Source organism: Micromys minutus (assembly GCF_963924665.1).
Source record: "Micromys minutus genome assembly, chromosome: 1".
NCBI classification, from domain to species: Eukaryota; Metazoa; Chordata; class Mammalia; order Rodentia; family Muridae; genus Micromys; species Micromys minutus.
Window position 1 is genome coordinate 162,086,693 of NC_137969.1, and position 144,179 is coordinate 162,230,871.

The window sequence follows — 144,179 nt, forward strand, 5'->3', positions numbered from 1 at the left end:
GCCAGCCTGGGCTACATGAGACCATCTTTCTAAATGAATAACTATACAACATGCTTGTTTAGAGAAATCAAAGAGACACTCTAAGAGCAAAGGTGCTCTGCACTAACACATGAGTACAAATGTTTCCTGTTAATAATAAACAAGTTAGAAACCACCAAAATATTCATTAGTTGATAATTAAACAGGATGTGAAACAACCAATGCAATGGGGTATTATTTTCCCAATCAAAGAAATGAGGTGCATCTGGCATAGATAAACCTTCCAAAGTTAAGTGAACCAAGCCAGTAATATGAAGTCATAAATAGTCCTATTTTAATAAAATACACAAGCCAATCATTTATTTAGATTAAAAAGTGTTATGAATGGTGGTAATTGTGATGCCAGAACTCGGGGAGGTTGAGGCAGAAGGATCCCAAGTTTCAGATGTGTTGAACTACACCATCAAAAAATACTGAATGGAAGCCCTTTAGTAGTTGTTTAGAAGTGAAGGGAGAGAGAGGAGAAGGGTATTATAAAGATAGATACTTTCATATTGAAATGATGAAGATATTCTAAAAGTGTCTGTAGTAATGGGTACACATACTTATGGACATAAACAGTAAGGGGCTGGAGAGATGACTCCGTGAGTAAGAGTGCTGGCTGCTCTTCCAGAGGACCTGGGTTTGATTCCTCAGATCCACATGCTGGTTCACAATTGTCTGTAACTCCAGTCACAGTGACACAATCAGACGACTTCTTCTGGACTTTGTGGACACAGCATGCCTGTGGTGTACAGACTTGCCTGAAGGTTTACCCACACACATAAAATAAATAACAATGTAAACCATACTGAACAGTAAACATTAAATAAACAAATTATACCTAGGTGCTGGTGGTGCACGCCTTTAATCCCAGCACTTGGGAGGCAGAGGCAGGCAGATCTCTGAGTCTGAGACCAACCTGGTCTACAGAGTGAGTTCTAGGACAGAGGAGCTACACAGATAAACCCTGTATCAAAAAACAACAATCAAACAAAGAAAAATGGACAAATTATGAAGTATATAAATTGTATTTCCATGATTCTGCTTCAGAATAAAAACTAACAAGGTTGTCTACAAATTTAAATAACAATATGCAGAAAATTGATAATAAAGGCATGGGGAAATATATATTTCTCCATAAAAAATCTCAAAATCTCATTTTCTGGGGTTGGAGAGATGGCTCAACAGTTAAGAGTGCTTACTGCTTTTGCAGAGGACCTTGGTTTGGTTCTCAGCACCCACATAGCCATTTATAATTCTAGTTCCAGTGGACCTGACATCTTCTGGCTTCTGTGCACTTTTGAATATCTATGGTGCACATAAACACAGGCAGGCAAACACGCATACAACTAAGTGAATAGAGCTTTTTAAAAATTTACATTTTCTGCAGATGCCTATGCTAAGGAAAAATTTAACACTATGATTTCAATACAATAAGTTTCGAAAGATGATTCACGAATCAGGAAAGCAGAAGCTACGCTGATTATTTCATCGTTGTGTTCGATGAGGTGCTGGGGATGGAACCCAGCGCCTCATGTGCGCTGGGTAAAAACTCTTGTCATTGAGCTGGAGCTACAGACCTTTTAGGGTTTTCTTTGTTTGTTTTTCTTTAAAAATTATTTGAGACTAGGTCTTTTACTAGGTAGCTCAGGCTAGCCTTAAACTTATGACCTTCCCATTTCAGTTTCTAAGGAATCTGGGATAACATGTATCACAATGTCCAGGTACACGCTAATTATTTTAACAGAGAAACTTTCATGTGAGGAATTAGTTACACAGGCACTCAAGAAATGACAAAACAAAATGGGCCAATGAAGTAATGCAGAGTTAAATAAATGCAGTAAATACTTAGTCTCCTGGGGCAGCAAAGGAATAAAGGTGAAACAAAAGGAGATGGATATTATCTGACTTGAGAAGCTAGGAGGACAAATCCTATGTAGTGGGATTCTCAAGGAAGGGGTGGCCTGGATACTGTTATCGCATCGGGAGTTCCCAGAAATAACCCTGGGTCTGAGGTACTGCCCAGCCTCTGCTTAGAGACTAAGGAAGTTCTATGAGCTAACTCTAGGAGTGTGCAAAGAAGCTGAAAACAGGAAGCAACTGCTGCATTGGGTGGACAGAAGTTATATGCAAACAAGAAGCAGCAAGAGGCTTCTCTTTCCGTCTGGCCTCCAGTGTCTCCTCAGCTATCTTTTGTCCTCAGAGCCTAACAAGTAGCTAGCTCGTTCAATGGTAAAGCCTGCACAACCACAGCTTTAACAGCATAAGCTTAGAGCTGAAAAAGGAGGGACCAACCATCAGTAGAACTGACTTGATTGCAGCCTCAAAATGAGAGGAGAAGATGGAAGTACAGCCTGGAAACCAAAGCATCCTGCAGGCGTAATTGTGTACCGCTGCAAAACCTGGCAATGGATACTTAGTAATTCACAAATTGAATGAATGCTGTGGGCAAAGGCTTGATTTAATCAGCACACTCAGAAGAATGGCACAGTTAGCAACAAAATGACCTATGCAGAGGATAAAGCTGTTTCCACCAACCAGCTTCTGCCCTGTGTGATGGTGTTTATCTCTGACCCCAGAATTTCAAAGGTGGAGGGAGGCAGGAAGATAAATTTAAGGCAAGCCTTGTTTACAAGTAGAGTTTGAGGCCAGCCTTACCTACTAGAGATCCTGTCCACAAACACTGTCTGTGAAGATAAAACATGAACTAAAATGCCAGTTTTGAATTTCTGACATCCTTTTTCTAAGGCAGGGTTCCTATGCAGCCCTGGCTTTCTGGAGCTTACTCTGAAGACCAGACTGGCCTCAAACTCAGAGATCTGCTTGGCTCTGCTTCCTGAGTGCTGGAACTAAAGGTGCGTGCCTCCACTATCTGGCTAGTTTTTGGACATCTTTATGAAGGACTTGTATTATTACTATTATTTTACATTTTAATTTTATGTCATTGGGTGCCTTGACTGTGTGCATGTCTGTGTCATGTCTGGTCTTGCCTGCATGCCTGGTGCTTGTGTAGGATCGAAATGGGTGTCACATCCCCCGGAACTGGAGTTACATAGTTACATTATTTATTTATATTGGCTTTTTTTTTCTTTTTCTTTTCTTTTTTTTTTTTTTTTTTTTTTTTTTGAGATAGGGTTTAGTCCTGGCTGTCTGGATCTCAGTCTGTAGATTAGGCTAGCCTCAAATTCAGAGATCCACCTGCCTCTGCCTCCCAAGTGTTGGGATTAAAGATGTATGCCACCACTGCCCAGTGAGTTACAGGTTTTGAGCCATCATGTGGGTGATGGGATCCAAAACAAAGGTCCTCTGAAAAAGCAGCAAGTGTTCTTAACTGCTGAGTCATTTCTCCATTCCTGGCTTGTGTTATTTTTAAAAAGATAACAAAGTTATAAAATGAATTTACAAGAGTCTTCACAAACAGTCCCAGGGGGAAAGGGCCATTTACATAGGGGATATTAAGATGAAATTATGCTCCAGGATGTAATCTGTCTAAATTGCTGCTTCTCAATTATAACTGCATATTATAACCACTGAGGAGCTTTTAAAAATACCAATGTCTAGGCTCCAGCCCAGACCCATTAAGCCACAATCTCAGAAGTGGGACTTGGGAATTGATATGTGCTAAATGTTACCCGAGTGATTTCGATGTACAACTCTGGTCAAGAACCACTTTAGTCAACAGGTCACATGGACACTTCCCAAGTTGAAAGGCATATGGCCACAAAGTTAAGATACTTCATTCTGTCCTACAAAAATGAGTCACAACCAGAGCTAGTTACTAGGGAAGAAGGAAGAATAACAGGAGACAGGCTACAGCAGCCTGACCCCAGCCTGGTTTCTCTTGTTGTCATAAAGTGCCTGTCAATAGGAACCAAGAAGGCTACATGTGTTCTTGTTTACAACCTCTCTCTCTCTCTCTCTCTCTCTCTCTCTCTCTCTCTCTGTGTGTGTGTGTGTGTGTGTGTGTGTTTATGTGTGTGGGGGGGACTTCTGTGTTGGCATCTCATTGTATGCTGCTGATTCAAAATGGATAAGGCACACCCATTACAAGAGCAATTTCTAGTAAGCGTGATGAACTATTGTGATTAGCTTACTAATGCTTCTCAAACATCACCGTGTATAGACATTGCTCGAGAATCTTTTTAAAATGCAGATCCTGATTCAGTAGGTCTGGCCACAGGCCAATTTTGGCATGTCTAACAAGCTCCCAGGTGATTAGAGTGGCTGGTTGAGGTGTCAATTACAATGTCCATCTTAACTGCCAAGCACAGGAGATATTTATATTAGCTGAGTAGTACATTCTTTCCTTGTAGGTAACTCTAAAGAGAAGCCAATTATAATCACAAGGGCTTAATGAGCATAGCAGATTGCAAAGCATATGTGAAGGCACAAAAGCAAGAAACTGCTCACCGGCAGTGAGATGGAATAAGGCAGAGTAATATCACTAAAGGGTGGGCTCTTACTGTTCTTCAGAACACAAGACCATAAGGGATAACCTATGAAAAACATTCTTCTTGGTCCAATTAGTGTGGGAAACATTACATTCTACGTCTCTCACTTGGATATTTACAATGGCTACTTTAATTTTCAAGATGCTAAGAAGGTTTCCTGTACTAAAGAAACCTTTCCTCAAATAGATAATAGCTGAAAGGTCAGGCAGGGTATATCAAAATGAAAAGGAGGGGTTGCTCTTCCAAAAACCATTCAGACTTCCTAGGTGGTGGGTGACAAGAACATTAAACCAAGTGCAGAGACCTTCTAAGTGAGGCCGTGTACAATGCCCAGAAGACCAGGCCTGCTCCTGAGGAAGTTGAGAGGATTAAAGGGGGCAATGGATAAACACTAAACAGACAGCAACCATAATATGCGTATGTGTTCTTGGTTGCAGTAGAAACTTGCTGGGTCTAACTTCAGCAAGACAGACAAGAAGGAGAAGCAGTGGTGGTAGCAGTAGTAATTCATTATAAACATCTTTCCAGGCAAGTTTCTCAAATTCCAAGTGCTCAGGCAGTCATCAGTCACCTAAGTGAGTGGAAGAGAAACTGTTACCACTCTGTAGAGGTCCTCTACATCATGAGGCAAGGCCAGCTCACAGAGACTGTGAGTTGGGGTGTGCTTCTTCATTCCAATTCCATTTTCTAAAACAGAGGCTCTCCCATGGTTCCATCTATTTTTACTTAAACAAGAATATATGATGACTTTTGTTATAGGCCCAGTGGATTCAATAATCTAGCTCAGTGTCCCAGTGTCCACTCCAGTTGGTAAACTGGAATGCACAAGGGTGTGATATTTACATAGACAAGCAAAACAGATACATCCCATAACTACTTAATTGGGAAACTTTGGGGGGGGGCAGGGTATCATATTGTCTCAGGATTTTACTACTATTAACAGATACCATGATCAAGGCAACTTTTGTAATGACAACATTTAATTGGGGTTAGTTTACAGGTTCAGAGATTCAGTCCTTTATCATCAAAGTGGGAACCTGGCAGCATCCAGGCAGGCATGGTGCAGGAGGAGCTGAGAGTTCTACACCTTCATCTGAAGGCTGCTAGTAGAATAATGACAACCAGGCAGCTAGGACAAGGGTCTCAAAGCCCACTCCCACAGTGACACACCTACTCCAACAGGGCTGCACCTTCTAATACCACTACTCCCTGGGCCCAGTGAGACCTTCCTGCTTCAGATTCCTAAGTGCTGAGATAACAGATGTAGCCAACATGCATGGTCTGGGGGCATTTTTTAATGTAGCAACTATTAATGCTGAGAGGAGAGGAGAGGAGAGGAAAGGAGAGGAGAAAGCAAGCAAGCAAGAGCATTTGGGAAATGCTGCTGGAACACACATTGAGCTGGGATACTTGAAGGAGAGGTCTGTGTCCTTGAGTTGAGCTTGGATGACATATGGCAGTGAGAAGAACTCACTGCATAGACTGAGACCAATGATGGGAAGGCTGGTTGAGCCAGCTACCCATAAAAGGAAGGTCTGTATTAGTGGAGGGATAGGGGAAGAAAATGCCTCCAGAAATATTTGGGAAGTTAAAAAATCTGCAAGGCTTGTGGATTTATCTATGTGGGGAGTGGGAGAAAGAGGAAAACAGTAAAAATGGTTCATAATAGTCATTTGGGAATAAACTGGTGGTGAAATTGCTAATTGTGGAGACAAAGTAAGGGTTGGGGACGGAGCATAGCTATGACTTCCATTCATTGTATGTTTGGTGAAAAGAATGATATTCGAGTAGAAGCCTAAACCTTGGGCAGGACGTAGAGACTTGATATGCTGGGAAGGTACAGATGCATCTCTAGATGTTCATGGGTTAGAGTTTAGAAAACCCAGTGCAACAATGTCGAAAAGTGGAACCCTAATAACAGATGGGATTAGGGACCTGGGGGAAATGGCTCAGTTGGTAAAATGTTTGCTGAACAAGCATAAAGAGGGTTTGGGTTCCAGAACCTGTTTAAAAAGCAGGGAATTGTGGCAATTACAGGTAATCACAGTGCCAGGCAGGCAAAGACAGGATTCCTGCAACTCAGTGGCCAGCCAGCCCAGTAAAATTGGTGAGCTCCAATCTTAGTGTCAACCTCAGCCCTCCATGTGCCATACACACACATGTGCACCTGCACATGCAAAAACATGCATATAGATATTTTAAAAGAGTTGGGATTAAGTCAAAGGGCTCTCCTGCCTGAATTAGTATCACTAGGGAATATTTGTTATCTTGAGAGTGGGTAAAAGAAAAACAAACTCAACCCCTTCTCTCCTGTTCTTTTGTTTTTTGTTCTCTTTTTTTTTTTTTTTTTTTTTTTTTTTTTGCTCCACGGTGGCAACTTTTAGCATTAGACTTCCTAGTCTTCAGAAGTTTGAAAAGGAAATTTCTTTTCTTTATAAATGACCTGGTTTAGTATTCTGTCAAAGCAACACAACACTAAATTTTAAATCGGTCTGTTTTTGTAATGATGAAAATCCAAAGAGCCCCTGTATTTAACAGGCACTAGGACACATCACATGAACAAAACATACATAGTCCTTAGCCTGGCAGAGCTCACAGATGCCTAGGGAAGACATTAATGTAGGATAATTACAACGCCCTGGATTGTCAAAACCAGGAGGTAAGCCATCAGGATGTTGCCTCCTGTGTGCCCAAGCTCTCCGAGAGAAGTGTGATAGAAAGTGGTCCCATAAAATTGGGGAAAAAAAGAAAACCCGAAGCACAAATAAAATAAAATAAAATAAAAAAGAAAGTAGTCCCAATGACTGACCAAATCTTTGGAGTCATTGCTGTTCTCTGCAGATTTCAAGGAAGGTCAGGGCTCACTAGGGCAAGTCAAGTCTGCAAATGGTAAAAAAAAATTTAGTCTGATACATAGCACAAGTTGGTTTCTTTTGTGCTTGCTTACTCAGTACCCATCTCATCATTTGCAGTGTTTGCCACACTTGCCTACTGAGCATACTAGAACTAGACAGTAGACATTTACGGGGTGCATTTTTCACCCCTGAACCTCCAACATTTGTGGGGAAAAGGGAGATAAATATTGAACGGTAGGGGCCTGTATTAAGGTCTTCAGCTCCTGCAGGTACCAGCATCCCGGAAGTGAAGCGGGAGACAGACTCCAGTTTTGGGGGGGAATGGGCAGCAGTGCTTACACACAGGCAGTTTAGGGAGAACAATGGGATATCCGGGCGGAAGCCTTGGATGAACAAATTCAGCCTCATACAGAAAGTAAAGGGTTTGCACCACCATACAAGGCACGTGAACAGCCCCAGGAGCAGAGCGCCAGAGGTCGAGGGCTAAACCCAGCCCTGAACCCACAAGGTAAAGGCCGGGGAGTGCACGCCTGATGGCGGCCGCACCCGCGAGAAGAGCGCCGCGACAGTGCGCACGCGCAGAGCCCCGGCCCGCCCCCTGAGCCCGCCGCGCGGGAGAAGCTACGCACTTCAGTGAGAGGCGTCGCGTCTGGGTGAGCGCTTCTCCCCCCTTTCTCCCGCAGTGCTTTGCGCGCGGCCGGTGGGCGGGAGAGGGAGGGGAGGGGAGGCGGCGGTGGCAGCCATGTTGTTGTGAGTCTCTGTGCCTCACCCTCGGTACTTCGGTGGTTCGGAGGAGGAGGGGGAGGAGAAGAAGGAGGTGGGGTGGGGGGGAGGGAGGTAGGAGGAGGAGAAAGAAGACGTCGCCGCCACCGGAGGGGGAGGACGGACGGCCGAGAGCGTCGCCGCCGGTGCCCAACGGTCGGTGTCCCCGGCTGAGGCAGCGCGGCCGCAGCAGCCCTGTAAGTCAGCCCGCGCTCGCTCCGTCTCGTCCGTGGGCGCCGCGGGGGCCGGCCCCGGGCTTTGTGTGGCGGCCTCCACGAGAGCAGGCCTCGGGCGGGAACCCGTCGGGCCTGGGAGAGTATCGCGGCGGGCTGCGGCCTGGGCCCCGCTCGCACAATGCCGGGGGAGGGGAGCCGGAAGGGGGTGTGCGCCGGCGGGGGAGGGGGCGCAGCTCGTCGCTTTCCCGCTTCCTTCCCGCGCCCTGCGGCCCCGCTGGCCCCGCTTCGCCGGCCTTAGGGACCAAGTCCGTGCGCCAGCCGGCTCCCAGCCCTTGGCTTCCCACAGTCTGGAAGAAGCACGGTAGATCCAGAGAAACGTGCGAGTTGGAAGTGGGTGAAGAGGAAGGAGTGGTTTTATGAGGACGAGTATAGGTGGGTGGGTGGGCGTCGGGGGATGGGAGGGGGGGTTCCTCGAGGCCTGTGAGTGTCCAGGAAAGCCTTGGCAAACGGATGTGGATATGAAAGAAAACGGACTGGGGTTCGACCTGTTCAGGTGCCTTAGTAAGGAACGTGGTGTTTTTGTTAGGGGAACATCTTTTTTTTTGTATCCCGAAGAATGTGTTAACTGTAAAAGCCGAAGGCCATATCAGCGACTTCAAATGTTTGAACCATAGTTTTGTTGTGAATACGGTCAGATTTGAGGGGAAATAAACCGTGAGGAGTTTAAGCCCAAACACGTGTAAAGTTAGTACTTCTTTCAAGATTACAGCTTTAGAAACCCTATTTTTTTTCCTAATTATCTTTTATTTTTTTTGAACTTTTGGGGAAGGGAATGGATTTCGGACGTTTTATGTGCAAAAAGACATGCTATGACAGTTTTTTTTTTTTCTCTTCAGATTTAAAGAAATCTGGAGACAGGGTTTTTCTGTGAGGATTTTAGGAGAAATGTTTTTAAATGCTTAACAGGGTGCAATGCCTGGAAACGAAACTGTGTCACGAAAGCAGTTTTAAGGGGTTACCTTGGCGTGTTAAAAGCTTGTTCATCCCTTAGATTCGTGACTCTTCTCCATGTGACCGGGTGAATGGAGGATGGCTTTGGGAATTCTGGCCAGGAATCCTGTTAAAAATACATAGATGGGTATTTTTAATTGGTTAATAATAAGCCTCTGTTGCTAGTCCAATATCCTGCTGTTTATAAATGATTTACGTCATGTGAACAGTCACAAGTAATTGACTGCATGTTCTTAATCACAAGAATGTCTTTAAAATTTGGGAAAAATTAAGTTCTGTAGGGCTGTCTTTGGTGTTTTGGGGCACAGCTCTTCCATAGGAAAAGGTTACAATAACTTTTTTTTGTATTTCAGAAACTTGCTACGATATTCGGGTTTTAATTTTTTTCTCATTATATCAGTCTGATTTACCTTAAGTGTATTAAGTGTACTTGCCGGGAGCACTTTTTAAACATTTTCAGACAATGTAAGCTGTCTAGTAATTTAATAAAAATTTCTTTGTCTTGAGTCTAATGTTCCTTTAGGTGCTTCATATTTACTAAGAGTTTAAAGTAGCTTTTTCTTTAAAATTATTTACATTTTAATGTAACTTTTTGATTCTGTATGGAGGTCAGAGAACATATCGTGGGTGTTACTTCTCTCCTCCCACCCTGTAGTTCCTGAGGATGGAACTCAGGTTGTCAGGCTGTAGGCAGGCCTCTACTTCGTTGACTGCCCAAGATTTTAAAGTAACTTAACATGGGTAAAAAACCATGGATTTTCTTTTCCTCATCTTTCTGGTGTTGATAGTTTGTCTTTTAAATATGTATTTTTCCACATTATCAGAGGCCAGGTATGACATCAGAATTGATTTAGTCCAGGTGTAACATCCAGAACTAATCTTACTGACCAAGACTTGTCTGTGTGTATGTGAGTGGGTGTGTGTGTTTGTGTCTGTATTTATCTGAAATATACTATGTGAATACTCATATCTCACGTGGCTTTGTATAGCTTGAATTCATTTACAACTTTAGGCCCTTTTACTAATAGGTTAATAAACAGTGCACTTGTAGGTGGGCAAATTGAAATTGGCTCGTGACATTAGATTTTTGTTATTGAGACAGGGTTTCTCTGTGTAGCCTTGGCTGTCCTGAAATTAACTCTTTAGACCAGGCTGGCCCTGAACTCACAGATCCACCTGCCTCTGCTTGCTTCCCAAGTGCTGGAATTAAAGGCAGGCCCTGCCACTGCCACACTTTATAGATCATATTTTTAAGAAGGCATGAAAACTATGGCTTGCACTTACTTTCTTTTCTCCTTGTTTGTCTATTAGGCCTATTGTAAGGGAATTAAGTACTATGCTGAACTCCTTCCTTCCTTTTCCTGGGAGTGTGTCCCCTGCAGAAAATGTGTCCTACTTCATGAGATCAACCAGGGTCCACTGCTTCTTTCGATAGGAGAGAGCATGATAGTTGGCAGCTTGTGCTACTAGTGATTGTGTTAAGTCTAAACTATTCCTTTGTAGCTTTAACAACATTAAGAATTGTTGGTTCACCATGAGTCTAATTTGCCTCTTGGTTCAGTAGGTTCTGAATTTTAATGCACTGGGAAAATGTTCCTTCCAACTGAAATGTTTTGTTTTGAGACAGGGTTTCTCTTGTGTAGTCCTCAGAAACTCACTCTATAGACCAGGCTAGCCTCCTGCTTCCCATGTGCTGGTATTAAAGGGGGGAGTGCCAGTACTGCCCAGTTGACAAGTCAGTTTTTAAAAGAATTACTGGTTTTGTAGTTTAAAAGTAGATTTAAAGATATTTTCAGACTTTCCTAGTGCATAAAACACTATTGAATTATTGTATTGGTAGGTGCACAATGCTTTTTTTAAATATTTTAAGAAATAGTAAATTTAGAAATGAGGTGATGCTTTCTCTTCCTGTAATTCAAGAGATTGAACTTTAAATGAGAATTTAGGATTTGCCTAATTAGCAACCTTCACCTTAAAGAATAACTTTAATTTTTTATTGACTTTTTAAATGAGGTTTTCTTACCTTTTTTGAATCTAAAATGAAATGGTTTAAGAAATTGAAAGTGAATGACTTTATTCAAGCATGTTGACAAAAGGATGGATTCTCTACTCCATTCTTCAAGTTTGGCTATTATAGTCTTAATCATTTTCAAGCTACAGGTCACTTATTTCCACTTTCTTTTCTTTTGTAAATACTGAGAAACATCCAGATGTGCTCATCTGATGTGCATGTCACACTAACTGCCAACTACAGAAGAGTAATTTCAAATGTGAAAAAAAGGTGTTGGTGTGTTTTAATTACTGCAATCAGGACAGAGAAAAATACAAGATTATTATCACCTACTTTCTGGCAAAGTATATGCTTGGGCTCTACACTGATCCCCCAAATTTGTTTACTGGAAAGGATTTAGTGTACTTGATTATACTTTTGACACACTACAAGACTACTCAGTACTGCCTATCAGGCATGTCCAACTCTTGATCCATTAGCTGTTTGTGGTCAAGAATATGGGTGCAGTTCACTATAAAACCCTAAACTTACCTGAAACATTATGAAATACGTTCACAAATTACATTAGTATGGTTCTTTTTTTGCTACAACTTTATTTAAAAAAAGAAAGATACATGTACAGATTTTTAAAAAGCATTTGGCATAAAACTATATGAATATATTTTTGTCAGTAGTTGATTCTTTTAGAGGTTTGATAGTATGCATTGAAATCTTACTAGTTACCATAAGCATAAAGTACATGTAGAACAGAACATAACATGGAAACAGTCAAAGTTTTTTTGGTGTGTATAGATTAAGCATAATGATTTTTGAATACCAAAAATTCCCACAAGGCTATAGTCTTAGCTCTTGAATTATTAATGATTTAAGGTTTAAGTGTACCACACTCTGAGAGGGTGCTATATATTTATTTATTTATTTTCTAAGAAGGACTGAGGCTTCCAGTTTTTGGCCTCTGTTTTTCTTGAGCTTCATATGGCCTGTGAGTTGTTTCTGGGATATTCAGAGCTTTCTGGGGCTAGTCTCCAATTATCAATGACTGCATATTATATCTGTTCTTTTGTGACTGGGTTATCTCACTCAGGATGATATTATCTAGATGTATCCATTTTCCTAAGAATTTCATAAAGTCATTGTTTCTAATAGCTGAGTAGTACTCCATTGTGTAAATATATCACAATTTTTGTATCCATTCATCTACTGAAGGACATCTGGGTTCTTTCCAGCTTCTGGATATTATAATTAGGGCTGCTATGAATACGGAGCTCCATATATGTTGGAGTTTCTCTGGGGTATATGCCCAGAAGTGGAATAACTGGGTCTTCAGGTAGGACTATGTCTAATTTTCTGAGGAACTGCCAGACTGATTTCCAGAATACCAGTTTTCAACCCCACCAACAGTGGGGGAGTGTTCTTTCTTGTATGGTTCTTTAAGTGTGAACTTCATAGATGACAATGTTATGTAACAATGTCAAAAGTTAGATACCTCTGGAAAGGAATAAAATCTGTAACTGCCAACAAGGATATAATGGGGTGGAATTAGAAAAGTAGGGAAGTGTTGTTTCTGTATAGTTCTTTTAGAAAAAAAGTCAAATAGTGAATCTGGGACCTGGTTTGAAGGTCGATCTTTGTGATGATTTCTGTTGTTGACTTGTCAAGAGTAGCAAGTTCTTTTCTTTGTGTTTTTGTTTAAGTATTGGAACACAAGTCTTGACTGTGCTGGAGTACATGTGTGGAGATCAGAGGATAATATTGGGTGTGGTTCTTTATCTTTCACCTTGTTGGAAATAGGGGTCTCTTGTTTGCCATTGCAAACTCCAGACTCTTGGAGATTTAGGGGTTTCACATGTTCCATCTCTTACCTACCTAATGACCTGGGAATTTAGGTGTATATAGGTTTTGGGGATCTGAACTCAGGTCCTCACTCTACTCACTGAGACCTTGACCTTTTGGCACCATTTCTAAAACACTTTTTAGGAATAAGTGAATCTTAACTAAGATGCAGTTGGTTTATTTAGACAATACAGGTAAGTGAAATATAGAGGCAGGGGGAATCTATGGATAGCTATGTAACAGGCTTTCGAAATGGGAAGAAAGAAACACTGAATTACAGTTCGTTAACTATTAAAAAAATGAAATACTCCAGGTGACAGTGGTGGTGCATGCCTTTAATCCTAGCACATGGGAGGTAGAGACAGGCAGATCTGAGTTTGAGACCAGTCTAGTCTACAGAACAAGTTCCAGGACACACAGAGTAACCCTGTTTTGTAAAAAACAAAATTAAGCACAGGTAGGAGCTACTTGAATTCTTCAAACCATTTTATCTGTACTTTTGTGATTAAATGTCAGGTATTTCTGTGGTAGAATCTAAATCTTAACTCCTGGTTCTGCATAAAGTTTTGAAGTTAGAAAGTGGATCTAGGTTTTTTCTGCAGCTTTTTGTTTGTTCAGTTTGGTTTGGTATATTGGTTTTGGAATAGGGTTGGGAGGTAAAGTTAGGATCTCATGTAGTTTAGGTTGGTGTGGAAACCCCTGAGTGTATGACCTTGAATAAATTTAGAATCCTTCCTCTAACAAGTGCTGGTATTATAGGTAAGCCACTGAGTCTGGCTTGAACATTTTGATTGAAGCATAATTATAATTGATTTTTTAAAAAATGGAGAGAAAGGGTGCTTTAATTTCTAGGTCTGTCGCTTCTACATGAGTAAAAGAGGGGTACTCTAAAACTAAATCAATTCTTACTGAGAAAGTATTCATGGAATGTTAAAGAATATATAGTATTTGTTTTTTGAATATGTATTTTCATTAAGGTATACTATCAAAAGCATACTTGTTTGAGGATTGTAGATTGGTCTTGAGCTACACTGTCTTTAGATGTTGGTAATCAGTGATTCTTGTTCTTAAGGAATTTATAGTGTAGAAAAAGGGTTAACTTGGTTTTTGTGTAGTATGCTGTTATAAAGGTAGTATTATAAATGTTATTGTGGACTTTGGGATAGAAAATACAGGAAAAGCTTTGCATATGCATAACTGTAGTGGCTATTCTTGGTCAATATAACTATATCTGGACTAAACTACAATCCAGAATTGAAGGGCTCACCTGTTAGAGAAACTAAAGTTAGGGAACTTAGGATCGATGAGAAGACTGAGTAAACAGTGATGATGTTTTCCATGCAAGCCTTAAGTATATTCTACCCAAAACCTTTGTAAAGGTGGGAAGAGAGAGCTGACTTTGCCAAGTTGTTCTTTCATCTCTATATGAGTGTTTGTGGTACTGGCATCCTCACACACTCAATGTCATGTTCACATATATAATTAATAATAATGATGATGATACAAGTAAAATTTAGAGACAATGTCAAGAGATAGGTGAATGTTAATTGGCCCAGAGGGAATCACATAGTGACTGATGGGAGAGAAGTGACAAAATCTGAATGGAGCAACTGGAGTTCACCATAATGCTGTCATTTGATTGGGATATTTATTCATTTATATTTGAACAACCAGGATTATAGTTTAGGAAGATTTAAATTGTCCATAAAATATTCCAAAATTGTTATGGAATTGCTTCCCCTGTGTTATGTTTGGATTTAGGTATATAAACTATTCTTGAATGACTGGGGAAAAATATTACTGGAACTACTGCCTGTTACAGTTCTATCCCTTCTTTAAGAAATATTCCTTTAAATAGTAATGCTAGGAAATAGTTTGCTTTAGTGAAATAGGTATAATCCCCCCCCCCCCAACATTTTTACTTTGTTATTTTCCCAAATGTTAGTTTCAAGAAGTCAGTAAATGATTTGTACTGGCTGGTTTTATGTGTCAACTTGACAAAAATTAGATCATCACAGAGAAAGGAGTCACTGTTGAGGAAGTGCATTCATGGAATCCAGCTGATAATTGGGAAATAAGGGCATTTTCTTAATGATAAATGGGGGAGAGCCTGGTAGTCCTGGGTTATCTTAAGGCAGGCTGAGCAAGCCATGAGAAGCAAGCCAGTAAGCAGCATCCCTCCATGGTCTCTGCATCAGCTCCTGCCTTCATGTTCCTGCTCTGATTTCCTCCAATGATGGACTATGATCTAGAAGTGAACCCTTTCCTCCCCAACTTGCTTTTTGGTCATGGTGTTTCCTCATAGTAATACAAACTCTAAGACACCAATCTAGTCAGTCAAGTCAAAAAAGACTGAACAAAGCCATAGTATTATATACATTAGAATAAGAAATAAGTAACTCTTTGCTAAACAACAAATTTTGGATATAAGCGATTTTTCTTTTCTTTCTTTTTTTTTTATTCTATACATGGAAATATTTTCTCTCCTTAGGTTTTGTGCCCAGATATTGGAGCTCTTCCTCAAGAATGAAGATGGGGAGGCAAATAAGAGAAATCCTTATTATGGGGCCAGTATTTATAGCCAAGACTCTTCATACAGTTAGATGGATTATATCAAAGTGTAAAACAATATGTCAGATGATAAGATCTTTGGGCTAAATGGAAAGGTGCTCACTGTTAGCTCAGTTCAAAGCTGGTTTGTACTAGTGAAGATCTTCACATTCTAAATATTACTGAGCACAGAGGTCCTTTTCTTGTCCTAATTGGTATGTTCAAACTGTTATGTTTTAACCTTTTCTGGCTATTTAGAAGTTAACTAAAGTCAATGTAGTGTGTGACATTCTTTATAGTAGGCAGCTGAAATTGAAAATTTTCTTTCAGGGTCATGATCTGAGCATTCATAGAAACCTTGAGGCATTTCAGATAGCAAGTAATGGAGCTCCTAACTACAGCCAAAGTTTGAGAGGATTACTCCATTATCTTGCCCTGGGGAAAGGCATGGCTGCAGTATCAGGCAGCTGCTGTGTCACACTGCATCTGTATTCAGGAGGCAGAGTTATAGTTTGGATAATAAAAGGTGTTCATATCTAAAATATTTTTCTTTAAATTTTTAAAAATTTGTGCTTTGTGGGTGTGTGTACATGAGTTTTCTCTATACTGGTCCTGGGTGTAGAATTCTGGCAGTGGAATTTACAGTAAAAATAACTTAAATTTTATTTACTAGTTTTATCATTACTCATCTTACTAGTCAATATCTGCTTTTGTTTTTAAATTAAAAATTTTAATATATTTTATATGATAGTCCTAGAATTTTTCTGCTTAAAGAACATAAAATAAATTTTATTTAAGTTGTGCTGAAGAATCTTTTATCACAAACTTTTAAAAAGGTTTTTATGAAAGTCTTTTAAAACTGCAATTTAAAAATTTAAGGTTTAAAAAAAAATTTAAGGTTTATTTGTGTGTGTGTGTGTGTTGTTTATGTGTATGTTTGTGTACCATGTGTGTGCCTGGTACCCTAAGAAGCCATAAGAAGGTATTGGATCCCCTAGAACTAGAGTTTCAGACAATTGTTAGCTGTAATATTGGTGCTGGGAATTTAATCCAGTTCCTCTGGAAAAGCAGTCAGAGTGCTCTTAACAGGTGAGCTATTTCTTCAGATTCAGAGTTTGTCATCTTTAAGATATTTTGATTGTTCATCTCACTGAAAGTTGGTGAGAAGAAAATGATCAAGAATTTATGGTTTATTCGAATGTTTAAGAAAAAATTATTAAAAATTATCATTATCTAAAAAAGACAATTTAATTCAGAGATTTGTACAAACCATATATTATACTATTTCATAGACCACAATAAACATTTTAAAGCTTTTAACTATTAAAGGTGTTAACGGTCACAAACATAATTTGTTATGTTAAAAGTCACAAGCCATTATAAAGTTAAAACTATTTTTATATAGCCTATATGGAAAAGTACATATACTCATTTTTTAAAAGTTGTCTAGGAAATTACTGGGTTTTTTTCTTGTTTTTGTGTTAACATTTACTTAAATTGTTACGATGGGAGATTGAGAAATGTCTTTGTTGGTAAAGTACCTGGCACAAAGACCTGATTTTGGATCCCCAGACACACAACCTATATAAAAATCCAGGCAAAATAATGCATATCTATAAACCCAGTTCGGGGGGGGGGGCTGGGTAGAATCAGGCTGATTGCTGAGATTCATTTTCCAAATGCCTTGGTTGAATTGGTGAACTTCAAGTTCAGCTCTTGCCCTGTCTAAATAAAGTTGGAGCACAGATACTTAATATCTACCTCTTGCCTACACATGTATAAGTATGTATACTAACAATTAGTTACAGCCCACATGCAGACCAAAAACTTTGTTGATACTGGGTAAAGTCTGGGTAATGGTTGAGCCACAGTGATTGAAATTAAAGCATGTGCTCAGAGCTTAAAAATAGCTACTAGGTGTTGGAGATCAATGTATCTTAAATGTATTGAACAAGGAACTTATTTCAAAGAAGGTATAAGTACATTTTTCATTTATTCATTTTAAATCCCGATTGAAGCCTCCCTCCTCTTCTCCCAGTCCCACCCTTACAAGCGCTTCCCCCACTATCCCATCCCCTTCTCAAGAGAGTACCCTATAGGTACCAGCCCACTCTGGCACATCAAGTTACAGCAGTACTAAGTACATCTTCTCCCACAGAGGCCAAACATGGCAGCCCAGCTAGGGGAAGGGGATCCAAACGTAGGCAACAAAGTCAGAGACAACCACTGCTCCAGTTGTTAGGAGATCCATATGAAAACCAAGCTGCATATCTGCTATAAATGTGTAGGGGCTTTAGGACCAACCCAACCATGCTTTTAGTTGGTAGCTTAGTCTCTGTGAGCTCCCAATATTAAAGGTTAGTTGACTCTGTAGGTCTTCTTTAGGTGTCCTTGGCCTCTCCAGCTCACTCAATTCTGTCTCTGTGATGGCTTATATATGCTTGGTCCAGGGAATGCCACTGGTAGGAAGTATAGCCTGACTGGAGTAGGTGTGTCACTGGGAGTGGGCTTTAATACCCTCATCCCAGGTGCCTGGAAGTGAGTCTTCTCATAGTAGCTTTCAGATTAAGATGTAGAACTCTTAACTCCGCCTGTATCATGTATGCCTGGATGCTGCCATGCTCCTGTCTTGATTATTATATAAATGTTGACCTTATAATACTTGCCTTGGTCATGGTGTTTGTTCACAGCAGTAAAACACATAAGACAATCTCTTACTCTTCTACATGACTCCCTGAGCTCAGCCTAAAGTTTGGCTGTGGGTCTCTGCATCTCTTATCTGCTGCTGGATGAAGCCTTTCAGATGGAAGTTATGCTAGGCTCCTGTCTGCAAGCATAGCAGAGTATCATTAATAGTGTTAGGGGTTGACTCTCTCCTATATGATGAGTCTCAAGTTGGGCCAATCATTGGTTGTTCATTTCTTCAATCTCTGCTCCATCTTTATCTCTGCACATCTTGAAAGCAGGATACATTTTGGGTGAAAGGTTTTGTGGATGGCTTAGTGTCCGTTCCTCTCCTTCCACTGGAAGTCTCACTTGGCCACAGGATGGCCACTTCAGTCTCCATATTCCCAGCTTCTAGGATTCTCAGCTTGGGTCACCCCCCATAGACTCCTGGGAGCATCCTCTGTCCCAGGTATCTGGTTCACCCAAGAGATTTCTCCAATGGTTTCTGTTCTCTCTCCTAGCCAGTCACCCCAACACACCTGGTCCCCACCCTTCTTCCCCCCCCCCCATCTCATCTCCTATGAAGTTCTTTCCCTCCATCTACCTCCAGTGTCTTATCTCCTGTTTCAGTGAGATTCAGTCATCCTCCCTTGAGCCTTCCTTGTTATTTAGCTTCTTTGGGCCTGTGGATTGTGGTATGGTTATCCTCTACTTTATGATTAGTTTCACTTAGTGAGTACATACCATGTCTTTCTGTGTCTGGGTTACCTGACTCACGATGATACTTTCTAGTTTCTTGATGTGTTTTCAATAGCAGAATAATATTCCATTGGGTATATGTACCACATTTTCTTCATTCTTTGGTTGAGGAATATCTGAGTTGTTTGCAGTTCCTGGCTATTATAAATAAAGCTGCTATGAACATATGAGCATGTGTCCTTGTTTTATGGTGGAACAAAAACAACTTTTGGGTATATGTTCAGGAGTGGTATAGCTGAGGCTGGAGGTAGAAACTGCCAAATTGATTTCCTAAGTGGTTGTACAAGTTTGCACTCCCACCAGCAATGGAGTACTCTCTCTTGCTCTACAACTTTGTCAGCATGTGCTGTCTTGTCACTTCAGTTTTTGATCTCAGCTATTCTGAAGGGTATAAGATGGAAAGAGTATCAGAGTAGTTTTGATTTGAATTTCCCTGTTGACTAAGGATGTTATTTAAGTGCTTCTCAGCCATTAGAGATTTTTCTGTTGAGAATTCTATTTAGTTCTATACCCCATTTTTAACTGGATTAGTTGGTTTGTTGGTGTCTGATTTCTTGAGTTCTGTAGATATTTTGGATATTAGTCCTTTATCAGATGTAGCGTTAGTGAAGATCTTTTCCCATTCTGTAGGTTGTTGTTTTGTCCTATTGATGATGTCCTTTGCTTTATGGAAGCTTGGTTAGAACTACACTAAGATATATTTATTATTTTTTGTGGCTCTTGTAAAGGGTGTTGTTTCACTAATTTCTTTCTTGGCCCATTTAGCATTTGTATAAAGAAGGGTTACTGATTTTTTTTAAAGTTAATTTTGTGTACAGCCACTTTGCTGGAGATGTTTATGATCTGTCATAATTCTCTGGTAGGATTTTGGGGTCGGGGTCACTTATGTATACTATCATATCATCTGCAAATATCAATACTTTGACTTCTTCCTTTCCAATTTGTATCCCCCTTGAGATCTCCTTTACTTGTCTAACTCTTCTAGCTAGAACTTCAAAAACTATTGAAAAGATATGAAGAGAATGGGCAGCCTTGTCTTGTCCTTGATTTTAGTGGAATTGCTTTAAATTTATCTCAATTTAGTTTGATATTAGCTATTGGCTTGCTGTATGTTGCTTTTATTGTGTTTAGGTATGTATGCATCATGTATCTCTGATCTCTCCAAGATTTTTAACTCAAAGGAATGTTGGATTTTGTCAAAGGCTTTTTAGCATCTAATGAGATGATAATATGGTTCTTTTCTTTCAGTTTGTTTATATGGTCCATTACCTTGATGGGCTTTTCTCTTTTTTTTTTTTTTTTTTATTTAAATTGAGTCTTCTGGATCCCTAGGTGAGGCCTACTTGATCATGGTAAATGATGTTTTTGATGTGTTCTTGGATTTGATCTGTGAGTATTTTGTTGCATATTTTTGCATCAGTGATAATGAGGGAAATTGGTCTGAAATTTAGATTTTTCAATTGTCTGGAGTACAGGCTTTTGAAATAAGACCTAATGATTCTTTGGATTTCTTCAATGTCTTTTATGTTTCCCTTTTTGTTTAGGATTTTGTTAATTTAGATACTGTCTCTATGCCTTTTAGTTAGTTTGGGGTTAGTTAGCTAAGGGTTTTGATTTTTCTCAAAAGAACTTGCTCTTGGTTTTGTTGATTCTTTGCATTATTTTCTGTTTCTAATTTACTGATTTCAGCCCTGAGGTTATTTCCTTCCATCTACTCCTCTTAAGTAAATAATCTTATTGAGGCCTTGTGGGCACCTACCTGTATATATGCCTGTAAGCTTGGCACTTTGAAAATAAAGGTAAGAAATAAAGGTAAGAAGATCAGAAGTTCATGGTCATTCTTGCCTACCTAGTTTGAAAGGGTCCTAGGTTTCATTAGGTCTCTGTTTCATTTCCCCCTGCCATGTGCATTGAAATTTTTGAGAGAATAATTTTTTAAATTAAAGAACTGCATTAAAGACTGTTGGGTATTTTTCTTGATATAATGGATGTTTTATTAATACATATAACTTTAATAACATTTTTAGTACATGGCCTTTTGTTACTATTTAAACCATTTTTTTTTTCTGTTGTTGAACTTGGATTGTTGAGTTAAGCACTACTGGGTAAATATTAAATAGTTCTGTTAATGCTGCTGTTTGTGTGAGGCAGATTCCCAGAAGAGAAACTTTTATGTCTGAGGATTGTATATTGATTTTTTTTAAACAATGTTTCTTTTCTTTTTTTAAAAAAATTAATTTATTCTATATATATGTACATATTGTTGATGTCTTCAGACATACCAGAAAGTGGCATTGGATCCCATTACAGATGGTTGTGAACTACCATGTGGTTGCTGGGAATTGAACTCAGGACCTCTGGAAGAGCAGTTAGTGCTCTCAACCACTGAGCCATCTCTTTAGCCCATATATTGATTTTTTTTTTTAAACAAACAAAATCACTTATTAAAATAGGCAGTTAATACTCTAGGAAGTACTTAGTTTCAATTTTGTGTATTCATAAATTCTAAGTCTTTTGATTTGGATTTCTGTTATACTATGTTGATGATAAAAGAACTTCAATTGAAAACCTAGCCTATTGGATTCAGTTTTGCGGGATTTGCAAACAGAACTTAGGCTATCAAGGTGATTTATATAGAGTGTACTAAAGAAAGATAAGCACAAAGATCTTTTTAAAACTAAGAGTTTGATACTTATCAGGTTTGTTAGCATTCCATAGCAGTGCCAAATAAATGGAACAATTTAAAGGATGAAAGATTTAGCTTCAGAGGTTTTATTTCATGATGAGTTTAAGTTGCTGGGTCTGTGGACTGGCAGTAACTTCATGGTAGAGTAAAGCCATTGAATTGGCAACTAAGAAACTGAGCAGAGTGAAGAGGAAATGGTTAGACCGGAAGTAAGTCTTTAAAAAGGCACCTATGACTTACCTACTTCTCCAGTTAGGGTCCACACTCTAATGTTCTGTTCTTATAAGCTCCCAATAATTGGATCACATTATGAATCTTATCAGTGTACTAATATACTCATGAAGTCAGGCTTGGTAATCTACTCACTTTCTAGAAAATCCACCTCTGAACACTGCACTGGGAACCGAACCATCAGTATGTTAGTCTTTTGAGGGTAAACTTGATATTAAAATGGCAATATTGCTTTAGTGGTGGTTTGCTTTGTATTGGGAAGGTCATGAGGCTCTTGGGGTCTTGATTGATTATATTGATTTCACTGACACTTGATTTGTCTATTAACATACTGTCGTATGTTTAATTAGTATGTTAATATGCTGCAATTTTCTAATTTGTAGGAATATTAATATCTACTTAGTTGGGTTGTATTTACCTAGACCCAGAATGATCTCTAGCATAAGATCATTGAGTGAGAGATTCCACTGACTACTCTTTTGGGGGTAAGATGACTCATTAAAACCTAGGCCACAATAGATTGTACTCATTTGGGGGAAATTTCTCATATACTAGTCAAAACTGGTTGAAGAAATTAAGTGGACTTAACTTTGAGAAGTCATCTTTACAAGCTGTAGCTTATAAGTTTTATAAGCCCACTTCTAATTGTTAACTTTCATGTTGTTCACTGGTCATGAGTGCTGTGTGTATGCATATGAGCTTGTGGAGGATGGATATGCACTCACAATGAGTGTGCGTAGGAGCCAGAGGTCAACACTGAGTGGCTTACTCTTGCCCTCCTTATTTTTTGAGACAAGTCCATTACTGAACATGGAGCTGACTAATTTTGCAAGACTGGCTGGCTGGCAGGTGTCAGGAATCATTTTGGCTTTCCTTCCCAGTACTTCGATTACAAGGTTACTGGGAACCCAAGCTCATATCCTCATACTTTACTGACTCAGTTATCTCCCCAGCTCCCTTTTACTCAACTGCTTCATATAGCTGGGGTGATTTTGTTTTGTTTTGGGTTTTTGGAAACAGGGTTTCTCTTTGTATGTAACAGCCCTGAGTGTCATCAAACTTACTCTGTAGACCAGGCTGGCCTCGAACTGAGATACCCTTCCAAGGATACCCTTCCCAGTGTTGGGATTAAAGCTGTGTGCTACCACAGACTGTCTTCAAATACTTTTAAAAAAATGTATACGTGTTCTCTTCTGTACGTACACATGCCTGCCAGAAGGAGGGCATCAGATCCCTTTTATAGATGATTGTGAACCACCTTGTTGTTGCTAGGAATTGAACTTAGCTTCTGGAAGAGCAGACAGTGCTCTTAACCACTGAGCCTTCTCATCAGCCCCTTCATTATAGCTTTTGATTGTATGTATTTCATTAACCATTATTGTGGAAAATATCAGACATAATAAATAGAGGAAATTCTTGGATCCTTTGTATTTAGCATTATATGAAATACCCATTTTACCTTTTAAAGGAATGTATTATAATATTGAGAATGTAAAGCTGTCTTACCAGTGTCATGCCTAACAATTTTTTTTTTAAACAAAGAAAGCATTTTGTATTTGGTTGTGAGAATCAAAATTCAAACACAGCTTGCATAGTTTGTGGCATTTAAGTCACAGGTCTGTATGATAGTTCACCCTCCCCCACTCCTCTCTTTGGAATTTTCACTTTGTAGATGTATTAGTGAAATCATTTTATTTCTACCTTACCCCCACATTCTAGATTTGTTAGTTTCTTAATGTATCTATTGTTTTATTCTCAAGTCCCTGCTATAATTTAGGTTTGGGCTCTTGTTTTTAGTCAGGATTTTTTATAATGGGTGGCACTATTTCATACTACATTAATTATACAGTAAGACATATCTTATTCTGGTTTTGGGGGTGGTGAAATTTACTTTTTAAAACATTTGTTTTGATGTGGGTGCATGCTTGCCCTGAGAGCATGTTGGGGGCTACTTGTAGTGGTTGGTGCCCTCTTTATCAGGTGGGGATTTTGAAGTCAGGTCATCGGGCTTGGTTGTGGGTTCCTTTTGTGAGCCATTATGCCAGATTGATGATGAGGTTTTAAATTATAAAAATAACATCAGCTAAGGAATACTGTTATTTTGATGGAGTAATATACTTGTATCTGACAAGATTTCAACTACTACTTTGGTGTATCCCTATAGTTGCTAAAGCAAGCCATCTTTATTGTGGTCTAAATGATTTTCACAGGCTATTGACACATTGGTAGCTAGCATTAGCGTTGAGGTCTGTTGATCTCTGTAGTACTTTTTTCCTAAAAGAATGTTTCTTGAGCATTATTTTGTTTTTCAAATAAAGCAATGGGAAGGAAGCCTTGTAATATAAAAAACTTTGTAATGACAGCTTACTTTTTTTTTTTTTTTAAAGTTGGTTTTAATGGAAGACTTTTCCATATGTGAAAGAATCTTACTTTACCTCCTTGAGGGTTTGGTCTCTGAGATTTAATCTTTAAGGAGCTAAAACAATCTTATGTAGAAACATTTGATTTAAAAAAATTATTTTTATTCAGTGATATTGGTGGGCTGGAGTAAAACATATAGTTAGATAGTTAGGACTAATAGTGTCTTTGAAGGAAGTTGTGATTTCTGGGTTAGTAAAATATAAGTAATGTCCCAGGTCCTTATATTTACTCCCTGTTTATCCAGCATCTTTAACTTCCATACGTTTCTTGTAAGTAGATACAGCACACTTCTTTTTGTTGCTGTGAAATATTTAAATGCACTAATACTTAGGCAGTGTTATACTTGTTTTCTGTGTTGTCTTGTTACACACTACACAGGTTCAGATTTTGTAGTGTGGGAGTAGAGCCAGCCATTTAGACTAGGAAACTATCTGTTGTTGGAAGCTGCATAGACTAGCACACATTTCAGCAGGGTTGGTCTTGGTGAAACCTGTTACCAAGTGATACAAGGTTATCACACTCTTTATTTTTATGTTTTGCCTTTAAAGGAACATAGAAAAACAGGTGTATGCACATATGTCACAGAACAGTGGAACTCAAACAATTTGGGAGTCCTCTTTTCTCCTTCCACTGGGTAGGTGCCAAGGATTGAACTCAGGTTACAAGCCTTGACAGTGAAGTGTTTTTATCCACTGAGCCATTTTCCTGGCCCCTGGTTTTGGTAGTGAGTTGAGTCAAAGCAGTAGGTTGTAACCTAGCCTGCCCTTGAACTAATAGTGTGGCCAACGATGAATTCCTGATACTTCTACTTAAGTGTTGGGATTGCAGGCATTGACCATGTCTTCTGACCTTTATCTTTCTTTCTACTTTCTCCTCCTCTGTCCTTTAGATTGGAAATCCTTTTATGTATTTTCAAATTTTACTGACCCTTCTATTCTGCTAGTAATTGGATTTATTGACATTGAAAGGTGTTTTTCCATTCTAGTTTTTCTGAATGGTTAAAATTTTGTACTTAGTGTCTTTTCTTCTTTTTCTGTTGCTTTGATAAAATATTCTGACATAAGAAACTTAAGGGAGAAAAGATTGATATATAACTCAAAGTGTAAATAAAGTACAGTTCAACATAGTAAGAGAACCAAAGTATCAGCTTAATGCCACTAATTAAATGGTACTTGCAGTCAGGAAACAGATGCTAGTGCTTAGCTCTTTTTCTCCATTTTATGTAGTTGAGGATCAAAGCCAATCCCATTTCAGTTAATGCAATCAATATAATCCCCCATAGGCATTCTCAGAGGTCCATTCTAGATGTTGTCAAGTTGACAACACTAATTATATTTGCATACTCGAAACATGCTTTTCCTTCATCTGTATAGTTGACAGGTACTTTTAGCCAGATATTCGTAGCCTGTTGATCCGCAAAGGGTTGAGGGTTGCCAAAGAGTACCCTGCATATCAGATGTTTACATTACAGTTAATAACAGTAGCAAAATTACAGTTATGAAGTGGCAATGAAAATAATTTTATGATTAGAAGTCACCACAAGATGAGGTGCTTAATGTATTAGAGGGTCACAGCATTAGAAAGGTTGAGAACCATTCATTGCTTTTAAGAACTTAAAAGAATTTGATAAAATCAGGCTAATTCTGTCATGCGTTATCTTGATGTTGGTTGATTGTTATGAACATATTATGGCAGAAACACAGACACGCACATTTGTGTCTTTCTGCAATGTCAGACATTTAACAGTAAATTCATAGAGAAGGCTTCAGTGGCTGCAGTTTGCTAGGTAATCCTGATTTCCTTGATTCCCCCCCCCCCCCCCCCCCGTGTGTGTGTGTGTGTGTGTGTGTGTGTGTGTGTGTGTGTGTGTGTGTGTTACAGAATAGCTGCAGAGGTTTAAGAGGCAAATTTTTTAAAGGAAAGAAGCCTGAGATGTTAAAGCTGGAGACCTGCCTGATACGAATGCCAGTCTGTTAAGTTATATAACCTCAAGTTGGAGAAAGTGCTGGCTCCTAGTTGCAGAGTGTGGATGCAAGATCAGAAATGAGCTGGAGAAGTAAGGTAAACAAAGCAAAAGGCCGGTTTGGGTCTAGATAAATGAACAGGCAGATGAATGGCAGGCTCAGACTGCTGGGCAGACTTTACCAACAGCTGGGCCAAATCAAGCTGAAGCCCCTAAGAAAGTGAACAGTTCTCTTTCTGTGTCATCACAGTGCTAGGTTGATTGGTGTCTCTGTCTCTCACCCACTCAGATTTATTTATTTTATGTCTGTGAGTACATTGTCACTCTCTTCAGACACACCAGAAGGGGGGAGTATCATCTTATTACAGATGGTTGTAAGCTGCTGTGTGGTTGCTGGAAATTGAACTCAGGATCTCTGGTCAGTGCTTTTGACCGCTGAGCCATCTCTCAAGCTAGGTGTCTGTCTTTATAGGGTCCAGTCTTGATCTGTTGTGTCTGATAAATTCTTGGCTGTTTTTTCCGTTAATAAGCCCTTGTGCTCTTACAGTTGGATATACCCAGATAAATGTATAGGATGGTACTCTTTACTCCCATACTAAATCTATTTATCTGCTGTGTGGGTGGCACTGGGAGAATGGTATCTTTCATGTGTCCACCTAGGCACAAAGTGCCTCATGATAGAGTCAAAATCGGCTAGTGGTGGACATCGGCAGTGTGGCACACAACATTAATTCCAGCACTTGGGAGGCAGAGACAGGAAGATTCTGAGTTCCAGGACAGCCAGAGATACATATCAAAATCCTGTTTTGAAAAAACTGAAAGCTGCTGTGATTGAGTCTTTTAAGGCAAAATACAATGTGAAAAGTAAATATGACTTTTTAAACAATATGGAGCAGCACAGGGAAGAACATGGTCTGATTTCAGTATTTGTCTTTATTCATTGATTTTTCTATTTATATATTTCCTAGTTTCTTCATGGGTCTAAATAGTATGAGTTTCAGTTATTGATGATTGGATTCTGATGTGGAGAGAATCTTGGATTTAGTTTTCATGTAACCCAAAATCTAAATTCCTATAATTTTTATGGTCAGCAGGAGAAATTTGCTTAATTCTTATTAGAAAATTAATTTGGCTTCTTGAAATAAGTTCTAGATCTATAGTTCCAGGGTCATCTAAATATGTATTTTAATTTAAATGCAGAAATTATGTCCTTTCTGGGATTCCTCCCCTTGTTACAGTAGCTTTGGTTGCTCCATTAGTGTTTTTGTTGTTGTTTCTGTCTTGTTTTAAGTTCTTTAGGCTTTATAGGAGTGGATTTGCTATAGGAATTTCAGAGCAAGTGTGTCTTGTTTGTCAGGAGGCAGGTGCTGGGAACTGTACTCTGGTCCTCTAATTTGGCAGTTTTGAACTACTGAGCCATTTCAGTCCCTGAAAGTCTTCTGGCTTTCTTGAATGTTTACTTAGTAACCACTACTTTATTATTTTTTCTTAGCTTTCACAGTCAATCTATGTGGCAGCTCTTCATAATAGAACATAGAGAAAAAAAAACTTAATTTGTCCAGAGTTAGAGAATTACCAAATGTCTGAACTCCAATTTATTTATATATTTGCTTTGTCCTTGAAACCTGACTGGAACAGTATGGGAATAAAGAAACTACACAGAAATGCTGGAGTTAGGTGGACTGTGCTTACATAAGTTGTGTTCACTCTAATGGAGAATACCTACTAGAATCCTTTAAACTCAGCCTGTTTATTATGAACAGAGCAAGAAGGAGAGCTAGCTAGTTTCATAGGAGGTCTTTGTACAGAAGCAGTCATCCAAGAGGAGGAAGCTGTGGCTAGTTTTTGTACACATTGTTTTGCAAACACTCAACCAGAAGAGGGTTTGCCGTTCTCATAGATCTGAGGAACTGGGGTTCTTGACGTGACTTGCCCATGCCAACCGTGTACACTGGCTTAGAACTTCATCAGCTCCCTACAGCAATTTAGTATAAATCAGGCAAGCTTAGGGAGCCCTTTCTTCTACCCTGTGGCTCCAGGGCATTGAACTCAAGTTGTTAACCCTTGATGGCCGACATTTTCACCAGCTAAAATCTCTTTGTAAGCCATATATAGGAATTTGGTCTTTTTCTTTAGGGAAGAATTAAACTACAAGAATGACATGATCAGGGTAGTTTTAGAAAGATATATCTACAACTTGGAGGTTAAATTACAGACAAGAAAGGTTGTTGTGTTTCAGTTAAAAAAGGTGGTACTCTCAACTAGTTGATTTAACAGGACTTGAGATAAAATGATATGAAATAAAAATGTATGTAAGGAAGGCTGTAAAGGAGAACAAAATGGAAACTTTCTGTGGTACATTCAGGGAACTAAAAGGAAGGAGATAACTGGAAGTGTTGGAGAATAGAGATTTCCTTTGTAAACACAAATTTGGTGGGTTTGGTACCCAACTTATCTAGACAGCTCTTACAACATTGAAAATAGATAGATATTGTTCATATTACTGGATGGAGAGACAGGATCACAAGGAATACTAATATTTAAGGGATGAGATGAAAAATATGAATCTATAATGTAGCACTTAAAAACCTAGGAAAGCAAAAATAATAGTGCTGTCAGTTTGTCAAACCCTGGGGGTTTTAGAGAAAGAGAATGTGGTGGAGGTGGGGGAGGATTGATAGGATTTCTTTTCTTTTTTTTTTTTTTTCAGTTGAATTTCAAAGTTGTGACTTGGGAAAGGCTTAAGCTTGCATGTTTTATTTTGTTCTCTTCTATTTCTTAGTTGGAGGAGGCAGGGGACCAATAACAACCTAAGAGAGTGATAGATAGGGCTGGAGATGGCTTAGTGGTTAAGAGCACTCACTGCTCTTTGAAAGGTCCTTAGTTCAGTTCCCAGCACCCACATGGTGGCTTACAGCTGTACATGCCAAGTACCCATATACATACACAAATATAAAAGTAAATAAATAAAATGCACTTTAGTAGGTAATTAAGATTATTTTTAAAAAGAGAGGTCAACTGTTATGAACGGGAGGATTGAGAAGTGCTTTCTTGAAGAAACCACAACAAACATGCTAGTTAATTCACTGTAGGAGAAATGTTTTCAGTAAAAAAAGTGTATCACCATTTAATTATCTTGCTAATTTTTTACATTGATAAGTGGTAAGATTTTTTCAAAAATCTTAACAAAGCCTTAAGTAATATAAACAATGTTATAGAAGTGATTATCACACTAAAAAGAGAAATGCTTTAATACTTGGATTCACTTTTACTTCCTTTCTTCAGTTGCATAAGAATGTGTAGAGGTCTGTTGGCACACAGAATTATATAAACAAACCTTATCTACTTTCATATATTTTTAGAAAACTGTTCTTGTCTATTTTGGAATACAATAGTGTTAGTTAATACCCATACAGCACAGTTACTACTTTAAAATTTTTTTTCTACTAACTTTCACTTTTTGTTATTTGCTAGGTTTGACCTGTGGATGAAATGAATCATGATTTTCAAGCTCTTGCATTAGAATCTCGGGGAATGGGAGAGGTAAGAACTCACAAATACCAAAAACTTATGATTCACTCTAATCTTTGAGCCATTGAAATTTGTTTTTAAACTCCATTGAAATTTATTTTTAAACTATAAATTTTGGAAGTAGTTATAGCTTTCAGACCTATATATTATTGAAATTATGCACATTTGTAGTCTTTTTTTTTTTTTTTTGGTTGCTTATTTTGTAAGTGAAATCCAGTAATTATTGGTGTGCTTCTTTGTGTCTAGGTGAGTTTGATTGACTTGGTTATCATGTTTTGCTAATGAATTGTGTAATTAGAATTAGCTCTGCTCAAAAGAATACATCCTTTTCTGCCATTTTATATATGTATGATGTTTGCTTTAGCTATGCTTGATTGTTGCTACTCTTTCTCAAAAATCTCTCTGCCTAAAGATACTTGCTTAATAAACTCCTAATTCTCTACAAGACTTTACTGAAAACACAATATCTAGTGTTCCATTGCTGTCTGTAATAAAATTATCCTCATCTGACTTGTCATTTAGTTCATTATAAATACTTTTGTTACTGATTACAGTTTGTTTTGTATTTGTCTACTATAAATTGCTAGCTTTGAATGCTTACCATAATAGGTACTCTACAATTTTGAATGGATGTTATCTTTTCTATTAATCTATGATTTTCTTTGGGTCACCCAGTTAACCATGCCATTATCATTTTAAGGCATCTAAAATACTTAGTTTTCCATATTCCTAATAAATTTTTAGAAAACTGATTATAAAATCTCTTGTGGACACACCTTTGTTGTGTTCTATATTATACACTCCTGTGTGGACTTTGATAGTAGGAAGTAACAGTAAACAGACCTAAAATGTATAACTAATTGCTTGCTCCTGGAGATTATTTTACTTTAGTAGATTAGAGACCTTCATGAGACTCACTCCCTCCAATGCTGTGCTCTTCAGATGCAGAAAGAAAGTCCAGTCACTCCTTTGGGCCACAAGAGGGCACCCTGCAGCTAGCTAACCCTCCCTTTCTTCAGAACAGCGTTTTCCAAAGAGTTTGTCATTTTCAGAGGACTGATTTAAGGGTGAGTTAAGGTGCTTAAGCTAAGTATTGCCAAAATAAACTTGTAGTTCAGTACATAGAAAATTTGAGAGAGGGAATGCTTTTTTGGTTTTTAAAAGAAAACTTGTAGCGTAGTAGCTGCTCAGGTATTACTGAAAGTCCAGTAGACTAACTAGAGGCAGTTAGAAGATCTGCCCCATCCCCAACCAACCCCCCTGCAACTTGTATTCTTTTGACTTTTATAAAGTAGAACAGTGTATTTTAACAGCAGGTCTGGCAGCATTGTAGAACATGCCTGCACTTCCAGCACTTTGTGGGCCAAGGTGATTAAAGTTTTGAGCTCAAGGCTAGTTTAGGTTACATAGAAAAGCCCTATCTTCAGATTAAAATAGTGAAAATATTTTTTGAAGTGTTACTACCTTCTGCTGTGACAGACTTAAACTTGATTTTCATAAGAGTGAGAATCCTACATTAATTAATTCTAGGTTTGGTTCTTTATTTCCATGTACATTATGGATTTGTTTACAAATTGACTTTTTTTTTCTATTTGAAAATTACATAATAATTTTAAATATACCTTGTGGTTAAAATTATGTCAGAAGCAGTGGTTGAATTAGATGTCTGGGTAGATGAAGGTTTTAGTAAAGGAGTTGAGTTGAATAGTAAGTTAAATGAAGTAAGCTAAAAATCCATGCTTTATTAATTGATACATCAGATATGCACAACCAGAGTGCTGTAGGTCCTAAATTTCTGCTGTCTGGTGGATGACTACAAGTCAGTTTAACATGTAACCTTCATCCAGTAAAAATATTTTTTAAAAAAAGCTGGTTTTGCTATTTTTTAAAAACAGTTTACCGATTAATATTGTTACCTCTAAGAGATAGCTAAGAAGCCTACTCAAGTTTCTGTCTCTGGGTTCTCTCCCACAAGCCTTTCTATCTTTCCTCATCTCACAGGCAGCAGGGAACCTTCTGGGATTTCCTTCTTTGCCTGTCTCTCTCTCACCAGTCTTCTCCTCCTTTACTGACAGGTGAGGTGTTTTGTTTGTTTTATTCCAGAATTCACTCATTGGAATAAATTAAAACAGCCTATACTCTCTGGCTCTTAAGTTTTCTAAAATTGTTTGTTTGGGTTGTTTTTGTAATGTAAAAAACAATCCCTTTTTTAATGGATTGCCCTGTTTTTTTTTCTTTTAAAGATAAAGTTTTGCATATTGAGCCTTAACTGTTAAAATCTCTAATGTATGGAGAATCATTGTGTATACTTAGAAGAATCATTTAAAATGTATCGTTTTTGTGAGCTATCATCAAAAGGTCATTTTCTTTTTTAAAGATTGATTTTATGTATGTGAGTACACTGTCGCTGTCTTCAGACACACCAGAAGAGGGCATCAGATCCCATTACAGATGGTTGTGAGCCACCATGTGGTTGCTGGGAATTGAACTCAGAACCTCTGGAAGAGCAGTCAGTGCTCTTTACCACCGAGCCGTCTCTCCGGCCCAGGAGGTCATTTTCTTAAGTTGTTCATCCAAAGATAGAAATCTGTATTTATTTATTCATAAACTCATTCTTTTTCTCCTTCATAGCATGTTTTTGTCCATACTGATTTCCATATCACACAGCTTAGTTAAACCAAAATTTAACTTCAGATCATTGAGCTGATGAGTTTTATTTGGGGGATAGTTTCATAACTGTTGTAATAAGTAATGTTCTCCTATTTTGACACAGTATTTTAGAAAAAATAAAATGGCTCAGTGGTTAAGAGCACTGGATGCTGTTCAAGATGACCTGTGTTCAATTCCCAGTATCCACATGGCAGTTCATCTGTCTGTAACTCCTGTTCCAAGGGGCTCTGATACCCTCACACAAGCATACATGAAGGTAAAATACTAAGGCACATAAAATAAAAATAAAGCATTTAAAAAAAAAAAGCTCAAGTAGAGCCTAACATGGTAGTAAAATGTCTTTAATTCCATTACTGTGGATGCAGAGGCAGGTGGATCTTTGAATTGAAGGTCAGCCTGGTATACATAGTAAGTTCCAGGCTAGCTGAAACTATGCAATGAAATCTGTTAAAAACAAGACAAAACAATCTTAGAGTGATGGAGTAGGAACGTATTAGAGGAACTAAAGAGACCTCTGTTGTTGCAGAAATCTCACTAGCTATGTAATTAATGCTGAGATCTTTGAAAACAGAAGTAAGATTGAACTTAAATGCTGTTACTGATCTGAGTTGTTAGTGATCAGTGGAATTGTAAGCAGCTATGTCATCTCTACAGGAAGAACAGGTAGTTTACACAGCTCCAGGACAGAGTTTATCTAAACTTAATATCTGATCTTAGAGTTTATTTAAAAATTGAAGAATTAAATGATCTTTTTATTTACCTAGAGATATATTTTTTTAAGATTTATTTATTGTTTATGAGTATACTGTCGCTGTCTTCAGACACTCCAGAAGAGGCTATCAGGTCCCATGCGGTTGCTAGGAATTGAACTCAGGGCATCTGGAAGAGCAGCCGTTGCTCTTAATCACTGAGCTATCTCTCCAGCCCAAGATAGTCTTAATGGAAATTCTTAGAAATATTGATGAATTGGAGAGTACTGTCTTCAGTAGTAGTTAAATGTAAAGAGAAAAGCTTTAAAATGAACTCACTAAGGATTTAAATCTCAGCAGTGTTCTTTACCAGTTGTATGTGTAAACCTTTGGCATTTTAAGATTTATTTGTTCGTTTGTTATAAGTATACTGTAGCTGTCTTCAGACACACCATAAAAGGGCATCAGATCTCATTACAGATGGTTGTGAGCCACCATGTGGTTGCTGGGATTTGAACTCAGAACCTTTGGAAGAGCAGTCAGTGCTCTTAACCACACTGAGCTATCTCTCCAGCCCAACCTTTGGTATTTAAACTTCTGATTGTATTTTCTTTCACAGAAAAACTGTATCAGACAAACTATTCTGAAGTATTAGGGTTTAGGGTTTCATCTTTCTAGGATACTTAAACTAACAAGAAAAAAGGAAGGGAATGGCTATAGACAAAAACCTTGTTACTGTACAATTCTTTGAAATAAACAGTCAATAAAATAATTTATACCGTGGCTATGAAAGGTTCCTAGTATTTGTGAGTACTATAAGCTAGATGATAGATTGAATGAGTCTTTCAGTGGTCTTTCATTGTAGTTTCAGTCTTAGAACAGTAGGTGTATTGTGTTTTCGTTACAAACAAGAAAAATGAAGAGTAAGAAGTATTAGTATCTTCTTTACAGAAAAGATTAATTTACAGCAATTATAAAGACTAGAAAGCATCATTTCAGAGGTTTAGGAAATTCATTGTGATTTCTTCTTTGTTGCTGTTTTCTACAACTTCATCTGGGATTTTGTTTTATTTTGTCTTTTGTGAACTTGTATTATAAATAGAGTGATTGTATATCTTGATTTTTTTTTTTTTCTCTAGGTAGTTGAGTTATGATGCATCATAGCATCACTTTTCTAGAAAGTTTATGAGTTTAGCAAAGATGTATGAACTTAATTTTAAGCATGTTAATTGGCTAGCTTGAGATTTTTGCTTAAGTTTCTAGTAGAAAAGTATGTGCATAAGTGTACCTTCTGAAATGCTGGACCAGGGATTTGGTTTATTTGTTTTTAAGGCAGTATAATATAGGGTCTTCACTGGTTTCTTCACAACAGAGAGGGCAAGCCATAAATTGTTTCTGGAGGACAAAAAATGTTTGTGTAAGACATATCTGAGATCAAGGGTGAAAGGACAGGTTGACAAGAAACACTGAGTGTCCCAGCCATGGTTTAGACTCAAAGCTTTGTTTGTTAGGGCACTAGTAGGAAAATAGTACATTTTTTAGGCTTAAAATTTTTTTAGCCTTGTTTTCTATAATGTAAATCTTATTTGTCTTACATTAATCAAAGAGTTTATGGAGACATCTTTGTTTCTGTCTCCATTTAACCTTATGTTTTCTCAGTTTTTATGTTTAACTCTATGTTGGGTTTTAGTTTTTTGTTTTTTCTTTGGTTTTGTTGTTGTTCTTTTGGGGGTTTTTGTTTGTTTTTAACCTGTTGCCTTTTCTTATCTTTAATCCATTTTAAACTACGGGTCACAAGGAAGAACATTGAAATTGCCACAGAAGGTATTTTTCTATGGAGATGGCTGAGTGGGTGACAGTGCTTACTTTGCAAGCCTGAGGGTCTGAGTTCAGGTTCCCATCACCTTTGTAAAAAGCCATGGATGCCAGTACCTATAATCCCAGCCTTGGGCAGATCCCAAAAGCTCACTGGGCAGCCAGCCTGCCCTATCCTGTCTCAAAGGTTTTTAAAAAGGTAGAGTCATAAAGTTTTGTTCTTGCCTCCAAACACTAATGTACATGTAATACATTATAGTATACATACACACATTGAAAACACTTTAAAATTAAAAAACATTTCTAGAGATGGAAGGCCTTTAAGTAAAAGTGTTAACGTTAGTTAAATTGTTTTCTATATATCTAATAATTTATACATGTTTGCAAAATATAATTTTCCTTATAGAAGTACTTGGCAAAATTGGCATAGTGAATATTTGACAAGAGGTTTTTTTCCCTACTTAAGCAGTATACATTTTGTTTTATTTTATCCTATTTGTGGTGAGGATGGAACTCAGTGCTAGATGGGTGTTTTACCACATTATGCCAGTTCCCAGTTCTGTGCTTTGTAGTTTAAAGCAGTGGTCTATGAAGGCACTCATGTAGACTATTATCTTAGAACAGAATAGTCTCCTTAGTGGAATACTGTTATTTCTACTCTCCCAGAAGATGAATGATTCACCTAGCCACTTCTGTGCCTGTGATTAGTTAAAACTTTATCTTACACTAATTATTATATATATATAATATATATTATATATATAAATGATGTTTTATATTCAATACTGCTTCTTGGTTTGGTAATGACAGTATCATTTAGTTTTTATGCATTTTATTTACATTTCCAACATTTTGTCATTTTATCTTCCAATGTGTCCCCACCCCCCCCACCCCACCCCCCAGCTCTTTTCTGCTAGTACCCTCTTCGTTCTTACTGTCTTGGCTTTGTTGTGATTTTCTTAACTGATGGTTTTCTTGCCTTTTAGTTTTCCCCATTTTACCAGTTGGTATTACAACATGACTTGTTTTCCAAAGCAAATCACTAACGTGTCTTGAGTTCCTGTTGCTTTAGCAAAAACTTCAGTTTCCTTAACTGTAAAGGATCTTCATAACCTCATGGTTAGCTTTATCAGTATTAAATAGGTTGTCTTGCATCTTCTCTGTATACACCACTGCATTTTCTTAAGTTTAGCTTTGTTCATGTTTTTCTGTTTCTTTTATGCTTATTGTATTCCTCACCTTCCATGCAACTCGCCCTGCCCACTGCAGATACACACTTAAATTATCTCAGACTGTAGATCAGGTATTACTGAGTTATATTTTATTCCATTCTGTTTAAATTCTCTGAAGATGAGATCACCATGCCTTTAAAAGGGCAAACACAGGTAACTAGTGTGGTCAATATAGTAGTAGAAGTATATATGGGTCTGATTATGAGTGCTGAATGACTTGGCATTTTATTAATAGGATGCAAATGTCGTTTTATGAATGTCCACTTAAAATACACATGTATGTCTTGAAAATGAATCTGTTCAAACAAATCTTAGTTCTGTTTCTGAGTGTCAGGGAGAGTAATGAGTGAGTAGTCCTATTGACTCGATGCAGTTTTTATGTATTACCCTGTAGAATAGAGCATAAGGGTTTTTCTTTGTGTGTCTTCTGTTATTCATAGCTTTCTGATTTGGAATTTACAGGTTGGTGCTATTCAAAAGCTAGTTAGAGTTGTGAAAAAAGTTCTGGAACTTTGATAAGAGATTGTTCAAAGGCAGCATTTAGAAGTGAAATAACTTTTAATAATTTCTTTGGGCATTTTTATTATCTTGAGCAAGAAATTTGTTAAGTCTTTTGAGAATTATAAAGAAAATCATAGGGGGATGAAGAGATGACTTATTGGTTTAGAGCACTTGTTCTTTCAGATGGTTCCCAGCATCTGCATGATGGCTCATAACCATCCATAACTCCAGCCTAAGGGGATCCGATACCCTCTTCTGACTTCCTTGGGCACTAAGCCTGGATGTTGTATGTATACATACATGCAGGCAAAATTCTCATACAAAGTGAATAAATAAAAATTGAAAAAGAAAACTGGGATATAACAAAAATGTTTGAAAATAATATTAGAGGCCTAGAATTTTTTGAGCCAGTACATAAATTAAGAGTTACTCTGCTGTTTTTTGAGATGGCTTGGAAAATAGATTACTTAAAGATAATGCAAAAGCTAACATGAACAGATGAGTGATATGTTTTCATTTCCTTGTATACTTATTTTTTATAAATTGTATAACATTATAAATTTTTTTTTCCCCTTTCAAATAGCTTTTGCCTACCAAAAAGTTTTGGGAACCTGATGATTCAACAAAAGATGGACAAAAAGGCATATTTCTTGGGGATGATGAATGGAGAGAGACTGCATGGGGAACTTCTCGTAAGTTATTGGTGTTTGGGTGAGAATTATGAATAAATTCAATTTTTTTTGAAACTCTGCCTATCTTTAAGTAATTTAGGGGAAAAATTTGTTATACCTTTGTTGATTATAGTTTATATTTCTGTTTTTCTTTTTTGCGAGACAGGATTTCTCTGTATAGCCATGACTGTCCCTAGGGCTGGTCCTATATACTGGGCTGGCCTTCAACTCAGAGAACTACTTCTGCCTCTGTAGTGCTGGTTTTAAGGGCCACCACTGCCCAACTTTAGATTTTTGTAACAATAGTTAAGTCTTACATGACAATACACTTTATTCATTAGATAGATTTAGTACAGGATTTTAATAGTTTTTAAATTAACTCTGATGACAAAAGTTTGAAAATTATTGGAGGATTTATTAACTTAACCAGAATTTTTTGTCTTATTCTGTTGAATGGCAGTGACTGATTAATCTAACTGTATTTTAGTCTAGCATTATAAAACATTAGCCACATCTAGAATTGATATAAATTGGTGATACAGACCTTCTAGAAACAGAGCAGGTAAAATATTTTTGATTCCTATTAAGTTGCAAGGAGAAAGTTAGAACTAAGAAACTGTTAGGGAAAAGGAACATAATGAATTATAACCTGTAGAAATCACAGTATTTATTTGTAAATTTTAAAACATTTTGACATTTTATTAAAGTGTTTGTGATGAATCATATTTGAGGGGTTATATAAGTAAATGTATTTTATAGATATTTTTCTCTTTTTATTGTTGAATGTTTATATCTCTGCTACTATGAGAGGTCTAATATACTTCCTTGCAGCTAAAGTGTTATTTTAGTTTTTTTTTTTTAACGTGTTTCAAACCATGGGACTTTGGAAGAACATGGTAGTTTCTATAACTAAAATACTCTCCTCCATTGTCTCACTTTGTAACCCTTCCTATGCTACTTAAATATCATTTCTTCTTTTGGAAGAAATTCACTTTAAGATTAGGAAGAATCAATTCCTAATGCTTTATATTTCTGCAAAATTATGGATTATTTTCTATCCCATTTTTGATATGTAACCCTTACTAAATGTAACCCTGGGTTGGCCTGGATCACAGTGTAGTAGAGACTGACATTGAATTATTGATAATCCTGCTCCACCTCTCAAGTGCTGAGATCCTGTTTTATAGAATGTTAGGAACCAAATCTAGTCTCATACATGCTTGACAATCACTACCAGTTGAGCTACACCCTCAGTCTCCATACTCAATTATTTCTGTATGTTTACTTGCTTTATGTTGACTTGACACAAGTATCTGAAAGGAGGGAACTTTAGTAGAAATGCTTTCGTAAGACCCAGCTGTAGGGAATTTTCCTAATTAGTGATTGATTGGGGAGGGCCCAGCCTAAAGTGGATAATGTGATCCATGTACTGGTTTTGCAGTTCTATAAGAAAGCAGGCTGAGCACACCATGATAAGCAAGACAGTAAGCTGTATTGTTCCATGGCTTCTACATTAGCTTCCACCCCCAGGTCCCTGATCTGCTTGAGTTCCTGCCCTCTACTTTTGATGATGACTTATTACATAGAACAGTGAGTGAAATAAACTCAAGTTGCTTTTGGTCATGTTATTTCATCTCAGCAATAGTAACCCTAAGTAAGATAGGTTGCCTTGTTCTTGTTCCCCACTGAATCATAATATCTATCATGAGTCACAGTATATACTAGTATTTAAACTGTGAGGGTGAATGACTAAAGGAAAGGGTATAATGTCAAATCACTTAGAGGTACAAGTGGGAAACAGAAGGGTCTTAATAAGAACTAATGACACTACCATTTACTTCAAAATTATCATAGTAATGAAATAAGTGATTATACCCATGGTATTAAGGACTAAATCTACTTGAGTATTGTTTCTGTTCACAAGTGATAAGTCAGAGTTTCTTTAAAAACAGTTTTCAGCTATAAAAACTTGGAATACCGCCTCTAGTTTGTGGATTGTATTTAAATTATGCTAATTATCAGATGTTTGGAAAATGCCTTTTGTTTTCAACAAAGGCATTTATGTTGGGTGCATAATTTTGTCCTAAAATAAAAGAAACTAGAAACTATTTTCAAAGGCTTTATCTGATATTTGTTTGGGTTTTTCAAACCCATGCACATAAAATTTTGAGATTTAATTGATTTTATTTTCTCTAAATTGATTGGTATTTATTTTGTTAATAACAGTGTGTTCTTGGTTTGTGTGATGTATAACTGAGCTTAGGAAATGCTGCCTCTTGTTTTTGTTTTTATAGGTTTTATTCCTTTTTTTTTTTTTTTTTTTAAGATTTATTTATTATACGTAAGTGCACTGTTGTTTTCTTCAGACCCACCAGAAGAGGGCATCGAATCTCATTACAAATGGTTGTGAGCCACCATGTGGGAATTGAACTCAGAACTTCTGGAAGAGTAGTTAGTACTCTTAACCACTAAGCCATCTCTCCAGCCCTAGGTTTTATTCCTAAGGGTTTAATACTTAGAAACAATTAAGCCTTCAGAGTAATTTTTTTACCTTATTGATACATTTTGTCTTGGCTCTTTTGTAAGCTAAATTAAACTCATGTGAAGGCAGGAGAAGCAACTCTACAAAGTTGCCTTCTGATTTTACACCTGTATTTTCAAGAAACATGTTCTTAGGTTAGAGATGTGATTCAGGTGGTAAAAAATACTTGCCACAAAGCTTGACAACCTGAGTTTGATCCTTGGTACACATATCAATATGGAAGGGGGGAACTGTTCACACGTAACTGTTCTCTGACTTAAATAATAAAATATATCATTTGAAAAAAGATGTCTGTCCCAGGTGGGACAGTCTCTGGATGGCCTTTGCTTCAGTCTTTGCTTCAAACTTTGTATTTCTTCCTGTGAATATTTTTGTTCCCATTTCTAAGGAGGACTGAAGCATCTGCACTTTGGTCTTCCTTCTTGAGCTTTATGTGGTCTGTGAATTGTATCTTGGGTATACTGAGCTTTTGCACTAATATCCATTTATCAGTGAGTGCATACCATGTGTCTTTTTGTGATTGGGTTACCTCATTCAGGATGATATTTTCTAGTTCCATCCATTTATTTGCCTAAGAATTTCATGAAGTCAGCTGAGTAGTAAGTACTCCACTGTGGAGATCTAGCTCATATACATCCACCAAACCTAGACATTATTGCTGATGCCAAGAAATACAAGCTGACAGTAGCCTGATATAGCTCTCCCCTGAGAGGCTCTGTCAGATCATGACAAGGCGGATGCTCACAGCAAACCATTGAATTGAGAATGGGGCCTCCAATGGAGGAGTTAGAGAAAGGATTGAAAGAGCTGAAGGGGTTTGCAATCCCATAAGAACCATACCAACCAACCAGAGTTCCCAGAAACTAAACCACTATCTAAAGAGTAAACATGGATGGACCCATGGCTCTAGCTGCATATGTAGCAGAGGATGGCCTGACTGGCCATCAGTGGGAATAGAAGTCCTTGGTCCTGCAAAGGTCAATGAATGCCCCAGTACAGGGGAATGTCAGGGCAAGGAGGTGGGAGAATGTGGGGGGGCACCCTCATAGAAGCAGGGGGAGGGATAGGAAAGTTATGGAGGGGAAACTGGGAAAGGGGATAACATTTGAAATGTAAATAAAATATATTCAATTAAAAAAAAAGAAAAAAGATGTCTTATCTGTTCAGAATAAAAAGTTGTTTATTATTAACAAAAATATTGTAATAAAAGGAAGTACTGGTTTTCCTGAAATTGGTATGTTAATTTGTAAACTATATTTTACTTGGCTTAAAAGTAAAACTGTACTATGTTTTCCTTCCAAACAGATCATTCAATGTCCCAGCCTATTATGGTACAGAGAAGATCTGGACAGAGTTTTCATGGAAACAGTGAAGTAAATGCAATTCTTTCTCCGCGCTCAGAAAGTGGAGGCCTTGGTGTGAGCATGGTAGAATATGTATTAAGTTCCTCTCCTGCTGATAAATTGGATTCTCGATTTAGGAAGGGAACTTTTGTAAGTATCTTAAATACAAATTTTTCATTGATTTTTTTTTTTTTCTGTTTGTTTTATGGTATTTTGCCCTTTCATTTTTTTCTTTTGACATAGGATTTACTATATATATTGCCTTGGCTAGCCTGGAAGTTGCTGTGTAAATCATGCTAGCTGAGTCATGCCTTAGTTTCCTGTCCTGGCATACCAGTATGGACCATTGTTTCCAGTTTAGCCAGCTTATTTTTCTGTCCATAGAACTGAAAGAAAATTTAAAACTATTTACAATGTCTGTTCTTTACTTAGCTCATGAAATTGTAGAATAATCACAAGTACCTATGTTTTTAGAACTGTTAACAAAAACCAAATCATATTTTAAAACTTAAAGGTAATTAATATTGCTTACTCCTGATAGTACTTAATTATGTAACAAGTACTTTAATTTGTGGTGTTACTGCTTTTCCTGTACCGCTATAGTTAAGGTTGACTTAGCCCTTCTGTTATAAATTCCTCTCTCTCTTTGGCCTTTGCTAAATTAGTTCACCTAACAAATTAAATTGTTGTTTTATCATTACATGCACTACAGGGTAGTTTTAGACTACCTTTTGGTGCCTTTTTTTCTGTTCTATTAAGTATTGAGAATCAAACAGATTCTTTTTCCTCAGGGTACTAGAGATGCTGAAACAGATGGACCTGAGAAAGGAGATCAAAAAGGCAAGGCTTCTCCATTTGAGGAGGACCAAAACAGAGATCTTAAACAAGATGATGAGGACTCTAAAATAAATGGCAGAGGTTTGCCAAATGGAATGGATGCCGATTGCAAAGATTTTAAGTAAGATTTTTAACTTTTTCAAGAAGAAAAACATTTCTTTTAGGAGTTATTACAGTCAGTTGATATGATTGATTTAGATGGTTTTCCAATTAAGGTTACTTTTATTTCTTTTGTGCCTTGTGTTTATTTGGATGAATTTTTAAAAAATAAAATTAATGATCATGAGTCATTAAAAATCTTAAAGAACATATTTAAAACAGGGTGTTATGTTGGAAGATTAATGTTAGAAGCTGGTACTTTTGTCTTATGAACTAAATTCTAATTGTTGACAGGTTTAATAAGATTTTTTCCCCTCACCTTGAGTTGTACTTGAGTACCTTGCATTGGAATTTTTCTCTTGTGTTGCTATATAACTTTTTCATCCCCTGCCATTTTTTAAAATCTTAGATATATGAGGCAAAATTAGTTTAGAAATCAGTGGTTTTCTAATACTATATGAATTGTGCTAATACATAATTACTTCTTCAAATAGGAAATAGCTTTTTAAGCTTAGAATTCTTGGATACTTATTTTTAGTTGTTTCTAGCAATTAAGTGTGTTCTTGGCTTTTCATTCTGTTTTGTTTTTTTGTTGTTGGTTTGGTTTTTTCAGTCATTGGCTTTAGATTAAACACTATATGCTAGAAAGTTGATGGTTTAGGCTGACCCCTGAAGTTTCTAGTTAGTTGTCAAGCTTCACATTATTAACCATGGAACTTTAAATAGAGGGACAGTTACTTGGTGCATTTTATGTTCCTGCATTTACTGCCTTCACCTAACAAAGAAATAATAGTCTGTTAAAGAGCCATTTTCATCTGTTCGTAGTGCAAAAAAGCATCCAAAACCAGTAAACCTCTTTTGACAAGAAAAATTAATGGTTTTTATTTAGAATCTTTCCTTGATTTTTCTTTTCTGCTAAGTTTTAGTTAAAACTTGGTTGATTTACATATTTATAATTGAAGTGTTAAAACACCATTAACTATAGCAAGAAAATAGCACCACTGATAACACAATATTTTCTTTTATTCTTTGCTTTTGCTATATTGAGTTGTTTTGTGTGAAAGGCTATTGCTCCCTTTCATTAATATGAACTATATTTGTGAGTTTTGTTTCATTAGATTTTTAAATATGTGTTTGAAATTACGAGGTAAATAAAGTATCAGTACTTGACATGTAAAAATGCTTCAGAAAAATAGCTTTGGCTATATGGTCTCTTTCAAGTTTATCATTAAAGTTTGTAGTAACATATGTCATGAATATATATATATGTTACTGGAATGAAGTTTAAGACCATTCCACCTTATAAAATTGACTAATTAGCGGGCTGGAGAGATGGCTCAGTGGTTAAGAGCACTTGACTGCTCTTCCAGAGGTCCTGAGTTCAAATTCCAGCAACCACATACGTGGTGGCTCACAACCATCTGTAACAAGATCCGATGCCCTCTTATGTGTTTGAAGACAGCAACAATGTACTTACATAAAGTAAATAAATAAAAAATTTAAAAATGGCTAATTAGTAAGAAGCCCTGTTTGGTTTGGGTTTTTTGTTTTTTGTTTTTTTTTTTGTTTGTTTGTTTTGTTTGTTTGGTTGTTTTTTCTTAAATGTTTCAAGTGAAAAAAACTCACAAAAGGCAGATATGGCTAAAGGCAAAACACATTTGAAATCTAATATTGCAAAGACAGTGATTGGCTTGAAAGTAGCATGAATGTTTTAAGTACTTAGTATTAGTAGTCTGTACTTGTAATTAAGAATTACTCTCTAAACTGCTGTGTATATGATAGCAAACGCCAGTGTAGAACATCTTAAATTAGAGGCTGTTAAGTTTGAACATTTGGTGTTTGAGGCAAATAAAACACCCATTACTAAGTAAACATAGGTACTTATATTTTGAATGCTATAAATGCATTGTTTCTCAGAGCATTATATTTCAGTAAGATTCCTGTATAAAACATGTATAAGAGATGATAGGCTGTTAGGATTACAAACAATGTAAAAAGAGTGTTAGGGGGTTGAAAAGATGGCTCAGTGGTTAAGATCACTGGCTGCTCTTCCAGGGGTTCTGAGTTCAATTCCCAGAAACCACGTGGTGGCTCACAACCATCTGTAATGAGATCTGGAGCTCTCCTCTGGCCTGCAGGCAGAATACTGCATTAATTTTAATCCAGTATTAGTGAATTTCTTGGGAAAGTTAGGGTAGTATGGTGGAACAGTGTTGGTATTTTTTATGTAAAATTTGTGTGTATGTGTGTCTTTATACTTTTTTTAAGTTTTCAAAAATTTTTACATTTACATTTTTTGGTCGTTTAAACAGAAACAACTTGATACAGTAAAGCTGGTCTTTGGGTAGCTATTTATTGTATAGGGCTTTCATAAAGTTGGTTGGCTGCTACTCCCTTTCTTGCTCACTCTTGTTCTTTTAGCTAGAACTATCCAGTTGTACATTTAGTCTCATTAAGGAAGCAGGTCCAAAAGATAAAAGGATTTGCTCAGAAAAATCTTTTAAAGTCACAGTTGTGAGTCAGCTTTTGTGTTAGTTTAGATTTCTTTCAGTCACAGAAATTGTAACCATCGAGTCTGGTTAGTTTTTTGATGAGTAGAATTTTGAGCTTTGCCACATTTGTTAGTTAATAGTTGTTTTTTATTTCTAACTTTTGTCTATGGTTTTACACAAAAGTTTCAGGCAATAAAGGTACCTGAAATAACAGGTAATTTTTAACAACTTTCTTACCTGTGTATTTGTCTTACCTGTGATTGAGGTATACGATTATGCTATTTAAATTGAGGAGAGTGATAAAATTAAAATTACTGAAACTGTGCAATCTTAAGTAGTAAGTAAGTGGGAAAAATATGAACAATAGAATGATTGATGACTTAGGAAACCTTGATTATTCTTTATTTTTCATGTTTTGGGGAATTTTTTTTTTTTTAAAGCACTATTTTATTCTTTGACATGCTACTTTTACTCACAGTGCTTTTCTGTTTTCTTTTCTATTTAGTCGTACTCCGGGAAGTCGTCAAGCCTCTCCAACTGAAGTAGTTGAGCGCCTTGGCCCTAGTACTAATCCCCCAGAAGGATTGGGTCCTCTTCCTAATCCGACAGCGAATAAACCACTTGTTGAAGAATTTTCAAATCCTGAAACTCAGAATCTGGATGCAATGGACCAAGTTGGTCTGGATTCCTTACAGTTTGACTATCCTGGTAATCAGGTACCCATGGATTCTTCAGGAGCTACTGTAGGCCTTTTTGACTACAATTCCCAACAGCAGGTAAAGATACTTCTTTAAGAAATTTCTTTAACAATATTACTAGAGTAACTGAAGTGTTAAGAATTATTAGAAATGATAGGGGTTTTGACACTTAATGCTTTATTGATTAAAATGTCTTTATAGTTAAGAAAGTTCTTTCGAATAAATGTTTACAATCACAGCTTCTTAATGAGAATGCAGTGTTTTGGTATTAATCTTTGTATTAAATTTTTTTTTTGGATAGCTCTTTCAGAGGACTAATGCACTAACAGTTCAGCAGTTAACTGCAGCTCAACAGCAGCAATATGCATTAGCAGCAGCTCAGCAGCCGCATATAGGTAAGTCTTTTGAAATAACTTTTTATTATTAGAAAAATTTGTATTAAAAATGTTTCCTTTTTATTTCTTTTTCCCTTTTTATTTGTTAAAGTAATGTCTTGCTTACATTTTGTTACTTTCTGAAATACCTCTAAGGTTAGTAGTAATCGATTACATGCTAAGGATTGGTTAACGGGGGAAATTATTTTGATTATTTGCATCATTAGTTAAATCTGTAATTTGTGCCAGCAAGGTGCTTCAGTGGGTTTGTCACAAAGCCTGATGATTCACATTTGATCTTAAAATCCAGGATCTATAGTGAAGGAGATAATTGGGTCCACATTACCTCAACATGTGTTATGTGGCATAGAAACACATGCACACATACATTTTTAAATTTGAAAATTTATACTTGATAAATGTTAGTTTTTAATATTTTTCTCAGTGGGTAATTGATAATCAAATATTCAGAAATAAAATGTTCTTATTTATATAACTTATTATCCAGTCAGAATGTTCATTTTTAGAATTAATCAAAAACAAGAATCCCAAGAAATTTTCTTTAAAATCATTAACATTTTGACATCTGGTTCTAACTAATGTGAATTATCTCAACCATATATAAATTCAAGTTTGGTGAGTGTTTTGGTGTCTATATTAAGTTTAGTTACTTGTGTCTTTATTTCTACCTGGTTTTTCCTACCACTTACATATCTGTTCTGTCTAATAATACAGATAATAATTAATATGCTAAGAGCTGTTTTGTTTTTTTCTCTTCTCAGCCCTCTGATTCTGACCCTTTTAATAGTAGATACAGAGTGAATAAGTTTACATGTAGTATATTTGGGGGCTTTTAAAAAGGTAATACAGATTTGTGAAACTTAACAAGAATGGGAAGTTCCTCATTCTTCTGTCTATTCTAATTCTCCTCATATAGGTATATATTAAAACTAGCAAGATGATATTAATATAGAACATATAATTTTGCATCATTTATTACTATAGATTTATCTACCTGATTTTTATAAACTTAATTTATTTTCTAGTTGCATGTGTTTTGTAGTGGGGTTTCTTTGTTATTCTTGTTTGGGGTGGGGTGGGACGTGCTAGGAATTGAACTTAGCCTTACATGGGGTTCCTGACTGTCTCTCACCGAACTAATCCCAGCTCTCAGGTGTTCTTTAAGGACTTATTTGTTTCTCTCCCCTCAAATGTATATTGTTCTGTATTAATGCTTTTAACTCTTACTAGGTATTTTAATTGGGGTTTTTACAAGGATGAATGTATGCGTGCACTTTTCCTCCATAATTGCAGCTTCCACCTGGCCCCCTTTCTTCCTGGGCCTCTTTTATCCATGTATTTATTAATTTAACCCCTTTTTTATTGTTGAAATGTGTTAGTTATGTCTGCTTATGAAATACAACAGGTTTTATTACTTGGAACTTTAATGGTATGTTTTAATATTTTACAGATTTTGGTCTTAGCAATTTTGAAAGTTTTTGGAGGTGTTTTTTTCTTTTGCGGTGGGGGATATGAACTTCAGAATCATCTACTTACAGAAGATCAGATTTTGGGTTTTAAAAATAGACTTTGGAAAACTTAACATGGCATAAATTACCCTTATTAATGAATGCATAGTTTTGTTCAAATCTGGTGTTGATAGGTGCTTAAAAATTTTTTGGTGGGTTGTAGCTCAGTTGTTAAAGTATATGATGGCAAACAAGAACCCCTGACTTGGTTCCCTCTATTGCTTTTTTTCAAAACAGTTTTAAAATGTACTTTTATTTATATATATTCAGTTAGTGTGGGATGGGCTTGTGTGTGTACTTGGAAACTATCAGATTCCCTGTAGTTGGTGTAGCACAGTTAGGAGCTACCTGATGTAGTGCCTTTGTTTTTTTAATTATCAAGTTTTGTTATCCAAATACTTGCTTTAATGAAATGAGTTTCAAAGTGTGTGTGTGTGTGTGTGTGTGTGTGTGTGTGTGTAGAGTTCATTTATTAGTTGGTGCTTATATGAAGTTACAGAATCTTAAACAGCCTTGACAATTTTTAGAAACCTAAATAAATTGAAAATATAATTATCAAATTGACTCTGTTGTAATCTTAATTTCACAGTTATAAATATTTATTTTTTGGCCATTGTGGGTTTTTTTTAAATAAGATTTTGCAGTCATCCTTTGGCAAGCTTACAGCATACTTAGAACAGCATGATCCTTTAGAAATAGAGTACATACTATGAACAATTTAAAATTATTTAGTGACCATGTTCAAAACATGAACTGGGTAAAAGTGATTGAAATTATTTAATTGCCTTAACCTATTGTATCATTTCAGAATATTGGGAAGAAACTTACTAATAAGAAATTTTGTATTCTTTTAATTCTGAGATGAGATATGCATTATCTGATCTTAAGTTAGGTTAAGGTTTATTTATTATATATGAGTACATATTATATATGAGTACACTGTAGCTGTCTTCAGACACACCAGAAGATGGCATCAGATCTCATAACAGATGGTTGTGAGCCATCATGTGGTTCCTGGGACTTGAACTCAGAACCTCTGGAAGAGCAATCAGTGCTCTTAACCACTGAGCCATCTCTCCAGCCCCCGCTAGTTACATTTTTTATGCTTATTGCAATTATGTGGCTAATAACTACCATCTTGTTCAGTATTTGTGTAAAGCCTTTTAAAGAGGGTTGGCCAAATCTTTTTTATAGAAGGGTAAACACAGCAAATAATTTAAGCTTTTCAGTCCATATGATTTTGGCCAGTAACTCCACTGATAGCAGGAACTTTGTCATAAGTGATTCATAATAAGGATACTTTTTTGCAGTAAAAGCAATGGGCAAAAATGTTAGGTTTGTTTGTAAGTGTATGTTCAGGACTGTTTCTTTGTATAGTCTTAGCTATTTCTTTGTATATCCTTGGCTGTCCTATAGAACCAGCTCTGTAGACCAAACTTACAGGGAACTCTGCCTTTCTTTGCCTCACCATCCACCACAACTGCCTATCTAAGTTAAATTTTACATTGCATGTTTTTTTTCAGACATCTAAAAATTATGAAATAGCTTTTTGCTTTTTTGTTTTTATAACAATAGATAGCAGTATAGGCTTAGCCAATAGTAAAGGTTAGTAATAAATATTAGATTCAACATATTTTTAAAAATAGACGTTGTGCACAGAGAATACATGCTTAAGTCAGAAGGAAAAGATGGGATTGTATAGATTATAATTTCTGTAGTACAAGAATTCTGAATATCTGTAGCATTAAAACTTACAAAATGCTAGGCGATCAATGACCATATTTGAGAATGAACCATGCAAACCATATAAGGAAGAATGATCCCCTCCTCCATAGGGTGCTTGTAGATTAGGTTAGGAGGTTTGACTTGCAGAATATAGTTGAAATGGTCATGATATTGTTTGAACAGATGAGAGAAAACTCACATAGGGCAATGTTTGAAAAGTCAGTGGAAATAAGAATAATCGATCAGATAACAGTCTTAACAGGAATGTACACATTCAGATCAGATAACAGTTTTAACAGGAAAGTTAGAATATAAATGAGTCTTAAAGCTTCACAAACCATTTTAAAAGTTTTTTTATAGCATTTAGAAATTTATTAATTAATTAAAATAGTTTTGCTTTGTCCTTCCGTGGCTTTGGTCCCAGAACCCTGAATAGAGGTGGTAAGGGAATGAAGACAAGACAGACACACAAAGAAAAGACTGGTATTGGGTGAATCAGGCTATCAGAGAGAGAAGACTCAGCACTCCAGAAGTTCAGCATGCTTATATATCATTGAGTAGGGAAGCGTCATTATTGCATATAGCTGAAGAAGAAGGCAGATTAAACTCCCTTCAGAAGCATGTTCTCTAGGGAGCAGTCTTAAAACTGTAAACATCTGGAGGGAGAAAGCTATAGACATTGTCAACATTGTTTTTGCTGTACCTTTTAGCCTTGTGTGGGGAAAGCTTTGCCACTCCCATATGGTTGAGACATTGGGTAGGGTCCCTGATATAGCATGTTCATGCTACAACATTGTCTAAGGGCTTCCTCATTCCCCACAAAACTTGGCCTTGTGGTACTCTCCTTTAATCCCTGAGGCAGAGAAAGCCAGATCTTTGTGAGTTTGGGACCCAGCCTGGTCTAAATAGAGAATTCCAGGTCAAGAAAGGTTGCATAGTGAAACCTTTTTTTTTTTTTTTTTTTTTTTTTTTGTGGGGGTGAGTATAAATTTAAGACATAAAGATTATGTAGAGGTCTTGAAACTGCAACATGATGTGAAAAATCATTAAAAAAGGCAGTTCTTCAGTGGACTGCATTACTTGCTGTGTGGCTATTTACCTGAGAAAATTGAGAAATCCTCTAGAACATTGAGATAGTCTGCAGTGACTAAGACATGACAGGAGAAGCTTGGAGCAGAAAAGGGAGTATGAATATACATTACATTTTTAAAGAACCTTTTTTCACAGGGGTTGTATACCAGATATCCTGCATATCACATATTTACATTATGATTCATAACAATAGCAAAACTACAGTTGTGAAGTAGCAATGAAAATAATTTTGTGGTTAGGGGTCACCATAACATGACAAGCTCTATTAAAGGGTCATAGCATTAGGGAAGCGTAAGAACCTCTGGGTTACATTGTAAGTTTCAGGCCGATATGGTCCATTCTAATTTATCCCAAAAAATAAAAATAAAGGAACTGTTTTGTTTGGAATTTACTTGAAAAATTGAAGAAAAATATTGGGGGAGGTGCCCAACATTGTAAAATTGTCAGTTCTCCAAATTGGAATGTTGGTTTATTCTTGTTAGAATTGTAGTGGAGATTCATTTGTTTGAAAAACAGATGTTTTGTTTTTGATGCTTGTCTCAGGAAAACGAAGCTAGGAAATTGTTAAAAAACTGAAGTGTAAAATGGGGACTTGCTCATTATATTAAGACAGCTATTACTTAGGATGATTAAAACTATGGCATTGGCCTAGGAAATTCAAGTGTAAGATTCAAGGGCAAAATTCAAGGGTAAGAACACTTATAAATAGGTATGCGTGTATGTGTGAGTGGGGGGAGGGAAGGATGGTAGGGTGAATTATAAGCTTTAAAAAATCATTTATTCATTATGTACTGTGTATGCATAGAGGAGTGGGTAAGTGTATACTTGGGTTTGCTAGTCTTGGCCACAGTCACTTTTACCTACTGAACTATCCTGATACCCTCACAAAATCCAACTTGTTATGTAGACAAAGATGACCTTGCTCTTGCTTCCACCTTCCAGTACTGAAATTACGTATACGTGCCACCCTGCTATATATCGGTTTTTATCTTGACATTTCAAAGCAATGTATAATAATGGTTATTTGAAAATACTTTGGGATAATTGATTTTCTCTTTGTGGGTTGAATTTTTAAATTAAAAATAAGAATTAAGAAGTGTTGGCATGGGCTGGATTGTTCAGTGGTTAAGAACACTGACTACTCTTCCTGAGGTCCTGATCTCAATTCCCAGCAACCACGTGATGGTTCACAACCATCTGTAATAGGATCTGATGCCCCCTTCTGGTGTGTCTGAAGACAGCTACAGTGTACATAAAAATAAACTAATAAATATTAGTTTAAAAAAAAAGAAACAGACTTAAGTATTGGCACATTTGGTCTTGATAGTAAAAGAACCATAAAATTGTTTTTGCTTTATTTCAATGTTTTAATTTACTTATCAGATTGGTGGAAGTCAACAAAATTTGATAGGTTTCTTTTTTGGCAAATTGTAGATGGCATATAATTTTGTGATACAACACATTTAAAAAATCGCACCACAGACAGAACCCTGGGTGGATCTCCCACAGGAATGTTGCTTCAGAAGACACCGGGACTTCTTCCTTGTCTTTGCTTTACTGAGATAGAATGTCTCTGTAGTTGTCAGAGTCCTAATAGTCCTGCCTCAGCCTCTCAAGTGCTGGGATTAGAGGTGTGAGCCAACACTTAAGCTTGGCTTTTGGAGAAAAAAGAAAGACTGGCTATTGGTGCTATAAGTGCTGTCTCCACAGTGATTATTAGTTCATGGTGACCGTTAGACATAGTTATCATCTGTTGTTGTATCCTTGTAAGGGCTGCTATGGTCAAGAGTGCTGCCATACTGAACTCGTGAGGTAGATTGATGTAAAATATTTGTTCACTACCTCTTACCCTGGCTTTTTTGTTTTTGGACCCCATGTTATTTTTTGACATTTCAATTTTTAATGTCAATATTATTTTGTAGTTTTTGAAGCTAAAATAATATATTAAAAACTTGGTATGAGTAAAAAAAAAAAATCCTAGCCTTCCAGTTTCTTTTTTGGTGGCCTTAAGTAGACTATCAATACTAGATATAATTGGCTATTCCTATAATAACTAAATCCATAATAACTGAAACCAGTGAGAACTAATTTTTCTAGACATTGTTACTGTGTTTGTTTTTGTACGCCTACATGAGTGCACATGAGTGAGTGCCCAGACAGGCCAGAAGTACTGGGTATATCTAGGCTATAGCTACAGACAGCTGTGAGATGTGGATGCTGGAAACTGAGCGTAGGTCTCTACCAGGTCAGTTTGTGCTCTTAATCACTTGAGCCCCAACCAGGGAGGAGTCTTGAAACTGTTGACCTGAGGCAGAGTTTAACATGCAATCCTGAGCTAATGATGGTAAGTTTAAGAATAGTCTTGAACCCACACATCTATTTAATTTTTTACACCCTAAAAACTGGTTTTGCTGTGTTGCGTGTCTGGGCATAAAATTGTTTGTAGGTCACTATATCTTAGAAATCCTGTCTCAAAAAGATAAGGAAAAACAAACTAATTTTTATCATTATCATCTGAAGCTGGATTTCTAACACTTTTGTCTTAGTTATTTTCCAGAAGAGACCATTGTAGCAGTGTGTTTTCAGAGACTGGCAAAGGGTATATGTGCTAATTGTCAGTGTCTAGAAATTTCTTCTCTTTTGATAAGAATACTGCAGGTACATAGTTTTCAACCCTTTTTGGCTTTTACCTAATACATATAGGCTTATATTAAACTTAGAAATAGACGTAAAAATCAGAAAGACTTAAAAGTCACTCTCTTTTAAACTCTTTCTTGCTTCCCTATTGTTTTGAGGACAAAGTCCAAAGTACTTAGGATGATCAAAAGTTTCATAAAACAGCTGGTGTTCTCTCTTTTGTAAATGGGGTTATTCAGTAAAAATTTGAACCCTTATCAGATGGGATCCGACCCCAGATTCAGAATAGCAGTCCTTTTACCTAGTGAAGAAATGCTTTACATTTTCATTTATTTCTCACCCTTTTAAATATAGCTGGTGTATTCTCAGCAGGCCTTGCTCCAGCTGCATTTGTGCCAAATCCATACATTATTAGTGCTGCTCCTCCAGGGACCGACCCGTATACTGCAGCAGGATTGGCTGCAGCAGCAACATTAGCAGGTAACTTGTTATGGATTTGGTTTTAATTTGATGTAAGGTTTTTTTTTTTTTTTTTTGGTGAGGGGTGGTCTGTGAGTAACTTGAAGTTCCTCTGAGAAACTAATATATTATCCATAATAACCTGAAGTTTGCAGAGAGTTCATTTATACTCTTACAGGGCAGCAACACTAGAACAAGTCTTTTTATCCCTGTGTGTAGTTGGTTTATATTTCTAGTTTGCAGTTTAGAAATCATACAGTGTGGATCTGCATTTTAAATAACTGATCCTAATCAAAATAAAGGGTCTTTTTTTCAGAAATTATCTAGAAGTTGATGAAATTCTTGAAGGGAATGTATGTCTAAGACATTTCTTAAGCATTACAAGCAAGCTGGGTGCAAACAGTATGGAAAGAATTTTATTGACAGTTGTTCCTTCAAGCCAAAGCTGTATTTAAGTTAAGGGAAACTTGCATTCTTGTCAGGTGCAGTATTATTAACAGGCCATTTTGCTGGTCTTGTATAAAATCATTGGGGAGAGTTTGACTTAGGTTGAATTAGCTACAGATACAAAAATAAGTTCAGTTCTTAAGCATGGTTTATATTGATTGTAGAGGCAAGAATGTGTTACTCTTTGAAAATGTTGCTGCTACTTCTGTCAAGAGATACATTGTCACCAGTTAGTATTTAAGACTGTTGGACAGTCCATTTCTTTGTGGAGATCAACAGCTTCCAAACTTATGGGATTACAGAGTGATAGAAAAAAAGCTAATTTCAATTTTTTTTTTTTTTTTTTTTTTTTTTTGTGTGTGGCTGTCTAATCTACTAAACAGAAAGAAACCTGTCAGTAGCTTTTGGTGTAGAAGTTGATACATAACTCTATATGTATGTGTAGTTTTCTGGTGACATTTAACTAGATATTAACATGCTGGTGTTAGCAGACATCTGTGTTTATGTGTGCTTATATGTGTGTGTGTCCATATTTACAGGACTGAAAGAAGTACCTTTAAGAAGTCATTTAGTACATACTACACAGTTAACTTAGGCCTTTTATTAGCACTATGACTGTTGTATAAGCCAGAAAATACAGTTTATTTGTTTTTTGGTTAGTCATAATATAAAGCAATTAAGTAGTATATTTGATTTGACTCAGTATGTATAAAGTAATTTTAATATCTAATATTTTATTTGCATTGCCTCTCATGCTGAATCTTCAGAATCCTAATATACTTGTATAAAATACATCTTGATTAGGGCTCTTGCTCAGCTGCCACACTAGTTTCTGGCTGTGTTGAATAGACAGGCTCTTAGTAGTTTGAGTTTTTTTGCAATTTTTTTATGTGTTCTGACATTTTCTAGAAATATATTTGCCTTCAAGTTTATAAGTGTGTCTTAGGGTTTTGTTGCTGTGAACAGACACCAGGATTGAGGCATGTCTTATATAACAACATTTAACTGGGGCTGGCTTACAGGTTCAGAGGTTCAGTTCATTATCGTCAAGGTGGGAGCATGGCAGCATCCAGGCAGGCATGGTGCAGGAGTAGCTGAGAGTTCTACATCGCCATCCAAAGGAAGCCAGAAACAGACTAATCATCCTCAGTCAGCTAGGAATAGTGTCTCCAAGCCCAGCCCTAGAGTGACACACTTCCTCCAGAAAGGCCACATCTTCTAATATGCAAACCATCACAAAGTGCTTTTATTTTTAGTGATCTGGTATTTATTCTTGGTTCTAATTTTCTTCTAAGCACTGAGGTTGGGCTTTAAAAGTAAACAAAGTTAATTGTCCTTATTTGATTTGACATATTAGAACATTTGTTATATCTGTCAGAAATCAGGACATTTATTCAACTACTATTTTGGTGGACTCATTAATCTATATAATGAGATTTCTTGAGCAGAATAAAATAGCAGAAACGGTTCATTTTATTTCTCCTGAATTTCCTTTTTTTTTTATAATACCCCTCCCCTCCTTTTTTTGAATCATTTAGACAACTAGTTCATTCCCCTGGTCATATGAACAGTGATGTCTCAGATCTGTTTTCCTATAACTCAGTTGCATGTAAAAAGGGTGACTACTGCTTTTTCAAATGAGAAAAATGTCTTTAAAGGCTTAAAGTTCATATACTGTGAACTGGTTCCCTAGTTTTCTTACAAATTAGAAGTTAAAATATTTTAACATAAAAAATTTATTCTTACTCAGTGATTTATTCTTAAGCATTACAGTTTTATAGTATCTAATGTATTACCTTATTATTTGTGTCTCTGTTATACCCATACATTGGCAGTCAATGCATGTGAGTGTGTTAAGTGTCCTGTTCATTTATTGGTAGCCTTGTGTTTACTATCTATTCAGTAAGGCCACTTCTGTCATGAATACTCTTCTCCTGTCCTTGATATCAGTAGTAAGCTGGGTATGATAATGGTGCAAGTAATTGGGAACCTGAAGCAAGACATTATGAGTTTGAGAGTACAAACTGAGACTATGTCTCAATTTAACAAAAACAAACCCATACCTTTCTGATTCTTAAAAGAATCAGAAAAAGGAGTGTGGTATATAGCAAATTCGAGGAGAAAGATTGTAATAGATATAGTCAGCTCTTAAGTCTTAGACTTGTCTCCTTTTATAATTTAATGATAACTGATTTTGTATATAAAATTTAGTGACCTTTTTTTTCTTTTGGTGGGCCATATGGGGTTTAGGTCCAGCAGTGGTTCCACCTCAGTATTACGGTGTTCCATGGGGGGTGTATCCAGCCAATTTATTTCAGCAACAAGCTGCAGCTGCAGCAAGCAACACAGCCAATCAGCAAGCAGCATCACAAGCTCAGCCTGGACAGCAGCAGGTAGGCCTTTCTTTGTGAAATAATAAACCTAGGATTCTTTAAATTCCATTGCGTTCCTGTTATTTAAAAGGTGCTCGTTTTCTCAGTAGATAGCATGATAGAACTTAATATATAGTTGATAGACAACTACTAACTGACTTTCGTTTTAATTTCCTGATCATCACTTTAAAGTTTGGTCTGATCAGGCAGTCGTGACAGACACCTTTATTTAACCCTAGCACTTGGGAGGCAGAGGCAGGTGAATCTCTCTGAGTTTGAGGCCAGCCTGTCTATAGAGCCAATTCCAGGCTTGCTAGGACCACACAAGCAAGCTCTGTCTGGGGGAGAAAAAAAACAAAATCCTAAAACAAATGGTTTTGTGTGTCCTATTTTCATAATTTTGCTTTCTTCAAATGTCAAGTAATTTATTTTGTGTGTGGTTTTTTGTTTTTTGTTTTTAACAAGTATTTTGTTTGCATACCATAAGGGGGCGTAAGACCCCTTTATAGGTGGCTGCAAGCCATCATGTGAGTGCTGGGAATTGAACTCAGAACCTCTGGAAAAGCAGCTAGTGTTCTTATCTGGTGAGCCATCTTGTCAGCCCTGTAAGCTTTATATTTTTATTACTTCTTAAAAGTTTCTAATAAACCTGAAGTGGTGGGAAATCATCATCACTGGGAAACTAAGGGGAGCCCATCATGAGTACTGAGGCCTTGTTTCAAGAAACATTAAATAAACGTTCTTGATATCTGTATCAAAGAGCTTGCTCTTTCGTTTGTCTTAAGATGTTTAATTAGTTACAAAAACATTTTGTTTAGTAAAAGGAAATAAATATTTAAGTGTACAGTTAATCATGAAAAGATGAGACATTTTCACTAAAGATTACTTTTAATTTTCCAAGTAAAGTATTAATTAGGTAGAGTGTGTGTGTGTGTGTGTTTTTTTTTTTTTTTTAAAGAAGGCTTTAACATAAAGACACATTGGGCCTTAAACTCACAGAGATCCTCCATTCTGTACCTTCAGAGACAATTTTTGAAAGGGCCTGAAATAAAATTTTCTTGATAAATGTAAGCGAGAATTCAGACTGCTGTGTTCATCTAATTTCTACAAAGCAATTTAAATACCTTGTTGCTTGTTTAGTGGGTAGTTTTTATTATGAATTTTTAATAATTTTTAATGCTGTATTGATGTTCTGTGGAAGATATTGATTAGCTTAGCCTTTGTGTATATGCACTTAGAATGAGTCTACTCCGCCAGGAATTGCTTGGATATTTTTTGTCAAGTGTATTGTTAATCTTATAAATCTTGTGTTTTATTATTTTTAGAGTTTTCTACCTTATTTTGAAGTTTATTTGTTATTTTTCACACTAAGGTTTTATGTTTAAACAAGTTCTTATTCTTTTGCTAAACTTTCCTTGAGTCCCAAAATCTTGTGTTGTGCTTTGGTTTTTGGTAAGGGTTTTTTGTTTGGTTTTTGGCTTGAACAGTCTCATAAGGGTGAATTCCCTTAAGCTTCTCATATTTCAGTGTTCAACCTTAGAAAATACAAAGTTTGATAAGTAATAGTATTCAAAAATTAAATACTTTAACTCTTTAGCCATTTTCCTTTTATCTTTTAAAAGGAGAATAGTAGGGCATGAATATTAGAAGTAACTTACCCAAAGACCTAGACCCTCAATATTGCTTTATAGAGTTTTGTGGTTGTCAAGAACCAGTAGTAGTGTTTCTTTGTTTTTATGGTGGAAATTATTTATAACTTTATGATAAATTTATGTTTTATTTTCCAGAGAGTATCCAAATTCTACAGTGATAAGTATATAGGTGTCTAGGATGAATTTGTTGCTATATTCCTTTTGATGGGGTCATTTGTCCTTTCTAGGTTCTTCGTCCTGGAGCAGGTCAGCGTCCTATTACTCCCAGTCAGGGCCAACAAGGGCAGCAAGCAGAGTCACTTGCAGCAGCTGCAGCTGCAAACCCAACTTTGGCTTTTGGTCAGAGTCTTGCTGCAGGCATGCCAGGTATATAAATAGTTTGGTATATAGCTGTAGCTTGGGGGAGATAGTGATTTTGAGGATTGGGAAGGGGAAGCTCAGGAGATTTAAAGTGTTAAGTAAGGAGTGATCAACTCAGAAGCTTTGAAGCTTTGACTATTTATTAATATATTATTGAAAACTCAGAATTCATCTGGGTGGTGATGGTACATGCCTTTGATCACAGCACTTGGGAGGCAAAGGTAGTAAATTTCAGGCCAGTCTGGTCCACAAAGTGGGTTTAGGACAGGGTTATGCAGAGAAACCCTGTGTCAAAAAACAAACAAAACCTCCTCAGATCCAGATACTAATATTTGAAATCAAATCTTTTTGTTTAGAGAAATTTATTTTAGGAATGACAGTATAACAGAATTCTTAACATAACTATCAAGGGTTTTTTGTTGTTGGTTTGTTTTGAGGTTTTTTTGTTTCTTTTTAACTGTTTCTGGTGTGAACCACAGCATCTTTCCACTTCATTTTACATAGTAAGACAAATTAAAATTTCACATTTTAAAATGACATGCTTTAAGATGATTCTAGATTGTCAAGTCGATAACTAAAATTGATTATTATAAATAATTACGTAATTTCAGGGGAATTTACCTATCACAAAAAGCCAAGAGAAGCAGGAAAGATGGGTCAGTGACTAAGAGAACAGGTTGCTCCTCTGAAGGTCCTAGTTTGATTTCCAGCACTTACATAGACATAGTATCTCACTTTGATTTCCAGGCCATCCAATACACTCTCCTGGCATTAGTGGTACCGTGGTGGCAGATGTGGTACACAGACTTACATGCGAGCCAAACTTCTATACATGTTTTTAGAAAAGAACCTATAGAATCTCATGTTACACTAAGTCTGTTATAAAATTTTCATCAGAAAAATAGAAGCAATACTTAGCTCTCCTTTTACTCTCATAGCCATATCTATTCTCAGCAGATACTTTCAGAATCCAATCTCTTCTGTTACCATCAGTTGTCCTGTCTAGAGTCTTACATAATAACCTGGATTAGCTTTGCCTTTTCTCCCTTGGTGTGTGGTCCTTTTGTACTGCAAACATAGAATCTTTCATTAACATATGTGGAATGTGCAGTGTGTTCAGTTCAGCTAAAGATGATTCTTTATGTTCAGATTAGGGAAAAGGCATCAAACTCTATAAGTCGGTTTGGACTATATATCCAAACTGTAATATAAATTTTCACCCACATCATAAAAAGGATTGTATGATGAGTCTTGAGACTGTAGCCAACAAGATTTATGGGTTATGCATTAGCCAGTTTGAAAGGGATCCGTGTATACTTTATCTTTATTGTTCTTGGTTTCTTTTGTTTCTGTTGTCAAGATCTTATTATGGTCTCCTCTGATCAAATCTAATTTTTACTAATTTTGATGGATTCCACAGCTTTTCTTTTCCTATTGAAACAGTCAAAACCTCTTTCTCAGTACAACACATTACTTTTCTTTCATTCTAAGGTTATCACATACATAGGCTGATCCAATTCATCATTTTTTTCTAAAATCCAGTTTATTTCAGCAGCAGTGTTATCTGTCTTAATTGACCTTTAAAAAATAGTCTATAAAGCATTTAATCTATCTCTGGGAGATTCCACATTCCATTCCTGTTCTCTGATTGTTTCCTTTAAAGTGTAGTTAGATCTTTTTACAATTGCTTAACTTGTATGGTTTTAAGATATATTTGTAGTATGTTTTATACTATAATGGTCTAAAAAGCTGTTCTATTTTACTGGATACATATGTCAAAGCATCATTAGCTTCAGTCTGTAAAGGCATCTCCAATATGGCCACATCTCTAATAAATGTACATTCTCAGAATTATTCCTTTGAAAATTCAAGCTAGAAGACCCTTGGGATTCAGAACTTGTGTCAACTGTATGATTTATTAATACATGTAAATATTTTACATTTTCAAATTCTACGAAATGAAACATATATAAGCTATTGTATGACATTGTTCTACGGTGACTTGTTAAACAGAATCTGTATTTTTAACTTGGTATATTTTTATCTCTGGATTGCCATTCTAATTACTCAAGGCTTTGGATTTTTCTCATCTGGAAGAGGTTTTGCTGTCATTGTAGGTTCCAATTTGGATTCTTCTGAAAATTTTTTATTACTCTGATATAAAGAATCCTTTAAGTTCTTTTGTTCTGTATCCTTTAATCTCATCCATTCCTCAGTCCCTTTCTAAATAAGTCTGCTTTATTCTGATCTCTTTTAAGAAAGATACCTAAAATTGTAATTGTTACTTAAAATTATTTGTAAGCGAAACAAAATCATATGGTATCCAGATGCATTTTATCATTGTGTTTTTCATTTTTTAACACAGAAAATATTTTTCTTTTTAATCTTAAACTTTCTCCTTAAGGACTTTGCAAGTATCCTAACAATTTTTTTTTTCTCCCCAGCTTTTCCCATTGTTTACAAGTGTATATAGTTGGAATCTACTGAGTCTCTACCACTTAGCTAGTATGTTGTATAGGCTGCTGGCTCTGTCCCCTCCTGTTGGTTCTTCTCTTCACCTGGGCGACCTGCAGGCTTTTCCTGAGGGCCCACGAATGACTTTTACCCACTTGGAAAAAGTGACCCTGTGCCTGTTCTGACTCCAGGCCATTATAGGCTTTTTCAGCAGTCACATGCTGATTTTTCATGGGCCCAGGTTGCTCAGTCCCTCTGCCACCTGGAAAGTGTACTAAGGCTCTGGTTGGGTCTCTCTTAAAAGGAATACCCTCTGCCTGGCTAGTAAACTGCTCTGGGAGGTGATTGTTCCCTGCCTTCCCACCAGGAGCTTTTCTAATACCTGAATCTTTTGTTCTAAATTTGGATTTTTAGATAATTTTGGAATATATGCCTACCATGATGGGTACCATTTGTTAACTTTGGACTTTTCCACCCATATCCCAGTTGCCAAATAAAGACTCAGAGGCTTATCGTTTATTAAATAATGCCTCAGCCATAGCTAAGCTTGTTCCCACTAGTTTGTAACTTATTTAATACATTTATACTGTTCTATGTCTGCCTATATGGCTAGTTACCACTCACTTCTTAGTTTCATATGTCCAACTTCCTTCAAGCCTGGGTGGCAAAATCTCCTGACTATTTCTCAGACTTCATCTCCCTGCCAAATGTTTCACCTTCTAATTCTGCCTCAGATCACCAAACATCAGCTTTTTATTGACAGATGATGCTTCCATACAATACACAAAAGATGCAGGGACTAAGTGGATCACTTTGTGGACTATATTCAGAGTTTTGCTTTTCATTTTAAACATTTTTAGAATATGTTGAGGAGGGGTATGGTAGCAAATTGGTGATTAAAAATATAGTTCTGTGGCATGAAATTACAAAGAAAGGTGTGATAAGAACTCAAACATTACATCAATACAGCTAGATAGTAGTATTGGTGATCAGAACAATGGATCCATTTGAGATAAATTTACAGGGTCAGATGAACACAAGTCTTGCAGGATTGGGGAATTAATATGCATCATTTCAGTATGGATTTTTATTTTTGTAAAGAGTATTTGCAACCTAGTATCTAAATGGTGATACTGGTGTTTAATGCAGGTGTGATAGACAATATGCTTTTTAAAAAAAAAAAGAAAGAAAGAAACATTTATTTATTTATTTAGTTGAGGCATGGAGAACAAGTATATAGGGGCCAGAAGACAACTTAAAGGAGAATTCTGCTTGTAACACATGGGTTATAGGATAGATCTTGGGTTATCAGGCTTAGCAGGAATTACCTTTACTTGCTGAGACCTCTTGCCAGCTGGACCATAATGCTTGAGTGGGAGTACTATTAAAGTCTTGAGTTTAGGACCATTGTTATACATTAGTGTGAACTGTTAGGTGGTTTTTACATTTTGAGAATTTAGTGTTGTGCATAATACTACATTGGAATTTGCTGTATTCATTTAAAATACATTTGAAAGTATTATTCTTAATGATAAAGGGTTTATCTCAGCATAGTTCATTAACATGAACTGAATATGCCTATGTTTGAAGGCACTTTGCTATTGTAGTTTTACCCAGACTTTGCCTCACAGCTCAGAACTTCTGTGTTAGTGTAATTCAGTATCTTATGGTTTAAAGCTTATTAAGAGCATGAGAGGTTATTGATACATTTTCACAGACAGTTGTCAAGCTCTTGTTACTATGAAAGGCAAACCTTAACCTGAGTTTCAGGAGAGAGTTAAACCCTATTGCTTAAGATATGTGTTATTATTCACAGTTAAGTTTTCTCCTGTGCCTTTGGAGCAGTACTTATTATGTACCATCCTTGGTGAAATTAACAAAGTTGTCACATGGTTTTGGTTCAGAAGAGGAATTCTCTTGAGAAAAACTGCTCAGAGGTGAACTTTACTCTCTGGTTTTTTTTTTTTTTAAATTAATGTAAAAGTTGTTATCTGCCTCACACACAGGCCTACAATAAAACTAAGGCCTCTAAGAGAAGAAGACTCTTAGTGATCTTAAGTTACCTGTTCAGATAATAGTCTTAAATTTTTTAAACTTTTGGGGAGGTGTTTGAGACAGGGTCTCATTGTGTAGCTGTAGCTGTCCTAGCACCCAGTATGTAGACCAGGCTGGCATCTGTCTCACAACCTTTTTTTTTTTTTTTTTTTTTTTTTTTTTTTTTTTATGCCATGCCAGCACTCAGGAGGCAGAGAAGCAAATTCCAGGACAGCCAGTATTGCACAGAAAAACCCTTTCTTGAAAAAATAAAAATAAAATTTGTTTTATTTTGTGTGCCTAAGTATTTTTGCCTGAATGTGTATACTGTATCCCTTAAAATTGGTTGTAAGCTATCGTAAGTGGGCTGGAAACTGAACTTTTGTCCTTTGCAAGAATAGCAAGTGCACCTAGCTCTCATATTTAAGATTTTAAAATGATGCTTACAAGTGAAATTCTAAGAGAATGTATTGATAATGTCCTTGTTCTAAAATTTAGATAAGCCTTTTTAAAAAAAAAGTGTTCTAATTTACTTCCTCTACTCTTTTTAGCCACTCACTTCATAACTAAATAATGATTTTTCTATTACTTGGTTCTTGGTATCCTATAGCTTCTATTTCAAGGAAAAAACTCTTCATAATCTAAGTAAAAGACATTACTGATAAAGGTACTGCCATAAGAATTTTGAGAGAATGTTTACCTTTTAAAAACACATTTTTAAAATAGGTCAGATGCGGTTTTCCATGGTTGATATTCAAAGATTTGATAGTGATAGCATGAATGACTAAACACAAATATAAGGGGAAATATTCATGTTTTGTGTTGTAAAGTGTTTTCATTAATAAAATACTTATTTTAATGTTATCTAGGCTATCAAGTACTAGCTCCAACTGCCTATTATGATCAGACTGGTGCCTTAGTGGTTGGCCCTGGAGCAAGAACTGGCCTTGGAGCTCCAGTACGATTAATGGCTCCAACACCTGTCTTAATTAGTTCAGCAGCAGCACAAGCTGGTAAGTATGACTGAGATTTTTAGAGACCTTAGCTACTTTTTGGGTAGTTTTAAGATGTATCTGGAATTATTTTACAGCAGCAGCAGCAGCAGCTGGAGGAACTGCAAATAGTCTTACAGGCAGCACAAACGGTCTGTTTCGGCCAATTGGCACTCAGCCACCGCAGCAGCAGCAGCAACAGCAACCAAGCACTAACCTGCAGTCTAATTCGTTTTATGGGAGCAGCTCTTTGACTAACAGCTCCCAGAGCAGCTCTTTATTTTCTCACGGACCTGGCCAACCTGCAAGTGCGTCTCTTGGCTTTGGAAGTGGTAGCTCTTTGGGGGCTGCTATAGGCTCAGCTCTTAGTGGATTTGGCTCATCAGGTAAGTTTGTTTAAAAACAAGTGTACTTTGCTAAGTGTACTTGAGGTGTTTGAGTTTTTAATATAAAGACAGCAGTAATAATGTAGTGTAGGAGAGATAGGAATAAAGTATGGGACACCAGTTTAATTTATAGAATTCCTATCAATTTTTCAGGCACTTATAAATGTTTAGCTCATTCCAGCAAGTCCATGTTCTCCTGTCCCCAGCTTTTAAGAACTTAGTACTCTATATTTTAGCTAATCACTAGTTTTCCTATAGTGTTAGAGGAGGTAAGTACTTGGCCACCCTAAAATTTGGATGATTTAAAAAGAACAATGGTCATTATTGGATGGTACATTCTTACAAGGTTTGGGTAGCTGATGATGATTTTCTGTATTTGGCTAAATAAATAAATAAATAAATAAATAAATAAATAAATAAATAAATAAATGTTGAGCCATGAAAGAGTCCCATAAAAAACTACCCAGTATACTTAAGCTTTTTCCATTAAAAGTAATGTAATAGATTGTTTCTTACTTGGATTACGAAATCACAATTTTAAAACATTAGGTAAGGATAGCATACTCTAGTTCTTTATATGTAATTGATAACCTTCAAAATAGTACAGATACGAATTTGGACTTTTAAGGGATTTTTCTGAAAGTTTTTAACATTTACATTTGATACTCTTAAAATCCCTAATCATTTTTTCATTTGTTTTCTTATCACTTCAGATTGTTTTCTGATGTGAAAAATGATAAAATTGGTCTAAGGGTGTAAGTCAGTTGGTAGAGTACTTGCCTAGTATGCACAAAGCCATAGGTTTGATCTGTAGCATATAAACTGGATGTGGTGGTGTGAGTTTATAATTCCATTTCTTAAAGAGGTAGAGTTGTAGGAATCAGAAGTTGAGGGTCATCATGGGCTTCATAGTGAGCTTGTGACCATCCTAGCTTCATGAGACCCTGTCTTCCTCCCGTAAAAGAAATAAAATGGCAGAATTAATGCAGTACTAGTTATCAGGGGCTTGCCATTTTCTTGATATATCTCCTGAACTGATATTTATCTTTGTAGTGTAAGTCTGTCTTTGTAGAACAGCTGTAAACGTGTAGGAAATAAAAGGCACTTTCAGTTTCAAGAAATATAATAAAGGAATGCTTTACTTGACTATTTTCTAAATGAGTACAGCACTTTGTATTTGCTCTCTTAAATTTATTTTATGTGTATAGGTATTATGCCTGCATGTATGCCTTTGTACTATGTGTGTGCAGTTGGAGGCTAGAAGAGGGTGTCAGATCCTCAGGGACTGGAGTTGGTTGCAAGCCACCAAATGGATGCTGGGTTTAAAACCTGTGTTCCCTGGAAGAGCAGCCACTGCTCTTAGACATTGAGCCAGTTCTCCCACCCAATCCTCCAAATTTTCTACTTATTTAATTTCTTTTCAAGTTGATTATTTTTATGTCCAGATGATGTCCAGAGACTCCAGTGAGACTCATTCTTTGATTCTAATCCAATTGAGACATTATCCCCAAAAAATCTTAAATGTTCTGAGCAAAACTGATAGGACACACAGTTTAAAATATAAACATCCTGGACATAAAGTAGTTTCTAAATTACAGCTATTGTCCCCTTATAATCCTTTGGGAGAAAACAAAACCTTTTATAAACTCCATATTCTTTAATGTATGCTGTTGATGCTCTGGCACAGATTTCTAGATCACTCTACTCAGTTGTTCTTCAGATTCCCATCTGTCTCAGATAGTTAGGAATTTCCTCTTATCGTAAACCACTTACTTTTAAACATTACATGCTGAATTCTGATGCCTGGTCTGGGAAATAACCATTTTTTCTTGCTTTTAGGAACATTAGGCCTAGGCATATAGCTCAGGGTTAGAGAGGTTGTCTAGTGTTCATTAAGTCCTAGGTTTAATTCCCAGTATAATATAAAAATAAAATTTAAAATGAAATTTATAATTAAGAATAGGGAGCATTAATTTCACTTGGCACTTATAACTGCCTCTAGATAAATAATCATCTTCTCCATTCTTTTTGACTTTTTGTGAGAGTCCATTCAAGTCTGTACATATATACTCTTAAATTCTTACTGCCATGTTACACAGTTGCATACATAAGTGAAAACTAAAATACGTAACACACTTGTCTGTTTTTACATAGCTTTTCTTTTTCTGATCTCATAGCTTTATTTTTGAGTAGTATCAAACACTCCAATTCACTTGGCTACTCTAATATAAGTGGTAGCTCATGCTTTCTATGACCTGTTGTTTCTAATGTGATATTTTAATTGAAAGTTTGTGATTTAATATCTTATTCATAGTTGATGAATGAGTAGTGATTCCAGCATTTGTCTACCTTCTTAGTATCTTAGGTACATTTTGTTTGTCAATGTTGCATGTAATTTACAGACAAGACAAAATTTAAAGAAGCTCTCTTATTTTGAAGTAATTTCTTAATTTTTTTTAAGTTTTGATTTTGATTTCTCTTGGGAATACATTGTTTGTGTCACAACTAGTTTCTTTTGGTTATTTGTCCAAGAAATGATAATGCTGCTGCTCTCAAAAGAGCTGGTTTCCTTCTGTATCCGTTAAACTGCTTATTAAAATAAATAAGAGTTTGAGATAAGTATAATGTAATATATATTTCAAGCAGTCACTTTGACAGTGTCCTTTTAAATTAGCATATTTGATCTAGCACATTGACATTTTGCCAACACCAAACAAAAAAGGTTTGTTATTTAGTTTTACTATTAAAGTACATGTAGCGTCCTTCTCAAATCTGTGTATCATATGTAAGGTCTTAAAATGTGAAATGTTTTATGAGACATAGTCAGTATTTTAGAAACTGCATTGGGAGCTATGAAAGTCAGTATTGCAGCATAACCTTTTTTGCCTGTGCAGTTGTCAAAGTCACCTTGACCCCCATTTCTGTATAGGTATTTGAATTTGACAAAATTTCTGTAATCATGGTTTCTGTTAGAAACTCAACTTGGTTTACTTACTGTGTTCTCTAATTATTTTCTTTAATCCATACTAGGTATGACCTTTTATATACATGTATGAGTTACTTATATATGACTTGCAATATAAAAACCAAGATTTAGTAGAATTTACAATTCCTTGGAAAGAATTGCCATATTGGTCCGAATATAGAGTTTGTCCTTATGGAGGAGGGAGATCTTGTTCCTTAGGTGGAAAAATGTTATATAAAAGGTATTTGGTTAAAAGAGACTGATATTTCAAAATAAGAGGGAAACTTAATTAAGAATATTGGTTATAAATGAGTCTTGAGATAGAAATTTGGGGCATCTGTTTTACATACTCAGTAAAGGATTTGGTTGTACATTTGCATGCTGCTTTTTAGCCAGATTGTTGTTCTTCCTAGCATGCACTCATAGTTAGCCAAGGGATGGAGGAACTTCTAACTTACGTAGAAGATCCTGAAGGGTAAGAAATAAAGTAAAGGCATGTTTTTAGTGTGGTTCAGTAAAGAGAGGCATTAATTTTACAAGAAAAAGTTTGGTGGTTGGGACTTTTCTGTTCATCAGATTATATGAACAATACTGAGGAGTAAGTGCCCACTTGTTTCTCACAGCCACAACTAGTAATATTCGGGCCAATATGGGCTTCATTTTAAACACAGCTAAAATGTAAGTCAGATATGACTGGTGAGGGAAATTTATGAATATTCCATTTATTAATATAATCTCATTTTGCATTGAGTTGCAATTTTTAAAAAGAGGTTCCAGGCATCAGGATAATACCAAAGTAAACCTTATTTGAATGTAATCTTTTTTTATGACCTAAAACAGACAACTTTGCAATTGAGAGTTTATAAATCATACCAGGGTATTAAAGCACAGTAACTATATGTGTCAGTGGTAAAATATGTGTGAAATAATGAATCTTATGACTGCTCTGTTAAGGATTGCTTATTTATTGGGGTGCATTTATACCCTTTTATGATTAATAAGTTGTTATATATAGTTATCACAGTAATTATCTCCATAATGTTTCTAAAATAATTATTGTGATCACTTCTATTATTGCCCAGCAAGAGTTGGTTGGGGATAGGTTTTATTCAGTTAACACTGTATGTAATTAGGGTTTTTTTTATTTCTTCTTCAGTTGGCAGTTCTGCAAGTAGTAGTGCCACAAGGAGAGAGTCTCTATCTACTAGCTCTGACTTGTACAAAAGATCTAGTAGCAGCCTAGCACCCATAGGGCAACCATTTTACAATAGTCTGGGATTTTCCTCCTCTCCAAGTCCAATAGGCATGCCTCTGCCAAGCCAAACTCCAGGACATTCACTTACGCCACCGCCATCACTTTCATCACATGGATCCTCATCCAGTTTGCATTTAGGTAAAAAAAAACCCAAAACCCTTTTTATTTGTATGTATACATGTATGTGTGTTTGTGTGTGTGTTTATAATATATGTAAAATATTGAATGTTGGATAAAACATGCCAAATTGCTTTTGCTTTTAGATACTAGCCTTTTGAAAAAGTTCTACTTTCCTGAACTCAAATTGAGGGTCTAATGTACAGTAAGGTAAAGACCCTCTTTTGTATTTTATGTTCTTTTTATGACATACAATAGTGTATGTTTTCTTGTCTGTGCTTTTGATTTATGTGTTCTAGAGCATCTGAAAGTCAAGTATATACATAATAGTGAAAGAAAATTTTACTGTCAAGTTTTTACACACCATGAGAAAATACTAGTTATATAGCAATGGGATATAAACAATTCATTTTAGTACAGTATTGGCCATTTTACCACAAATTATATCACAGAATATCAATGTGTGTGCATTAGAGAAGTTGATAGACTACTCATGTGAATATGTTAAAGGGGGAAAATGTTTTGAGCGTCTTATATTCCTAAAGGTGAAGCATTTAGAACTTTTATTTCTATCTTTAGTTAAAAATTATCCTCACCTTCAGATTATTAAATTGGTGGTTATCCTTTGTTCGTCTTCTAAGAAGTATTTATCCATAAGGAAAACAGTATATTTTGAAAAAATTTTAGACATTATTAGCTGTTTATGAATCCCTGTCTTATCAAAGAATTCTGCCATTAAAAATTAGGCTTCAGATTTTTGTGATTTTTTTTTTTTTTTTTTTTTTTTTTTTTTAAAGTACTGCTGAAACTAAAGGGTTCTGTTGCTTGGAAATATTTAAGATATCTTGTGTGTTTTTTTTTTTTTTTTTTTTTAAAGTAAACCGTGTAATTATAAAGAGACTACATAAAAGACTCTGGTCCTGCATCCCAAATTCTGAAATTTTTGCTCTTTGGAAGATTTGCTCTTTTGAATATGTACCAGTTAATTTACTCAGATAGGATCCTAAGGTCTGTCTTATATTCCTGTTCATAGACTTAACAAACTTAGCTAGTTTATAGCCTAAGTCTTTATTATCAACTGTCTTAGTCACAAGAGCTTTTTGGTAAGACATGCCTTTGAGTATGTAGAAGTTTGGGATATGAGAACCATAAAAATGCTGGGTGTGGTGACATATGCCTTTAATTTTAGGCAGAGGCAGGTGGATGTCTGAGTTCCAGGCAAGCCTGGTCTACAGAGCTAGTCGCAGGACAACCAGGGCTACACAGAGAAACCCTGTCTTGAAAATCCAAGAACAAATTTAAAAAGAAAGGCAGGCAGGTAGGCAGGCAGACAGACAGGTGTATTCCAGTAGTTTTGTGTTTGTTAAAATTATATTTGTTGTGTCCTGTCATCTTTTCATAGGTAAGTTGCAGGTCAGGTTCTGTTAACTGTTACTTGTGTGTTTGTTTACTTAAAGCCTGACTAAATAGACTTGTTCTATAAAACTTTGCTAGTACATTGAATATACGTGGCTTTTTAGGTGTCTGTAATTAAACTATGGTGTGGATGTGTCTTTCTCTTTTTTTAAGACAGTAAAGAATTTGGCCTAAAAATGTAAGAGAAGGAATTTTAGTCAATTGTGGCAGATCTCAGCAAGAGTCCTGAGTTATACCTAGTACTGTTATACCCAAAGCTTCAGTTGGAAATCAGATGCTCCAACTCATTTCTGATTGTATTAGTAATTTCCTGTAATATGATTTTTTTGTTAGCTCCCACTTTTTTCTAGTTTGTAGTCATGTTACTAGAAATGTTTCTGCACCAAATTGAAAAAATTCAGGTTTCATGAATTTATTCTTTATACACTATTCATGAAAATAATCTATTTTCTACTTTCTTATAATTGAATCATGATGCAAAGCTTCTGTGCTTTGTGATATTAAAAGTATTAATTTTTTTGACAGGGTGTTGCCATTAAGTCCTGGTTGACCTAGCATTTGCTGCATAGACCAAGCTAATTTCACATTAATGATAATCTTTCTTCTCTTGTATAGAAAGTGATTTTGAACTCTTTTGTCACTGAATTAGATTTCTTTGTGCATCAGAATCAAAATTGTTAATATGTGAAATACTTTATGGAAGTAGAATTGACATTTGATTTTAAATTACTTTACTTGGTCCAAATAAGATTACCTGTGAGGACATAATAGCATGTATTTCTAATCCTACCTACTTCAGAGGCTGAGGCATGGATAGTCCAAATAAAAGTTAGCCAGGAAACTTAGCAAGGCCCCTATATTAAATACCCCTGCTTTACCAGAATTGGTTAAAATCGATTCTTCATTATTCTTGATCAAGATTTGAAATAATGAAATACAACTGATATAATTATTAGTGCTTCTTGGAATCAGCATTCCCAAAGTTCTTGATGAGACTTAAAACTTGGCTCTTTTTGATTATGCTAGCTGTCTGAATCCCACAGAAACTGTCCAAGAGCAATAATCTGTTAAAAAAAAAAAAAAGCTTTCTTTTCAAAGAATAAATATTTAATCAACAGATATCATTAAACCTGTTAGATCACTTTTATTGGAGAACTATTTTAGTTAATGAATTTTGAATATTTTTAAAATAAAAACTGAATTTAGGACTTATATTTATAATATATTGAACTTAGAAGAATAAAAAGTTTTAGCTTTTTAATATGTAGTATAAAACCAGGTTTCTCTAAAGTACTATACCTATAACATTATTATACTTTAATTTCTTACTGACTCATCTGTTTAATTTTGAGTCACAGTCCAAATATGTTACTTTTGTTTAATTTGTCTTTTCCTTTATAGTTGTTTCCCTACTTTTTCCCCCTTAGTTTCTTTTATTCATTTGTTCAAGAAATTGTCCTGTTGAATTTCTCACATTCTTGATATTGCTGTTTGCTTCCCTATGGTTCTGGTAAGCATATGCTTACTTCTTGGTATTTCCTGTAAATGGAATTCTATTCTAGAAGCTTGGTTAGATAATTAGGCTGAAGGGCTTCTTTTGCCAAGATGTGATTCAGGGTGCTTTCTGTGGTGTTACAATGAATCAAGACACATATGGTTGTCTCCTTTGTGAGACTGCCAATCTAGTCTACCAGATGTTTTTAGCACCTTATGGCCTTTGTCTAAAATATCTTTTCAGGGGTTATGAAGTGGTATGGCATCAATCTATAAATTCTCTATGATGAATTTTTTTTTATAACTTATGAGGTTACCCTAAAAGACCATTTCTATAGTGGTTTGGATAATGCCTCATTCTTTTATTTTCTAACTCTCAGAATAATTATTTACTGTCAGTTTCAAACCATTAGCTGTAGTGTGCTTTGCCCCCTTAGAGCAAGTCTGTCACTATTTCTTAGGTGAGGGAAAGAAACTTAAAATATATTAGTGATTTCTAATTTGCCTAATGATTATAGTCTAGTATTTAGATAAATCGGGACTTCTTAGGTATAAAGCACCATTTTGCATGGGCTTTCTTGATTTTGCTAGACTAAATGACTTCTCAAGATGTGTGGTTCCACCCCCAAGAAAAGAGACACTAAAATGTATAGTGTGAGCTTTGAACTCAGTGAAATTAGTTTAGTGGAAGGTGGCTCTGAATTGTGAAGATTCATTGATATTAAGTAAGTAAGTAGGAAAACATTAACTCTAGATTACACATTTCTAGAACTCATTTTTTCCCCTAATCAGAACATTTTAAATTAAAAATGGGGCATTATTTACTGTTAAGGACCCCCCCCCCCATTTAGTAGTTATTTGCTAAAAATTGCTGACTTTGATAGACTTATTCAGCTGCTTCTTTTAGAGGAAATGTACAAGTGAACAGGTATTGCCAAGTTAGTTGTAAGGCTGTCTTCCATTTTTGTTTTTAAGTATGATGGTTAATAAAGCATAAAGCCAATATAAAATATTTTTGAAGTGTTAACTAAATAGCACTAGTCTTTTTTTTCTCTAAAACACCTTCATATTTGTCATTTCATTCGTAATGTGAACATAGCCTGGCTCAATGATAAATCTATTTAAAACAGACATTAAAAAAGATTCATAAGAATAACTCAAAGAGGCCAGTCTACAGTTCTGACCTGTGATATTATTCCTTTTCTATTATGCTCTTACATAAGGAATGGAATCAAGTTTTTAAAAGTGTTTGAGTGCTGTATTTTAACTAGCCTTTCAGGAAGTAATATTTACATTATCTTGAAGATCTTGTTTCCTAACGTTTTTTTATATAACATGAATAGATGTCTAGATCCCTTTCTCAACTTAGTTATTCTTGAGATTTCCATGAGAGATATTGTCTAAGCACCTTTAATGTTCAAGTATGCACCTTCTCCATGAAATATTTCCTAACCTTAGATGGGCAGCTCACAGACAAGCTGTAGAATATCACATTCAGCTCTCAGAAGATTATATACCAGTTCTCATGTATGCTAAGGTACTGTTGCAACTCTTCGAAATGTCTTGAGAGTTGTTTATTTGCTCATGGGAGAGTTGAATGTAAAGAAATTATAAAAATGTTTTGTAAGACAATTTATGATTGGATTTCTGCATAGAATTTTGTTTTTACAACAGGGTCTTAACACTATGTGACTCTAGTTGGCCTGGAACTCACAGTTCTTCTGTCCATGCCTCCTGAGTACTGGGAGTAAAAGGTGTGCACTGCCACACATGGCTGCACATAAAAATGGATTGGGTTTTGGTTGTACTGGTTTTAAGGCAGAATGGTTTTTACTTTTGTTCTTACAATTTTGTTCATTATCTTTGTTATTTTTTTCTCATAACTATAATCAGATCACCAACAGAAGCAGTGAGGAGAAAAGAGTTTATTTTTTACTCATGGTTTGAATGTAAACCATTATAGCAGGGAGTCATGGCATTGTGGTAGTCAGGTAGCTAATGCAGGGTCAGGATGCACAGAGACATGACTAGTAACGTTAGTTTTTGCATGTGCTTTTGTTCATTCTGGAAATCCAGAATATAGAGTGGTGCTGACCACATTCAGGGACCGCATTCACATTACCCTCACAGATAAGCCTTGATATCTGTCTCCTATTTGATTCCAAATCTAGTAAAATTGACAGTGAAAATTAAGTACCTTTGTTATATTGGTTCTAATGTTTGTGAGTGTTTTCTTCAATTAATTTAGTTAAGATGACCACAGATTTAAGACAGAACTTGACTGTTCTACTTTGGCAGTAGATCACTCTAGGCACATGTTTAATTAGTACTGGGCATCTTACTGAAACCTGAATCTTTTCACTGGACTGTCACTAGAATATTTCCATTCAAATTATCAGCCCAAGAATGCTCTATATTGAATTCTATCTACACAAATACTCTAAAATCTGAAAAATGTAAGCCACAAGCATTTAGATGAGGAATGTATAAACCTGGGGAGGTGAAAAGCTTGTAACTGATAGGTAGTACGTGTCCAGAGTAGAAGCTAAACTTCCATAACACCGTCCTCACTGCATTTTCTAGTTGTTCCTATATGAAAAGGGGTATCATGAAAAAACATAATTCGTAGTTACAATTTGCCTCCGATGGCATATGTAATATTTAACTCAAAGATCCCTTGGATTTTTATATAAGCCTTTAACTTTGTCAGCTGTCGTCTTCCCTTACATGGTTTTCCCCTTTTTTCTATATTCCATTGACCTTAACTCTGAATCATTACATTTTTAATGGAGGAGAGGATTTATGGGACAAGAGGTAGAATAGTAGTCTAACTTTTTGTGTTTTAAAATGCATATATTTTATAGATGAGAGCATTTGCTTTAAATTTGACTTTTCCACCTTTGCTGACCTAATTATGATCGTTTGCTACCATTTTATTATTTCCTCTTTTTCCATTGTTCTTCTTTCCATTTTATTTTATTTTCGCAGTTTGTGAGTTGAAAGACTGAAAGTATTACAGAGGTACCAACTTTATTCTACTAAATGGGTGTATTTAATGTATTGGGGTTTTTTTTTTCTTAAGGTTTTTAAGAATTTTATTAACTGCTTTTGAAAATCTAGTTGGAAAAGTATAACCAAGAATTTCCCCCCCTAGTCTAGAAGTACACTTAAAAAGGACTTTATACTATCAAGTACCAAAACTTACACAATTGTAATAACTAGAATTTTGACATTAGCACAGACAAACAGGAGTACCCAGAAATAGATGTGCTTATTTAATTACACGATTCATGGTCCTCATTGCTATTCTAGTGTTTGAAAAAGATGGTCTTATCAGTGAGTTGCCCTGGAGCAATTGTATGTCTGAATGAGGACAGTGAACTCTTGATTCTTGTTTCACACACACCACACCATTTTAAAATAAACTGGGTAGATTTCAGTCATAAAATAAGAGACAAAACAATTTTCTGAATATGCCTGTATGGTTTACTCATATGCTTCTCAAAGGATTCTTATGTAATAACTGTGAATAAATGAAAGGGGTCTTATTCTATAACTAGAATCTTAAATACTTATAATAAATAGCAAATTTTGACTTGGTGTATTGTAACTTGATGGGAAAATTGAATTTGTTAGTGTTGTCTTTGGACTTTTTTGCTTGCTAGTTAACTAATTAAATATAGTTTAGTTCAACAGAATGTCTTAAGATGATTTATTACTTATTTTAAAATTATTAATTGGTATGGGTCTTTATGGCTTTACAAATACTCATAATTGAGCAATTTAATTCATATTGAGATGAATTGCTTATTCAGTGTCTTCTTTCATGTAGTTTATTAACTTGCTGCTTTAGATATGCTTTGGTGTATTTTGTAATTTTTGGTAGTGCTAAGGATTGAATATAAAATCTAAGCAAAGTTTTCAACATTTTAAATTTATCTAGCATTGAATACGTAATGTGATATACCCTGGCTGAGAAAAACCCCAGCTAGCCTTTATTTACTATCATCAGGCTTGTATATTTGTGACCTTGTTGCCTTACTTTATTAAATAATTTAGTTCTATAGGAAGGTAATAATTCTCTCCAATAGAAACAGTAGCTTTTATTTATAGCTTTTATACTAAGTTTGTTGCTGGCATGTTTGTAGTTAGGTTTTTTCAGGCTTATTTTTCCCAATAGATGACTAATACAGTTATTTCTATAACTTGAAGAGATGTTAGGCTCAGCTAAATAGTCTGGGGTTTGGTACTTTCTTGTGATTCCAGAATTTAGGCAAGAAGATTTGTTCAAGGCCAGCCTGGGCAACAGTCTGTGGTAGCAGATTGGGTCTCAGAAAATTGTGGATTTCAGATTTTAAAAAATTTGGTATGTATGTGATTATTGTACTAGAAATCAGTAGGTTTTTTTGTTTGTTTTGAATTTGGGGGATTTTCTTGTCAGTTGTAGGGTTTTTGCTCTATATTGTATGTGTGTAGTTGATTTTCTTTTCTTTTTTTCTTTTTTTGTTTGTTTGATTGTTATTTAAGATTCTTCTAAGCTTGGTACACCTTTCACAATACTATCCCAGTTCAGTCCTTTGCCATGACTTAATAACACCAAGGGAGGAAATAAATGTGCTTGTGTGTGCTCAAGATACAATTTATATTCATAATTTATGGCGCAGGCTTTGATACTACTAAATGCTTGATAATAATCATGGCTTTAAAAAAATTCTCAACTCCCATAATTTCCTAATCCCAGTCAAGGGAGGCAGCTGAGTTGCTGGAGAGGTGGCTTATTGGTTAGGAGCACTTAATTGCTATTGGAGAGGACTGGATTTCAGTTCCCAGCATCTACCTTACTATCATGTGTCACTCTTGTTCAAAGGGATTTATGCCCTCTTCTGGCCTCTGATGGCACCAACACTAGCCATGAAATCTTAGGAATATTTGAAAAGTAATATATACAGATGCACCTTAATGGTTTTTTGTTTTTTTAAACTATGGCAAGAGGTATTTAGGCAAGGAGATATCAGATGAAACCAGAAAAAAATGAAGTAACTTTTATTCATGTGTACTTACCTAGTAGAAATTTACCCTGCTGATCCTTTTACTGAGGAATGTTTTTAGATAAGTTTTCAGAGTGGTCTTCATTATCATAGAAGGAGGTAGTTTTCATGAAAGATGTAGAATCCAAGCAGTTTTTGAAACTACTCCTATTTGTTGGAATAATGGAGTTGGCACGGTAAGTTTTTGAGGAAATGATTTACCAGTCTGAATAGTGAAGCCTGTATGTTAAAACCTGGTCTGTGGGAGAGAGGTTTTAAATACCACTTGTGGTTAATGACATTATACACCCATACATTTAGTTAAAGTATTAAAAACTATAAGATGTCTAAACTGTTTTTAGAAAAGAATCAAAAACAATAATAATCAATTACTTATTATGTGGCTGAATTTCTGATCTACAGTTACTCAGTGTCTGTATATGTTCTCACACAATTAGACATTTGACGTGACAGAATTGCTACATTAGTGCTTTTATAATAGCTTATTAAGATAGTGGACAAAGTTATACTTCTTTCTAGGATCACTTCAGTATTTAAACATGCAGTTGTCTTTTCTCCAACAAAAAAATGTTTATTATGTGGGACTATATAGTTGGAATTTTTAATATAGTTTATATCTTTTTAATATTAGCCATTTTCAAAGCTTACAGTATTAAATGTTTTCCTTGAAATGTAGGAGAGCATTACTGAATACTTTTAAGTTAATTATTCAGCATAACTAACCAGTAGGTATGCTTTGTTGATTAAGTTGTTAGCTTCTCAGGTCTATTTTCACACAAATGAAACAACTACATTTGTGTTGCAGGGTTACTAAAATGATGGCATTATGTTATCTGTCACATTGTTAGAAAGATCATAAAATAATGTTGCCAGTGCAGAGCAATATAGAAAGATGTATATTTTAGTATGTGTACATACTGAATTAACTAATGTGAAAAACAATGCATTTCAGTCATTAATCTGGGAATACTGTATTATTGCAACTTTAACGAATTGAAACATTCTTATGTTTTATTGCCCTATCATTCACACTGAGGTAGATCATATTCTCTGCGTTTAAGCATATTAACACTCAGTATTCCCGAAGAATGCACAGCTAGGTGATTTTACACAACAGAAATGGTCTGAAGACTAGCATTCTAAACGAAATGTCTAGATTTGGTCATACTCTGAAGATTTCATAGGTCAACCCTTTTCTTACCCTCTTTGATTAGATTTTCTATGGGTGGAAGATACGGAACTCCAGTTTGCTACCAAGTCAACGCGTGGTTTTCTCCCTAAGAATCTCCTAAGACAGTGGTTCTCAACCATTCACATGTTGCCACCGTTAAGCACAGTTCCTCATGTTGTGATTCCCCAGCCATAAATTATATTGTTGCTTCTTCATAACTAATTTTGCTGTTATGAGTCATAGTGTAAATATCTGATATGCAGGATATCATATAGTTTGGTGATATTTAACAAAGGTTTAATGATTCAAATGAATGTTTGATGCACTGTTCAGTGGCAAATTTAACAGAGAAAAATAACTAAGTTAGAGTAGATGCTAATGGTAAAGGAGGAAAGAAAATACTCTAATTCAGCACACTCTAACATGTTCCCGGTCCTTTCATTTCCTTTGGACACTAAGGTGTCTGATTTTGCATTGGTATTGGGCTCATCTATACTATGGCCTGGACTAACTAGCACTACAGTGTGTCCAATTAGTATAAGTACAGCTGATAGAGGATATTGTTTTTGTAAATTACTAAATCTGCATTTTATAATCTTTATGTTTTCCCACTTTAAAAGGACACTGTCAAGTACATTAGCTGTTATTCATAGAAACAATTTCCTCGTTAAACGTTTCTGTTAGCTGCCTTTTATTTTCTTGTATGGGATAAATAAATTGGAGGCTTATGGTTATAAGGGTAACTTATTACTACCATTCCTTATCTACAAAAATAATAGCATTTTATGGGAAATATTTTTAATAAATTTAGTTCTCAGTATTACTCCATTATACACCTTTTTTTTTTTTTTTTTTTTTTCCCCGTATAGGTAATAGAGCCCAGGGTCTTCCTTGAGTGTGCTAGGCAAACTCTGTTACCATTCTTAGATTGCAAATGAAATTTAAAGCATTCCCAAGGCTCCAGATCTGAGTTGTACTGAGTATAACTTGCCTGTTCAAATAATGAAAAGCTTTGTTGAAGCTTATTTAATTAAACTTATAGTTTCTGTAACTTGTCTGTGGAATAACTTGTCAGAAATATGTGCTGACCACAGCTGCTTTGTTGTAGGAGGACTGACAAATGGTAGTGGTCGGTATATCTCTGCAGCACCTGGAGCAGAAGCAAAATACCGAAGTGCTTCAAGCACTTCCAGTCTGTTTAGCTCCAGCAGCCAGCTCTTTCCTCCTTCTCGGCTCCGCTATAACAGATCTGATATCATGCCCTCCGGCCGGAGTAGGTTATTGGAAGATTTCAGGAATAACCGCTTCCCCAACCTTCAGCTCAGAGACTTGATTGGGCATATAGTCGAGTTTTCTCAAGACCAACATGGCTCCAGGTAGGTTATGGTTCATTATACTTCTGCTGTTTCTTTTAAACACTGCTACCTTTAAAAAGAAAGTCTATTTCTTCTTGAGCTGCACGGTGAGTCAGTCTGTCTCCCCTACACCCCCATACCTAGAAAGGATGAAAAAAAAGTTTTAATTTTGCTTACTGAAGTGGCACATGCCTGAGGCTACCCTAAACTGCATAGTTAATTTTAGGTACAAGATCCTTTTTTACACATAAACACAAAAGATGAAAATGCAGATGATTTTAGAAAAGTTGGTTTTAGCTTATTGTCTTGGAATTTAATTTTTTTCCCATATAGATTTATACAGCAAAAGCTAGAGAGAGCTACTCCAGCTGAGCGACAGATGGTATTTAATGAAATTCTACAGGCAGCCTATCAATTAATGACAGATGTTTTTGGAAACTATGTTATACAGAAGTTTTTTGAGGTAAGTACATTTATGTTCATATGCTCATTCAGTTTTGCTAGCAAATAGCTCTAAAGTTGGACTGCAGTCATTTTCAGGAACCAATGTACTATTTGATGAGCTTTGAAACTGCAAAGTGCTGTCATGTTGATTTCTTACCAATATTATCTTTCAGTTTGGAAGTTTGGATCAGAAATTAGCCCTGGCTACTCGTATTCGTGGTCATGTTCTACCATTAGCCTTGCAGATGTATGGCTGCCGTGTTATTCAAAAAGCATTAGAGTCTATTTCTTCTGATCAGCAGGTAATTGTAAGTTGAGATAAAAATTCTGTAATATTTAATTTAAAATTAAATTTTTTTTTTAACCTTAAAATTTTGAGGAAAGATTACCTAAACATTTTTACCAGGAGACTTAAGATCTTTTCATAAAATCTATCTTAAACAGCTCATTGTCATTAAAATTTCTAAAGCAGAACTTTGAGCCATTCACTGCCTCTCATAAAATACCAAATGATGCATCTTTGCTATTGCTACCTTTTATCTGAGGTTTCAGCATGCTCATCGCTGTTCTAGTATTTATTTGGGGTCTACCTATTCTAAGAACTTTAAATAGCATTCTTATATTCCATTAGTATATCATATATATGTGTGTATATACTAAAGGAGTCTAACCAGTGAAGAGACCTTGTATTCCTTTTAACAAGATTGACTTCTTTGGTGCTAAAAGCACGTACTGATGTAACAGAGGACTCAAGTCTAGTTCAGACCTAAACACATGTGGCATAATTTTACACAAAAACACAGAAACATTTATTTGGAAAACAGATATACTGATTTGAAAGAAAATATGTTTTTAATGATAGTCTGAATTTTTAAATAATGGACTAATGTAATTTCTGTCACATATTCATTAGACTTCCTTTTAAGTTACAAATCTAATCTTAATTTGAAATAGACAGCAGTATTGAGTAAGATATGAGAATAAATGTTAATTTAACAGATTTTTAAGTATATGCTATATGGCACACTAATTGTTTAGTAGGTTCTTGTGTGATCTTAAGCTTACTTTCAATATGAAGCTATTTTATGTGTTCATATAATACATGGGAATATAATTCACAAAATAGCTTATTTATTCTTAAGTTTATAGTAATAATTTAGAAAGTCATTTTTTGACTGTTAGAATAAAAGTAAATTCTACAGTTTCAAAACAGAGAGACTAGAATGTTTTACTGCTGTGATAAAACATCATGACCAAAAACAACTGAAGAGGGAAGGCTTTATACTTCATTCACTCTCATATTGGAAGTGAGGGCAGTAGGTGATACCGAGGTGGTAGAAGGGTGCTGCTTATCCTGCTTTCTTACAGCATCTATTAGGACTGCCAGACTAGGGGCGACCCCTTCTGAGTTGACTTGCGCACTTTCACATCCAATCACTAAGAATGCACCACAGGCTTTCTCACAGGTCAATCTGATGGGAACATTTTCTCAATTGAGGTTCCCTCTTCCAAAATACTGTAGTTTTTGTCAAGTTGACTTAAAACTAGCCAGTGAAGAGGAGGTGGGTAAATGGATAGGTAGGTGTGTGTGTATATACATGCACATGTGTGTGTATGTAGGCTTTAATCACAAAATTAAATTTGCAGAAGAAATTTTAATTTTAAATTCACTGAAATATGTCACAGTGGAGAAAACCAGCAAATTTGATTACTCAAAGCTTTAAGAACATCTCTGCCATAGGAATCAAAAGTATTTTTAAGATTTTTCTAAAGTTTAGTCTGTCTTAATTTCAGCATAAAACCATGTTGTGGGTTGACTTAGCAGGATTCCTCCATAATTGTGTTAGAGTGTAATTGAGACCTTTAAAATTAGATTGTGTGTGCATGCCCATTTTTTAAAAATAATAATTGCTTGTTCTAAAAAGATAGTAAACAAAAAAATGCCCTTTGATAATTAAAATTTAATTGATAATTTGTGGAATGCAGATAACCTGGCATTCCATTGTTTACTCTAATCGCTTTGATAAACTCAGGCAGGCATTATTGATTCCTTAGGAATAAAGGATAACGGTGCTAAAGTTCACAGAAATAGAACTTTAGATAGTTGCAGAGCATGTACACAGTAAAAATTGTAGTTTAAATACGGCAAAATCAACCTCACTAGTTTATGTCAGCATGTGTCATTGACACTGCTATCCAGTGATGTGCTTTAATAATTTCTATCTTGAATGGTTTCTACATCTTTATATACCAAAACAAAACCAGGAAATAGTTTTGAGTATACTTTGTTCTGTGTCAATATTTAACTTTGTTTCGTATAAGTATTTATTTATTTATTTATTTATTTATTTATTTATTTATTTATTTATTTATTTATTTATTGCAGAGTGAAATGGTCAAGGAACTAGATGGTCATGTCCTTAAATGTGTGAAAGATCAGAATGGAAACCATGTTGTACAAAAATGTATTGAATGTGTTCAACCACAGTCACTGCAGTTCATCATTGATGCTTTCAAAGGACAAGTAAGATTGATTTTTTTTTTTGGCATTAATTTTCTTAACAGAGGACTTTATAATTTGACTTTTAGCATTCTTTTAAGGACAGGCTTATACCTGATGCTTTATTAAAAATAGAAAATAGTAAATGTAAGTCATGAGCAGTTGAACACACTTGTAATCTCAAGTACCCGGGAGGTGGAAGCAAGGGCGCTGAAAGAAAGTTAAGTGTCATTCTCAGCTAGGTGTCATGTCTTAAGAGCCAGAATATGTGAGACCTATCTCAAAAAAATATTGAATGTGCATTAAAATGTTGGCCTCCTTAGTAAAGTCATTAGATAAGTAGTTATAAATTAGTTTTCTATAATCCCAAAGAGGAAAACAGACATAAAACTTTGTTTACCAATCAGTACCAAAACCACAATGATTAATACCCCTGGTCACTGCTGAGCTACCCTCTCCCAAATCTACTCATTTACACTTATCCACTCCTAGTCCTACAGCTAGGTTCTTCTTAGTGTGTTGTTTGGGCTGTTGTCCTGAGGCCCTGGGGCCTTACACAAGCCAGGAAGGTGAATTACATCTCTTGTTCATTAGATTTTCTTTTTGATTAAAATTATCTTTAGGCCATCTGTGTGGCTCCGAAAGTAAAAGAAATACCATCAATCCTGATGACCTGAGTTTGATTTCCCTAGGTCCCACTTGGTGAAAAGAAAAACAGACTCCCCCAAATTGACCTCTGACCTGTATCATAAGTGCTGTGAGATGCTAACATTCTGATTATGGCCCACCACTTGGCCAGTTTAAACTGGGCTATTGTGTTGTCATGTATCTGTTCTCATACAATCTTTCAAAAATAACAGAAAATGTATATTTTCAATCCTATTTATTTCAAGGTATTTGTGCTTTCAACCCATCCTTATGGCTGCAGAGTTATTCAGCGGATCTTAGAGCACTGCACTGCAGAGCAGACCTTACCCATCTTAGAAGAACTTCATCAACACACAGAACAGTTGGTACAGGTATAAGTCCCCCAATAATTTGAGGGTCTGTGTATTTTGGTTTTTTTTTTTTGTTTTTTTTTTTTTTTTGTTTTGTTTTGTTTTTTTTTTTTTTTTGTTTTGTTTTTGTTTTTTTAAGAAATGTAATGTATTGTTAAACTATAAAATAGGTGAAGGAAATTTATTGTATTCTTGATTCTTCTAGAATTTTAGACTGTTGATTTACATTTCTTTTTCTTAGTCATTATTCTTAAGGCTGGAAAGTAATTCTTAAATGTCTGTCATAGGATCAGTATGGCAATTATGTTATTCAGCATGTACTGGAACATGGCCGACCTGAAGACAAGAGCAAAATTGTTTCTGAAATCCGAGGAAAAGTCTTAGCCCTGAGTCAACACAAATTTGCCAGGTATTGCAGTAGTTTGTCCCTTCAGCTCCTTTTATATTCTTTTCTAACAAGCCTAGAATTGAGTTTATGGATGTCAAGTTGTGGGCTGTCCTACCATACCAATTTCTGTTTTAAAAGTGATTACAAGATAAGATTTTGTCTTTTGCTTTCTAGAAAATTGAAAAGTAAAAAATACTTGGCTGTAAAGAAAGAAACTAACAAAAGTTTTTGTGTCCATGCCTTTAATTTTTAGCAATGTAGTTGAAAAGTGTGTTACTCATGCCTCACGTGCTGAGAGAGCTTTACTGATTGATGAGGTCTGCTGTCAGAATGATGGTCCTCACAGTGCCTTATACACCATGATGAAGGATCAGTATGCCAACTATGTGGTTCAGAAGATGATTGATATGGCTGAGCCTGCTCAAAGAAAGATAATCATGCACAAGGTAACAGGGTGCATAACACCATGGTCAGGAGCTCCATCTGTGTGACTTTTGATTGCACGTGGACTCTCATAGAATTATTTCTCCACAGTAGAAAACAGTTACAGCACATAAGTAGCTCAGTCCACTCAGTAAAATGATATTTCTGTAGGATGATTTCCTATACATTGCCCAGTTATACTCAGGAATCTTAAAAACTTGTGTGATGGGTAAGAAGAGTTCCTGTTTACCTGTCTTGTCTGCAGCAATTCTGTTTTCATTGCAGGTCTAGCTGCAAAGGAGCAGTAAAAGTTTGAAGAGCATCGTAGTTCCCTAGTGCACTATAGATTTTTCCCTTGTCTGCGCGTGACACAACAGTGGCTTGTTTGTTCATTGGACAAAAAGTGTTTCAAATGCCCTTTTAACCAGATTGAGAGATTTTTATGGCTAAGCTGTTTTAAATCAGAAACCAGGCAAGGTAGATAAACATACTTGCTACCAAACCTGAAGACCTGAGTTCAGTTTCCAGGACCCACATAGTAGAAATCAGGTTGTCCTGACGTCCACATACTGTGACTGCATGTGTGCACACAGAGAGAGACAGACACACACACAATTAATTTAAAAAACCAGAAACTATAATAACTTGGGTTTTTGGTTTTTTTGTGGGTTTTTTTTTTTTTTTTTTTTTTTTTTGGTAACAAGATTATTTATTTTTCAGATTCGACCTCACATTACTACTCTTCGCAAATACACATATGGGAAGCATATACTGGCCAAGTTGGAAAAATACTATTTGAAAAACAGCCCAGATCTAGGGCCTATTGGAGGACCACCAAATGGAATGCTGTAAGGAAAAAAGAGAAGATGATCTAACCATGTTCAAAGAATGGGTTTTCTTTGTGAATTATCAAAACACAATTCAACTATGAATCTTTGTTTTTTTTTTTTTTTAAAGCAAAGCTATTTATTGACTTTCTTCATCCATTTGTAAATTTTTAAGGTTCTTGTGTATATTTAGGGGTGGGGTGGTGAATTATAAATTATATTCAACCCTGAGTGGAGACCTATCAGATTGGATTTCTGGTGAAGCACAGAATGCCTGTATATGATGTAACTGTGTGCCCCTCCCCACAAAAAAAAAAAGGAAAAAATGTTGTCACATATTTTGTAAATTTATACCTTGTAAAGTCACAAAAAATAGTTTTTAAAGGGAAAAGTACAATATTTTAATAAACTGGCTTGCAGTCTGGTAGGTCTACAACCCCATAGCACAACAGGTTTATAGAGATGTATATAGAATTATAGTTCTTATTTTTTTTCCTTTGTGTGAAGCCTTTTATAACAGAATAACAATCAACTGCATAAATATTATTAATATTTTAAAAAGAAAAGTTAAGTTGTATTTTGGTAATTCACAAACTATCATGCAAAGAAAAACTCAGACAGAAAAGAATAAAATGATTTGAGATAACATTATTTACAGTGGATGTGGTTTTAATAAAATTACTGCCCTATAATGTCCCTGACAGTGTACAGAATTGTATATACTTAAAATTGTAATGAGTTAGAAACAAAATCATGGTGGCACTTCCATTCAGATAAAACTGCACTGAATGAAAAGTTAAATTTCGCACTAACTTTTCAATTTGGTTTGCAACAAGAATGGATGGAAATTTATATTTTGTTCTAATTATAGAATTATTAGACTGTTGGAAGTGTTGGCTTATTCTGCGTTTTCATAGTAGAGACATAAAGTAGGAACCCGATAGAGTTGAGAGGCCACTGAGAAGTGAACTGATAGCTCAGCATTTACGCATGATTGCATATTCAGAGAGCTTTTTTTTTCCCTCCCTATAAATAAACGCATTATGTGTGTAGGGGTAGATGTAAGTTTACAATTTGAAAGCAGATCTTGTTTCAGTGTTTGTTATGAAAGCCTTGCTAATTTCATAGTGACTTTCCTTGGTTGTACAGGTGTACATTTGTAAACCTTCATGCTGTAAATGGAATCTGTTTTCTCTCTTTAGGAAACATTTTCATTTTAGTGTACATTTCCATCCCTGCCCTCTTTAACCTGGCAATATAGTGTTGTATAATGTAAATTTATTTCTCCAAATTGAGAGTAATTTTTAAAAATTTTTTATCTTTATATGGTTTCAGAAGTATGAACCAGCTTTCTTTTTATTATCGTGGGAAACATTTTGTTTTATAACATAATTGTTGACTCTGTTAATAATGGACATGCTAAGATCTGGATCACTTTCAATTGAAGTCAGGGTATTGTGCATAATGAATAGAAAGTATTGGACTGAGATTGATTACCACAGAGGCCAATGCTTTTTTCATCTTTAAATGTGATGTGACTTTTTTTCTTTGTACAGAAGAGTACTGTATTTTTGAATAGCCTACTCCCAAGTAAGAGCAAATCTGTATGATAACATTTTTTTTTCCTCTGGACATAAGACATTATAACAGTAACATGATGTACATTTACAAGCGGCCTTATGTACATTTCCCAACAATCTTTTTAAGGCAAAATTGTGACCATATGTGTATAATTAAAATCGTTTTTAATCCTTTGCCTATGAAAATATTTTGGGAAAAATTGCTTTGTATATTCAGTTTCTGGAAGATAAAGAAAGTGCTTTGTATTTTGTTGAAGTCAGTATTTTGTATAAACTTTATGTTGACCCACTTATGTTCAGTGCTGAGAACTGAAATGAACATGCTATTTCTGGCAGATGAATTGTAGAAGGGATTTTTTTTTTTTTTAACTTGAGGTCTGCAGAAGAAAAACAATCAGAGCACAATATTGAGTGTGAAGATTCTATCCTTTTGTTACTCATCATGAATCTTAAAATTTGGCGTGAAATTTGGGGTGCCAGGAGTCTTTCATATTGATATTAAGTTCTGTAGCTTTCTAACCCAACATTCCTTGGTGAGGCCATTAAGTCTGGCCATGTATCACCATTTTTGGTCACACTGGTTCATCAGCATGTCCCTGTCACAGTAGCAGTATTCTCCCTCATGTAGAATGACTCTCTTCCCCCCTTTTCTACTTTGTTTTGCCAGCCTCAGAGTATCTTGGCCCTGGGTTGAATTTAACTTCCCTTCATCAGCCCATGGTTTCAGATCAAAGTTGTTGGTGTTAGAAATTGATAACAGCTCTTCCTGCAGAAATGCAGCCCGTTCTGGTATGTTCTCATCCTTCCCTTTGGATGCCTGGGCAGCCATCACTTGGCTCAGAGAAGTGGTAAGTCCTAGAGAAAGTTATTTGGAACTGAATCCTCCTCTAGCAGTCCTAATTCATACTTCCCAGTGCTGACAACCCAGTCCTCCCGATACTTTTAGGCATATTCTAGAAATACCTGCGTGTAGAAAATTCATGATCTGCCAGTTTTGGTGCCCACCCAGATTCTACCTTCTAGTATGTTGGCATGGAACTTTAGAAAAAAATCAGACATTGCTGAATAAAGACATCCAATTGGGCAGAATTTGCTTAGGTTTTACTCTTGAGTGTCTCTTTTTGATATAGATTGTTTCTGGACCAGTTTGTCTAAGTCCTGGCTCTTATTGGCTCATATGAAATGTTATCTTCACTTTGTATATTATGTATAAATTAGAAAATGAAATGTGTGAATAACATTGTATGAAATAAACCTGGTCTTGTGTTTTTCTCTAGATAAAGTATCCTTCTGTATCTCTGTCGAGATTGCCTGATTACATCACTTAACTTCACACACATAAATGTGTAGCTTACTTTCTGCATGAACTTGAGACTGTTCTAGGAAAATGCATATTGGGTTCAAACCTTAGTTTGAGATTTATTTTACTATTTCCAGACTTAGTAAATTTGGCTGCCAACAGTCTGCATACCCTGGTGAACTAAAGACTTGTATGTATTTTATGTATATGAGTGTTCTGTCCGCATGCAGATCTGCATGATAGAGGGCATTAGATTGAATTATAGATTGTTGTGAGCCACCATGTGGTTGCTGGGAATGAATTCTAGATCGTAATTGCAAAACCATCTCTGCAGCCCCAGGGTTTGATTTTTTTTTTTTTTTTTTTTTTCCTCTATGATTATTAGTTTTTTTTTTTTTTTCCAAGACAGTTTCACTGTGTGGCTCTGGCTGTCTTGGAACTCTCTGTAAACCAGATTGGCTTCAGAGAGATCTACCTGCCTCTCAAGTGATAGAATTAAAGGCATGTGCCACTTTCAATGGTGACATGCTATTTTTATTTATTTATTGTTCCTTCCATAGCTGCTGGGTAGAATGCAGTACCTGTTTGAATCTTAAGTGGAGTTCTCCATGTTAAGTGGGAAGAGGAAACACCACTGCACTCCATTGCTTATCTCTTTAGTTGTTTTGTTTTATCTTAGCTTGATCAGAGCTATAAAAGCATTTTTTTTGGGAAAAGTGATACTCTTGAGATTACGAGTCATCTCTTTGTCCTCAGGGAGGGTGAGGAACTCAGAGGAACATTGTTCATTGTCTGCCCTTCCTCCCTAACTTGCCCAGGCCTGGGTTAAGGCTTCTGGGATAATTTGGGTGCTCTAGACATAGAAGTCAGGAGGGTGAGAGGCTGCAGTGTTCATATGTAGTACAGAAAGAAGCAGAGGTCTGTCCTTTGGTTTTTAAGCTAAAAGGTCAGCATGAGTTGGGGATAGCAGCTCAGTGGTATACTCTTGGTCCAACATGTCATCTTCAGCACCACAGGAACACAGCTGGGGAGGGAGGCTTTCTAGTTATAGTAGGAACCTGGTAATTTTGCTGTTAAAGGACCAGTTTAAGAGTACTTGATACGCTTGACAGTTCAGTTTCCAGTATCCACACTAAGTGGCTCACAACCTGAATCTCCAGTTCTAATGCCTTCTGGCTTCCAGGAGCACCCATGCCCACATGGTACATATACATTAATTAGTTGTGCTAGCTCAGCCAATTGATAAGTCTGAGTGTGTACCCACCTACCTGTTGCATCAACATTGGGTTTACCTAAAGGAAACCATAGTAATTCAGAAAAACTGCTAATTTAGCAAGGAAAGTGGAATTAAGGAAAATTTGCCTACTGGCATAAACCACTCCTCCCTAGTATCTCTGGACTTGATGGGGAACAAACCAGAAGCCCAACAGGTGGGGGGAGGGGTGCCAGTGAAGTCTTGCTCACCTCTGCTGTATGAAGCATTCCCCAGTAATTTTTTGACATCTCTGGCAAGTCAAGGTGGTTTTCCTCAGCATACATTAACTACCTTTGTCCTTGGGGTGCTGGGCCCTAATGCCCCAGAAGTCTAACTGCAAACCTTAGACTAGAGTAGAAAGCAGGTATTGTATTGCTGTTGCCCTAATAACAATGACCAAACATGGAAGGTTTTGTTTGGGTTCCAGTTCTAGTGAGGTCAGAGTCTCGCCATCACAGCTAATAAGCATGGCAGCAAGCACCAGGCATGGTGGCAGGGACAGTTGGGAGCTGACATCTCAGAACCCTAATCAGGAAGCAGTGAAGTCTTAAGCTCTCAAACAGCCATGAACTGAGGACCAGGCATTCAAATGCTAGAAAATGGGTGGGGTGGCATTTATCATTTAAACTTACTCTACTTCCTGACCCCTGTGCATCCATGAGTATATAAAGCAAAAAAGTTTGACCAACTTAAGTTTCCGTAGTCTTGCTCTCCATGCTAAATTGGTGGTGTATCTGAATAGTGGGTCCCACCAACTTATGGCCACCTGGAATGTATAAATGCAACCTAACTTGATAACAGGTAGTGAAAGTCACTCTGTACCCTAAACCCAGTATGGCTAATGTTCTAAGCAGGAATTTGGCCACATGGTACCTATTCTTTGGTTGGTGTAGATGAAAGAGGTTCTATCTTTTCACAGACACCAACATCCAGAACCTACTGATCATTCTTACGGCCGTAGCTTGTGATTTTGCCAACACATCCCCCTCCAAACCTTAAACAGCCACCCCCACCCCCAGACCATACCTCACTCAGATGTGTTTCCCAAAGAAGAGGTCACTTTCAGAGGGTGATGACATCCCATCCCATTTCCTTATCTGGCTGTCTCACGTTCATGGTGACAGCATGACGTTTGGCACAGGGCCAGGGCACATGCCTCCATCTATGATGAATTTAAAGAGCCTTACCACAGAACAGCAATCCTGCTCCTTAGTGCTCCCCCCAACACACCAAATACAAAAACATATGACCCCATCAAAACTGGCATGAAGTGGTTATAGCAGCTGTAACACTGCATCTGAACTGTTGTCCAAAGGCCCACATGTAGCTGGGTCCCATTGGAAGTGTGCCCTCCCTCCAAGGGGGTTATGGGATCTTAGTTTCTTCCCTTTTGTGTCCTCACTACAAGGAAGCAGTTTTGTTGCCCAATGATCTCTACTGCTTGAAAGCAACAGGGCAATCACTACTGCAAACTGAGTCCAAATCACCTCTTTACCTCTTTGAGGTCTTTATGTCTGATTTGTTGACAGGAATGCAAAGCTAACATGGTGACTGTATCCACAATTGCCACAAATTCAAAGCAACCAAAAAGTGGCATACTGTTCAGTAATTTTTTTTTTCTCTATTGCTGAGGTACAGTATGACCAAAAGCAACTTAAGGAGGAAAGGGTATATTTTGCTTACATAACCTAAACACAGTCATCAGATGGAGAACTCAGCAAAAGCAGGAACCGCAGAGGAACATTCTAATTTGCTCTTCATGGTTTGTTCAGCTTGCTTTTTAAATGCCACCGAAACCGTAGCTTACCCTGCCTAGGGATAGCCCCACCCACAGTGAGCTAGCTGTGTTTTCCCACATCAATCATTACATTTAAAAAAAAAAAAAAAGCCTCACAGAGTAAAGGTGATTTGATTGAAGGCATTGTTTCAATTGAGTTTCCCTTTCCCAAGATGACCTTAGCTTGGAATCGTCAAAAAACACCCCCCCCCCCAAACAAAAAACTGACAAATGCTGAGAATAATCCTAGAGTAAACCAAGACTTGTGACTAAACATGTACCCATATCACAACTAAAGCAGATGTACCACATCAGGCAGTGCAAGGGTCAAACTGCTTGGTGGGTGTCTTAAGCTCACAGTCCTGGTTACTCAGGAGGCTGAGGCAGGAGGATCACTTGAGTCCAGGAATTCAATTTAAGCCTGGGTAAAGGAAGGGAGGGATGGGGGATGGCAGGGAATATACAAAGGGAGGGAGTAGAAAAGTAGAGGAAGAGATGGGGGGAGGAAGAAGGAAAGGGAAGAAGAATGGGTGGGAGGTTCTGGACACCCCTCCTCACCCAGGGTCAGGCCTCTGACAGGCTTTTTCCAGGTATGAGTTTCTGGTCCCACCCACAGCTATCCCCTCCCCAAGATGCCCTGCTGGGAGTGCCCAAGTTCTTTGGAGCCTTCTAGCTTGGCACCCTTCATCCACTGTAGCTAGTATTCTGTCAACCAGCTCCACCTGCTCCTGTTCTCACTCGCCTGAATATTTGGGAAACCCATTGGTTCCAGCTTTTTCAGGGCTTCAGTAATCCAAGCCCGCCTCCTGCTGGCATCTCTTTTTACCTGCTTGCTGGTTGTTCCTAAACAGTCTTGTACTGGAAACCCTTCCCTGACCTCTCCACCCACTCAACACTGGGTCCCATGTGCCTGAATCATGCATCATTGGGCCTAGTGTACTCTACCAGCCAAGACCTGTTTATTACTCAGCAGCACTCTGCACGAGTCACTGTGTGCCTCCAGGACCCAGATCAGAATAGAGCTTGGTACAATTTTAAAAACGGTGGCAAGGATCGTGCAGACAACCCTTATCCGGATCAACCGGACAGGTTGGACTCCCACTGCAGCTTGCCTCCTTTGGCCCTGAAGGAGGTTGCCTTAGTGCTGTGTCCACCTGAAAACCCAGCAGCGCCAATTCTAATAGCGAATTATTTATTTAAAACAAACAAACACCTAGCAGAACTGGGAAGGTTAAGTAAGGTAAGGCAGCCATGCTGCAAACTTGATCTAGGCTCCTCTCCTGTTTAGCCCTGGGCGTCCTAGAACTCACTCTAAACAAGGCTGGCCTCACTCTGGTAGACCCACCTGCCTGTCTTCCAAGTGCTGGGATTACAGATATGTGCTGCCCCTACCTCGCTTGTTTGAATCCTTTATGAAATTAATATATCCATGTATTACTCCTGATCCTCCAGTCTCCACCTTTCCAATAGTAAGATTCACAGCCATGCACCTGAACTTCAGACTGCAGTTATTAAAATGGCCTGTAAGCCAAGTGTGCTGGTGAGCCTGTAATCCCAGGTATTTGGGAGACTGATCACGGAAAGTTTGAGGCTAGGCTTATAACATGATGAGCAACACCATTGACCTCATCCCAAAATAAAAAAGCAAGCAAGCAAGTGCAACCACAGAGACCTAAAATTGGACCCACAAACACCAACAGCAAAACAAACCCTCAGCATGTGCCTATAATTCCTGTGCTGGGGAGGCAGAGGCAGGGGATCACTGGGGTTTGCTGAAAAGACAATCTTGCTAAATTGATGAGGTCCAAGTTCAGGGAGAGACTGTGTCTCAAAAAATAAGATTGATAGCAGCAGAGGAAGACAGCCCACAAGGACTTCTGCGGAGATCACACACACACACTTTACACCTGTGACTATTTTAGCCCAGTTCATCTAAGTACATTGTACACATTTTCAGTACCTGAGGAGGCCAGAAGAGGGTGCTAGAGAACCCCTGGAACTGGAGTTATGGATGCTTGTGAGCCAACGTGGATACTGGGAATCAAATTGTGGTCCTCAGGAAGAGCAGCAAATGCTCTGAACTACTGAGCATCTCTCTAGAGTCACTCTTTTGTGTGTGTGAGAGATGAATCTACACCTATGCCCATCATACATCATTTCTGACATACAAGTGTTGAATCAAGAATTTACCTGAAAATTTCTAAAAAGAAGCTGTTAGAGCTTTGGTATAGCTTCAGTTTGTTATAACCAGCAAATATTAATGAAAATCATGAATATGAAAATAATAACAAAGCCTAGTTTTAGTACATTTTTTCTTTGAAACAAAAGTCTTTTTATTTATTCGTTTTATGTAATGTCAGTACACTGTTGCTCTCTTCAGATACTGGAAGAGGTCATTGGATTCCATTACAAATGGTTGTGAGCCACCAAGTGGTTGCTGGGGATTGAACTCAGAACCTCTGGAAGAGCAGTTGGTACTCTTAATCACTGAGCTATCTCTCTAGCCCCCAACAAAAGTCTTAACATATATCCCAGGCTGGCTTTAAACTGGTGACCCTTCTTTCTACCATGGTGGCCAGAGGGCAAGGACAACAGCAATGTTTTGTAAGGAAAATTTGATTGATTGCTTGTACTGGCCAATAAACGGAGAGCTGTGGGTAGGGCTAGGCTCTGTTCTCTCATCTCAGACAAAGATAGGAAAAACGGGGTTGGAGAGATGATTCAGTGGTTAAGAGCACTGACTGCTCTTCCAGAGGTTCTGAGTTCAATCCCTAACAACCACATGGTGGCTCACAACCATCTGTAAATGGATTTGGTGCCCTCTTCTGGTGTGTCTGAACACAGCTACAGTGCACTCATATAAATATTTTTGTTTTTAAAAAAGGAAAAAAACTGGGGTACCCTTAAAAGTGTGGTACCCTTATCCTGTGGGTACAGCCTTTCTGTGACCAGCTAACCCCACCATCCCCCTCATAGGCTGTGATCCCACCAAACAGGCAGGCCCCTGCACAGCTTCCCACTGGATCACATTTGTTCTTTGCCTGGCACAGCCTTCCCTCAGTCTATACTCTGGGACAGTGGACCTGCCTACTCCCATTGGGTCTGTGTCTTGACAGAATATTAGCTCAATGAGTTTGTCTCTGGAAGGTGGAGCTCCAAAAACAAAGATTATCTTCCTGTCCAGTATCTCACAGCCTACTCTAGCAGCTGAGGGAATTTTTGTTTGTCTTTTTGATGTTGTTGCTGTTGTTCTTTGGTTTTTCAAGACAAGGAACTCTAGACCAGGTTGGCCTTAAACTCATGAAGATCCTCTTCCCTCTGCCTCTCTGCCTCTGCCTCTGCCTCTCTGCCTCTGCCTCTCTGCCTCTGCCTCTGCCTCTGCCTCTGCCTCTGCCTCTCTGCCTCTGCCTCTGCCTCTCTGCCTCTCTGTCTCTGTCTCTCTGTCTCTGCCTCTCCAGTGCTAGGAATAACCATGCCTGGCTCCTTTTTTTGTCTTAACAAGCACACTGCCAGTCTGTGAAAGGAGAATGAGAAGATAAATACTACTGAAGAGTGCCCAGAGCCTGTGTGGCATAAAACTGTGTGTCTGTGCGTGGGTGTGCGTGCGTACACAAACATACACATACAGAGGGACGCATGCACAATGCACACACACCCTGCACACATTGGGTGATTAGTGTAGAAGAAGAGCAGAGATACCGGGTCCCAGGAGAGGCTTCCAGGGCTCGTGTGGTTTCCGGAGTTCAGCAGAGACCAGAGAAAAGCAAGCATTGCCAGTCATGAAAGGTTTCTTTAGATCTCCACAGATGTGGGTTCTAAAATCACAGACTGATGTCACAAACTATAATAAAAGCAGTCACTGAAAATTCTAGAACACTTATTAAGAGCCAGATGTTATTTCGTTTGCACTACCTCATTTTATCCTGGTCATGCTTACATGGTTTCCTGAAGTCCATGTTCTGGGTAACCCCGTGCACAGAAGGGAGATGGTGGGAGGTGGGCCATCCGATGGACAGGTCATGGGGGCTCTGAATGGGTTGTTGCTGCTGCCTCAGGATTCCCTTACAGAGAACAAGTTAGCTTCCCTAGACTACTGGCTGTTGCTTCTCTCCTTTTGTTTCTGCCAAAAGAGGTTGGAACAAGAAGACCCCAGCCCACAGAACAATGATCCAAATAAACCTATTTAGTATAAATTTCCTAGCCTGTGGCATTCTGTTATAGTAGCACAAGATCGACTGAGACAACCCTCATCCCGACTGTGAGGAGCGGCCTGGTGTCACACAGAAACAGGAAAGGAAGCTTAGAGAGAGGTTCTGTGACTTGTTCAACATGGCAGGGGCAGAGTTTAAATCCAGTTTGCTATCAGAGCCCACACACTTCACTGCTGTTCTGGGGCCCTGGGATTCAGATCATCAAGGACAAGAGCTAGAACACGTGCATCATACATGGCTTCAGTTTATGGCTGTCTACTACGTATCAAGGTTTTACTGGAAAAGTCAGAAATTGTTTTTTTTTTTTTTTTTTTTTAAGATTTATTTTGTGTGATGAGTACACTGTAGCTGTTTTCAGACACACCAGAAGAACGCATCAGATCTCATTACAGATGGTTGTGAGCCACCATGTGGTTGCTGGGATTTGAACTCAGGACCTCTGGAAGAGCAATCAGTGCTCTTAACTGCTGAGCCATCTCTCCAGCCCCCAGAAATTGGGGTTCTTATAATCAGTTCTCCCTCCCTCCCTCCCTGACTCTGTCCCCAGAGGAGAAATTACTTCTACAGGTAAAGTGTTATCTTCAAAGCTACCATTTTGTAACCTTTGCCCACACAGTGTCATTAAAGGAATTTGCAGGGACTGCAAGGTTAAGGAACTCAGTTGCTGGCGTGTTATATAAATTTGCACATGGATCTCAGAGCTGGAGGGGAGGCACTCCTGTATGCGCTGGACCAACAAAACCTTGTGATTTATACTCCTGCTGGTGAGCCCAGAAGACCCTGTAGGGCTCCCCGTCAGCTTTCATTGCTTTGTCATTTCTAGGGCCCTGCTTTGTGTAAAGAAAATGCTTAATGTTTTACAAGGGTTTTGTCAGAATACTTTAAGGAACTTGTCCAAAGTTACAAGGAGGGTACACAGATTGTCATGTATACCCACCTCCCCACCCCCCTCTCTGACCCTCTTAACTGGGACATCTTTAGTCTCCCTTGAGGCAGGGAGTGCCACATGCATGGTGTCCAGGCACATGTCTCCTGGAGCAGGATTTACCTCCCCAACTCATCTCAAGTTCCGAAGGTAGGTAGGCACTTGATTTCTGTAATTCAGGGAAGCAAGTCAAAGTGTTACTATGTTTGCCCAGAGTTCCCAGGGCAAAGTGAGCCTCTGAGTGTACGAAAGGATATCGCATGCCTGCAGTACCTTTGCGAATCCCCGTAGAGGCTCACCTTTCCACTTGTCCCTCACTAGGATCATTTACATTGGTCCCCTTCCCACAGTGGCTGGGGCGGAGGCCCGAGGGAGCCTGGCCGGCTCAGACACTGGGTCATTGAGGACTGTTGTGTGGGATAGCTGCCGGGGGCCAGGAGTGCCACCCTAGGAAGTGGCTCAGGGTGACTCTTCTTGGCACACCTGAGAGGGTGTAGCTGCTGCTGGCACACCCACCTTCAGGAGAGCTTCCTGTCCAAGCCTCCAACAAAGGCGGCTTCTTGAGACAGCCTAGGCTGAGTCACGGGCCTTGGGTGGGGTCCACTACCTAACCTCAGCACCCAGGAACTCTTCCCCATATTGCCTGGACGTATACTGCAGCTGGCTTTGCAGCCGTGCATGCGGGCACCCCTTCCATCTCATCTTACATCCCCACCTCCTCTGGTCCCCACCCAGCTACAGGCAGGGCAGCTACAGTCCTCTGGTCTTCCCCAAGTTCCAGGCTTCAGCCGCCTTCTGTGCAGTGGCCTTCTATCTGTTGCTTCGAAGGGTCAGGAGTCCCTCCTGCCCGGACAAAGCCATCCAGAGGCACATAAATAAACATCAAACTGTAGTCAAACCCCTGGAGCAGGGGGAGGGTGGGGGATGGCATCCGGGTGTCTAAACTTGTGCATTAAGCTGTAATTCAGTTGTGCATTTGTAGATAGAGGACGGTTATTCTGAATTGTTTGAGTGAAGCTGAACTGTGATGATACAGAATTTATTTATTTATTTTGAACCCAGGGCTTTGTACAAGTGCTCTACCACTGAGTCTCATCAGTTTGGTCGTGTATATTCTCTCTCCTTTCCTTCTTTCCCTTTTCCTTTCTTTCTTCTCCCCCTCCCTCTCCCCTTTCCTCCTCCTCCTCGTTCATCTCTTTATCCGCAGAGGTAGACTGTTACTCTGTAGTCCAGGCTGGCGGTCTTGCGCTCACAACAGTCCTTCCACTTCAGCCCTCAAAGTGCTGGGACTACAGGCATGAGCCAGCATGTGAGCATCTTTATTGTTTATTAAAGGGACTTATTTTACTTTTAATTATGTGTCTGGGTAAGGATGTATACATGTGCACACTGGCCCTAATGGTGTAAGATACACTGGGACTGGAGTTGTAGGTACTTATGTCCCCCCCCCACCCCCAGATATACATGGGTGCTGGGAACTGAATTTAGGTCCTCAGGAAGAGCAGTCACTAACCACCGAGCCATGTCTGCAGTCTTTTGTTTTATATTATTTTAAAAGAAAGCTCACAGAAGGCCTCTCTACACAGAGAAGAAGCAGGGAGAGCTGAGACAGGGAACGGAAGAGAACGGAAGATTCTGGCTGTAAAGATTGGAGAGATGCTGCCATAAGGTGACTTAGAAGGGACCAATTCTCATCCTAGCCTCAGGGGCAGTGCAGGCCTGCTGACTCTTGGTGGCAGCCCCATGCCAGCACTGGAAGAGAATATATATGTGTTATTTTAAGTCACAAAATTGTTAGTAATTTGTCACAGCATTCACAGCAAACTCACCTACAGCCCCAAACTCTTTGTCCATCCAAGGTCAGGCTCAAACGCTTTAACATTGCTCCCTCGGCTCCACTCTCAATGGTGGAAGCTGTCCCTGCATCTGGGAACTGTTGTCCCTCCAGCTTCTGGTAAACAGGCCAACATTATACACACTTCTTTGTTTTATAAAGATTGTTTCTGTCTCTTTCTCCCCAAAGATGGTGTGAACTCTTAGAAAATGAGAACCGTATGTTTTCATTTGTGGATCCCCAGGACGCAGCCCCAGGTCTGACTTCCAGAGGCTCTTGGCATCTGCAGCAAGGCTGGGTAGCCAGCTCTACTGACAGCGTTCAGGCAGGATGCAAACACATCTGATTTCCTAGCACACGGCACCGTGGAGCCATTTTTGTGGAAGAGGCTATAAACTATGCTCCCTGCATTGGGTGACACAGAAGCTGTGGACTGGCTTAGCAAGTGAATGGAACCACAAACCTCCTTCCCCATAGGACAAGGCTCCTGGGCCTCTGCATTCTCAGTAGCAGCGTCTGGTGGAGTGTGGTGGTCTGAGGGAGCTGCACTGGGGAAGTGTATAGTCTGACATGGATGTGTGAGTCTAATGATATTTATATGAAGTGTATTCATGTGGGCTGGAGAGATGGCTCAGCGGTTAAGAGCACTGACTCCTCTTCCAGAGGTCCTTCAATTCCCAGTAACCAACCACATGGTGGCTCACAACCATCTGTAATGGGATCTGATGTCCTCTTCTGGTGTGTCTGAAGACAGTGACAGTGTACTCACATACATACATTTAAAAAAAAAAGTGTATTCATTTTCTTCTCCCTCTCCACCTTGTTAATGTCTTACCAAATATTAGCAACAACATAGGAGGTGTGGGTGGCTGTGTTGGAAACAGACACAAGGCTGGGGACAACGCACAACCGAGGAGGATAGTGACACCCAGGATCTAAGTACAGTTTGTGGAGAGAACCGCTTATGAACATCGCCTGCCAAGCCAATGGCCAATGAGTGGAGACAGGAAATAGGAGGTGGGACACTGGCAGGAAAAAAGAGGATTCTGGGAAATAGAAAATAAAAGGAGATACAGGGAGAAGGGCTGGGATCAGTTTGAGCGAGACGCAAAGGAAGAAGCCGGTTGGGCCTGAAGGAACCATAACCATGCAGAAGACACAGAGTAGTCTGAATGGGTGAAATCATTCACGTGCTGCACACTGAATCACTTGCTGCTTCTGAGTTGCCTGGGCACAAAAGCAAAACAGATGATCACACACAGCTTTCAGTATCTCTGAGTAGAGCCAGCTCCTTAGCAGAAATCCATGTTTTTCCAAAGGCTTTAAACCATGCCTCACCATGGGCCCAAGAACAGCCCCATAGCATTTGGGGTTCAGATTTTGTTGTGGTCTGAATGTGAAATGATCCCCATAGGCTCGTGCGTTAGAATACGTGGTCCCCAGTTGGTGGTGTTGATTGAGAACTTTGTGGAACCCTTAGGAGGCAGAACCTTGCTAGAAGCAGTGGGCCCCTGAAAACACAACTTACTAATTACATTTGTTTGTGCATGGAGAAGCCGGAGGCCGGGGAAGCGGTTCTTTCTCACATGTGGGACTCGGGGATTTAACTCTGATTCTTCAGCATGGGGCATGGGTGTTAGGTGTAGGGGCTGACTCGGGGCCTTAAGGTTTCATAGTCGAGTCCCACTTCATGTTTGCCGTCTGCCTCCTGACTGCTGACTCAGCGTGCTAGCCACCTATGCTCCTCCCACCATGATGGATTACATCATCTCTAACTGTAAGCCAAAGTAAACCCTTTCTCTATTAAGTTGCTTCTCATCAGGTAATGGGGTCCCAAGAACAAGAAAAGAAGTAACTGATACAGAAGCTTTCTCAACCTTCCTAATGTTGTGACCCTTTACTACAGTTCCTCGTGTTGTGGGGGACCCCCTCCCCCTGTATTTTTGTTGTGACTTCATAACTTTCGTTTTGCTACTTTTATGAAGCATAAATATTTGATATGGACCCCAAAGGGGTTGTGGCAACTCACAGATTAAGAACCACTATGCTAAGCAAAGCTCACACATGTCTTGTCTCCTCCTCCTTGGGGACAAGAGTTGTTAGATGACTGGAGTCATAAGCAAAGCTCAGCACGTAGACCATCCTGAGAAAGTGGATAGTTGGCTTCCAAGAAGCTTTTGGCGGCACCTTCAAAGCTAATTCTGCCAGTCTACTCCCTGGGCATCTCTCTTCCTCTCTCAGATGTCCTCTCCACACTCTTTTAGGATTATCTTCTTAGTCATGCGAAGAAGGCCAATTTAGTCTGTGTATTGGGGTTAGATTTGCTGGCAAGTGGTAGAAAATCCTGAATAAACATTTTAAACAGCAAAAAAGTATGCCCGCCATCCTATGCAGGTCTGGGTGGGTAGTTCAGGGTTAGCACTATGCTCCATGGGGGCCAGGGGCCCAGGCTGCTTCTCCCTTGATCCTCTACCATACCTCTGTTCTGAGGTCACCTCATAGCCAAGATGGTTATTCCATCGGCAGCCTTCACATCTGCATTCTAGCTAGGAAGGAAAATGGCACTTCTCCGAGGTTTGTTTTCTTTCCCCATCTCTGATCACTTACTACTGGCAATGGCAAACTCCAAATAACATGGCCGAGCACGGCTGTAAAAGATGCTGCAAGAGGAATCTTTACTTGCCATAGCTATGAACACATCTGAAATTTAGGGGATTAAAAACAAAAGAATGTATTATTATTGTGTGAGGGAGGATGTGTGGTCCGAGGACAGCTCCATAGTCCATTCTCCCCTTCCACCCTTAGGGTTCCAGGGATCCAGGTGTGGCTTATCAAGCTTGTACAAGAGAGCGCTGCACCGGCTAAGGCACCTCACTGGCCCGGTTTAGGGAAATGTCTGAGGAAGGGATGGAGAAGGCTGAGAGGCGACCAGAAATGTCTTCCCAGCCTGGTAGCAACAAAAAGGTTCAGCAAGATGCTTTACGATGGGAAGGATGAGAAAGTAACTCAAACCACAGTCACAAAGGGCCCATCCATATTCAAAGGGCCTAGAAAAGAATACCAAAGAATGGTCAGGGTAGATTGACTGACCAGAACATTCAGTGGGAAAGCCATTTGCTACCAAGCCTGATAACTTGAAATTCATCCCCAGGCCCCACATGGTTGCAGGAGGGACTCTTGAAAAGTTGTTTTCCAACCTCCACTTGTGCACTATAGCAGAATTCTCCTGTTCTCCATATGCACACAAGATAAATAAATATTCAAAAGAAGGAATGGCAATATTCCTGACTGCCATTGGGAGTAAACACAGTTATGGGACTTTTGGGAGCCAATTTTTTTAGAGAAATTGTTTAGAATGATTTATAAGAAACTTGAAGATATTTGTATTATAATCCAGGGATTGAATTTCTAGAGTCACCCTCATATTCACACTTGAGGGGACAGACATAAGAATTCACTTCAGGGCATAGTGATGGAGTACTTGCCTGGCATATTCTGTCCTCAGTGTAGTGGAAAAAGAAACAAACAACAATACAGAAATCATAAAGACAAAGAGCTGACAGTAGTAGTATAGAACATCTTCAAAACAACAGCACAGCAACAGCCAGAAACAACAGAGTGTTCGTGGCATCTTTACATTGCAACAATGAGACAGATTATAATACAGCAATTAAAGTACATGAATCAGGGCTGCAAGTGTCAACATGAGTTAACTCCTAAAACAGAACACAAACTGGGAGAACCCAGTTGTGTCTGGGTATTAGTCAGGGGCCTCCAGAGAAGCAGAACTAACAGGATATAAGTATAAACAAGGACGTTTACTATGGGAATTGGCTCTAGAGATGATCTAGGCAGAGAAGCCTCACCCACAGTCTCTTGCCTTCATGCTGGAGATGCAAGATTAAGATGTTGTTACAATTCACTTGGAGTTCGAGAGCCAGACATTCCAATGACCAAGGATGGGGCAGAATGCATGTCTAGTTCCAGGAGAGAGCAAGAGAAAATAGGAGACACACACACATAAGGGGGGGCGGAAGGGAGGGGGAGAGAGAGAGAGAAAGAGAGAGAGAGAGAGAGAAAGAGAGAGAGAGAGAGAGAGAGTGAGTGAGCAAACTTGTCTTTGCTCAGTACCTCTGGATATTCAGTCTCTCACCAGACTGAGTGATGTCTACCGTATTGGTGGGAGTGGGTAGTCTTTGCTCTGTCTTCTGATTAAATCCTTAGCTCTTCAGGACATACCCTCACAAACACACCTGGAAATAATACTCATTAGCTCTCTGGGTACCTTTAACCCAGTAGAGTTGACAGATGAAAATAACTACCATAATTTATAATCTTCCATTTCATAATTGAAAAATAAAATAAATTAAAAAATAAAAGGGTAGAGCGTGATGGCCCAGTGGGTAAAGACTAGTAGTTGAAATGCAAGTCCTGACACAAATGTTAATGGTCCTGTTCTTCAGGCTGGAGGGAAGTTTATTGGTTGAGGTTAAAAGCAACCCACAGGCTCAGCTTGCCTATTTGTGAAGCTCTGGATGTGGTCTCCCATACTGCATTGCACCACCTGTAGTGGGGCATCTGTGCACTCAGCACCTGGGAAGCAGGGGATGATGGGAAGCTCAAGGTATTTAGCTACATAGTAAGTATAGACTAGCCTGGGGTACATGAGTCACAAAAAAAGAAAAAAAAAGGCACATTGTAATCCCAGCACTTGACAGGCTGATGGGGTTGGGGGGGGGGATGCTGTGAGTTTAAGACAACCTGGCCCACAAAGAAAAACCCTACCAAAACCCAAGGAAAGTGAAACCAGTAATATAAATGGACATTTTCATTTTAAATGCTTTGACGATACAGAATTAACACAAAGGCTCTCTTCCATGGTTCCTATTACCTCTCTCTCCCCCAGGCCTTCTTTAATAGATACCTTTTGTTTGTTTTGGTTTTTTTTTAAGATTTGTTTATTTTATTTATATGAGTACACTGTAGCTGTTTTTCAGACACAACAGAAGAGGGCATCAGATCACATTACAGATGACTCTGAGCCATCATGTGGTTGCTGGGAACTGAACTCAGGACCTCTGAAAGAGCACTTAGTGTTCTTAACCACTGAGCCATCTCTCCAGCCCCCATGTTTTGGTTTTTCAAGACAGGGTCTCACTGCATAGCTCTATCTGGAAACTTACTATGTAGACCAGGCTAGCCTGGGACTTACAGAGATCTACCCACTTCTGCCTCCTAAGTGCTGGGACTAAAGGCATGTGACACTTTGCCTGGCTATTATAAACATTTTTAAAAGAACATTTTGAACATTAATAAATATATGTTAATATTAATAATAAATACATATCACTCTATATAGTATATCTGTTCGACATTTTTCACCTGAAATACATATTTTACCTCAAAATACTTTTTTTGGTTTTTCTTTTTTAAATGTATTTATTTTTATCTTATGTGCATTGGTGTTTTGCCTGCATGTATGTGTAAGGGTGTCAGATATTGGAGTTATATACAGTAAGCTGCCATGTAGGTGCTAGGTATTGAACCCCAGGTCCACTGAAAGGACAGTCAGTGTTCTTAACTACTGAGCCATCTCTCTAACTCCTGGGTTTTTTGTTTCTTTGTTTTTTAAGTCAGGGTTTTTCTGTGTAGTTCTGGCTATCCAGGAACTAGCTCTGTAGACCAGGTTGGCCGAACTTAGAGATCTGCCTGTCTCTGCCTCCCAAGGGCTGGGATTAAGTGTGCAACCCCCCCACCCCACCCCACAGACCTACTCAAAGTAGGTGTTGAAAAAGTTTTCCATGTTAGGAGTTAACTATCTTCATTTCAGAAATACTACATGGAATTCAAACAGGAGACCACTTATGGCTACTTCGGTATTTCTTCAGTGACAGGCATTAGGTGAGCCTTTTGAGAGAGACTTGGGAAGACAGTGGCCTGGAGAAGTTTTCCTGGGTGCATTTTCGGCTTGACCCACCTCTGCAGGGACAGTCGGCTCCAGTTCAGATGTCTGTAGGCAGGTGCTCAGCTTCCTACCTCCTCTCCATCAGCTGCCTTCTCAAGCAAGAGTGGCCATCTCTCTCCAGAGGGAAGGTTTGCGTGCTTGTTGGAAAAGAAGAAAATGACCCATACAAGATTGTCTTTGTCCTCGGGGAAATTTAGGTTTGTTGTTGTTGTTGTTGTTTGTTTGTTTGTTTGAAAGCAGACTAAGGGGTTTACCAAAGCTGAAAAGGAAAACATTTAATAACCCATGGTTAGAACACAAACCAAGATGTCCTTGCCTAATGCCCCTTACCAGGAAGGTTGAGAAGCGTTCTTTTGAACCAGGTATTAGTTTCCTAATGACTAGAGCTCCCAGGCCCCTCTGTACAGATGGGGGTAATCTATCACAGAGTGTATATTGGCTGTAGGACGTACCAGGAGGCACCAGCTCTTAGACGTAAGGGGTGCTGAAACAAAGGCTTTCTCTCCTTTAAAATTAGGATTCTATTTTTTATTTTTTATTTTTGTAAATTGGTGCTTTGCCGACATGTATGTCTGTGTGAGAGAGTATTGTATCCCCTAGAACTGGAGTTACAAACAGTTGTAAGCCACCACTTGGGTGCTGGGAATTAAACCCTGATCCTCTGGAAGAATAATCAGTGCTCTTAACCCCTGAGCCACCTCTCCAGCCTCTTGTATACTGAGGGCAGGGAGAGGAGCCTGGGATCAACAGGACCATCAAACCTTTCTTCGTTTCTGTGTCAATCTTGGGGTCTCCCTACAGCAGTCCTCTTCCTTGTCTGCCCCTTATCGGTCTCACTGATCTGGGTGAGATTTATGCAGTTGGAAGGAAACATCGAACTGGTCATGTTTAAAACATGAAACGCCCCCACCAGTCCCTTCCTGTTCCCATTTTTTTCCCCTCCTATTTTGAGACGACAGGAAGGTAAAATCCCAAGTGTCCTATTTTTTCCTCCATATACCAGGCTCAAAGGAGTGAAGAGCTAACTTCGGACCCTGAAGCCACTCTGTAGAAGGCACCTGCTTCTTAGGTCCTAAGCCTCTCTGAGCCTTGCTATTGGCTGCTCCTTACCAAGACGATCCAGGGATAGAACTGGGCAGGATCTGCATGTAGCCAATAGGTAGATCTAAGGTAGCTGAATCACAAAAGGGAGAGTTTTCTGATGACAAGGGAGTTCAAGCACAACCGGGTGTTGGGTGTTGAGCCACTGCTGGAGGAGTGGGGTCAAGGTCGGGGTGTGTGTAAAAGAGGCTGTTGAATTCCCAGAATGCTGGCTCCATAAGGTGGAGTCTACATTGGAGTCTTCCCGAGCTGCTGAGCCTCATATCTACCGTCTCAGTTCAGGCATCAGGATGGATGCCGTCTTTGGCCTCTGCCTTGCAGGTGCAAAGGTCTTTTGGCACCATCTACAGATTGAGGGCAAGACCGGGCTGGTTCTTCCCTTTGCTCTCACTGCTGTTTGCCACGCCTGCAGGTTCTCTGTGCTCCTCTTTGGACTGACAAATCTGAAGGGTGTTGGAAACCTTGAGGTCCAGGCCCTATAGACAATCATTAAGGAACAGGAACCCAACTGGAGCTCCTCAGATGGTTATGCCTGAGGTCACCTGGAAACAAAGAGGCCATTTATTTTTTTTCCCTTTGGTCTTGGACAAGGAAGAGAGAGGGCTTTGTCTCTTATAGAAAGACTGAAAAAAAATTAAAAAAAAAAAAAACAAAAAACAAAACAATAACAAAGCAGCTCTTCCAGACAGTGCTCACGTCTTTAAAGGCCTGGAGTTCCCAGCAATTTGTGGGTAAAGACCAGAGCTTCAAGACTCCAGTCCCGTCCCCCAACCCTCAGCTCCTGAGGATGTGGGAACCATACATCTGTCCCTCATCACTGTGGGGCTCCGAGGTGGCCCCCAAATTCTCGCTCACCTGGAGGAACCCCGGTGTCCTCGCCCAGGGGGCGCTGCAGCCTCGCGTAGAGAACTAATAATCGCCCTTTTCCAGGACAGTGCCTCCAGACTCCATACCAGGACCTAGTAGCGAGCGCACCTGAATCTCCATCAGCCACGCATCAAGGAAGCTGCTACGCGGGAAACACAGATTGTCCGCAGTAGTGCTCAGGAGAGGAAGGTGGGGCTCAGACCCGCAGGAGCTGAAAAGTGGGGTGGGCTTCGATCCTAGGAGGCGTGGAAGGGGGTGTGGCTGGGTCCCAGGGGTGGGGCGCTCCAAGGGGCGGGGCAGGCCAGAGGGCGGGGCCGAGGGGTGGAGATTGGGACTACCCAGGCCCGCGGAGCTGGGGGTGGGCGGCTAGTTTTGCAACGGCAAAGAGCCTGTGGGTTTATTATAAGGCGGAGCTCGGCGGGAGAGGTGCAGGCCTGAGGAGACAGAGCCTGGCGCAGAGGAAGGAGTCTGGCAGTCGGGAGCTGACTCTAGCCGGAGGAACCTGCAGCCCTCGCTCGGGACAGCAGCTCGCTGGGCAGGAGCCCCGGACAGCAAAGCGCAGAGCAATCAGCCTAGCCGGCCGGGAGTTCCACGCAACCCGCAACTCCGACCCACGTAGCCCGCGGAGCTCCCGCCGCCGGTCTGGGCAGCATGAGACGTGCGGCGCTCTGTCTCTGGCTCTGCGCGCTGGCGCTGCGCCTGCAGCCTGCCCTCCCGGTGAGTGTGGCCCGGGGCAGGACTGGAAGGCGGCGGGAAGCCGGGACTCTCCACTCGCCGATGCCATGCAGGCGGCAGCACGTGGAGGGGGAGGGGAGCGGGGACTTCTTCCCGCGCTGCCTGGCGGATCCAGGGATGGTGAGCCCTTAAATGAGTGCTCCTGTTCCAGATCCTCCACGGTCCGTGGGTGCCATGAGGGTTCCACAGCTCGTGGTCCCGGCGTCCCGCAGAGTGGAACATCCATTGGCTCCCAGCTCTCAATTAAGTAAAACGACTCCACATGGGTCAGTCCGCCGGCCTTAGGCGGCGCCTTGAGTTGCTCTCTCCCGTTGCTGTCTTGCTGGCCATTTCAGCGGCCTGGTCTCCGCCAGTGTCTCGGAGGGATGCAGTGGCCATGGCCACAATGCCTTTTCCATAGACCCTAATTCAAACCAGACTGCAGGCTCAACACCCAGCGTCGCGGAGTCCGGGCGCCCGGTCCTTTGCACCAGGGCAAGTTTGGGCGCAGCGGAGCGGGCGCGGGAACGGGAGGGGGTGACGTGCAGTGTGGCTGGAGGGACGGGATTAAGGCTGTTCGTGGGACACAAGAGCGTGGCGCGGGGACCTTGGGTTTTTCTCTGGCTGTCCCAGGTGAGCCGGGCCGAGCTGGCCGCCGGAGGTTCCGGGAAGTTGGCTAAAGACCCTAAGAACCCAACTTTGAGGTCGCTGAAGTTGTGCTGCCCCCAGGAGGGCCTCCTCCGCATGGCCCGCGCGGGGGACCCTCCCCGCGAGTGGACCCCGGTACAGCTCTTCCCCTCCCCCGACTCGGCTTTGTGCTGAAGCCGCGCGTAGGGAAGGCGGGTCCCTTGGCCCGCCCAGTAGGGCCGCGGGGATAGAGGGACGAACGTGGAGCTGAAGACTGGTGGGAGAGGCTTCTGGGTAGGATGCAGCCATCCACCTTTGGCGGGGGTCGGTCTCTCTAATCAGCGACTTGACCGACAAAGAGCTTGTCGAGGGTACCCCAGAAAGTGCTCTCCCGCCCGAGCCGCCGTTTGCTAGCCCGCCTTCCCCAACGGGGGCGCTTTGTTCTCGGCCCCTGTAACCCTTCCCTGGGAACCGCCCCGCAGCGCTGGTCCTTGACGTGGGCCGGGTCCTGGGTCGCCGCCAGGTGTCAGCGGTGCCCTCCGGGTGTCCACGCCCCTAGCCCCCGCACCCGATGTGGAGTCCCGGGGATCCTTTCCACTGGCGGCATTGCCCAACCCCTGGGAGGCAGAGGCGAGGTTCGGAGCCTCAGGCTTTATCCCTTCCGGAAGTGGCAGTCTCCCACCACCACATCTGGTCTGCTTAACTTCGATAGTCCTGGCAAAGGCAGACACGTGCACAGGGAAGGAGAGTTGAGCGCTGGTAGATACCAAGGTCGTGTACAAATAAAGTGGCACCTGGACACGTCCCCAGTCACTGCCAATAGGCATTGCCTTTGCTCCTTCCCGGGTGGCTTGTATTCTCCATCACTCTGGAGCCCAAGAGAGGACCTCCATAGTTGTACTGAGCATGAGTTGGGGTTGTGTGGGGGCGCCAAAATCAGGGTTCTCGGGGAGGGATACGAATTCCGAACTGAGTCTCTGGTGCACTCCTGGCTTTAAGGTTCAAGAAATTGTTCTTGAGGGTTGTGGTTTCTGTGGGACTCAGATTATGCCTGGAATCATAGTTACCACTGTGGAGAAGAAAGTGGAACCACTTGGCATGCCTCCCTGGCCCGCCTGGCATTACCTCCGGCTCTGTTCTCCAAGCCCAACACAAGGCCTCACTGGGGCAGTACAGATGCAGTATGAATTTCTTTCCAGCCAGGATCTGGAAAGGTGGCGATGTCTTTCCTGCTGTCGTTAGAGAGGCAGATACTCTCTTGACCTAGGCCCCTCAAGCACCCATTAATAATACTGAGTAGACAACTGGAGGTGGTGATTCTTTACGGACTGTGTTTCCAGGAATTTCCGGTGTGCTGGCCTGGGAAGTTGGACCCTCTAGGGAGACACAAGGTCTAGGAAGTCGAATTATCTCAATGGAAGGCTTCCTGAAGGAAGAAGTTGAGCTGAGCCTCCAGGCTCCCACTCGGAGGCAGAAATGGTCGTTTTTGCTTTATTCTTTATTAAGTTTGGTTTGTTCTATCTCTTCCAGAAGAAAAACAAAATCCATGTTTGGTTAAATGTGGGTGCATAAGAGTGAGGACATAGTCATAGCTCCCCTTTTCCTGAAAAATAAAGGCAGCTGGGATTTACTGAAAAATGGGAGCGCACACCCACGGTTCCGAAGAGCTGGTCCCCTTCTCGGGGCTCTCTAAGCTCCTGTGGGAAGCAGGTCAAAACAGCCCTGGGGACCAGTGAGATAGGGGGTGCTTTTGGGTGCCTGCCTTTGAATGGGCAAGGGGAGGTTCTGGGACTGGAGGCTTGCCAGCAACTGCCCCCCAGAGACTGAAACAGGTTTGTCTAACGTGTCCCTCGGTGTGTGTGTGTCCCCTGGCCTTTTGTTTCTCCTATATAGAATAGGAGAAATGGTTATTTGCTCTGGAATAGTGACTTGCCATTTGTCCCCTTTCTTTCCTCTCTCCCTTACCGGTAATCATTTGGACTAGTATAGACACTTCCCCTGAGGTCTGGCAGAATGGGGCGGGGTGGGGGGGGAGAGGCCTGGGCTGGAATGATGTCACTGCTGGCTTCAGCTCTCCGGGGAGGGTGGAGCTGGTTATAACCTACCTGTGGCTCTTGATGGGCCCCAATAAAATCTCATTAACACACATTGGTGGGGAGAAAGGACTGGAAAGAATGATGGGAAAGGGTTTTTTTTTTTTTTTTTTTTTTTTTTTTTTTTGCATTACTTTCTAGATTCCCACCTTCCCCCCCCCCAACACACACAGCAAAAGTTTGGATTCCTGAAGTCCTTTGAGAATGTGTTGTGGTAGCCAGACTTTTTTTCCAGTGAATTCAAAATCACCTTCTTATAAACTCTCTCTCTCTCTCTCTCTCTTTCTCTCTCTCTCTCTCTCTCTTTTTTTTTTTTTTCTTTTTTTTTTTTTTTTTTTTTTGAGATGGTTTCTCTGTGTATTCCTGGCTGTCCTGGAACTCAGTAATGTAGGCTAGGCTGGCTCAAACTCAAGAGACCCACCTAACTCTGACTTTCATTCAGTGCTGGGCCTAAAGGTGTGTGCCAACATGCCCCACTTTTATAAAACTGTCTTGCTTGGAGCAGGATCTGAAACCCTTATTTCCTTTCTGTTATCCTTAACAATAAGATGCTGGATGTATTTATTCCCTCCTGATGCTGGGCCCTCCTCCTTGTGTGGCACCAGGTTAGGTAGTCACCTGGGGCTTAGTGGCTCTGAAGAGCACTGTTTCCCAGTGCCTGGTGGTTTCCAGCTTCTCTTTTCCTTCTCTGTCTCTGGTAGCCAGAGTGATACTGACTGGTGTTCCCAAGTGTGGCAGCTTTTCTGTTCAATTCTAATTTATTTTCTTTATCAGGAAACAAAACAGATTGGTTATAATTCTTACAAACACAAAAGGTCTCACCTTTGAGTAGCTCTCAGGCTGTGTGAATTTGATGTCCCTCAGGAATCTCTGGAGTGTGTGTGTGTGTGTGTGTGTGTGTGTGTGTGTGTGTGTGTGTGTGTGTGTGTAGTGTGTAGAATGGACAGAAGGGTGCTGCCAACCTCACTGTCCTGGTCCTAGAGTGATGGAGAGGACTTGGCCGGGTGAAGAACCTGGAGAACTCCCTCAGCATGAGATGCACACAGTTCTAAGAATCATCTGAGTTCCAGTTTGTCAGTCTCTTCTGCTTAGTGAATTGTCAGCTCCAGCTGCCCTGGACTAACAAGGCTTGTTCACTGTCTATCTATATTGATAATCGAAGGCTGTTGTTTTGAGACTGATCCTCACTCTGTAGCCCAAGTCCTTGAACTCTTAGCAATTCTCCTGTCTCAACTTCCCAAAGTGCTGAAATTACAGACTTGAGTCATCCTATATGACTGAACTCTTGTTCTTAATCCTTGACCGTGACTCTTGGGTTTGGGCCTTTCTCCATCTCTTCAGTGTGTGTTTTAGTTCATGTTCTACGTAATCTATCACCCATACTGAGAAACAGCAGGTTAGCAACAGCGCTGGATCAAGCAGAGCCTCATATGGAATCTTAGCTTTGCCACTGATTTACTATGTAGTCTCAAGTGGCTCACTTCCAACTCCTCTTGTCTCAATCTGTAGACTAGACATCGCCATACCTGTTCTTTCTGCCCTCTTTCTTTCATTTGCATATTTATTTCATAAGAGATGGTGTGAAAGTGCTTTGTAATGAAAGTTGGCGGCTGATAATTGTTAGGGTTAACTTTCTTGGAGTGCCCGTTAGTGAGAGCTTGGTACTTTTCCTATAGCTTTTCCTCCTAAGCCTTTATGGCATATATCATTGCCTCGTCTTTTTTGGGTATGTGTGTGTGTGCACCTGTTCATGTTTGTGTGCTCGCATGCTCACATATGTTTATGTACATGTATGGTGGGAATACACGGTAGCGTTGTCTAATGTCTATGTCTGCTGAGAGGCCCTGGGTACAGGGATTGGCTGAATTCTATGAGGCGCCCTGTCTGGAGTTTGCAGATCTTACTTGGACACTCCTGGTTATGAGCATTTCGCATGGAGTGGCTGTTTGACTGGCCTGTGGCCTCCACTGTGCCTTTGGGTAAACCCTGGGCTGTGGCTGTGTGTACCGGGTGGTCGTCTGGGTATAGGTAAGAGCTCTTGGTGGAAAGCTGAACTCAGTTGACCGCAGTGAGCACCTGGGGCTACATAAAGTTCACATGCCATAACTGAGTGCTGAGAAATCTCTTGGGTGGAGCCTGCTTGCTCCCCCTCCATGAAGTACCCAGCTTATGCTGTTTTGTATCTTGAGCTTGGGGAATATACTAGTATTATACTAACATGCTAGATGTAGTAGAGCTTTTATAAGCCCTGGGAGGTGGGTTTTGTGGCCACACGTGGGCAGCTTGGGATCCAAGACTCCTGGCTTCTACATTGCGCTCTCCCCAGGCTCTTTCCAGTGCAAAGGTATGCTAGGGGAACATTATGGACATTAAATTATTTCTAATCCCAGAGCACACAGAACATACTGTTTTCTAATTGCCTTCTTTCCCCCAATCTGGTTTTGAAGTGTTGGGTTTGAAATTACCACCACCGCAGTTCCCCCCTCCCCCAGTGCCTGCCTTAGTGTGTGCAGAGGGAAGATATTTGGAACAGGAAGTCTGTAGAAAGCATTTTCACCTCCAGGACCTTGTGCCCTGGAGCAGAGTCAGCATGGTGTCATGTCCCTACTGGCTATTCCAGGAGAGACTGGGCTTTGGGTGGGAACTGGGTCTTCTAGAACCTTCTGTCGAGTATGACAGGAATGCCCTGACAAGTACCAAAGGGCTTGGGCATTTGTTTGTCATAAGCAGGTAGCTTCAGGTACAGAGCAAGACTTAGCGCTATTTCAGCTCCAGACGGACGCTGGGAGTCCCCGCACAGCGGGTTCTGGGAGTAGCTTTGCTTTTGTAGGATACTGTTGCCTGCTCTACCAGAGTTTTCCAGGTTACTAACCTTTGTTGATGCTGGAGAAACTCTGACTAGGGATGGGTATTGGAGGAGGGACATATGCTGTGTGTTTGGAGAGTCAGGAGGTCTGGTGTAGCCTGCAAGTGGAGGCAAGTTTAGCAGTAGGAAATCTCTGGATCCGTGACAGGCGGGTGTGGTGGTGGGGTGGCAGTGTAGCTCTCCCTGTAGAGATTTGCCCAGGTATCTTTCCTGCTGACTCTGGTACTCAGAGGCCTCTAGAGGTGGCTCCTCCGGGAGCCTCTCAAGGGTCTCCCATCTCCTACTGTTTATGGCTTTGTGGGCTGCCTAATTATATAGAGAGATATGTTCCTCTGGCCTCCAGCCCTGGGAAAAGTTCTGCCCAGTGACTCACCTGAGGCCTGCAGTGTGTGTGCACACAGCTGCGCTCAGGGGCTGTGGTCCTGCTGGCCTCAGCCTTCACAGCCCTGGTGATCTCACCCCGCCATGCTTTGAGTTCCGTGGCAACCCTGGGAAACCTGGTCACCTCTTACTTGCAGCTCCCTCCCTTTCTTGGTGTCATCTCTCTTAACTACAGGGCTGGCACTCTTTGTATCCTGGCCTTAGACTCCTGCAGAAATTATTTTTTCTTTTGTCTTAGCTTTGTCTCTGACTTCTTGTGGTCCTGGGGAAGTAGTTGATTCTCTGGGCCTGTAAAAAAAATCTGTTCAGGGGCCTCCATTTCTTGAAGTCATGTGCTGGCAGAGAGACCTAGTCCTGGGATGGTGAAGGTAACCCTGCAGGGCTTCTTTCCCAAGCTTCTTTTGGTTTATCTTCATTCCTTCTGGAGACTCAGCAAGAACTGACTGCTCCAGGGGTCTCAGAATTAGACCACTGTGGAGGTGAGGCAGGTTTTCCGATCAGTGCCCTTGGCATTCATTGTGGGAACCGGGCTGGATGAGGCCTCTGGGCAAGGTCAGGCTAGGGGTGGAGGCCAGGTGATGTTCTCTGCGCCCACACCCAGGGCTCCTGGCACCCTCCCCGAGGTCCGCTCAGCAGCAGGAATGAAAGCAGTGCTGGGCAGGTTGGGGCAGTGGGCAGGTGGGCGTGTTTATCAGTGTGCTCATCAGCTGAGTCACGATGCCAGGCCTCATGAGTCCTCCCGCAGGCTCACCCAACCCACCTTGACCCACTGGCGCCCACTGGCATGAGGTAGGGCAGGGCAGTGAGACAAGACAGGCCTGGGGGGGCCTGAGAGGCAAAGGGGAGCTCATGACTTCAGGTGTTCATGACCTGTTCTGGCTGTGTTATGGGGACTTGAGGGTGTCACATGTATCTCTGCTGTCCCAGGAAGAATCTGTCTTAGGTGCCAACCTGTCCAGTGCCCCTGCTGGGGGTACAGGAAATGCACCAAGGTGGGAGGTGTTCATCCATGGAACTAGACCACGAAGCTAGACCAGAGACAGTGACGTTAGTGACTCAGCCCTCACCTGTGTCTTCCCAGCCAGCTGGAGGGTTTTATGTCAGATTCTGCAAAACCATAGAATGCAGTTGGGAGCCTAGACTGCAGAGCAGGCCTCTGATGGTTTAGACTTGCAGGCTTCCTGGGTATGGGGAGTGCTTAGAAAGGCCCCACAGGTACAGCGGCAGGAAGTAGAAGAGGGCCAGGCACCTCTATCTCCTGAGCACTTTCCCCCACCCCCATCTCTAAGGATGGTAAAAGAACCCTTCCAGTACAATGACAGGGAGGAAAACCCTCAATCTCACCCCATTTGGATCTATCCTAGCCTTTTCTGTGGCCGCAGAGGCACTCTTCCGGTATACTACCTTTCTCACGGAAGGACGGCAGCCTGGTCTGATGCTTAGGTCTGCCCACCTATAGCCATTGGGCTGGCCAGGTGAGAAGGAATCCAGAAATAGCAGGATACTGATGCTAGACCTCAAGTGGGCGGGTAGAGCGAGGGTCACTCATCTCTGGGATGGAACTGAGAGAACTGGTATCTACCTGTGGCATCCAGCATATGCTTGCCCTTGACTGCCATACCAGAGGTGGCTCAAGATGTTCCTGGGAATTCACTGGTTGTGGACTTGATTGTATCAGAGGGGCACAGAATAACATTAACTCTGGTATCCTCTGCAGTGGCTCTCAGCATCTCTGCTGACCCGGAAGCACCCAGGCCTTAGAGGTCCCCTCTCCTATACAGGAGTTCCAGTGGATATGGGGGTCAGGTTTGGGCTTGCAGGGCCCCAGCAGTAGAGTGTCTATGGAGCCTATGAGATCATTGTGGGGGTTGATATCACTCCAGCTTCTCCCAGAGGAAGCTGAGGGAGTGTGTTGAGGGTGCAGTGTTGGAATCACATCTCTCCCAGAATGGCATGTTGGGGAGGGATGGAGCCCTACACTTGGTCTTTAGGCTGTGGTCTGTAGGCTGCCATAGTCTTTGGGTTCTGTCCTACCTCCCTGTTCCTGTGTGCTCCAAAGGCACACTGAAGGGGATCTGGGACATTCCAAATGAGCATGGTGCTCCTTCTGTTCTCCCACCCCCAGGAGGAGGCAGGCCTGGATTGTAGGATTCCTAGAAGTGGTCCTGAGGATGCCATCGATGAGCTGGGTATGCTAGCCACCTATCTTTCCATAGAAATCCTTTGGGAGTCCAAGCTAACTCAAATCTTCAGGGCTTGAGTAAGGGGCTCCTAGCATATTAGCTGGCTAGTTCATCTTGGCTGATCTGAACCCAGATTAGGCTAGAGAGAAGCCTGGCGTAGAATCTGGCACACCTGGACCCCATGCTGGCTTTATCAGTTCTTATGTAATTTTGCACATAACTTTTTAGTTCTAAGCCTGTTTTCTCGCTTGTGAAATGGGGTTCCTCTTATCCTGCCTAGAAGGGCTTTTGAAAAGATTAATAAAGTAGTATGTGGAGTGGTCCGGGTTCTCTCCTTGATTGGGGCAAGCCTCTAGGAGTAGCAAGCATGGCAGCACCCCCAGTGGCGTGCCTGAATAGGAAGGTACAGAGTCTTCATTTGAATGGCCCTTCTGGTCCTGCCCTGGTAGTTAGTGCTGATGTCACAGAGTCTATAAACATGCCTTTTGGCCTTCCTCAGAAGTCCAGGTCTTTCTTGGCAGACCAGACATTCATCTCCACTGAGCCTCTATATGAGGCTGGATCCTGGCCTGAGCTGTGTGGGCTGGGTTGGCAAATGGGAAAACTAGACACTCGGGCTCCTGGGTGGGGACTCGGGGGAACAGGGTTTCGGTTGTAGGGCCCCGTGGCCTGTGCCCGAGCTTCTCACTGAAGGTAACCCTGAGAGGAAGAGGGTTCTCTATAGACACCAACATAGTTGGTTAAGAGTGCAAGGTGGGTGTAGTTCAAGGGGTAAGAGGACATTAAGCGTATTTTCTGGGGATGGTATTACTGTCACCTGTATTCTGACAGAGGTTAAAGAGACTTGTTCTTTGTATCTTCTCGTCCCTTCTTTATGATCTTTTCCCATCTGTCGTAGCCCCTACCCAACTGTAGGAGCCCGGTTCCAGAATTAGCTCCTCCCCCACGGGAAACAGATTTATGTTAGAATGTGAATGACAAGCCCCTTAGCCCCTCCCATGGTCATTTTAATTTTCAAAAGGGCATTGCACGAGCACAGGGACACTAAGAAGAGAGATTTGGTGATCCGAGTAAGAGCCGCGTCCCTGGCCTCCCAGCTGGTGCCCTGGCTGGTGCAGGTGTGTCGAAATCTGTGGGTTCGGCTTCAGTGAAACTCGAGGATCCTTTATTTAGCCAGTTCAGGGGCAGGATGGCCATGAGAAGTTTATGTGTCACAGACGTCAGGCCCCCATGCCATGCTGAGCCTCGAATTAGCTAGATAGCAGTTTTGGGGATACTGGAAGACTGGGAGTTTACACCCCAGAAGCAAGAAGGGCGGGGTTCCTCTACTGCATACAGGATCTATCCCCCAGACTCGTCAGCCACCTCTCTTCAAGTCCCTTGGCTCTGACATGTAAGATGTGCCCAAAAGATACTGAGGAGACCTTTTGCTTCTTTTTAGGATAGCAAGGGGTCAGCATGGTGGGGGTCCGGAGGACAGTGCAAGAATAGCTTTCTGTCCCTTCCGTCTTCACAGGCTACTTCCCAGAGACACCTTGATTCTGGGCATCTCTAGCAATCAGCTGGCCCATAATGCTTTGCTGCCTGTTGCTTCAGCCACTGTGTCTGGTTGTCCCTGAAGGTGAGCCAGAGCTCCCCAGTCAGAGAACGTGTGCAGTACAAAGCTGTAGGCTGGGCCCTGGGAACCCTCTTGCTATCATTCTGTCAAATTCCTAAGGTACAGTAGCCCAAATAAGGTGTATTCCAAGAAACCGTCCAAATTATAAGAAATCTTTTCACAAGATCGGGTCTTCTCATTTTCCATGGTCCGTCCAGCTAGTCAGGTCCAAAGGATTTGGAGAGAAGTGGTTGGCAAATCTGGGGGAATAGATCCTATCTGGTTCCCCCCAGGAGCAGTGCCTAGTGAGAGGCTGGGCCTGGGCCAGGTGCCCTTGCTCCACATTGCCTGCAGTCCCGCCCTGCCTGTCCTGGCTGGGCTCTGGCAGTCAGGAGCTTCGGTGGAACTGGTCTTCCAGCCTCCACGCCTAGCTCTCAGCTGAGCCTGCTCGGAGACTAGTCCTGGCATGTGGGTTGCAGGGCAGGTGCCAGCCCCACCAGGAGGTGTGGACATCTGGGTACTTAGGGGACACTGACCTGTAGTGGGTATGGAGATCGGAGGAATGGTGCAGGCAAGTTTGCTGGTGCTGGCCGACACGGCTCTGGCATTGACTTTGGTTTGCCATCTGGTGTTAAACTAACAGGGAATGCTGGCAAAAAACAAAACAAAACTAAGAAACAAACAAACAGTTATTTAAACCAAGAAAGGATACTGTCTTTCCACGCAGCCGGTTCTCAAGAATCCCTAAGACATACAGGGACTTGGAGCAGCAGTGGTCGTTCACTGAGGAGGGGGGTGTGCTCCCAGAGGATTTTGGGAAATTGTCTGAGTGAATGTGCTTCCGGGCCTTGGAGGTGTTTTGGGGTCCTGTGATCACCAGTTAAGTAGCTAACAGTCCTCTTTACCTGCCCTGTCCTCACCTTGGCCCCACCCTGGGTTGGGTCTCTCATTCACTCCCTGCTGGGTCACCAGTCACTTCTCTGCAGGTTCCAGCTTGATTCTTGGTGGAGAGGGAGAGAAAGTTGATAAATCACGTGCCTGTCAGCCGGAAATTTGGGTGTTGCCTGAAGGCACCAATGGGGGCCCTCCCTTCTGGAGGTGGCTTTTAGGAAGGGGTTTCTGGGTCTCCAGGCCTCCTTACAGTTTCTCAGCTCCTTGGGAGAGAAGTGAGGACATGAATCTCTGGTCCCCGATCAGCACACACTGTGCAGCCTGACCTGTGAGCACCGGAAAAGGCTTATCCACTCAAGGGCTACGGAGACAAAAAAGGAGCTGCCCAGACACCCAGTGTAGGAGTAGTTGAGCTAGATCTGGTACTGTCCCAGAGAGCCTCTTTGGAGAAGCTTTGGGAAAATCCACCCAGCATTTCATCTAGGACTGGAGGAAAAGGTGATTATGGGAAAGAGAGCAGTCAAGGCCCCAGGCTGTAGGACAGAGGAGTCAATCTGAGAGTTACCGAAATAGGAGGAGGTTTTAGCCACATTCTCCTTCCTGTCTGTCCTATCCTGGGGACAGTGCACTTCTAGAACAGCTGCCCCCGAGGCCCACCTTTGGGGCCCCCTGGGGGTAGCTCAGTAGTGTCAGCATCTTCCCACTGATGTCAAGTTACACAGTTGGGCAGCCAGTGTGAAGGCACTGGGTCAGGAAGCCAGCTACATGGGAAAACAAGGTTGTTCCTGGTGGGCCCTGGCAGGAAGGAGGTTCTTGCTTTCCTTGGTGGCTTTGGGAGACTTTGGAAGCTTGAATGATCACTCATCTCCTTGGTGAAGCAGGCCCTCCTGGTACTGTGGTGTTTGTCTGCTAAGAGTGAAGGCACTGGAAATAAAGAATGATCTAGAGCCTTCTTAGGATGCTTTGCTCCTGGCGCTGGCTTATGGAGCTCGCTTGCTTCTTAGTGCCTCGACTTTGAACACCGGATTCAGTCAGGGAACTGGAGTAGAGGTCTTGCCTTCCAAAGCTCCCGGCCACTGCAGGAAAAAGCTCCTCTGAGTGGAGCCTTTCTTCCTCAGGTGACTACTTTCAAAGTACAGCAGCCTCTGAGGGGGAAGTGTCATTTGACCTTGCAATAGTTCTTGGGGTCCCTGGATGCAGGTGGCAGTTTGGATGTCACACTCAGGTCAAGGAAAGAGGTGAGTTGTGTAGCTCAGAGCCCTCGATATTGCGGAGTTGTAGATTCTAGGGGTGAGAGGAGTATCCCATAGGGTGGATCTCGTGCATACTGTGGACCTGCTTGAAACCCCTGGGTATTGTCTGTGGAATGGAGTCTTGGTTGGAGAAGACTGATGGGTGTTTATCAGGTTGTGGCTGTAGGGGTTGGGGGTGGATCCCTGCACTTCCCAGTATAGCATGCTGAGTGGACAGAGACCATGTGACTGAATCCTGAGCTACCTGGGATCCAGGCTGCCTGGGAATGACTGTGATCCAGCCCCTTTGATAACAGCAACTCTTTGTCACTGGATGTTGTGACTAATGGGACTTGTTGATTCAGTGACTTGGCTCCCGCCCACAGAAGCTGGGGGTTCTGTTATGGCACCAGGCAGCTGCAGACAACCCACAGTTTTGCCTCTCTTTCCCAGCACTGCCCAAATTAGAGACTTGTGAGTGGTTCGTTCATGCCCCAGTCTCTGAGGTGTCTCCTTCTGGAAGCCCCTGGAATGAGGCACTGGGTATGTGAGTGCTGTGGTTTCTGTTAGGGTCAACTTAACATTTCTTACCTTAATCATACCTCCAAGTTTCCAGGAAATGAGTCCAGATTTTTGAAGTGAAGGAATCCATTTAATATCAAATTTCCGAGACCTTAATTTTTTTCCTTTTATTACATACATGTTGTTTCATATGTGCAATTGTGTCTGTCTGTGTGGACATGCTTGTGGAGGTCCAGAGGACAACTTCAGGAGGTCAGTTCTACCATAGGGGTCCTGGGGATCAAATTCAGGTTGTCAGACTTGGAGGTATATGCTTTACCTCCAAGTTAACAAAACAAAACAAAAAAAAACTAACAGCCCCGTGGAGTCAGTAGAGCTTGTTAAGGGCTGTGTGATTTAGTCACCACTGCAGTTGCAAATAACATGAAAATGTCCTAGGGTGCTGATTGGAAGCCCCAGGTCTCTATACCCAGTGGCTGCAGACTCTGAGTACGGAGCAGAGGGGCATTCTCTCCAAAGAGTTTGTCATCCCAGAACCCCTTAGAGACTCCCCCTTGGTACCATGATTTTTTTGTGACACAGCTGGGGTGTCTTCATACTCAGGAGATCATGATGAAGTGCTGGGGTGCAGACGCCAGGACATGGGGCTCCATCAGATTTCAGTGACTACCACAGAGGGTGGCCTGCCTTCTAGTCAGTGTGGGTGTGGGAGCTGGCAGGAAGTGGCTCCAGGATGCCTTTAAGCATCCCAGCCTGCCCTCTGCCCACAGCTCCAAACACGTTCTTTGGCGATGGCTTGCAACTGGAGGTGAACTGTCTCCTGTAGCATGTCCCTGACCCACGCTGTTTCATCTACACCTTCCAAGTGTGTGCCTGGTACCCAGCAGGGCTGCTAGGCAGGGCTGAGCACTCAGCTTGTTCTGGTGCTAACCTGTGTGGTAAAGGCACTGAGGCCATTGTCCCTTGAAACAGATTGGCTCAGCCAGGGGAGGTGGTCCTTAGGCCTGGGGAGTGGGGAAGAAAGGATGTACTACAGTGTGGGGACACTTGTTGACTGATGGCCTTCGGTAGGTCTTTCACCCTGGGAAGTGCTGTTTCTTATCTATTAGGGATGCTAGCTAACCTCAGCAGGACTTGAGGAAACAAATGGGAGGCATGGGAGGTGTAGAAAACAAAGCGAGTGGTGAAAATTATCTTCAGCCTTAGGGAAGTCTGAAGCCTGTGACCCCTTTGTCCTGGACTAGGCCCCCTGCCTTGGGTGTCTCTCCAGGGTCCTTACTCTACAGCTCCAGAGGGTGTCCAAAGCAAATGTGTCGACTGGTCTTTTCTTTTGCCCGGTGACCACTCCCCATGTATCGACTACCTCCGTGATCCTTCTAGGTAAACCAAGCCCATAACTTTGGGTTTTCAAATCAGCCAGCTTTCAGGTTCTGTGCTTCAGTAGGAGGGAGTTAAGTGACCCCGGGTTTGATAGCACAAATCATGGAAATCTTTCTTACCATAATGTTTTGTGTGTGTGTGTGTGTGTGTGTGTGTGTGTCCATGTGTTGTATGCATACCATGTGGAGGTCAGGCAAACTTTGTAGGAATCTTTTCCTAGCTTCAATCAAGTCCGAGGATCCAACTTTGCACCCCAAGATCACACCATGGCAAACACTTTGCCTGCCGAGCCATGGTGCCAGCTCTGTTTTCTATTTTTGGTTTGTTTGACGAGCAGCTGATTTTCTTAAGGTCTGCAGAGGTGCTGGCTTGCCTTTACTTCCCTCAGTGACAGGAGGTAGGTGGCTTGGTGAGATTTTTCTTATCCCCACACGGTCTTGGAAGGACCCAGGTCAAAAGTGTTACTGAGAGAGCCCTATAAGCCCTCAGAAACACACAGGTTCTAAACAGTACCCGATTGTTGGGTCGCAGACTCCTTCAGTGGGGACCTGTGGAGTCCTGGTTCAGAGAGAGTTATTTTCATCTCCATTCTCTTCTGGGGCTGAAAAAGTCTCTTCCTCACCTGTGATGCCATCATGAAAAGTCCCAGCTGAGGATGGAGGTGGGCAGTCAGGGCACTGCTTCTCTTTCCTTAGTAGAGGGGGGTTGGCTCCCCCTTTTCCTGCCGTGGACCTGGTTTACTGGTTTCAGCAGAGATTTGTTCTAGAAGCTTGTTGCGTAAACAAGATCACAAAGGGATAAGCTTGAGCAAAGCCAGGAGAACAAATTGCTTCCCTGTGAAGACTCAATCTTATCTAGCTCTTAGAGAAGCCCTCCCTTTTGGGAAATGGCTGACTTTCGGGGCTTCTCTATGGAGGGAAGAGGCTAGCCACTGTATGTTTGTCTGCACTCCAGCTTATCTTTGCAGCCTTGGCTACCCCTTGTTGGCCAAGCTCTGCACTCCTAACGTGTAAGGTCAGTCTCGTTGGATCTGGGACCTCTACCTCATATCCAGCTTTCCTTCCTACGGAGGGAGTCAGTGGGGACCTAGAATGAAGAGGAAGGTGTGAACTCCTGTCTGGTGGGTGCTCTTCTCCATCAAGGAAGGAGGCAGCCACGGGGAAGGCTACCACAGGAATCTGGAGCACCACCTGGGGCAGTCTATACCGGATGTGGGCTGAAGTATAGTAAGAGGGTGAAACCTGAGTGCTCTGTGGATGGGCCATAGTAAACTTTGAGTGTTCTCAACCGGTGGGTCGTGAACACTTTGGGTGGGTGGGGTCACATATTAGATCTTTACACTATGATTCATGTCAGTAGCAAAATGACAATTATGAAGTGGTGAAGAAATCACCACAGCACAGGAGCTGCAGTAAAGGGTCACGGCATCAGGAAGGTTGAGAGCTACTCGTCTACTGGGTCTGGGCTGTGATGGGCTATAACTGTTCTCGGCAGTTAAACCACAGTGGACCAACTGTCCTTGTAGAGGGGCCGGGCTAGGCTCAAAACCTTTGTCCCAGGGAAGAAGAGCTTGCTTTTGCTTTGTACTTCTAAAGGAAGGTCAATGGTACTTCCGGCAGAACTGCCCCTGTAAGGGACAGGGCTTCAGCTTTCCTCTGTGGCTCCATCAGACACTCCTGACTCCACTGATGAGTCAGGCCAAGAGGGTCTGGGTCCCTGAGCCATGGTGAGCCTCAGCTAGGCCACCCTGAATGTTCTGTAGAAGCTCCTGGTGAACCGGCTCCTCCCGCCTCCTTTTCTCTTGAAATTAGGTCTTGATCCTATTCTCCGTGCACATGACCCTCCTGGTCTGGGGGGGAAGGGTTACCATGTATCCCCTCATCACAAGATGAACAGCTTTCTCTCATTACTGAGATCTGGGACACAGGTACTCGTTACCGACCAGGCTGTATGGTTTTTGTTTGGTTGGTTGGGTTTTTTTTGTTGTTGTTGTTTGGGGTTTTGTTGTTGCTGTTTTGTTTTGTTTTTTGCTTTTTTTGCTTGTACAGAAATGTGGCCGTTTAGTAGTGCAGATGTTAACGCTGGTACCATTTTACAGGAGAGGAAACTGAGGCTGTAAGATGTGTAGTGACATCTAAGGCCACTTGGTTGGTAAGTGAGGCCTTACCACTCAGAGTCAGGAGGTCTCTGGAGCCTTCAGCTGAATCGTGTACTTCTTTTTCTGTCTTGTTGAGACAAAGTCTCTCTCTGTAGCTCTGGCTAGCCCAGAACCCATATGTAGATGACACTGGCCTCAAATGGGCTGCAATCTTTTATGTCTGCCTCCTGAGTGGTAGGACTGAAGGCATTCGATTCCTCCTGTTAAACTTTTTTTTTTAATTCATTTTTCTGGTCTGTGCAATAGCCTTCTAGGATGGTCTGTACTGAGCTGGGTTATTTTGGGGTTTGTCTCGTTGCTGAGCAGGGCCCCATAGCTTCCTCCTCTGTCACTTGCTCACCTGGCTCTCCCCCCTGCACTTGTCCTAGAATCAGAGCTGAGATCAGCCATGGGCCCAACTCTTCCCCTTGCCCAGCCTGCCTAGCTGGGGGCGGTGCTCCACTTCCCTGCCCCAGTCCTGTGTGGACTGTGTTTGCACTCCACCACCTGCAGCCCCTTGGAGCTGGAGCAGGCAAGGCCGGCCACATTCCTGCAGCTGCTGTTGCCAAGGAGAGCCCATCCCAGGCCTGCTCCCATTCACTGGAGCCTCCTTAATGCCTTTTCGAATTAGCTTCCTCTGTCCCTAGCCCAAAGAGTACCCTATCCTTTCTTCACTAAGAAGGCCAGGACACAGTCCTTCCCGTGGCTGAAAGGGACAGGCCTTGGGACAAGGCCTGGGACCACCCTGTGTGGGTAGACCTGCTTTTCAGCACACATAGCTCCTCCAGGCCAGGCCTGGCTCTGTTTCTCACACTTGAGACTTCCATGTCACACCCCATTCACTAGCTCAGCTGGACACCGGTTTTATTTTAATGTATAGATTGTTTGGGGAGGGGAGGTGCTGAGAGTTCCCACTGATGGTCCCAAATGTGGTTCTCACAGTAGGCTCAATTGATGCTTATTACAGAGATCACAGCTTCTGTTCCCAGCTTGGGCTCCCTGACTGGTCAGAGCATCCTGGGGTTAGGATGATGTCCCCATCACCTGGCAGCAGGCTGTGTTGTTACAGCATTGGGGACGGGGTATGAGGATGACGAGAGGCTTCCCAGAGTTAGCCCCAGAGCCATGTTTCCTACATGTGTGGCTGGGAATGTTGGCTGAGCCTCTTCAGCTGCCTGTGATAGGAACCCAGGGATGCTGGACATTGACCAAGACACCTCTCATACCCTTTTCTTATCTTTTTGCAGCAAATTGTGGCCACAAATGTGCCTCCTGAAGATCAGGATGGTTCTGGGGACGACTCTGACAACTTCTCTGGCTCAGGCATGGGTAAGACTGACCAAGAACACTGAGATCGTGTCTGGACTGGTGAGCAGGCAGTCAGATAGCTTTTAGTGAGCCCCCTTCTCCTCTCATACTATCCTCAGCCATTGGAGTCAGAGGGACGGTGCGAATGGAAAGAATGGTGTGTAGCTGCAAGCTGCTCAGCTAAAGGAAACCCCCAGAGAAGGCCAGCCACGGGCAGCCTCTAGAGCCAATTCTTGGAGGAGTTTGACTCCACCAAACCTTGGTGTTTCCATCTGTGAGATGGGACTACTTTGACCCAGAGGCAGGAAGCACAGAGAATGCTAGCTGTAGATTTTTTTTCTCACCTCCATCTTTAAATACCAGTTCTTGGTGGTTGTGGTGGGGGGTGCGGTTAGGAGGGAGGAAGAAGGCTCTGAGCCTACTCATAGCAGGATCCCTTCCCAGATTCCCAAGTCTTTCTCACAGTTCAGAGAGCAGGCTACTCCTAGGCAGGTGAAAGCTGTAAAGGAGAGCTTTTCTGGCCTAATTTTCAAAGTGAGTTCAGCCTTGCCTAGTTCACCCTTGGGGACTCGGGCCTCAGCCTCCTCATATAGCATGAATTGTGTCAGGCTTGCCACCTGGAGACCTCTGCTAACCTGACACCCTGAACCCCCTCTTCTGACCCCGCAGGTGCTTTGCCAGACATGACTTCGTCACGGCAGACATCTTCCACTTGGAAGGACGTATGGCTCCCGACAGCCACGCCCACAGCTCCGGAGCCCACCAGCAGGGATACTGAGGCTGTTTTCACCTCTGTCCTGCCAGCTGGAGAGAAGCCTGAGGAGGGAGAGCCTGTGCTCCATGTAGAAGCAGAGCCTGACTCCACTGCTCGGGACAAGGAAAAGGAGGTCACCACCAGGCCCAGGGAGACCACACAGCTCCCGATCACCCAACGGGCCTCAACAGCCAGAGCCACCACAGCCCAGGCATCTGCCACATCTCATCCCCATGGGGATGTGCAACCTGGCCTCCATGAGACCTTGGCTCCTACAGCACCTGGCCAACCTGACCATCAACCCCCAAGTGTGGAGGACGGTGGTACTTCTGTTATCAAAGAGGTTGTGGAGGAAGGAACTACCAATCAGCTTCCGGCAGGAGAGGGCTCTGGAGAACAGGTGAGCAACTTCAGATTTCCTGGGTGGCCACTAATGCCTGGCACCTAGCTGCCTAATGTCCTTTGTCCTGTAATGCACATTGTAGTCCTCATGACAATGACAGGTAACAGGGTCCAACCTTTCTCCTGCCTTGAACAGACTGATTACACAATCAGTAGATAGGTGACTCCTTAGATATCACTCAAGAGCTAGCCCCTAACCTTATACCAGGGTGAATTTGCTGTCTTAGACCATCATGGGACTTTTCCTACAAGAATGTGCTTCGTGTCACTGGAGGTGGTGTCCGAGCCCTGGCTGGCCAGAGTATGATTACGTTCCCTGATGGATGCTGGGTTAGGTTGGTTATGTCTGATGAGGTGGCAGGGCATCCCAACATGGTATGGCAGCGTTACAGGTTGCTATTGTGTTAGTGGCTCCGGCCTGACCTGATCCCAACCCGCCCTACTGTAGGACTTCACCTTTGAAACATCTGGGGAGAACACAGCTGTGGCTGCCGTGGAGCCTGGCCTTCGGAATCAGCCCCCAGTGGATGAAGGAGCCACAGGCGCTTCTCAGGGCCTTTTGGACCGGAAGGAAGTGCTGGGAGGTGAGTCTTCTTTCAGATGGCTAGGAGGAGACAGGTTGTGGCTCTGGGGTAGCCTGGGTTGCTGGGGTGCAGCATTTTTAGCCATGGGGTGAGAAGGAGGAGGATTGGCACTAACCCAGGCCACCTCCTATGCTGTCTATCTGGGGAGAGATTACCACGGACCCCGTGGAGCTACTGATCTGAGCCTGCCTCTGTCCACTCCCTAGGTGTCATTGCTGGAGGCCTAGTGGGCCTCATCTTCGCTGTGTGTCTGGTGGCTTTCATGCTGTACCGGATGAAGAAGAAAGACGAAGGCAGTTACTCCTTGGAGGAGCCCAAACAAGCCAATGGCGGTGCCTACCAGAAACCCACCAAGCAGGAGGAATTCTACGCCTGATGGGGAAATAGTTCTCCCCCCACAACCCCTGCCACTCACTAGGCTCCCACTTGCCTCTTCTGTGAAAAACTTCAAGCCCTGGCCTCCCCACCGCTGTGCCGTGTCCTCTGCACCCAGACCCTTCCAGCTGTTCCTGCCCGAGCGTTCCCAGGGTGTACTGGGAAATCTCCTCCTTTGACTTCTGCTAGAAGCTTGGGTGCAGAGGGTTTCTTGCATTTGATCTTTCTACCACAGCCACGCCTGTTGTCCATTCTTCTGACTTGGTTTCTCCAAATGGGAGGAGACCGAGCTCTGAACAGAAAGGGGACTCAACTGCTTTGGACCTAGATGGCCTGTTGTGGCTGGAGGATCCTGGGGATAGGAGAGGGGCTTCGGCAGACATGCCATAGCACTTACCCATAGAGACCGTTAGGGTTGGCCATGCTGTGGCAGGGGGTGGAGTCCAGGGCTCCTTGGAATTCACTTCTCATTGTGGGGAGGTCTACTTTAGACAACTCGGTTTTGCACATATTTCCTCTAATTTTTCTGTTCACAGCCCCAGCAGATCTTACTTCTGGGGTAAGGCAGGTCAGTTGACTGGTGTCTCTCACCTCGCATCCCTAATCTACATTCGGGAGACCGCATCGGGGTTAATAAGACTTTTTTTTTTGTTTGTTTGTTTTTGGTTTTTTTTTTGTTTTGTTTGTTTTGTTTTTTTTTTAAACCTAGAAGAACCAAATCTGGACGCCAAAACGTAGGCTTAGTTTGTGTGTTGTCTCTGAATTTGTCGCTCATGTGCGCAACAGGGTATGGACTATCTGTATGGTGCCCCATTTTTGGTGGCCCATAAGTAGGCTGGCTAGTCCAGGATGCCATGGAGTAGTCACCTCTTGACCAGTCATGCCTGTGTGTATGGACTCAGGGCCATGGCTTTGGCCTGGGCCACTGTGACATGGAAAAGCCTGTGTGAGAACTTACTTCTAGATCACAGTCTAGGGGTGGAGGGGAGGAGACGGTAGAGTTTTGGGGGAGGAGTGGCAAGGGTGCCCAAGACTCTCCCACCTTTGGTACCATCTCTGGTCACCCTCTCTTCCTGGAAGTTGACAAGACACATCTTGAGTATGGCTGGCACTGGCTCCTCCATAGAGAACCAAGTTCACCTTCAGCTCCTGTGGCCCTGTCCTCAGGCTGGAGTCAGAAATGTTTCCCAAAGAGTGAGAGTCTTTTGCTTTTAGCAAAACGCTACTTAATCCAATGGGTTCTGTACAGTAGATTTTGCAGATGTAATAAACTTTAATATAAAGGAGTCCTATGAACTCTACTGTTTCTGCTTCTTCTCTGGGCTGGTGGTACACAGATAACCAGCCTTTGCCCAAACCCTGGTAGCTCAGGGAAGCTTGGTTCCAGGCTATGTGCCTCTAATCCTCCGAGGGGTAGGATCCTAGGCCTAGGGTTCCTCTGGCTTTTGTTTTGTCTTGCTGTGTTTTTCTTTTGGCCAAACTTCTTTTGGAAGTTGGTAGGTTCAGCCAAGGTTTTGCAGGACCTGATGTCTGTTCTTCTAAATGGTTTAAGTAACTGGAACTCTAGCACATCTTGACCTGGGGTCTCTAGAGCTAAGCTTGTTTTGCAGAGCAGACACCTGGGACAGCCTTCCTCCCTCACGTTTGCTGGGACACTTCTGAGGACTCCTTGCTTACTTAGCTCAACGATGTTCCAGCTGCTGGCTAAGCTGCGCAGTGGCTCAGCTAGACAAAAGATCTGGGTCCTAGGTTTCATCCCAAAACTTGTTGCCAGATCATATATAGCTGGATCTGATGTGGGGCGGGGTCAGATCTGAGACAGCACTCAGCTGAGGGCTTGAGAGGCAGTGTCCAAGCCTTAGGCTGGGCCCATTCATATCATTGCAATAAATGGTACTTAATCATTTGGACAGCAGACACTTTGGTGTACTCGAGTTTCCTTTTGGTCTGGTCATGTCCTACTCTGTCTGGTTTTTGGAATGAGAGCCTAACTGGCTTGTGTTCTGACTTGGTACCAAATAGCAATAGTCTCTGCCATCCTTGCCAGGCCCCAGGGTAGGACTTTGGGCTTGCCCTGTGCCAGGACTCCCGGCTTTGCACCTGTTCAGCCCTCTGTGTTTAACATCAACTCCAGCTAGGTTATTCCTTTCCCAGGAGGATTCTGCTGACTCTGAATTTCAGGATTTGCTTTTGTTCTATTTGCTTATTGGGCAATTCCCATCCTTTCGCTAGCAAACAGTCTCCTGTGTCAGGCTTACAAGTATTGTCTGCCCATAGAGGAGAAATGGCAGAGAAAGACAGGCAAGTTGGAAAAGCACAGAACACGGGAAGGAGTCCCTGGATTATGGTGCAGCTGGATATCTCCCTCCAGCCCCATTTAGCCCTGAGTGAACATCATCCCTGACACCTGGCATGTCCTTAGTGGTACAGAGCAAGAAGGACCACTGCCGGTTGATACATCAGGAGCTTCAGGTGTATTTGAAGAGTAAATTCAAGGTCAGCTTGGGCAACTTAACAGAGATCCTGTCTCAAACAAAAAGAGGGACCAGCAACCAGGCAGTAGTGGTCCACAGCTTTAGTTCTAGAACTAGGGAGGCGGAGGCAGGTGGAACTCTTCTTAGGCCAGCCTGGTCTACAGAGGGAGTTCCGTGACAGCCAGGACTACACAGAGAAACTCTTGTCTCTGAAAAGCAAAGCAAAGCAAACCAAACCAAACCACACAAAAAAAGCCCAGCAAGATAGTTCAGTAAGTAAAACTGCTGCCAACTCTTGACAACCAGTTTGTTCCCAAGACCCTCGTGGGGGGAGGGGGGAGGGAGGGAGAGAGAAAGCAAGTAGACTCCTCCAAGTTTCTCTCTGACCTTTACATGCATACATATGAATACCCTCCCCAATGGGATAAACAAAATTATTTGCTCATTTAAAAAGTATATATAATGTGTAAATAAATAAAAGACACATGCACTCACGCACACACAAACATGGCTAACTACTCCTGGGCCTGGGGCAGCTCTGGTGTGTGTGGTTGACATACTAGCCGACTGTCACTCCACTGGAGAAAATTGATTTCCCGTTTCCTGCAGATATCAGTTGCAAATCCCTTCTTGGCAAGAGCTGGGATGTGGTGTCCAGTTCCCTTTCTCCATGCTGGGGTTTTTGTATGGTTTGAACTTTTGCAGGTCTTGTGTGTGCTATCAAAGTCTCAGAGTTCATCTGCGCATCCGCCCTGTTGTGTCTTAAAGATGTCATTTCCTGGAGTCATTCCCCACCTCTAGCTCCTACGTTCTTTCCATTTTTTTTTCTTTTTTCTGAGTAGATCCCTGATCCTTGAGGGGAGAGGTTTGATAAGGACATCTATCCTATTTAGTGCTGACTGCTCAAACGTCTCCAGCTCTCTGTCTTAATTACCATGTACTGCGAGAAGTTGCTTCTTTGATGGCTGTGGGTATGCACTGTTCTATTGGTATAGCAATGTGTCATTAGGAATCCTTTTATTGCTATATTCCTTTAACAGAATACTAGTAGTGGGTTTTTGGCCACTTTAGCAGTGTCAGGTCTGGATTCCATCTCATAGAGTGAGTCTTAAGTCCAATCAAAAAGTGGTTGGTTACTTCCATAGCATTTGTGCTGCTACTGCACCAGGACATTTTGCAGGTGGGTTGCTGTAGTAGGTCTCAGGGTTTATAACTGGGTGACATTAATGGTTACTTTTCTTCTCCAGTAGCATAAAGATTACCTTCGAGGACCATGAACACTAGGTAGCAGGGTAAGGCTTCTACTTGGGTATCATCACAGTTTCTTCAGAAATTAAAGTTTTTAATTAAAAATATTTTTTAAAATACAAAGAGGGCTAGGGGTGGATAGCTCAGTGGTAGGCACACTTGCCTATCTGGCATAAGCAATACCTTAACTTTAATCACCAACACTGACCAGAAAAACATCTCCTTAGGCCATTCATTTGTTCTTTAAACCTTGAAAATAAGAATACTGGCTCTTTTCTAGTCCCTGGGTTGGGTCGCAAAAACTGAGAGACTCAGCTGCCTAGATATCCATATATAAATCTTAATTCATATTCCACCCAAGACCTACAGAAAGAAGCTAAGACGTGGAGTCATTTAAACATTACCTTAAGTTCCTCACGCAACCCACAAGCTGTCTCCACTTCGCCCCAGCTTGCTGTCTTATGTGCCATGGAACCTTTGTCCCCCTTTTCTGCAGGGGGCCTGTGGGGCACATTTCTGTCACTTCATCTTCGGCTCGTGCTACTGGAGGCCCTTGGTATGAGGGTGCTGTTGTTCTGTGTAGGAAGTCATAGTCACGAAATTCCCCTCTGAGGGTTCTTCCGAAGTGACTTTCCGAGTGTGGCTTGAGCGTGTCATGTTCTTAATTCACATCTGGTTTCTGTTTGCGTTGCAGTCCAGGCCTTGCTTGCCTCTGGGGTTTTGCTCTGGCTGTCTTGTCTCATCCATAGTTGAGATCCCGGGCCTCTATTCTTCCTGCTCTTAGGGGCACCAGGGACAGACGAATGAAGAAGGCAGAGTGCTGTCCATGACAAGGGTTCTGTGGTGGTCAGTGGGACTCAGAAAGACAGGGACATTTGTCCAGCATCAGGATTGTTGGAGCTTACCTGGGCAGCCCTGGACCAAATCAGGAGGAAGAAAAGTGTAAGTGACCCTTGCCATAGAGAAGAGACGCTCCAGGCAGAGGATCCCACACAGCCAAAGGCAGGGCTCCAGAGGCTTCAGGTTGGCAAGTGCAGATGCAGGAAGATGGAGGATGCAGCAGGGGAATGACCAAGGAGAGGGGAGGCCTTGCAGATAGGCAGAAGAACATGGAAGACCTGGGTGGAGACTTAGAAGCAGGACTCTGTGGACTTTTGAAGCATGCTCCTGCATGATCTTGTTCTCCCTTGTGAGCCTGAAGGGGGCCCGAAGGCAAAGTTAAGAGGTAACCATACCTCTGAACTAATGGTCTTGGTAAGGAGAGGTCATGGGAGGAGAGGAGACAGTAACTCTTTCAAATGAGCCATCTTGAGCCCCCTAGGTTAGGCACTGATGGTGGTTAGTCCCAGAACAATACGTAGCAGAACAGGGAATGCTTACAGGCAGGTACCATGCAGAGGCTCAGAAATCATGACTACCTCAGAAATCTCGTCTGCTTGTACCTGTGAAACCACCTGTCACTTTTCTCTGGCTTAGCTCATAAGCCATGATTGGTTGCCTCAGAGCGGGGGGGAGCTCCTGGTCCCTGGAGTTGGGAGGTGGTCTTGACCCAGGGACCTAGAGGGGTTTAGAAAATCCATTGGCTTCACTGACCATAAAGTTGCAGAGTTTCAAGTTCTTCCATCTCTATCTGGCTGTGACCAAGCCTTCTTTCTGGCTTTTCCGCCTTTGGCCTTCCTTGTTACTCAATACCATAACATTCCCCCATCTACCTACCTACTCTTAGCCATGCAGGATGGAATTGCACCAGTCGGGCACTCAGCCGTCTTACTCTGTGACATGACTGTTCAAGTTCTAGTTAGGAGATTCACCTTAATGCTGTCCCATTACTTCCGGGTTACTCTTCCCTTCATGTATCTCTTGCTACTTGACCAAAGATGTCTGCTGCCCTGGGTGCTTCTTGAAGGCAGACGTTTGGTGTGCAAGAACACTTTGGGGGTATTCTAGTGAGGCTGCTATTTTGTTCTAAGTCCAACAAGTCTTGGAAATGAATGAATAACACAAGCTATCCTCCACCCATCTCGAAACAGCAGACATACATGTTGGGAGGGCAGAGGAAGGGAGTGGAGTGGTTCTGGGCTGTTGGAGGGTGTGCTAATTCACATGAACATTGGAAGACTTGCATGACAGTAATTACTAAAAACTGACATTGGCCTGTTCTGTGGCTCCACTGAAATAAGACAGTGTACCTGTCAAAACGATGTGAGGATGCTCCTAGGCATATGCCAGACATGGAGGTAAATGTCTATCAACGGGAGCACAGAAAATCAATGGCGGCATATTCATACAAAGGACTACTACTTGGCAATAGTTAAGCAACTAAAGAACTTACAACACAGGCGACTTATTAACTGCTCGAGCCAGGAGGGACCTAGGCTGAATAGTTCCAGCTATAGAAGTAGAGTTGACCATAATAGAAACCATTGAGCCCTCTGACTGAGGGTGTGGTGTTGACTAGGCAAAGACACAAAAGAACCTTCTAGGGTGCAGGAAACATTCCCTGCTTGGATGTAGGTGGAGATTACAAAGGTGAAGGTCTAGGTAAATAAGCCATCAGTCATCTGCTGAGCTGAGTGTACTCTGGGTTTGTGATTCTGCCATAGGGAAGTTACTGAAGAAAGGCAGCTTATTAGAAAAGGGCTTCTGAGACGCTAATTAGCTCCTTTAAGTTCCACTGTAGCCTTTTCGGTAGAAACAGGGAAGGCCACATGGCTGACATTTTCTTCAGGATCCCAGAGGATTCTAATTTATGGATCAAGAGGCCCAGAGCAAAGCTAGCCACAGCTGCATGCCAAGTAAGCCAGCTGTTTGTCTGGATCTGATGGGGTCTGTGGGGTGGACTCCTTAATCAACTGGGGGATGGTGGGCACTATACAGAGGGCAGCACTGGTGAGCCCCACCCCCACCCCCACCCCCCTCCAGCAGCGGACCTGGCCTCACTCTTTCCCTGCTTCCTGGAACCTGCCTTCCCCAGACGCCGTTTCCAGCACTTAAGGGCTGAGAGCGAAGCCATTCCTCCACTCCAGGAAAATATTTGTTCAGGGACTTGGCACCCGCAGAAGAGGAAATAAAAGCCACTTTGGAGTCGAGCAGGCGGCCTGCTGCAGGCTGCTTTGTCTGCCCTTCCAGACTGCTCCGGCGCTGGTTGTGTCTAGGACAGGGAAAGCGCATGCACCTTGCCAGTACTGGGAATGACCTGGGTGTCAGCGCTCCATTTAGTGTCCAGTCACCAGCCGGTTCTGCCAACCAAGGCTGACAAATCCTTCTCCGTGCCATGCTGGGCGCTCCTCTTGTCCTTGCTTTCCAGCCTGGGATAAGGGAGTGAGAGAGGCCATGAAGTCACAGGAAGACATGGTAGCAGTGGGAAAGATGCTGGGAACCAGCAGGTGATTCTGTCTGTAGGGGCAAACATGAGTTCTACCCCAACTCAGGCTGTGGAAAGAGGATGGTGGGGTGCAGGGGGGGTGTCTCTGGGAGGGAATATGGAACAGCAAAGGCCCCAGGGTCAACAAGGTCCAAGCGGCTTAGGAAGATAATGGACTCAACTAAGTTTGCAACCAAAAGTCTAGGGAGGGAAACTGGGGGAAAAGGTAGACAGAGAACCTTCCAGAATACCTGTTTGAGAGTGTGAGAGTGTGTGTATTTTATCTCCAGGGCAGAGAAGGTATGTGGTTGTTGCAAAAACACTTCAAACACATTGGAGTCTTTTTCATATAGAACGTATAAACAATAAAATTGGCCAATCATGGTGTCACAGGCCTGTAATCTCAGTTACTCCAATAGGTGAGACAGAAGAACTACAGGTTCGAAGTCTGTCTGGGTAACTTGGTGAGAGCCTGCTTATGAATGAATGAATGAATGAATGAGGGGAGGAGATAGTTCAGTGCATGTACCAACCAGGCCTCAGGATTAATCAGAAGTGTGGGGATAGGAAGAAGAAGAGAAGGGAGAGGAGAGGAAGACAAGAAGGCTAGAGACAGAACTGTACTTCTCTGAATCCCACCATCTAGAGACTTCATGATGACATTTGAAAAGTTAAGAATACTTGTGGGCATATGACTAGAAATCCAAATAGAGCGAGAAAGTACAAAACTCAAGCAAACTCTTCCTCCCCACCTGTGGCTTGGGCCAAAGGCAACTTCCTTTAATGGGGTTTCAGGGTACGTTTCCAGAATATTTTTTCCATGCATGTTCCTATGAGGGTGAGTCTGTGCTTTTAAGACTTGCACAAATGGCTGGCTCTCTACATGGGAGATGTGACAGGTTCCCTTCAGCATGCCAACACCTGCAGACAGCTCCGCCCTATTCTCATAATGGCCACGGAGTCCATTCAGGGATGCCCATAGCTGAAGCCGCCCTAGTTCTTTCTCCTGTTGGATGTCTCGGAAGCAGGCAGGTGCTGCTGTCCTTAGGTACTGTGCACAGCCTCCTGAAACACACGCACACACATACTTAGGGGTCCTTCTAGCCCAGGGTCCTGGATAGATGGAAAGGGAAGTTCTTCATACTTGTCTTCTTGAGACAGGGGTCAGTATCTCACACTAGTCACTGCGCCAGACAACAGAAGGAGTCTCAGACTCACTGTCCTATTTTAGCAAATGGTCCTGCTTGCTTTTATGTGGGAGTGGGGATGGCACCATGGCTCTTTTCATTCAAGTTTGTTTAATTGCCAAGGAAGTGAGGAATCTTGTCACACTTTTCATCATTTATGGTTCTGTGTGTTTGTGTGTGGTATAGTGTGTATGCATTATATATGTTCAAATGTGTATTAGTCTTGGTGTACACACACACACACACACACACACACATGCATGCATGCACATTTATATACATGCCAACTTATATTTTGAGGCAGGAGCTCTCATTTGAGCCCAGAACTCACCGATTTGTCTAGTTTGGCTAGCCAGCTTGCTCCAGTGACTGACCGTCTCTGAGTCCTGCCATCCACGGTTATGGGTGGGTATGAGGATCTACACTCAGATCCTCAGGCTAGTAAAGCAAATGCTTTACCCACTGAGCCGTCTTCTCAACTCTTGTGTTCTTTTCTTCTGTTCTTTCTGCCCTGTCCCCTGTAACCTAATTTTTCATGTTTGGGGCTTGTTTTTTATCATCTGCCTTTTCCTTTGCAGTGTGGATGGGCCCCGGGTCCTCCAGCACCAATTGGAGCAATGAGTGTGTGGAACCTTGGACTTCAGGCAGCCCCACTGCTACAGTACTAGAGGATTTGGAGGCTGGCTGGTTTGGGAAACTTTCATGGGATCCTTGAGAGAGATGATGGCCTGGAGCAGCCAGGGGCCACAGAGAAGGGTCTTTGAAAGGCTTTAGAAACTGTTCTTGAAAGCATTCAGGATGGGCTGATTAGTGGACTGAGGGTTTTGGCCTAAGAGTCCAGGGTTCCTTCAGTTCTGTTGCCTACTACCCCACCCTGGGAAGTCCAGCGACTGACAGGCCTAGACGAGGGTCCTATCTGTAAGTCATCCAGCTAGCTAACCACAGGCCTGCTCATCCATTCCCTCCTCTAACTGTGTGGGGAATGACAGGGCAACAAGAAAGGGGACAGGTCCCTCCCTACTTTAAATATTATGGTTCCCTAAGCCATGTAAACAGCTCAGAAACTCCAGTATTTCAACACATAGTAAGTAATCCAGTAACCCACATATGTCTCCTTGGAGCTGAGCCATTAAATCCCCAAAAGGGAAATAGTGGTTTCTTTGAGCTCTGTGCACAGAGCTGGGGATGGGGTGGCTGAGGAGAGCCATAGGTCCCTACTTTTTTTCACTTCTGGCTCCAGCCTTTCTCCATGTAGACTCCAGGACTTGACCTGTCAGAAACACTTAAAAATTACCCCACAAGGTGAAATCCTTTTTTTTTTTTTTTCAATTTAATTCATTTATAATTTTCTCTTGTTTTTTGTTAAACTTCTTTTGTAGTTTGTATTTATGGGGTAAGGTTGGATGAAGCAAAGACGGGCTTGGGCTATAGCTCTGTGGTAGAGTGCTTGCCTCGTATATGGGGCCGTCAATGTGATTCCCAGAACTGACAAGAACAAAAAAAAAGGGGGGGGGGACAGAAAGGAGATGTCAATTTTACCTTTTGTAAAACATACAGAGTATATCCTGGGCCACGGTGGCTCACATGGTTAGTCCCAGAGGCAGGGCAACTGAGTCCCTGTGTTTGAGGCCAATATACGCAGACCCTGGCTCAAATAATAAGAGTATATAAATTGTATTTTATGGACAGTAAAATTGCCCCTGCTGCATTTTTTTTAAATAAATATGCACAGCTTATGCCTCTACCCCTGTGGTTTGATGTAGACCTATTGTGTTCCCCAAACCTCTTTATGTTCTTAATGGTCAACCCTCTCCACTCTTGGATCTGTCTGTCCCCATGGGTTTCTAGATATCCTATGGGTGAAATTATTTAGGATGATTCTTCTTAGTCTAGCCTTCCTGGCTGGTGTCCAGCTCTGGTAATGGAGGAATCTGGTTCACTAAAAGAAGGACCCTTTTCCCCACCAGAAGAGCAATATTTTAGCCCTTATTCATTCTTTTATCCCCACAAAGCCCTAAAGCTTCATGGGGCAGACCGTGTTTGGGACAGCCATCTTAAGGCATGGATGCATTGAAATCTGCACAGCTGGTGGACAGACAAAAGGAACAGTTTCAATTCCAAATCTGTGCAAACAGAGGTGGCCTGAGAAACCAAGGGAACCACAAAAGAAGACAAGATGGAGGTTCAGAGGGGGGTTCCAGGTTCAACCATTTTTCAGCGATGTGAACTATCTCCAAGCATGCCACGGGTCTGAGGCACCCTATTGCCAGCAGGAGGTCTTAGTAAATGGTGGGGGTTGTGACTGCACAGTGACAGCTCAAGGCTGGGATGCTGTCAGGAGCCCTGGGGTGGCTGTCTACACCCTCTGCACCTCAGCTCCCCAACAGCTGGAGAATGTGGTAGTCGATGAGATGCCTCTCACATCTTCTGGGATTCTTCTAGGTCATGGAGACCATGCCAACTGGCAGTCAGGCGTAGAGCTGACACTGGGGATTCTAGCATCCTCCTTTATGCTTGGGATAAGGGACAAGGGACAGAGCCTACACTGTGACCCATGGATTTCCATTGTAGGTCCAGCCTAGCCACCCGTGAGCCAGCACAGAACCTGTGGCCTGTGGGTGTGTTGTTCTCTGAAGGAGGAGGAACGTCATCAGTTCCTGGTCTGTGTCTTCCAGGCTCCCAAGGCTGTATAACATACATGTTGGTTGTTACATGTGTCTCTTTTAATGACGTTATCCTTCCATGTTGTGTGCACTACTCCTATGAACCCATTAGATGATTTTTTTTATATATATAACTGACACAGGCCTTCCAGTTTGAAGAAGCCATATACAAAGCAGGACACGCCCCCAGGAACAATTCTTTGCTTTGACCATAAACAGCTGGTCTCCACTTCTCAAAGGAGAGCTCAAGTGTCCCTGAGATGTCCCTTGTAGTAAGAATCCAATATGACCCAGGCTCACCCCACCCCAAGCAAGTCTCTCACACAGTGCTCAGCTGTTACAACCACCACAATGCATAGCAGACTCACAGAACCTCTGGGGCTGCACAGAGCGCAGATCTATCCCCATCCTACGGACGGGAAGAGGAAGCGTGTGTGGAAAGGGGAAACTTGGCATGTGGGAACAGAGGGGAGAGTGCTGGGCAGAGCCCCACCTGCTGCTGGCTTCCTTCTAACCTCCATCCTTCCCTGTGCCAGACAGAAGTCTAAATCTCAGGCTTGGGTGTCCAGATACGCTCTGCCCCACTAGCAGGGGACCTAAAACAGAGCCTTTCAACTTCTTCAGCCTCGCGTTCCTTGTTGGAAACCTAAGAATGTGGGTGCTTTTCTTCAGGTTCACCCGAGACTGTGAAAGAGCCAGGCAAATGTGCTTTCCTGCTAATTACTCCTCACCAGGATCTAGATCTCACTAGAACCCACTGACCCTAGACACACCCACCCTTTTGTGTTATGGGTAAGGAGTAATACAGAAGCAGGGTTTGGGGTTTAGACTTCATTCCACTTGCTGCCTGACTGCGAACTCTTCAGAACCTCAACTTTCTTGTCTGGGAAATGGGCAGATGGCTCCCATCTCATCAGTTAGGTCTGTGGGGGCATACATTAAGGCAATGTTTGTAACTGATGAGCAGTTTGCTGTGGGCTCTTTGCAAGCACCCCATAGATGGTGGCAATTACCCACTCTGAGTCACTGAGGGTACCAGGACAGGTAGTGGGGATGTCCTTCTAGCTGCAGCTGCCCTGCCAAGCCTGAGGCTATTCCAAAGCACGGGAAAGGGTGGCCCCAAGAATGGGCCTGTGAGCTGCATCAGTCTATGACAGCAAAGAGCCTTAAGAGGAATCAAACAGCCAGGAAGGAGATGGAAGCTCCCCATTTCTTTCCCACTGTAGGCAGCTCTGTGCCCTTATACAAGTGACATAGCTTGCACCAGACCTGGGGGCTATGTCCTGAGGGTGCTGGCCAAAAAGTTAGCTCAGTTCCACAGGGAAGCTTACTTAGGAGACGGCTCTGGTCCTAAGGGAAATCTTCCCTTTGCCTCTCGTCTGAACCTTATTCTTCCGGTACAGGCACTGAGCTCTTCTAAGTCAGGGCCCAAGACCCATGGGTGAACAGAGAAGGAGCCCAGAGTCCCACGAACTAGGACCCACACAGAGGTCCAAAAGCAGTGTGTAGACACAGCTAATGCGAATGCCTTTCAGCATGGGCCTAGAGAAGTCTCACTAGAGGAAGAGGTATCTAAACTCCAGATCCTTGAAGGAGTTGGCCAGATAGCATGGGGTGGGAGGTGGGGGTTTTTGGCAAGTGCTAGTTACACTTAGGAGCCACTCAGAGAACTGAGTTTGTATCAGGGATGGGGATGTGGCAGAGGACAGGGCTGGAGGGAACACTAGGGGCTAGGAATGGAGGTGCAGAGATGATGCTGAACTCTTGTTGATTTGCGAGAGCTGACTGTATGCCTGAGTTCAGAAACGTAACGTGGTGGTTCAAGACTGATCGTGGCAGTCTTTACCCCACAGATATGGACAAGAGCTACAACCAAAGGTTGTGTTGAAGAAGAAGAAGATTATGAGGAAAGGAAGACTGGCAATCTCCAGGGAATTTTAATCGAGGGTGAGGGATAATGCTCTGTTTCTTAAAGGGATGTTCTGGTCCAGCTGCAGAAGAAAAGACGGGAAGGAAGTGGCTTGGATGACCTATCAAGAGGGTGCAAGGGTGGGGAGGGGACAGACTCCTGCATGGTAACCTAACTCCTGCTGTGTGGGGGTTCAGCTTGGGGGAGGGGCACAGGATTAGCCCCTCTCTCAGCCTTCCTTGGCTGGAGCCTGAGAATCTGCAATAAAACTCTTAATGAGAAACACCTGGGCTCTGCCCTGGGATGGGAAGGGGATTAGAGGGCTGAAAAGAGGATGGAGAGAGCCCACTACTCACTCCATCCACGTACTCATTCATAGTTAACTTTTGTCTCTCCCAGCTCTTTGCTCCTGGTCCTGGGTGGGAATGAGGAGTGGGGGGGGCACTAAGGGACACAGTATAGAACAGCTTAAAAGGGTTGTTATGGGGCACTTTGGAGTATAAGGCACCCTACGTACGTGCGGCCAGACTGTATATGCTTTTGATCCAGGTCACAGAGTCAGAACCATAACAAGGTCAGATCGGAGGCTTCTCCGGTTTCCTCCGAGAGATTTCCTCTGTCTCTCTGTCTCTCATCTCTGTCTCTCTTTGTGTGTGTGTGTGTGTGTGTGTGTGTGTGTGTGTGACTTGTGAGAATGCAGGAGGCAGGTGGGTTGATCCATCCCTTCTGCCCAGGACTTGTCAGAGTAGCCACTGAGATTCCTAAGGAACACTTGGCTGATTCCAGAGCCCATTGGGGTTTGTCTTAATCTAGTCCTGGCCTTCAGCTCAGGACTGGCCTTCAGACTCTGGAAGGGCCTGAATTTCTGACCCTCTGTACTGCCTTCCAGAGGGATATGCCATGCAGCTTGGGACCTCAGGGATTATCTGTGGTCACCACTGTGGCAGTGACACATGTGTTTTTGAACTGAGTCTTTTTGTTTGTTTTGTTGTTTGCTTCTTTTGGTTTTGTTTTTCAAGACAGGGTTTTTGTTGTTGCTGTTGTTGTTGTTTTTTTTTGTGTGTAGCCCTGGCTGTCCTGGTATTCACTCTGTGTAGACCAGGCTGGCCTTGAACTCAGAGGCCTGCCTGCCTCTATTTCCCAAGTGCTGGGATTAAAGGTATGTACCCACCACTGCCTAGCTTGAATTGAGTTTTGACTGGTGGTTGAGGACCTTCTGAACATCTGAATTTTATCCACGGATGGTGACCCTCAGCGGTAGTTATGGGGTCTGTAGAAGCTTGTAATCTCTCTGTGCGCACTGGAAACAGCACCCTTTTAGGTACATGGGGCTTTGCAGGCACAAGGTCTTCCTGTGACCAGGAAAGAGGCCATTCCTTCAAGCAGCCAGGTGCAGCAACCAATCACATATTCAGACACACAGTAGCCCAAGTGTGTCTCCACGAGTCACAAGAGGGTTCATTTTATACAAAGCAGTCCCTGGTCATAGGCCTTCACTGCCCTTCCCCCACCCATGGACCACCTCTTCCCCATTCCCAGTTAATAAACACCCCTTAAAAGGATGTTCAGGGCTTTGAGGGCTACCAGGATGGGTAAAAAACTAAAATCCACAAGCTTCAAGGGTTCTGAGTGGCGTAACCCCCTGCTGTCAACACTGCCACCGGCAGCTTCTAGCAAGGGCAGCCCTTGGAACCTTCTGGACACCATGTGGGGACGGAGGCCCAGGCATCTGGAGATGAAAGACACAGGGCCAGCTGCAGCCCCAGCCACCACCCAGGAGGCAGCAGAGCCGATCTTCCTAGGGTTTTTCTCCAGGGCCATGTGGTCACAGCCTACACCTCCTGCCCTGCAGTAGACACATGGCTTCTGTAACATCCACAGATAGTCCTGAGAAGAGGGATTGTCTTTGCTCCTTGGGCTGTAAGCGGACATGAATATTCATGAAGATAGCAGAGTGGATCTCCAGAACCCATCTGAGTTAGAGTCTACAAATCTAAAGGCGGGAGTCTTCCCTGAGGCAATAAGGGCTCCTCCCACCCCCTTCATGTTTGTGGTCACTACATGAAACCACCCTTCTCTTTGCACCCATGCCTGACTCATCAGCAGTTGGCTTGTGTGGGGAGAGGAACAGCAAGCTGTGACTGGAAGCAGTTGGGAGATTCTTTGGTGGGTCATTGTCTAACTCTAGGTGGTACACTTACTCTAGAAGCTGAGAGAATGCAGGCAAGCCCATGGAAGCTGAGCCCCAAGCAGAAATTCTGACGGATCCCACCTTGGCTGGCTCTCTGAGGCTGTAGAGGGGCTGAAAGAGCTGAGTCCCTACATCGCAGAAACTAGATGTTCAGCTCTTAGCTTCCCTCTGAGATAGGACCCCTTAGAGATGCCATCACCCCTCTAGAAAGACATAGGAAGCCTCAGGGCCTGGCCATTGTCAGCTGAACTCAGCATCGTCATGAAGGAGCTGGTCTAGAGAGATGGGCAAGATGCCCCTGACACCCCCAAGTAAAAGATGGCAAAGCTGATGATATCCGATATGCAGTGTGGGCAGGGGTGAGCTGATGAGATGGTAGGGTTCCTATGAGAACCTCTCTGGATGGAGCTGGCAGTGCTGACTACATTAGCCACAGCATGGATACTGCAGCCAATCTTGGAGTATATTGTGGGCTCTGTGAGTCAGGCTTCGTGTTAGGAAGCACGTGCAGACCTCCAGTTCCCAGCTGGCTTTCCCACCATCTCCTCCTTGCTGTAGGGCTATTTCAGTGTTGGTTACTCAGTCTCCTGAGGCTTCCACATGAGATGCCCATCTAGTTGGCCCTCCTACCACTAATCTTCATTTTGGAGAGACACCGATCTTAAACCTTCTCAATGCTGCCTTCAGCATATAGGAGAGGCTCTTCTCTTACCTGATAATGGACCTTACAGCTTTGTGCAGGAGAAGGGTACCATCCTCCCTCAGAGCCCCTAGAGATGAACCTCCACTGCTTCTCCCATCTCTCATCCTTGTCTCTCCTGCAGCGACTACCCTCTGCTTCCTCAGTTCCTTTCTAATCAGCTTCCCTCTGTTTTTAAGTCTGTCAGCCTTCCCAGGGAAGGTATCCAGGAGGAGATGTCCACTGAGCTGGGTCCTGGAGTGCTAAGAAGACCTGTGGAAGTTCCAGATATTTCTAAGGAAAGGACGACTGAAGGCAGCTTATCCTTTCTCACCTTCTCTGCCCTCTACTATGACCTTCATATTTTTAAAGATTTTCTTCAGGCCTGTGTCGTTTCACAGTTTCCTCCAGGATTAGAATATCCTATCTTCCAGGGAAGCTTCTTAAACCGGAAGGTAAACAAAATATTTTCAGGGGGTCCCTGAAACCCATCAGATTCACTAGGCTCCTGCAATAAAAGTCCCTCTGAGAACAGCAAAGGCAAAGTGCACGTAACTTTCTTAGATAACCCAGATAAGCTACCTGGAAGAGGGTTAGGCAACTGAGGCACCTGGACAGGAGACTGTTCAATCTGTTGGGCTGCCTGTGGGCTATACAGGGTGCTCCAGGATTCCAGCTTTGTGAGGTGTCACCCATGCTAGGGTAAGTCTTGGTGATTCAGCTGTTTTTGAGTCATTTCTGCTCCTGTAAGCAACCCCTCACCCATATTCCTGTATGTAACCCCAAGAACACTCATGGCTCACCAGGTTGGACTTTGGGGGTATCAGTTCTTTGGTCTGTCATGGGTGCCCTATCTGGAGTGAGTCAATGTGTGTTGTGTCTCCATAGGAAAAGTTTTGTCACACAATGGCCTGATTGGGAGTCAGTGACTGTGGTGGGAGGAAGTAAAGCCACACTGAGAAGTTTTCAGTATGTGAGACAAAGAGTTTTGTCTGCCTGATTAGTTCCTAGCTCAAGGTAGCTGCCTGGTGACTCAACCATTAGAGCCCCAGGGAGAAGCAAATATATGCACAGAGAGAAGTTGGCAGGACCCCTTCATAGCTTCGTCATCCCCCAACAGGAGTATAACATCTGGCTTTCATAGCCATTTTTTGTGGGGTGTCTTTTGCTGCATGCCCCCCCAGGTTGTCGTTGGAGGTCTTGGTAACGTGGATGGTCTCCTCTGTGCTGGGCTGTCATAGGACTTCTGGGAATTACAGTGAGTGGCCAGTGCCTATAGCTGGGACTTTTACCACATGCACTTAATAGCAGACTTGCTGGATGGCTCCAACCTGTGACAATTATACCCCCAGCCCCCTCCCCCACCCCGAGACTGATGACTTCCTGGAGGTAGGTTCAATAAAGGGATTGTGACATGGAACATCTGATGTGACCTGAGAACTTCCTGTTCAGATGACCCCCACCACCACCTCCTTCTGAAAAGTGTTCCGGGTATGGCTAAGATGACCTGAAGTCAGGCTTGTGTGAGCAAAGTTACCCACACAGGTCTGGTCTACCCTGGGCCTTGGGATACAGTCCTCCTATTTTCCTGGCCTCTTTGAACTGCTGCTGTGTGAAGCTGTCTGGTGACCTGAGGGAAGTTACTGGCGAATCCCAACAGGAAGCAGGAGATCTTCCCAGAAAAGGCTTCTGCTCCCGTTCTCCCTCAGGGAAGTAGAAAAGCAGAAACTGAAAAGAGCATCCAACTGGAGTTGCTCTGGGATCCTGCAGAGGGTGGTAAGGGTCTCAGAAGGTCCCCCAGAATGTCCTCAGGCATTTACCATCTTCTTCCTGAATAAACGATTACTATAGTAGATAGGCATGGGCTCAACTCTGACTCCCCTACTTGTCCCCACAGCAATGAACCTCAAGAATTGATGCTTCCAGTCAACAGCATCCTCCCTGCTGAGTTGTCTATACCTTGTGTGACAGAGAGTCCACGAGGACTTTGCCCAATTTCATTCAGTACTAAGTGGCAGTTCTGGTATAATCAGAGCCCTGTGAGTGCTGTCTAAAGGGCTTATTGCCTCATTTCTGTGTTGATGGGGAAATTTATGACAGGAAGACCCTACGTGTATATCCTGTCTGGAATCTTGTGGAAAGGGCTGTAGCAGACATAACAGTACTCTGCCTTCTTGTATATAGATAGCGTCATTAAGTCCCATTCTCCAAATGAAGAAGAGAGTCTGGGTCACAGAACTTGCTAACTAACATGCCCCATACTCTGCACTGGAAAGGAGAAGCCTTGGTCTGTATTGGATCCGGGATGCACTTTAGGAAGAAAGGCCTTCCTGAAGTGTGTGTGTGTGTGTGTGTGTGTGTGTGTGTGTGTGTGTGTGTGTGTGGTGTATTTATATTTATGTGTATGAGTGTTTTGCCTACATGTATGTATGTGTACCATTTGCATGCCTGGGGCCCATGGAAGTCAGACTAGGGCATTAGATCTCCTGGAACAAGCGTTATCAACAGTTGTCAGCTGCAATGTGGGTGCTGGAAACTGATCCTGGGTCCTCTACAAGAGCAGGAAGTCCTAGTGGTTTTTTGTTTGTTTGTTTGTTTTTTTAAACCACTGAGCCATCTCTCCAGCTTTCTTTCTGAGTTTTTCAAGGGCCTGGTATCCCCTGTGGTCTTCAAGGGCCCAAGGAGTTTCTTTTGCCTTGGCTCTTTTATTTTGCCCTACTAGGGATAAAGTTCACACTCTGGTCTTCTTAAAGGCATGCTCACTGGACTTGGCCAAACTGTGAGTCATTCTGGGTCCCCTGAGGCATTCATTTGCTGTCTGCCTGTGAAGTAAAAGGCTGGATTAAGCCTTGACCAGACAGTTGTGGATACCAGCCCCAAAGACTAGGCCTAGAGGGGGCAGGGTGAGGGCTAAAGGCCAGCCAACCTCTCAAGAGATGTGGTAATCCTCTTGGGCCAACAGAGAATGCGAGATAAGCCACCAAGGACACGCCTGGCTCAGCACCTCTGGGGACAACAGCATGGTGGGTGAAAAAAGCAGAGAGCCTTGGAAGAGGGTCCCAGGATAGCATGGCTGTGGTCAGAGCCATGAAGGGCAGAGTGGAGTATGTTTGGTTTCCTGGGAGCAGGCAAAGTGAGTAGTGACTCAGTTGAGAAATAGCCAGTTGAGTGT

The 144,179-nt window shown here is 41.1% G+C and overlaps 2 protein-coding genes across 6 annotated transcripts; both read left to right on the forward strand.

The window, feature by feature from the left end:
• Positions 1-8,170: 8,170 nt before the first annotated feature.
• PUM2 (pumilio RNA binding family member 2) lies at positions 8,171-87,282 on the forward strand. Of its 5 annotated transcripts, none has more exons than XM_080935373.1 (21): positions 8,171-8,286; positions 29,872-29,940; positions 37,419-37,527; positions 41,354-41,541; positions 42,183-42,349; positions 45,325-45,595; positions 45,819-45,912; positions 53,229-53,354; positions 56,031-56,173; positions 58,032-58,170; positions 63,522-63,665; positions 63,743-64,030; positions 68,152-68,388; positions 78,605-78,872; positions 79,185-79,314; positions 79,469-79,603; positions 81,682-81,819; positions 82,689-82,814; positions 83,081-83,202; positions 83,435-83,627; positions 84,325-87,282. In XM_080935373.1, exons 2-21 carry the CDS (start codon positions 29,890-29,892, stop codon positions 84,454-84,456), a joined length of 3,201 nt encoding a protein of 1,066 aa, XP_080791499.1. In that variant the 5' UTR covers positions 8,171-8,286; positions 29,872-29,889; the 3' UTR covers positions 84,457-87,282. The 5 variants fall into 5 exon arrangements, with proteins under 5 accessions (XP_080791499.1, XP_080791501.1, XP_080791500.1 ...); XM_080935375.1 differs by having other exon boundaries at positions 79,469-79,597; XM_080935374.1 differs by having other exon boundaries at positions 63,746-64,030.
• Positions 87,283-105,673: 18,391 nt separating this feature from the next.
• On the forward strand, positions 105,674-126,575 carry SDC1 (syndecan 1). Its single transcript, XM_080933530.1, has 5 exons — positions 105,674-105,963; positions 123,117-123,198; positions 123,847-124,331; positions 124,782-124,917; positions 125,124-126,575. The coding sequence occupies exons 1-5, from the start codon at positions 105,898-105,900 to the stop codon at positions 125,291-125,293; spliced, it is 939 nt and encodes a 312-aa protein (XP_080789656.1). The 5' UTR covers positions 105,674-105,897; the 3' UTR covers positions 125,294-126,575.
• The last annotated feature ends 17,604 nt before the right edge of the window (positions 126,576-144,179 follow it).

Excerpts from the sequence above, each read along its gene's own strand:
- PUM2 (XM_080935373.1), top strand. The coding sequence starts at position 29,890 with ATGAATCATGATTTTCAAGCTCTTGCATTAGAATCTCGGGGAATGGGA. Across the intron at positions 45,913-53,228 it reads AGCTCAGCAGCCGCATATAG|CTGGTGTATTCTCAGCAGGC; the intron begins GTAAGTCTTTTG and ends TTTTAAATATAG. Across the intron at positions 53,355-56,030 it reads TGCAGCAGCAACATTAGCAG|GTCCAGCAGTGGTTCCACCT; the intron begins GTAACTTGTTAT and ends TATGGGGTTTAG.
- SDC1 (XM_080933530.1), top strand. The coding sequence starts at position 105,898 with ATGAGACGTGCGGCGCTCTGTCTCTGGCTCTGCGCGCTGGCGCTGCGC. Across the intron at positions 123,199-123,846 it reads CTTCTCTGGCTCAGGCATGG|GTGCTTTGCCAGACATGACT; the intron begins GTAAGACTGACC and ends CTGACCCCGCAG. Across the intron at positions 124,918-125,123 it reads CCGGAAGGAAGTGCTGGGAG|GTGTCATTGCTGGAGGCCTA; the intron begins GTGAGTCTTCTT and ends TCCACTCCCTAG.